Source organism: Mytilus edulis, chromosome 4 (genome assembly GCF_963676685.1).
Source record: "Mytilus edulis chromosome 4, xbMytEdul2.2, whole genome shotgun sequence".
Classification (NCBI taxonomy): Eukaryota; Metazoa; Mollusca; class Bivalvia; order Mytilida; family Mytilidae; genus Mytilus; species Mytilus edulis.
In genome coordinates this window covers 58,210,671-58,354,849 of record NC_092347.1, presented here as the reverse complement: position 1 = coordinate 58,354,849, position 144,179 = coordinate 58,210,671, and the positions used below count along the sequence as shown (strand labels likewise).

The 144,179-nt window shown below is 34.2% G+C and overlaps 4 protein-coding genes and 1 long non-coding RNA gene across 8 annotated transcripts; 3 read left to right on the top strand and 2 right to left on the bottom strand.

The window, feature by feature from the left end:
* Positions 1-56,128: 56,128 nt before the first annotated feature.
* On the top strand, positions 56,129-67,028 carry LOC139520067 (uncharacterized). The gene is made up of 2 exons (XR_011663808.1): positions 56,129-56,670; positions 66,653-67,028. It is a non-coding gene; the product is annotated as an uncharacterized lncRNA (long non-coding RNA).
* Positions 67,029-85,793: 18,765 nt separating this feature from the next.
* LOC139520065 (pentatricopeptide repeat-containing protein 2, mitochondrial-like) lies at positions 85,794-104,063 on the top strand. Of its 4 annotated transcripts, XR_011663807.1 has the most exons (10): positions 85,794-85,902; positions 88,758-88,853; positions 90,129-90,258; positions 92,768-92,888; positions 96,422-96,604; positions 97,490-97,606; positions 99,519-99,599; positions 101,596-101,709; positions 103,398-103,730; positions 103,779-103,902. XR_011663807.1 is itself a non-coding variant. In XM_071312482.1 (9 exons), the coding sequence occupies exons 1-9, from the start codon at positions 85,848-85,850 to the stop codon at positions 103,617-103,619; spliced, it is 1,119 nt and encodes a 372-aa protein (XP_071168583.1). In that variant the 5' UTR covers positions 85,794-85,847; the 3' UTR covers positions 103,620-104,059. The 4 variants fall into 4 exon arrangements, 3 of the variants coding, with proteins under 3 accessions (XP_071168583.1, XP_071168585.1, XP_071168584.1); XM_071312482.1 differs by having other exon boundaries at positions 103,398-104,059; XM_071312483.1 differs by having other exon boundaries at positions 85,824-86,009; positions 103,398-104,063.
* LOC139520066 (histone H3.3A-like) lies at positions 100,529-101,161 on the bottom strand. Its single transcript, XM_071312485.1, has one exon. The coding sequence runs from the start codon at positions 101,082-101,084 to the stop codon at positions 100,689-100,691; it is 396 nt and encodes a 131-aa protein (XP_071168586.1). The 5' UTR covers positions 101,085-101,161; the 3' UTR covers positions 100,529-100,688.
* Positions 104,064-107,105: 3,042 nt separating the features above from the next.
* LOC139520062 (DNA ligase 1-like) lies at positions 107,106-113,797 on the bottom strand. Its single transcript, XM_071312481.1, has 6 exons — positions 113,678-113,797; positions 112,790-112,971; positions 112,181-112,297; positions 111,717-111,796; positions 110,951-111,230; positions 107,106-107,634 (listed from the first exon to the last, which is right to left on the bottom strand). The coding sequence occupies exons 2-6, from the start codon at positions 112,944-112,946 to the stop codon at positions 107,171-107,173; spliced, it is 1,098 nt and encodes a 365-aa protein (XP_071168582.1). The 5' UTR covers positions 112,947-112,971; positions 113,678-113,797; the 3' UTR covers positions 107,106-107,170.
* A 7,144-nt stretch (positions 113,798-120,941) lies between these two features.
* On the top strand, positions 120,942-142,348 carry LOC139520061 (uncharacterized). Its single transcript, XM_071312480.1, has 9 exons — positions 120,942-121,061; positions 122,158-122,253; positions 123,128-123,257; positions 125,166-125,643; positions 127,738-127,911; positions 129,965-130,081; positions 130,624-130,704; positions 138,344-138,466; positions 142,113-142,348. The coding sequence occupies exons 1-9, from the start codon at positions 121,001-121,003 to the stop codon at positions 142,341-142,343; spliced, it is 1,491 nt and encodes a 496-aa protein (XP_071168581.1). The 5' UTR covers positions 120,942-121,000; the 3' UTR covers positions 142,344-142,348.
* The last annotated feature ends 1,831 nt before the right edge of the window (positions 142,349-144,179 follow it).

Below are 144,179 nucleotides of genomic sequence, written 5' to 3'. Positions count from 1 at the left end.
AGAATTCGACTTAACTAAGGAAATTCTTAGTGAAATCGAAGTTTAAGGAATACTTAAGTTAAAATGTTTTATGCATACGGCCCCTGGTTTTGTAAAAGTTAAAACCTTTCATATCATATATAAACGTATACCATAAACATTATTTTCATGAGCATTCATATTTATGTGATAGGTGCCGCTGAACTACCTTCCTCACAGTTTTGGAGGTCAAGCTGTGTTGTACAAGAATCTATAAAATATTTTGGAATGCTATAAAGAACAAAGACGCTAAATTCATCCAAGTGCGGACATCACAATATAGCAACTAATTACATAACAATAAATTGTGTAATAATTATGTCGTAAAGAAATTATCACAATTTGAAAGATTAATCTTCTTTCTTTTGGTACCTTATTTATAAAATATACTGTGAAGGATGAAATGAATTACATCAGTTTAAAGTTATTTGATTGGGAGTGAAAAAATCTTTGTATTGTGCTACCTTAAGGGATATTATTGTTACATATTTTTATTTTGTTATTTGAGCATTTTAAAGTTATTGTAGGCTACGACAATCTACTTTGAGCAAACTAAAAGAGCACATGTACACCCAGTCAGAATGGGGCGTGTAAAGAGAAGCCACACTGTCAGCTGCATGATGGATTTTTCCATTTTTTGGCGGACACAATGTTGCTCTCGAAAAACCCGTACAATGTAAAACGCTGAATTTTAAGTACACTGAAACTGAAATTCGAAAGTCAAGAAAAATAAGGACCGAAACAATTGAAGAGGTGTTTGGCCAAACTGAAGTTAAAACATATCAAAATGCATCTATAAGGGCTACACTGTCCTAGGGAGTTGAATCCTATGTTTCTTCGTTATTTGTATGTAAACAACCTATTTTAAATTATCGATTTTTTATGCCAATGACAAATATTTCATGAATGTTCTTGAACAAATTAGCAATAAATGCAACAGGGAGAGAGTGTGCATAATGATGAAGACATATAAAACCTTTCAATTAGTTTAATTGAGGTCTGAAGCCGGCGTATGGCAGTAACATCTAGCCTTATATAGAAGTCCTTTGTGAAATTTTCATCATTGTCATTTTCGGTCCTACTAAAAAGCGCCCGGAAATTGAAAAAGCGCCCGGGGAAAAGAAAAAGCGCCCAGAGAAGGAAAATTAGCGCCCGGGAGAATAAAATAATATTTTATATTAACAATAATTTTTTTCCTTAAAAAAAAAATCATTGCTTGTTTTTTCCTTAATATAAATGAGGATATGTACGATGCTACATCGAAAGTGTTGTTTATCTCTTTTTATAAAACTAAAACTTTAACTTTTTTAGTGTCTATGCTTATCAGGAATTAGTAATGCTTAGATTTGAGTTAAACTAAACTCCTGCTTTTTACACCTTCATTTAACTACAGTAACTGTAAATGTATAGTACTGCTTTATTTGCTGATTTATTATGTGTAACTCTTTTAATTTTGATTAGATAAATATTTATCTGTAAAATTTAAGTTATTTTTTACATTTCAGTTCATTTTATTATTGTTCTTTTGAAGTTTTACATTTTATAAATCTTCCACATAAACTGTGATCTATTATTATCTGTCTTTCGAAATAGTATTCATATATTATTGTTAAAATTGAAACATTCATACTTTTTTTGTGCTTTATTATAAATGTCTATTGTCTGAATTTGCAAATTACTTGTCTAAAATAAAAAAAAAATCAATGTACATAACTTATTTCATGGACACAAAGTTGTCTCATGCCAATAAAATATCTAAATATTTTCCCCGGGCGCTATTTGTTTTCCCCCGGGGGCTTTTTCTTTTCCCCGGGCGCTTTTTCTTCACCCGGGCGCTCCCGGGCGCATTTTAGTAGGACCCGTCATTTTGATTAGTTTCTTTTGTTTTCTATTCTGACATAGGACTTGTATTTCCTTTTCAGTGCGTTTTACTGTTCGTATTACTGTGCATTTTTTTTTTCAGGTACAGACGGAAGAAGACGCGGAGGGATTATAGACAGCCAGGCCATTAGCCCCACAGTTCAAGAGTTAAGTATACTTTTAAGTTAATGGACCCTTTTTCCAAAATTGTCGTATTAATGTGGAACTAATATGCAATTTTTTTTTTTTTTCAGGTACAGACGGAAGAAGATGCGGAGGGATTCCAGACAGCCAGGGCATTAGCCCCACAGTTCAAGAGTTAAGTATACTTTTATGTTAATGGACCCTTTTTCCAAAATTGTCGTATTAATGTGGAACTAATATGCATTTTTTTGTTTTGCAGGTACAGACGGAAGAAGACGCAGAGGGATTCCAGACATCCAGGGCATTAGCCCCACAGTTCAAGAGTTAAGTATACTTTTATGTTAATGGACCCTTTTTCCAAAATTGTCGTATTAATGTGGAACTAATATACATTTTGTTTTTGCAGGTACAGACGGAAGAAGACACAGAGGGATTCCAGACATCCAGGGCATTAGCCCCACAGTTCAAGAGTTAAGTATACTTTTATTTTAATGGACCCTTTTTCCAAAATTGTCGTATTAATGTGGAACTAATATGCATTTTTTTTTTTTGCAGGTACAGACGGAAGAAGACGCAGAGGGATTCCAGACATCCAGGGCATTAGCCCCACAGTTCAAGAGTTAAGTATACTTTTATGTTAATGGACCATTTTTCCGAAATTGTCGTATTAATGTGGAACTAATATACATTTTTTTTTTGCAGGTACAGACGGAAGAAGACACAGAGGGATTCCAGACATCCAGGGCATTTGCCCCACAGTTCAAGAGTTAAGTATGATTTAATATAATGGACCCTTTTTCCAAAATTGTCGTATGAATGTGGAACTAATATGCATTATTTTTTTTGCAGGTACAGACGGAAGAAGACACAGAGGGATTCCAGACATCCAGGGCATTAGCCCTACAGTTCAAGAGTTAAGTATACTTTTATGTTAATGGACCCTTTTTCCAAAATTGTCGTATTAATGTGGAACTAATATGCATTTTTTTTTTTTGCAGGTACAGACAGCTAGATGAAGACACAGAGGGATTCCAGACATCCAGGGCATTAGCCCCACAGTTCAAGAGTTAAGTATACTTTTATGTTAATGGACCCTTTTTCCAAAATTGTCGTATTAATGTGGAACTAATATGCATTTTTTTTTTTTTGCAGGTAGAGATGGAAGAAGATGCGGAGGGATTCCAGACATCCAGGGCATTAGCCCCACAGTTCAAGAGTTAAGTATGATTTAATATAATGGACACTTTTTCCAAAATTGTCGGATGAATGTGGAACTAATATGCATTATTTTTTTTGCAGGTACAGACGGAAGAAGACGCAGAGGGATTCCAGACATCCAGGGCATTAGCCCTACAGTTCAAGAGTTAAGTATACTTTTATGTTAATGGACCCTTTTTCCAAAATTGTCGTATTAATGTGGAACTAATATACATTTTTTTTGCAGGTACAGACGGAACAAGACACAGAGGGATTCCAGACATCCAGGGCATTAGCCCTACAGTTCAAGAGTTAAGTATACTTTTATGTTAATGGACCCTTTTTCCAAAATTGTCGTATTAATGTGGAACTAATATGCATTTTTTTTTTTGCAGGTACAGACAGCTAGAAGAAGACACAGAGGGATTCCAGACATCCAGGGCATTAGCCCCACAGTTCAAGAGTTAAGTATACTTTTATGTTAATGGACCCTTTTTCCAAAATTGTCGTATTAATGTGGAACTAATATGCATTTTTTTTTTTTGCAGGTAGAGATGGAAGAAGATGCGGAGGGATTCCAGACATCCAGGGCATTAGCCCCACAGTTCAAGAGTTAAGTATGATTTAATATAATGGACCCTTTTTCCAAAATTGTCGTATGAATGTGGAACTACTATGCATTATTTTTTTTGCAGGTACAGACGGAAGAAGACGCAGAGGGATTCCAGACATCCAGGGCATTAGCCCTACAGTTCAAGAGTTAAGTATACTTTTATGTTAATGGACCCTTTTTCCAAAATTGTCGTATTAATGTGGAACTAATATACATTTTTTTTGCAGGTACAGACGGAACAAGACACAGAGGGATTCCAGACATCCAGGGCATTAGCCCTACAGTTCAAGAGTTAAGTATACTTTTATGTTAATGGACCCTTTTTCCAAAATTGTTGTATTAATGTGGAACTAATATGCATTTTTTTTTATTGCAGGTACAGACGGAAGAAGACGCAGAGGGATTCCAGACATCCAGGGCATTAGCCCCACAGTTCAAGAGTTAAGTATACTTTTATGTTAATGGACCCTTTTTCCAAAATTGTCGTATTAATGTGGAACTAATATGCATTTTTTTTTTTTGCAGGTAGAGATGGAAGAAGATGCGGAGGGATTCCAGACATCCAGGGCATTAGCCCTACAGTTCAAGAGTTAAGTATGATTTAATATAATGGACCCTTTTTCCAAAATTGTCGTATGAATGTGGAACTAATATGCATTATTTGTTTTGCAGGTACAGACGGAAGAAGACGCAGAGGGATTCCAGACATCCAGGGCATTAGCCCTACAGTTCAAGAGTTAAGTATACTTTTATGTTAATGGACCCTTTTTCCAAAATTGTCGTATTAATGTGGAACTAATATACATTTTTTTTGCAGGTACAGACGGAACAAGACACAGAGGGATTCCAGACATCCAGGGCATTAGCCCTACAGTTCAAGAGTTAAGTATACTTTTATGTTAATGGACCCTTTTTCCAAAATTGTTGTATTAATGTGGAACTAATATGCATTTTTTTTTATTGCAGGTACAGACGGAAGAAGACACAGAGGGATTCCAGACATCCAGGGCATTAGCCCCACAGTTCAAGAGTTAAGTATACTTTTATGTTAATGGACCCTTTTTCCAAAATTGTATTGATGTGGAACTAATATGCATTTTTTTTTTGCAGGTACAGACGGAAGAAGACGCAGAGGGATTCCAGACATCCAGGGCATTAGCCCTACAGTTCAAGAGTTAAGTATACTTTTATGTTAATGGACCCTTTTTCCAAAATTGTCGTATTAATGTGGAACTAATATGCATTTTTTTTTTTGCAGGTACAGACAGAAGAAGACACAGAGAGATTCCAGACATCCAGGGCATTAGCCCCACAGTTCAAGAGTTAAGTATACTTTTATGTTAATGGACCCTTTTTCCAAAATTGTCGTATTAATGTGGAACTAATATGCATTTTTTTTTTGCAGGTACAGACAGCTAGAAGAAGACACAGAGGGATTCCAGACATCCAGGGCATTAGCCCCACAGTTCAAGAGTTAAGTATACTTTTATGTTAATGGACCCTTTTTCCAAAATTGTCGTATTAATGTGGAACTAATATGCATTTTTTTTTTTTGCCGGTAGAGATGGAAGAAGATGCGGAGGGATTCCAGACATCCAGGGCATTAGCCCCACAGTTCAAGAGTTAAGTATTATTTAAGTTAATGGACCCTTTTACCAAAATTGTCGTATTAATGTGGAACTAATATGCATTTTTTTTTTTGCAGGTACAGTCGGAAGAAGACGCAGCGGGATTCCAGACATCCAGGGCATTAGCCCTACAGTTCAAGAGTTAAGTATACTTTTATGTTAATGGACCCTTTTTCCAAAATTGTCGTATTAATGTGGAACTAATATACATTTTTTTTGCAGGTAGAGAGGGAAGAAGACACAGAGGGATTCCAGACATCCAGGGCATTAGCCCCACAGTTCAAGAGTTAAGTATACTTTTATGTTAATGGACCCTTTTTCCAAAATTGTCGTATTAATGTGGAACTAATATGCATTTTTTTTTTTTGCAGGTACAGACGGAAGAAGACGCAGAGGGATTCCAGACATCCAGGGCATTAGCCCTACAGTTCAAGAGTTAAGTATACTTTTATGTTAATGGACCCTTTTTCCAAAATTGTCGTATTAATGTGGAACTAATATGCATTTTTTTTTTTGCAGGTACAGACAGAAGAAGACACAGAGGGATTCCAGACATCCAGGGCATTAGCCCCACAGTTCAAGAGTTAAGTATACTTTTATGTTAATGGACCCTTTTTCCAAAATTGTCGTATGAATGTGGAACTAATATGCATTTATTTTTTTTGCAGGTACAGACAGAAGAAGACACAGAGGGATTCCAGACATCCAGGGCATTAACCCCACAGTTCAAGAGTTAAGTATACTTTTATGTTAATGGACCCTTTTTCCAAAATTGTCGTATTAATGTGGAACTAATATGCATTTTTTTTTTTTGCAGGTACAGACGGAAGAAGACGCGGAGGAATTCCAGACATCCAGGGCATTAGCCCTACAGTTCAAGAGTTAAGTATACTTTTATGTTAATGGACCTTTTTTCCAAAATTGTCCTATTAATGTGGAACTAATATGCATTTTTTTTTTTGCAGGTACAGACGGAAGAAGACGCAGAGGGATTCCAGACATCCAGGACATTAGCCCTACAGTTCAAGAGTTAAGTATACTTTTATGTTAATGGACCCTTTTTTCAAAATTGTCGTATTAATGTGGAACTAATATACACTTTTTTTTTTTGCAGGTACAGACGGAAGAAGACACAGAGGGTTTCCAGACATCCAGGGCATTAGCCCCACAGTTCAAGAGTTAAGTATACTTTTATGTTAATGGACCCTTTTTCCAAAATTGTATTAATGTGGAACTAATATGCATTTTTTTTTTTGCAGGTAGAGATGGAAGAAGGACACGGAGGGATTCCAGACATCCAGGGCATTAGCCCCACAGTTCAAGAGTTAAGTATACTTTTATGTTAATGGACCCTTTTTCCAAAATTGTCGTATTAATGTGGAACTAATATGCATTTTTTTTTTGCAGGTACAGATGGAAGAAGACGCGGAGGGATTCCAGACATCCAGAGCATTAGCCCCACAGTTCAAGAGTTAAGTATACTTTTATGTTAATGGACCCTTTTTTCCAAAATTGTCATATTAATGTGGAACTAATATGCATTTTTATTTTGCAGGTACAGACGGAAGAAGACGCAGAGGGATTCCAGACATCCAGGGCATTAGCCCTACAGTTCAAGAGTTAAGTATACTTTTATGTTAATGGACCCTTTTTCCAAAATTGTCGTATTAATGTGGAACTAATATGCATTTTTTTTGTTTTGCAGGTACAGACAGAAGAAGACACAGAGGGATTCCAGACATCCAGGGCATTAGCCCCACAGTTCAAGAGTTAAGTATACTTTTATGTTAATGGACCCTTTTTCCAAAATTGTCGTATTAATGTGGAACTAATATGCATTTTTTTTTTTGGCAGGTACAGACGGAAGAAGACGCGGAGGGATTCCAGACATCCAGGACATTAGCCCTACAGTTCAAGAGTTAAGTATACTTTTATGTTAATGGACCTTTTTTCCAAAATTGTCCTATTAATGTGGAACTAATATGCATTTTTTTTTTTGCAGGTACAGACGGAAGAAGATGCAGAGGGATTCCAGACATCCAGGACATTAGCCCTACAGTTCAAGAGTTAAGTATACTTTTATGTTAATGGACCCTTTTTCCAAAATTGTCGTATTAATGTGGAACTAATATACACTTTTTTTTTTTGCAGGTACAGACGGAAGAAGACACAGAGGGTTTCCAGACATCCAGGGCATTAGCCCCACAGTTCAAGAGTTAAGTATACTTTTATGTTAATGGACCCTTTTTCCAAAATTGTATTAATGTGGAACTAATATGCATTTTTTTTTTTGCAGGTAGAGATGGAAGAAGGACACGGAGGGATTCCAGACATCCAGGGCATTAGCCCCACAGTTCAAGAGTTAAGTATACTTTTATGTTAATGGACCCTTTTTCCAAAATTGTCGTATTAATGTGGAACTAATATGCATTTTTTTTTTTTGCAGGTACAGACGGAAGAAGACGCAGAGGGATTCCAGACATCCAGGGCATTAGCCCTACAGTTCAAGAGTTAAGTATACTTTTATGTTAATGGACCCTTTTTCCAAAATTGTCGTATTAATGTGGAACTAATATACATTTTGTTTTGCAGGTACAGACGGAAGAAGACGCAGAGGGATTCCAGACATCCAGGGCATTAGCCCTACAGTTCAAGAGTTAAGTATACTTTTATGTTAATGGACCCTTTTTCCAAAATTGTCGTATTAATGTGGAACTAATATGCATTTTTTTTTTTGCAGGTACAGATGGAAGAAGACGCGGAGGGATTCCAGACATCCAGAGCATTAGCCCCACAGTTCAAGAGTGAAGTATACTTTTATGTTAATGGACCCTTTTTTCCAAAATTGTCGTATTAATGTGGAACTAATATGCATTTTTATTTTGCAGGTACAGACGGAAGAAGACGCAGAGGGATTCCAGACATCCAGGGCATTAGCCCTACAGTTCAAGAGTTAAGTATACTTTTATGTTAATGGACCCTTTTTCCAAAATTGTCGTATTAATGTGGAACTAATATACATTTTTTTTTTGCAGGTACAGACTGAAGAAGACACAGAGGGATTCCAGACATCCAGGGCATTAGCCCCACAGTTCAAGAGTTAAGTATACTTTTATGTTAATGGACCCTTTTACCAAAATTGTCGTATTAATGTGGAACTAATATGCATTTTTTTTTTTTGCAGGTACAGATGGAAGAAGACGCAGAGGGATTCCAGACATCCAGGGCATTAGCCCCACAGTTCAAGAGTTAAGTATACTTTTATGTTAATGGACCCTTTTTTCCAAAATTGTCGTATTAATGTGGAACTAATATGCATTTTTTTTTTGCAGGTACAGACGGAAGAAGACGCAGAGGGATTCCAGACATCCAGGACATTAGCCCTACAGTTCAAGAGTTAAGTATACTTTTATGTTAATGGACCCTTTTTCCAAAATTGTCGTATTAATGTGGAACTAATATGCATTTTTTTTTTTTGCAGGTACAGATGGAAGAAGGACGCGGAGGGATTCCAGACATCCTGGGCATTAGCCCCACAGTTCAAGAGTTAAGTATACTTTTATGTTAATGGCCCCTTTTTCCAAAATTGTCGTATTAATGTGGAACTAATATGCATTTTTTTGTTTTGCAGGTACAGACGGAAGAAGACGCAGAGGGATTCCAGACATCCAGGACATTAGCCCTACAGTTCAAGAGTTAAGTATACTTTTATGTTAATGGATCCTTTTTCCAAAATTGTCGTATTAATGTGGAACTAATATGCATTTTTTTTTTTTGCAGGTACAGATGGAAGAAGGACGCAGAGGGATTCCAGACATCCTGGGCATTAGCCCCACAGTTCAAGAGTTAAGTATACTTTTATGTTAATGGCCCCTTTTTCCAAAATTGTCGTATTAATGTGGAACTAATATGCATTTTTTTGTTTTGCAGGTACAGACGGAAGAAGACGCAGAGGGATTCCAGACATCCAGGGCATTAGCCCCACAGTTCAAGAGTTAAGTATACTTTTATGTTAATGGACCCTTTTTCCAAAATTGTCGTATTAATGTGGAACTAATATGCATTTTTTTTGTTTCGCAGGTACAGATGGAAGAAGGACGCGGAGGGATTCCAGACATCCAGGGCATTAGCCCTACAGTTCAAGAGTTAAGTATACTTTTATGTTAATGGACCCTTTTTCCAAAATTGTCGTATTAATGTGGAACTAATATACATTTTGTTTTGCAGGTACAGACGGAAGAAGACGCAGAGGGATTCCAGACATCCAGGGCATTAGCCCTACAGTTCAAGAGTTAAGTATACTTTTATGTTAATGGACCCTTTTTCCAAAATTGTCGTATTAATGTGGAACTAATATGCATTTTTTTTTTTGCAGGTACAGATGGAAGAAGACGCGGAATGATTCCAGACATCCAGGGCATTAGCCCCACAGTTCAAGAGTTAAGTATACTTTTATGTTAATGGACCCTTTTTTCCAAAATTGTCGTATTAATGTGGAACTAATATGCATTTTTATTTTGCAGGTACAGACGGAAGAAGACGTAGAGGGATTCCAGACATCCAGGGCATTAGCCCTACAGTTCAAGAGTTAAGTATACTTTTATGTTAATGGACCCTTTTTCCAAAATTGTCGTATTAATGTGGAACTAATATACATTTTTTTTTTGCAGGTACAGACGGAAGAAGACACAGAGGGATTCCAGACATCCAGGGCATTAGCCCCACAGTTCAAGAGTTAAGTATACTTTTATGTTAATGGACCCTTTTACCAAAATTGTCGTATTAATGTGGAACTAATATGCATTTTTTTTTTTTGCAGGTACAGATGGAAGAAGACGCAGAGGGATTCCAGACATCCAGGGCATTAGCCCCACAGTTCAAGAGTTAAGTATACTTTTATGTTAATGGACCCTTTTTTCCAAAATTGTCGTATTAATGTGGAACTAATATGCATTTTTTTTTTGCAGGTACAGACGGAAGAAGACGCAGAGGGATTCCAGACATCCAGGACATTAGCCCTACAGTTCAAGAGTTAAGTATACTTTTATGTTAATGGACCCTTTTTCCAAAATTGTCGTATTAATGTGGAACTAATATGCATTTTTTTTTTTTGCAGGTACAGATGGAAGAAGGACGCGGAGGGATTCCAGACATCCTGGGCATTAGCCCCACAGTTCAAGAGTTAAGTATACTTTTATGTTAATGGCCCCTTTTTCCAAAATTGTCGTATTAATGTGGAACTAATATGCATTTTTTTGTTTTGCAGGTACAGACGGAAGAAGACGCAGAGGGATTCCAGACATCCAGGACATTAGCCCTACAGTTCAAGAGTTAAGTATACTTTTATGTTAATGGATCCTTTTTCCAAAATTGTCGTATTAATGTGGAACTAATATGCATTTTTTTTTTTTGCAGGTACAGATGGAAGAAGGACGCGGAGGGATTCCAGACATCCTGGGCATTAGCCCCACAGTTCAAGAGTTAAGTATACTTTTATGTTAATGGCCCCTTTTTCCAAAATTGTCGTATTAATGTGGTGGAACTAATATGCATTTTTTTGTTTTCCAGGTACAGACGGAAGAAGACGCAGAGGGATTCCAGACATCCAGGGCATTAGCCCCACAGTTCAAGAGTTAAGTATACTTTTATGTTAATGGACCCTTTTTCCAAAATTGTCGTATTAATGTGGAACTAATATGCATTTTTTTTGTTTTGCAGGTACAGATGGAAGAAGGACGCGGAGGGATTCCAGACATCCAGGGCATTAGCCCTACAGTTCAAGAGTTAAGTATACTTTTATGTTAATGGACCCTTTTTCCAAAATTGTCGTATTAATGTGGAACTAATATGCATTTTTTTTTTTTGCAGGTACAGACGGAAGAAGACGCAGAGGGATTCCAGACATCCAGGGCATTAGCCCTACAGTTCAAGAGTTAAGTATACTTTTATGTTAATGGACCCTTTTTTCAAAATTGTCGTATTATGTGGAACTAATATGCATTTTTTTTTTTTGCAGGTACAGATCGACAGAAGAAGACACAGACGGTTTCCAGACATCCAGGGCATTAGCCCCACAGTTCAAGAGTTAAGTATACTTTTATGTTAATGGACCCTTTTTCCAAAATTGTCGTATTAATGTGGAACTAATATGCATTTTTTTTGTTTTGCAGGTACAGACGGAAGAAGACACAGAGGGATTCCAGACATCCAAAGCATTAGCCCCACAGTTCAAGAGTTAAGTATACTTTTAGGTTAATGGACACTTTTTCCAAAATTGTCGTATTAATGTGGAACTAATATGCATTTTTTTTTTTTTGCAGGTACAGACGGAAGAAGACGCAGAGTGATTCCAGACATCCAGGGCATTAGTCCTACAGTTCAAGAGTTAAGTATACTTTTATGTTAATGGACCCTTTTTCCAAAATTGTCGTATTAATGTGGAACTAATATGCATTTTTTTTTTTTGCAGGTACAGATGGAAGAAGATGTGGAGGGTTTCCAGACATCCAGGGCATTAGCCCCAAAGTTCAAGAGTTAAGTATACTTTTATGTTAATGGACCCTTTTTCCAAAATTGTCGTATTAATGTGGAACTAATATGCATTTTTTTTTTGCAGGTACAGATGGAAAAAGATGTGGAGGGATTCCAGACATCCAGGGCATTAGCCCCACAGTTCAAGAGTTAAGTATACTTTTATGTTAATGGACCCTTTTTCCAAAATTGTCGTATTAATGTGGAACTAATATGCATTTTTATTTTTTTGCAGGTACAGACAGAAGAAGACGCAGAGGGTTTCCAGACATCCAGGGCATTAGCCCCACAGTTCAAGAGTTAAGTATACTTTTATGTTAATGGATCCTTTTTCCAAAATTGTCGTATTAATGTGGAACTAATATGCATTTTTTTTTTTTTGCAGGTACAGATGGAAGAAGGACGCGGAGGGATTCCAGACATCCAGGGCATTAGCCCCACAGTTCAAGAGTTAAGTATACTTTTATGTTAATGGACCCTTTTTCCAAAATTGTCGTATTAATGTGGAACTAATATGCATTTTTTTGTTTTGCAGGTACAGACGGAAGAAGACGCAGAGGGATTCCAGACATCCAGGGCATTAGCCCCACAGTTCAAGAGTTAAGTATACTTTTATGTTAATGGACCCTTTTTCCAAAATTGTCGTATTAATGTGGAACTAATATGTATTTTTTTTGTTTTGCAGGTACAGATGGAAGAAGGACGCGGAGGGATTCCAGACATCCAGGGCATTAGCCCCACAGTTCAAGAGTTAAGTATACTTTTATGTTAATGGACCCTTTTTCCAAAATTGTCGTATTAATGTGGAACTAATATGCATTTTTTTTTTTGCAGGTACAGATCGACAGAAGAAGACGCAGACGGTTTCCAGACATCCAGGGCATTAGCCCCACAGTTCAAGAGTTAAGTATACTTTTATGTTAATGGACCCTTTTTCCAAAATTGTCGTATTAACGTGGAACTAATATGCATTTTTTTTGTTTTGCAGGTACAGACGGAAGAAGACACAGAGGGATTCCAGACATCCAAAGCATTAGCCCCACAGTTCAAGAGTTAAGTATACTTTTATGTTAATGGACACTTTTTCCAAAATTGTCCCAAGAGAAAATAAATCTGGAATTCCACTGGAATCCCGGCTGGAATTTTGATGGGATTCCAAGTGGGATCCCACCTAATTCCACCGGGATAAAATTTCGGGAATCCCGCCAAAAGTCCAGGATTCCCGAAATTTTATCTCGGTGGGATCCCACTGGGATATTGTGGGATTTTGATTGGGATCCCACTGGGATAAAATTTCGGGATTCCCGCTAAATAAGCGGGATCCCGATGTAAATGTATTGGGATACATTTCGGGATTCCCGTAAAAGAAGCGGGATCCCGATGTAAATCCCAGTGGAAATATACTGGGATTCCCGGAAAAAAAAGCGGGATCCCAAAAATAAATACCAGCAGGATATACATGCACCAATTCAAATTGCACTGCCACTGGGAATCCTGGGTTATTTATGCAAAAGGATACATGTCATGTTTTCCTTTCTGTTAATCAATTTGCTGTCTCTGTACTTTCAACTAGAATTGCTGAGTAAATGATGGTAACTGGAATATCTGCATGCAATCTGTTTCGTTGGCAGCTCCATTTAAAAAGATCAGTATATCCCCTAAAAGTATCAAAAAAATCCACAAAGAATCATTTGTTCAATACGTTTTGAAGCAACAAATTCAATAGAAATATTATTGCATGTTTAATGTTTATAGAATACAGTAGATTGGAAGCTAGTCCAAATAATTATGAAGTCTTGGAAGGTTATTTTAATTTTTTGGCAAATTAATTACCTTCCCCCTTTTTTATCCCCTGACGATAAATAACTATAGCGACTTATCATTTTCACCAAATAAACATACACACAACTGAATTAAATTTTGACATACCTACTATTTATGCCTGTTATGTGACAAGTTAACAAGTTTATTCATTGTATATGTTAAAAATAAATATATTTTCAGTTTATGCTTTCAGACTTTCTGATGTTGATTTGCCCAGATAAAAACCATACAAATCATAGTTCCTCAATAAATTATTTTTATAATCATTATATGCACATATACACATGTTAAATTAAATTATTAATGCACTTATCTGAAAACATCTTCATCTTCGTCCTGTCCATAATTCAGCGTAAACAAATTTTGATGACGTTTTTACCAGTACACAAACGTCAACGTGACAATCTCGCCCCAAATTATATCGGCCAAGTTGATCTGTCTCCGTAACGGTATTATAAATAAATTAAGGGTATCGCATAAAAGTATTAATTACTGGCCAGTTTTTACTAAATATAAGAAAATTATACTTTATTAATCGACACATGGTGCATGCGGATAAGATAGTGGCTGTATTATTTAGGACAGTAGTCAGTATTTTCTAGGGTCGAACCGTCCCGCGGCAGTACAGTTGAAAACAAAGCATGTGGTTATGATTTTTTACAGTTTACATAAGTTGAGAAATCAAAGTTTTACGATGTCGATCATTATCTTATCATTGATGCCGGACGACAACTAATAGAAACGCACTTATGGGAACTTGGGGAACAACAGAAACGCCCAAGCTTTTCTGGCAAAACACTCGTTGACATTTCTCGGACGCCCTGCCATTTTTATCGCGAAAATCTCGGCATTTTTCTGACTTATTAATATCTGTCAAACTGAATATTAAGTGACACTTAAATGTGATTGGCTTCAACTGACAGCTTTGGTGTCATACGCATTGTTAATTAACACCAATAACCTGTACTTGATGTTATCAGAGACATATAAAAATAAAATTGAAAATGGAAGTGGGGAATGTGTCAAAGAGACAACAACCCGACCACAGAAACACTTACATATTTTCAACAACATAATATATGGTTCATACAATTTCCCGTTTTAACTAGACTGGGATCCCAGCTTCAGACGGTCATCCCGATTGGGATCCCGGCTTTAAACAGTTCCGATTGGGATCCCAGCTTCAGACAGTTACCCCGATTGGGATCCCAGTGTCCGATATTTATCCCGTTTCATCTTGACTGGAATCCCGGCTTCAGACAGTTATCCCGAATGGGATCCCAGTTTCAGATATTTATCCCGAATGGGATCCCGCCTCCAGATGTTTATCCCGGCTTATCCCGACAATTTCACCGGGATTGCATTGGGATCCCGATGGATCCCGTTTTCGTTTTCTCTTGGGGTCGTATTAATGTGGAACTAATATGCATTTTTTTTTTTTTTGCAGGTACAGACGGAAGAAGACGCAGAGGGATTCCAGACATCCAGGGCATTAGCCCTACAGTTCAAGAGTTAAGTATACTTTTATGTTAATGGACCCTTTTTCCAAAATTGTCGTATTAATGTGGAACTAATATGCATTTTTTTTTTTGCAGGTACAGACGGAAGAAGACACAGAGGGTTTCCAGACATCCAGGGCATTAGCCCCAAAGTTCAAGAGTTAAGTATACTTTTATGTTAATGGACCCTTTTTCCAAAATTGTCGTATTAATGTGGAACTAATATGCATTTTTTTTTTTGCAGGTACAGATGGAAGAAGATGTGGAGGGATTCCAGACATCCAGGGCATTAGCCCCACAGTTCAAGAGTTAAGTATACTTTTATGTTAATGGACCCTTTTTCCAAAATAGTCGTATTAATGTGGAACTAATATATGCATTTTTTTTTTTGCAGGTACAGACGGAAGAAGACGTAGAGGGATTCCAGTTATCCAGGGCATTAGCCCTACAGTTCAAGAGTTAAGTATACTTTTATGTTAATGGACCCTTTTTCCAAAATTGTCGTATTAATGTGGAACTAATATGCATTTTTTTTTTTTGCAGGTACAGATGGAAGAAGACGGGGAGGGATTCCAGACATCCAGGGCATTAGCCCCACAGTTCAAGAGTTAAGTATACTTTTATGTTAATGGACCCTTTTTCCAAAATTGTCGTATTAATGTGGAACTAATATGCATTTTTTTTTTTTTGCAGGTACAGATGGAAGAAGACGCAGAGGGATTCCAGACATCCAGGGCATTAGCCCCACAGTTCAAGAGTTAAGTATACTTTTATGTTTATGGACCCTTTTTTCCAAAATTGTCGTATTAATGTGGAACTAATATGCATTTTTTTTTTTGCAGGTACAGACGGAAGAAGACGCAGAGGGATTCCAGACATCCAGGGCATTAGCCCTACAGTTCAAGAGTTAAGTATACTTTTATGTTAATGGACCCTTTTTCCAAAATTGTCGTATTAATGTGGAACTAATATACATTTTTTTTTTGCAGGTACAGACGGAAGAAGACACAGAGGGATTCCAGACATCCAGGGCATTAGCCCCACAGTTCAAGAGTTAAGTATACTTTTATGTTAATGGACCCTTTTTCCAAAATTGTCGTATTAATGTGGAACTAATATGCATTTTTTTTTTTTGCAGGTACAGATGGAAGAAGACGCGGAGGGATTCCAGACATCCAGGGCATTAGCCCCACAGTTCAACAGTTAAGTATACTTTTATGTTAATGGACCCTTTTTCCAAAATTGTCGTATTAATGTGGAACTAATATGCATTTTTTTTTTTGCAGGTACAGACGGAAGAAGACGCAGAGGGATTCCAGACATCCAGGGCATTAGCCCCACAGTTCAAGAGTTAAGTATACTTTTATGTTAATGGACCCTTTTTCCAAAATTGTCGTATTAATGTGGAACTAATATACGTTTTTTTTTTTGCAGGTACAGACGGAAGAAGACACAGAGGGATTCCAGACATCCAGGGCATTAGCCCCACAGTTCAAGAGTTAAGTATACTTTTATGTTAATGGACCCTTTTTCCAAAATTGTCGTATTAATGTGGAACTAATATGCATATTTTTTTTTTGCAGGTACAGATGGAAGAAGTAGAGGGATTCCAGACATCCAGGGCATTAGCTCCACAGTTCAAGAGTTAAGTATACTTTTATGTTAATGGACCCTTTTTCCAAAATTGTCGTATTAATGTGGAACTAATATGCATTTTTTTTGTTTTCCAGGTACAGATGGAAGAAGGACGCGGAGGGATTCCAGACATCCAGGGCATTAGCCCCACAGTTCAAGAGTTAAGTATACTTTTATGTTAATGGACCCTTTTTCCAAAATTGTCGTAATAATGTGGAACTAATATGCATTTTTTTTTTTTGCAGGTACAGATCGACAGAAGAAGACGCAGACGGTTTCCAGACATCCAGGGCATTAGCCCCACAGTTCAAGAGTTAAGTATACTTTTATGTTAATGGACCCTTTTTCCAAAATTGTCGTATTAATGTGGAACTAATATGCATTTTTTTTGTTTTGCAGGTACAGACGGAAGAAGACACAGAGGGATTCCAGACATCCAAAGCATTAGCCCCACAGTTCAAGAGTTAAGTATACTTTTATGTTAATGGACACTTTTTCCAAAATTGTCGTATTAATGTGGAACTAATATGCATTTTTTTTTTTTTGCAGGTACAGACGGAAGAAGACGCAGAGGGATTCCAGACATCCAGGTCATTAGCCCTACAGTTCAAGAGTTAAGTATACATTTATGTTAATGGACCCTTTTTCCAAAATTGTCGTATTAATGTGGAACTAATATGCATTTTTTTTTTTTGCAGGTACAGACGGAAGAAGACACAGAGGGTTTCCAGACATCCAGGGCATTAGCCCCAAAGTTCAAGAGTTAAGTATACTTTTATGTTAATGGACCCTTTTTCCAAAATTGTCGTATTAATGTGGAACTAATATGCATTTTTTTTTTTGCAGGTACAGATGGAAGAAGATGTGGAGGGATTCCAGACATCCAGGGCATTAGCCCTACAGTTCAAGAGTTAAGTATACTTTTATGTTAATGGACCCTTTTTCCAAAATTGTCGTATTAATGTGGAACTAATATGCATTTTTTTTTTTTGCAGGTACAGATGGAAGAAGACGCAGAGGGATTCCAGACATCCAGGGCATTAGCCCCACAGTTCAAGAGTTAAGTATACTTTTATGTTTATGGACCCTTTTTTCCAAAATTGTCGTATTAATGTGGAACTAATATGCATTTTTTTTTTTGCAGGTACAGACGGAAGAAGACGCAGAGGGATTCCAGACATCCAGGGCATTAGCCCTACAGTTCAAGAGTTAAGTATACTTTTATGTTAATGGACCCTTTTTCCAAAATTGTCGTATTAATGTGGAACTAATATACATTTTTTTTTTGCAGGTACAGACGGAAGAAGACACAGAGGGATTCCAGACATCCAGGGCATTAGCCCCACAGTTCAAGAGTTAAGTATACTTTTATGTTAATGGACCCTTTTTCCAAAATTGTCGTATTAATGTGGAACTAATATGCATTTTTTTTTTTTGCAGGTACAGATGGAAGAAGACGCGGAGGGATTCCAGACATCCAGGGCATTAGCCCCACAGTTCAACAGTTAAGTATACTTTTATGTTAATGGACCCTTTTTCCAAAATTGTCGTATTAATGTGGAACTAATATGCATTTTTTTTTTTTGCAGGTACAGACGGAAGAAGACGCAGAGGGATTCCAGACATCCAGGGCATTAGCCCCACAGTTCAAGAGTTAAGTATACTTTTATGTTAATGGACCCTTTTTCCAAAATTGTCGTATTAATGTGGAACTAATATACATTTTTTTTTTTGCAGGTACAGACGGAAGAAGACACAGAGGGATTCCAGACATCCAGGGCATTAGCCCCACAGTTCAAGAGTTAAGTATACTTTTATGTTAATGGACCCTTTTTCCAAAATTGTCGTATTAATGTGGAACTAATATGCATATTTTTTTTTTGCAGGTACAGATGGAAGACGTAGAGGGATTCCAGACATCCAGGGCATTAGCTCCACAGTTCAAGAGTTAAGTATACTTTTATGTTAATGGACCCTTTTTCCAAAATTGTCGTATTAATGTGGAACTAATATGCATTTTTTTTGTTTTCCAGGTACAGATGGAAGAAGGACGCGGAGGGATTCCAGACATCCAAAGCATTAGCCCCACAGTTCAAGAGTTAAGTATACTTTTATGTTAATGGACACTTTTTCCAAAATTGTCGTATTAATGTGGAACTAATATGCATTTTTTTTTTTTGCAGGTACAGATCGACAGAAGAAGACGCAGACGGTTTCCAGTCATCCAGGGCATTAGCCCCACAGTTCAAGAGTTAAGTATACTTTTATGTTAATGGACCCTTTTTCCAAAATTGTCGTATTAATGTGGAACTAATATGCATTTTTTTTGTTTTGCAGGTACAGACGGAAGAAGACACAGAGGGATTCCAGACATCCAAAGCATTAGCCCCACAGTTCAAGAGTTAAGTATACTTTTATGTTAATGGACACTTTTTCCAAAATTGTCGTATTAATGTGGAACTAATATGCATTTTTTTTTTTTTGCAGGTACAGACGGAAGAAGACGCAGAGGGATTCCAGACATCCAGGGCATTAGCCCTACAGTTCAAGAGTTAAGTATACATTTATGTTAATGGACCCTTTTTCCAAAATTGTCGTATTAATGTGGAACTAATATGCATTTTTTTTTTTGCAGGTACAGACGGAAGAAGACACAGAGGGTTTCCAGACATCCAGGGCATTAGCCCCAAAGTTCAAGAGTTAAGTATACTTTTATGTTAATGGACCCTTTTTCCAAAATTGTCGTATTAATGTGGAACTAATATGCATTTTTTTTTTTGCAGGTACAGATGGAAGAAGATGTGGAGGGATTCCAGACATCCAGGGCATTAGCCCTACAGTTCAAGAGTTAAGTATACTTTTATGTTTATGGACCCTTTTTTCCAAAATTGTCGTATTAATGTGGAACTAATATGCATTTTTTTTTTTGCAGGTACAGACGGAAGAAGACACAGAGGGATTCCAGACATCCAGGGCATTAGCCCCACAGTTCAAGAGTTAAGTATACTTTTATGTTAATGGACCCTTTTTCCAAAATTGTCGTATTAATGTGGAACTAATATGCATTTTTTTTTTTTGCAGGTACAGATGGAAGAAGACGGGGAGGGATTCCAGACATCCAGGGCATTAGCCCCACAGTTCAAGAGTTAAGTATACTTTTATGTTAATGGACCCTTTTTCCAAAATTGTCGTATTAATGTGGAACTAATATGCATTTTTTTTTTTTGCAGGTACAGATGGAAGAAGACGCAGAGGGATTCCAGACATCCAGGGCATTAGCCCCACAGTTCAAGAGTTAAGTATACTTTTATGTTTATGGACCCTTTTTTCCAAAATTGTCGTATTAATGTGGAACTAATATGCATTTTTTTTTTGCAGGTACAGACGGAAGAAGACGCAGAGGGATTCCAGACATCCAGGGCATTAGCCCTACAGTTCAAGAGTTAAGTATACTTTTATGTTAATGGACCCTTTTTCCAAAATTGTCGTATTAATGTGGAACTAATATACATTTTTTTTTTGCAGGTACAGACGGAAGAAGACACAGAGGGATTGCAGACATCCAGGGCATTAGCCCCACAGTTCAAGAGTTAAGTATACTTTTATGTTAATGGACCCTTTTTCCAAAATTGTCGTATTAATGTGGAACTAATATGCATTTTTTTTTTTTGCAGGTACAGACGGAAGAAGACGCAGAGGGATTCCAGACATCCAGGGCATTAGCCCCACAGTTCAAGAGTTAAGTATACTTTTATGTTAATGGACCCTTTTTCCAAAATTGTCGTATTAATGTGGAACTAATATACATTTTTTTTTTTGCAGGTACAGACGGAAGAAGACACAGAGGGATTCCAGACATCCAGGGCATTAGCCCCACAGTTCAAGAGTTAAGTATACTTTTATGTTAATGGACCCTTTTTCCAAAATTGTCGTATTAATGTGGAACTAATATGCATATTTTTTTTTTGCAGGTACAGATGGAAGACGTAGAGGGATTCCAGACATCCAGGGCATTAGCTCCACAGTTCAAGAGTTAAGTATACTTTTATGTTAATGGACCCTTTTTCCAAAATTGTCGTATTAATGTGGAACTAATATGCATTTTTTTTGTTTTCCAGGTACAGATGGAAGAAGGACGCGGAGGGATTCCAGACATCCAGGGCATTAGCCCCACAGTTCAAGAGTTAAGTATACTTTTATGTTAATGGACCCTTTTTCCAAAATTGTCGTAATAATGTGGAACTAATATGCATTTTTTTTTTTTGCAGGTACAGATCGACAGAAGAAGACGCAGACGGTTTCCAGACATCCAGGGCATTAGCCCCACAGTTCAAGAGTTAAGTATACTTTTATGTTAATGGACCCTTTTTCCAAAATTGTCGTATTAATGTGGAACTAATATGCATTTTTTTTGTTTTGCAGGTACAGACGGAAGAAGACACAGAGGGATTCCAGACATCCAAAGCATTAGCCCCACAGTTCAAGAGTTAAGTATACTTTTATGTTAATGGACACTTTTTCCAAAATTGTCGTATTAATGTGGAACTAATATGCATTTTTTTTTTTTTGCAGGTACAGACGGAAGAAGACGCAGAGGGATTCCAGACATCCAGGGCATTAGCCCTACAGTTCAAGAGTTAAGTATACATTTATGTTAATGGACCCTTTTTCCAAAATTGTCGTATTAATGTGGAACTAATATGCATTTTTTTTTTTTGCAGGTACAGACGGAAGAAGACACAGAGGGTTTCCAGACATCCAGGGCATTAGCCCCAAAGTTCAAGAGTTAAGTATACTTTTATGTTAATGGACCCTTTTTCCAAAATTGTCGTATTAATGTGGTACTAATATGCATTTTTTTTTTTGCAGGTACAGATGGAAGAAGATGTGGAGGGATTCCAGACATCCAGGGCATTAGCCCCACAGTTCAAGAGTTAAGTATACTTTTATGTTAATGGACCCTTTTTCCAAAATAGTCGTATTAATGTGGAACTAATATATGCATTTTTTTTTTTGCAGGTACAGACGGAAGAAGACGTAGAGGGATTCCAGACATCCAGGACATTAGCCCTACAGTTCAAGAGTTAAGTATACTTTTATGTTAATGGACCCTTTTTCCAAAATTGTCGTATTAATGTGGAACTAATATGCATTTTTTTTTTTTGCAGGTACAGATGGAAGAAGACGGGGAGGGATTCCAGACATCCAGGGCATTAGCCCCACAGTTCAAGAGTTAAGTATACTTTTATGTTAATGGACCCTTTTTCCAAAATTGTCGTATTAATGTGGAACTAATATGCATTTTTTTTTTTTTGCAGGTACAGATGGAAGAAGACGCAGAGGGATTCCAGACATCCAGGGCATTAGCCCCACAGTTCAAGAGTTAAGTATACTTTTATGTTTATGGACCCTTTTTTCCAAAATTGTCGTATTAATGTGGAACTAATATGCATTTTTTTTTTTGCAGGTACAGACGGAAGAAGACGCAGAGGGATTCCAGACATCCAGGGCATTAGCCCTACAGTTCAAGAGTTAAGTATACTTTTATGTTAATGGACCCTTTTTCCAAAATTGTCGTATTAATGTGGAACTAATATACATTTTTTTTTTGCAGGTACAGACGGAAGAAGACACAGAGGGATTCCAGACATCCAGGGCATTAGCCCCACAGTTCAAGAGTTAAGTATACTTTTATGTTAATGGACCCTTTTTCCAAAATTGTCGTATTAATGTGGAACTAATATGCATTTTTTTTTTTTGCAGGTACAGATGGAAGAAGACGCGGAGGGATTCCAGACATCCAGGGCATTAGCCCCACAGTTCAACAGTTAAGTATACTTTTATGTTAATGGACCCTTTTTCCAAAATTGTCGTATTAATGTGGAACTAATATGCATTTTTTTTTTTTGCAGGTACAGACGGAAGAAGACGCAGAGGGATTCCAGACATCCAGGGCATTAGCCCCACAGTTCAAGAGTTAAGTATACTTTTATGTTAATGGACCCTTTTTCCAAAATTGTCGTATTAATGTGGAACTAATATGCATATTTTTTTTTTGCAGGTACAGATGGAAGACGTAGAGGGATTCCAGACATCCAGGGCATTAGCTCCACAGTTCAAGAGTTGAGTATACTTTTATGTTAATGGACCCTTTTTCCAAAATTGTCGTATTAATGTGGAACTAATATGCATTTTTTTTTTTTGCAGGTACAGACGGAAGAAGATGAGAGGGATTCCAGACATCCAGGGCATTAGCCCCACAGTTCAAGAGTTAAGTATACTTTTATGTTAATGGACCCTTTTTTCCAAAATTGTCGTATTAATGTGGAACTAATATGCATTTTTATTTTGCAGGTACAGACGGAAGAAGACGCAGAGGGATTCCAGACATCCAGGGCATTAGCCCTACAGTTCAAGAGTTAAGTATACTTTTATGTTAATGGACCCTTTTTCCAAAATTGTCATATTAATGTGGAACTAATATGCATTTTTTTTTTTGCAGGTACAGATGGAAGAAGACGCGGAGGGATTCCAGACATCCAGGGCATTAGCCCCACAGTTCAAGAGTTAAGTATACTTTTATGTTAATGGACCCTTTTTTCCAAAATTGTCGTATTAATGTGGAACTAATATGCATTTTTATTTTGCAGGTACAGACGGAAGAAGACGCAGAGGGATTCCAGACATCCAGGGCATTAGCCCTACAGTTCAAGAGTTAAGTATACTTTTATGTTAATGGACCCTTTTTCCAAAATTGTCGTATTAATGTGGAACTAATATACATTTTTTTTTTGCAGGTACAGACGGAAGAAGACACAGAGGGATTCCAGACATCCAGGGCATTAGCCCCACAGTTCAAGAGTTAAGTATACTTTTATGTTAATGGACCCTTTTACCAAAATTGTTGTATTAATGTGGAACTAATATGCATTTTTTTTTTTTGCAGGTACAGATGGAAGAAGACGCAGAGGGATTCCAGACATCCAGGGCATTAGCCCCACAGTTCAAGAGTTAAGTATACTTTTATGTTAATGGACCCTTTTTTCCAAAATTGTCGTATTAATGTGGAACTAATATGCATTTTTTTTTTGCAGGTACAGACGGAAGAAGACGCAGAGGGATTCCAGACATCCAGGACATTAGCCCTACAGTTCAAGAGTTAAGTATACTTTTATGTTAATGGACCCTTTTTCCAAAATTGTCGTATAAATGTGGAACTAATATACATTTATTTTTTTCCAGGTACAGACGGAAGAAGACACAGAGGGATTCCAAACATCCAGGGCATTAGCCCCACAGTTCAAGAGTTAAGTATACTTTTATGTTAATGGACCCTTTTTCCAAAATTGTCGTATTAATGTGGAACTAATATGCATTTTTTTTTTGCAGGTACAGATGGAAGAAGACGCAGTGGGATTCCAGACATCCAGGGCATTAGCCCTACAGTTCAAGAGTTAAGTATACTTTTATGTTAATGGACCCTTTTTCCAAAATTGTCGTATTAATGTGGAACTAATATGCATTTTGATTTTTTTGCAGGTACAGACAGAAGAAGACGCAGAGGGTTTCCAGACATCCAGGGCATTAGCCCCACAGTTCAAGAGTTAAGTATACTTTTATGTTAATGGATCCTTTTTCCAAAATTGTCGTATTAATGTGGAACTAATATACATTTTTTTTTTGCAGGTACAGATGGAAGAAGGACGCGGAGGGATTCCAGACATCCAGGGCATTAGCCCCACAGTTCAAGAGTTAAGTATACTTTTATGTTAATGGACCCTTTTTCCAAAATTGTCGTATTAATGTGGAACTTATATGCATTTTTTTTTTTTGCAGGTACAGATCGACAGAAGAAGACGCAGACGGTTTCCAGACATCCAGGGCATTAGCCCCACAGTTCAAGAGTTAAGTATACTTTTATGTTAATGGACCCTTTTTCCAAAATTGTCGTATTAATGTGGAACTAATATGCATTTTTTTTTTTTTGCAGGTACAGATGGAAGAAGACGCAGAGGGATTCCAGACATCCAGGGCATTAGCCCCACAGTTCAAGAGTTAAGTATACTTTTATGTTAATGGACCCTTTTTCCAAAATAGTCGTATTAAGGTGGAACTAATATGCATTTTTTTTTTTGCAGGTACAGACGGAAGAAGACGCAGAGGGATTCCAGACATCCAGGGCATTAGCCCTACAGTTCAAGAGTTAAGTATACTTTTATGTTAATGGACCCTTTTTCCAAAATTGTCGTATTAATGTGGAACTAATATGCATTTTTTTTTTTGCAGGTACAGATGGAAGAAGACGGGGAGGGATTCCAGACATCCAGGGCATTAGCCCCACAGTTCAAGAGTTAAGTATACTTTTATGTTAATGGACCCTTTTTCCAAAATTGTCGTATTAATGTGGAACTAATATGCATTTTTTTTTTTTTGCAGGTACAGATGGAAGAAGGACGCGGAGGGATTCCAGACATCCAGGGCATTAGCCCCACAGTTCAAGAGTTAAGTATACTTTTATGTTAATGGACCCTTTTTCCAAAATTGTCGTATTAATGTGGAACTAATATACATTTTTTTTTTGCAGGTACAGACGGAAGAAGACACAGAGGGATTCCAGACATCCAGGGCATTAGCCCCACAGTTCAAGAGTTAAGTATACTTTTATGCTAATGGACCCTTTTTCGAAAATAGTCGTATTAAGGTGGAACTAATATGCATTTTTTTTTTTGCAGGTACAGACGGAAGAAGATGCAGAGGGATTCCAGACATCCAGGGCATTAGCCCTACAGTTCAAGAGTTAAGTATACTTTTATGTTAATGGACCCTTTTTCCAAAATTGTGGTATTAATGTGGAACTAATATGCATTTTTTTTTTTGCAGGTACAGATGGAAGAAGACGCAGAGGGATTCCAGACATCCAGGGCATTAGCCCCACAGTTCAAGAGTTAAGTATACTTTTATGTTTATGGACCCTTTTTTCCAAAATTGTCGTATTAATGTGGAACTAATATGCATTTTTTTTTTTTGCAGGTACAGACGGAAGAAGACGCAGAGGGATTCCAGACATCCAGGGCATTAGCCCTACAGTTCAAGAGTTAAGTATACTTTTATGTTAATGGACCCTTTTTCCAAAATTGTCGTATTAATGTGGAACTAATATACATTTTTTTTTTGCAGGTACAGACGGAAGAAGACACAGAGGGATTCCAGACATCCAGGGCATTAGCCCCACAGTTCAAGAGTTAAGTATACTTTTATGTTAATGGACCCTTTTTCCAAAATTGTCGTATTAATGTGGAACTAATATGCATTTTTTTTTTTGCAGGTACAGATGGAAGAAGACGCGGAGGGATTCCAGACATCCAGGGCATTAGCCCCACAGTTCAAGAGTTAAGTATACTTTTATGTTAATGGACCCTTTTTTCCAAAATTGTCGTATTAATGTGGAACTAATATGCATTTTGTTTTTTGCAGGTACAGACGGAAGAAGACGCAGAGGGATTCCAGACATCCAGGACATTAGCCCTACAGTTCAAGAGTTAAGTATACTTTTATGTTAATGGACCCTTTTTCCAAATTTGTCGTATTAATGTGGAACTAATATATATTTTTTTTTTGCAGATACAGACGGAAGAAGACACAGAGGGATTCCAGACATCCAGGGCATTAGCCTCACAGTTCAAGAGTTAAGTATACTTTTATGTTAATGGACCCTTTTTCCAAAATTGTCGTATTAATGTGGAACTAATGTGCATATTTTTTTTTTGCAGGTACAGATGGAAGACGTAGAGGGATTCCAGACATCCAGGGCATTAGCCGCACAGTTCAAGAGTTAAGTATACTTTTATGTTAATGGACCCTTTTTCCAAAATTGTCGTATTAATGTGGAACTAATATGCATTTTTTTTTTTTGCAGGTACAGACGGAAGAAGATGAGAGGGATTCCAGACATCCAGGGCATTAGCCCCACAGTTCAAGAGTTAAGTATACTTTTATGTTAATGGACCCTTTTTTCCAAAATTGTCGTATTTATGTGGAACTAATATGCATTTTTTTTTTTTGCAGGTACAGATGGAAGAAGACGCGGAGGGATTCCAGACATCCAGGGCATTAGCCCCACAGTTCAAGAGTTAAGTATACTTTTATGTTAATGGACCCTTTTACCAAAATTGTCGTATTAATGTGAAACTAATATGCATTTTTTTTTTTTGCAGGTACAGATGGAAGAAGACGCAGAGGGATTCCAGACATCCAGGGCATTAGCCCCACAGTTCAAGAGTTAAGTATACTTTTATGTTAATGGACCCTTTTTTCCAAAATTGTCGTATTAATGTGGAACTAATATGCATTTTTTTTTTGCAGGTACAGACGGAAGAAGACGCAGAGGGATTCCAGACATCCAGGACATTAGCCCTACAGTTCAAGAGTTAAGTATACTTTCATGTTAATGGACCCTTTTTCCAAAATTGTCGTATTAATGTGGAACTAATATACATTTTTTTTTTGCAGGTACAGACGGAAGAAGACACAGAGGGATTCCAGACATCCAGGGCATTAGCCCCACAGTTCAAGAGTTAAGTATACTTTTATGTTAATGGACCCTTTTACCAAAATTGTCGTATTAATGTGGAACTAATATGCATTTATTTTTTTTGCAGGTACAGATGGAAGAAGACGCAGAGGGATTCCAGACATCCAGGGCATTAGCCCCACAGTTCAAGAGTTAAGTATACTTTTATGTTAATGGACCCTTTTTTCCAAAATTGTCGTATTAATGTGGAACTAATATGCATTTTTTTTTTACAGGTACAGACGGAAGAAGACGCAGAGGGATTCCAGACATCCAGGACATTAGCCCTACAGTTCAAGAGTTAAGTATACTTTTATGTTAATGGACCCTTTTTCCAAAATTGTCGTATTAATGTGGAACTAATATGCATTTTTTTTTTTGCAGGTACAGACGGAAGAAGACGCAGAGGGATTCCAGACATCCAGGGCATTAACCCTACAGTTCAAGAGTTAAGTATACTTTTATGTTAATGGACCCTTTTTCCAAAATTGTCGTATTAATGTGGAACTAATATGCATTTTTTTTTTTTGCAGGTACAGACGGAAGAAGATGAGAGGGATTCCAGACATCCAGGGCATTAGCCCCACAGTTCAAGAGTTAAGTATACTTTTATGTTAATGGACCCTTTTTTCCAAAATTGTCGTATTTATGTGGAACTAATATGCATTTTTTTTTTTTTGCAGGTACAGATGGAAGAAGACGGGGAGGGATTCCAGACATCCAGGGCATTAGCCCCACAGTTCAAGAGTTAAGTATACTTTTATGTTAATGGACCCTTTTTTCCAAAATTGTCGTATTAATGTGGAACTAATATGCATTTTTATTTTGCAGGTACAGACGGAAGAAGACGCAGAGGGATTCCAGACATCCAGGGCATTAGCCCTACAGTTCAAGAGTTAAGTATACTTTTATGTTAATGGACCCTTTTTCCAAAATTGTCGTATTAATGTGGAACTAATATACATTTTTTTTTTGCAGGTACAGACGGAAGAAGACACAGAGGGATTCCAGACATCCAGGGCATTAGCTCCACAGTTCAAGAGTTAAGTATACTTTTATGTTAATGGACCCTTTTACCAAAATTGTTGTATTAATGTGGAACTAATATGCATTTTTTTTTTTTGCAGGTACAGATGGAAGAAGACGCAGAGGGATTCCAGACATCCAGGGCATTAGCCCCACAGTTCAAGAGTTAAGTATACTTTTATGTTAATGGACCCTTTTTTCCAAAATTGTCGTATTAATGTGGAACTAATATGCATTATTTTTTTTGCAGGTACAGACGGAAGAAGACGCAGAGGGATTCCAGACATCCAGGGCATTAGCCCTACAGTTCAAGAGTTAAGTATACTTTTATGTTAATGGACCCTTTTTCCAAAATTGTCGTATTAATGTGGAACTAATATGCATTTTTTTTTTTGCAGGTACAGATGGAAGAAGACGGGGAGGGATTCCAGACATCCAGGGCATTAGCCCCACAGTTCAAGAGTTAAGTTTACTTTTATGTTAATGGACCCTTTTTCCAAAATTGTCGTATTAATGTGGAACTAATATGCATTTTTTTTTTTTGCAGGTACAGATGGAAGAAGGACGCGGAGGGATTTCAGACATCCAGGGCATTAGCCCCACAGTTCAAGAGTTAAGTATACTTTTATGTTAATGGACCCTTTTTCCAAAATTGTCGTATTAATGTGGAACTAATATACATTTTTTTTTTGCAGGTACAGACGGAAGACGACACAGAGGGATTCCAGACATCCAGGGCATTAGCCCCACAGTTCAAGAGTTAAGTATACTTTTATGTTAATGGACCCTTTTTCCAAAATAGTCGTATTAAGGTGGAACTAATATGCATTTTTTTTTTTGCAGGTACAGACGGAAGAAGACGCAGAGGGATTCCAGACATCCAGGGCATTAGCCCTACAGTTCAAGAGTTAAGTATACTTTTATGTTAATGGACCCTTTTTCCAAAATTGTCGTATTAATGTGGAACTAATATGCATTTTTTTTTTTGCAGGTACAGATGGAAGAAGGACGCGGAGGGATTCCAGACATCCAGGGCATTAGCCCCACAGTTCAAGAGTTAAGTATACTTTTATGTTAATGGACCCTTTTTCCAAAATTGTCGTATTAATGTGGAACTAATATGCATTTTTTTTTTTTGCAGGTACAGATGGAAGAAGACGCAGAGGGATTCCAGACATCCAGGGCATTAGCCCCACAGTTCAAGAGTTAAGTATACTTTTATGTTTATGGACCCTTTTTTCCAAAATTGTCGTATTAATGTGGAACTAATATGCATTTTTTTTTTTGCAGGTACAGACGGAAGAAGACGCAGAGGGATTCCAGACATCCAGGGCATTAGCCCTACAGTTCAAGAGTTAAGTATACTTTTATGTTAATGGACCCTTTTTCCAAAATTGTCGTATTAATGTGGAACTAATATACATTTTTTTTTTGCAGGTACAGACGGAAGAAGACACAGAGGGATTCCAGACATCCAGGGCATTAGCCCCACAGTTCAAGAGTTAAGTATACTTTTATGTTAATGGACCCTTTTTCCAAAATTGTTGTATTAATGTGGAACTAATATGCATTTTTTTTTTTGCAGGTACAGATGGAAGAAGACGCGGAGGGATTCCAGACATCCAGGGCATTAGCCCCACAGTTCAAGAGTTAAGTATACTTTTATGTTAATGGACCCTTTTTTCCAAAATTGTCGTATTAATGTGGAACTAATATGCATTTTTTTTTTTGCAGGTACAGACGGAAGAAGACGCAGAGGGATTCCAGACATCCAGGACATTAGCCCTACAGTTCAAGAGTTAAGTATACTTTTATGTTAATGGACCCTTTTTCCAAATTTGTCGTATTAATGTGGAACTAATATATATTTTTTTTTTGCAGGTACAGACAGAAGAAGACACAGAGGGATTCCAGACATCCAGGGCATTAGCCTCACAGTTCAAGAGTTAAGTATACTTTTATGTTAATGGACCCTTTTTCCAAAATTGTCGTATTAATGTGGAACTAATATGCATATTTTTTTTTTTGCAGGTACAGATGGAAGACGTAGAGGGATTCCAGACATCCAGGGCATTAGCCCCACAGTTCAAGAGTTAAGTATACTTTTATGTTAATGGACCCTTTTTCCAAAATTGTCGTATTAATGTGGAACTAATATGCATTTTTTTTTTTTGCAGGTACAGACGGAAGAAGATGAGAGGGATTCCAGACATCCAGGGCATTAGCCCCACAGTTCAAGAGTTAAGTATACTTTTATGTTAATGGACCCTTTTTCCAAAATTGTCGTATTAATGTGGAACTAATATGCATATTTTTTTTTTGCAGGTACAGATGGAAGACGTAGAGGGATTCCAGACATCCAGGGCATTAGCCTCACAGTTCAAGAGTTAAGCATACTTTTATGTTAATGGACCCTTTTTCCAAAATTGTCGTATTAATGTGGAACTAATATGCATTTTTGTTTTTTGCAGGTACAGACGGAAGAAGATGAGAGGGATTCCAGACATCCAGGGCATTAGCCCCACAGTTCAAGAGTTAAGTATACTTTTATGTTAATGGACCCTTTTTTCCAAAATTGTCGTTTTTATGTGGAACTAATATGCATTTTTTTTTTTTGCAGGTACAGATGGAAGAAGACGGGGAGGGATTCCAGACATCCAGGGCATTAGCCCCACAGTTCAAGAGTTAAGTATACTTTTATGTGAATGGACCCTTTTTCCAAAATTGTCGTATTAATGTGGAACTAATATATATGCATTTTTTTTTTTGCAGGTACAGACGGAAGAAGACGCAGAGGGATTCCAGACATCCAGGGCATAAGCCCTACAGTTCAAGAGTTAAGTATACTTTTATGTTAATGGACCCTTTTTCCAAAATTGTCGTATTAATGTGGAACTAATATGCATTTTTTTTTTTGCAGGTACAGATGGAAGAAGAAGCGGAGGGATTCCAGACATCCAGGCCATTAGCCCCACAGTTCAAGAGTTAAGTATACTTTTATGTTAATGGACCCTTTTTTCCAAAATTGTCGTATTAATGTGGAACTAATATGCATTTTTATTTTGCAGGTACAGACGGAAGAAGACGCAGAGGGATTCCAGACATCCAGGGCATTAGCCCTACAGTTCAAGAGTTAAGTATACTTTTATGTTAATGGACCCTTTTTCCAAAATTGTCGTATTAATGTGGAACTAATATACATTTTTTTTTTGCAGGTACAGACGGAAGAAGACACAGAGGGATTCCAGACATCCAGGGCATTAGCCCCACAGTTCAAGAGTTAAGTATACTTTTATGTTAATGGACCCTTTTACCAAAATTGTCGTATTAATGTGGAACTAATATGCATTTATTTTTTTTGCAGGTACAGATGGAAGAAGACGCAGAGGGATTCCAGACATCCAGGGCATTAGCCCCACAGTTCAAGAGTTAAGTATACTTTTATGTTAATGGACCCTTTTTTCCAAAATTGTCGTATTAATGTGGAACTAATATGCATTTTTTTTTTACAGGTACAGACGGAAGAAGACGCAGAGGGATTCCAGACATCCAGGACATTAGCCCTACAGTTCAAGAGTTAAGTATACTTTTATGTTAATGGACCCTTTTTCCAAAATTGTCGTATTAATGTGGAACTAATATGCATTTTTTTTTTTTGCAGGTACAGACGGAAGAAGACGCAGACGGATTCCAGACATCCAGGGCATTAACCCTACAGTTCAAGAGTTAAGTATACTTTTATGTTAATGGACCCTTTTTCCAAAATTGTCGTATTAATGTGGAACTAATATGCATTTTTTTTTTTTGCAGGTACAGACGGAAGAAGATGAGAGGGATTCCAGACATCCAGGGCATTAGCCCCACAGTTCAAGAGTTAAGTATACTTTTATGTTAATGGACCCTTTTTTCCAAAATTGTCGTATTTATGTGGGACTAATATGCATTTTTTTTTTTTTGCAGGTACAGATGGAAGAAGACGGGGAGGGATTCCAGACATCCAGGGCATTAGCCCCACAGTTCAAGAGTTAAGTATACTTTTATGTTAATGGACCCTTTTTTCCAAAATTGTCGTATTAATGTGGAACTAATATGCATTTTTATTTTGCAGGTACAGACGGAAGAAGACGCAGAGGGATTCCAGACATCCAGGGCATTAGCCCTACAGTTCAAGAGTTAAGTATACTTTTATGTTAATGGACCCTTTTTCCAAAATTGTCGTATTAATGTGGAACTAATATACATTTTTTTTTTGCAGGTACAGACGGAAGAAGACACAGAGGGATTCCAGACATCCAGGGCATTAGCTCCACAGTTCAAGAGTTAAGTATACTTTTATGTTAATGGACCCTTTTACCAAAATTGTCGTATTAATGTGGAACTAATATGCATTTTTTTTTTTGCAGGTACAGATGGAAGAAGACGCAGAGGGATTCCAGACATCCAGGGCATTAGCCCCACAGTTCAAGAGTTAAGTATACTTTTATGTTAATGGACCCTTTTTTCCAAAATTGTCGTATTAATGTGGAACTAATATGCATTTTTTTTTTGCAGGTACAGACGGAAGAAGACGCAGAGGGATTCCAGACATCCAGGACATTAGCCCTACAGTTCAAGAGTTAAGTATACTTTTATGTTAATGGACCCTTTTTCCAAAATTGTCGTATTAATGAGGAACTAATATACATTTTTTTTTTGCAGGTACAGACGGAAGAAGACACAGAGGGATTCCAGACATCCAGGGCATTAGCCCCACAGTTCAAGAGTTAAGTATACTTTTATGTTAATGGACCCTTTTACCAAAATTGTCGTATTAATGTGGAACTAATATGCATTTTTTTTTTTTGCAGGTACAGATGGAAGAAGACGCAGAGGGATTCCAGACATCCAGGGCATTAGCCCCACAGTTCAAGAGTTAAGTATACTTTTATGTTAATGGACCCTTTTTTCCAAAATTGTCGTATCCATGTGGAACTAATATGCATTTTTTTTTTGCAGGTACAGACGGAAGAAGACGCAGAGGGATTCCAGACATCCAGGACATTAGCCCTACAGTTCAAGAGTTAAGTATACTTTTATGTTAATGGACCCTTTTTCCAAAATTGTCGTATTAATGTGGAACTAATATGCATTTTTTTGTTTTGCAGGTACAGATGGAAGAAGACGCAGAGGGATTCCAGACATCCAGGACATTAGCCCTACAGTTCAAGAGTTAAGTATACTTTTATGTTAATGGACCCTTTTTCCAAAATTGTCGTATTAATGTGGAACTAATATATATTTTTTTTTTGCAGGTACAGACGTAAGAAGACGCAGAGGGATTCCAGACAACCAGGGCATTAGCCCTACAGTTCAAGAGTTAAGTATACTTTTATGTTAATGGACCCTTTTTCCAAAATTGTCGTATTAATGTGGAACTAATATATATTTTTTTTTTGCAGGTACAGACGGAAGAAGACACAGAGGGATTCCAGACATCCAGGGCATTAGCCTCACAGTTCAAGAGTTAAGTATACTTTTATGTTAATGGACCCTTTTTCCAAAATTGTCGTATTAATGTGGAACTAATATGCATATTTTTTTTTTGCAGGTACAGACGGAAGAAGATGAGAGGGATTCCAGACATCCAGGGCATTAGCCCCACAGTTCAAGAGTTAAGTATACTTTTATGTTAATGGACCCTTTTTCCAAAATTGTCGTATTAATGTGGAACTAATATGCATTTTTTTTTTTTGCAGGTACAGATGGAAGACGTAGAGGGATTCCAGACATCCAGGGCATTAGCTCCACAGTTCAAGAGTTGAGTATACTTTTATGTTAATGGACCCTTTTTCCAAAATTGTCGTATTAATGTGGAACTAATATGCATTTTTTTTTTTTGCAGGTTACAGACGGAAGAAGATGAGAGGGATTCCAGACATCCAGGGCATTAGCCCCACAGTTCAAGAGTTAAGTATACTTTTATGTTAATGGACCCTTTTTTCCAAAATTGTCGTATTAATGTGGAACTAATATGCATTTTTATTTTGCAGGTACAGACGGAAGAAGACGCAGAGGGATTCCAGACATCCAGGGCATTAGCCCCACAGTTCAAGAGTTAAGTATACTTTTATGTTAATGGACCCTTTTTCCAAAATTGTCGTATTAATGTGGAACTAATATACATTTTTTTTTTGCAGGTACAGACGGAAGAAGACACAGAGGGATTCCAGACATCCAGGGCATTAGCCCCACAGTTCAAGAGTTAAGTATACTTTTATGTTAATGGACCCTTTTTCCAAAATTGTCGTATTAATGTGGAACTAATATGCATTTTTTTTTTTTGCAGGTAGAGAGGGAAGAAGACGCAGAGGGATTCCAGACATCCAGGGCATTAGCCCCACAGTTCAAGAGTTAAGTATACTTTTATGTTGATGGACCCTTTTTCCAAAATTGTCGTATTAATGTGGAACTAATATGCATTTTTTTTTTTTGAAGGTACAGATGGAAGAAGACGCGGAGGGATTCCAGACATCCAGGGCATTAGCCCCACAGTTCAAGAGTTAAGTATACTTTTATGTTAAAGGACCCTTTTTTCCAAAATTGTCGTATTAATGTGGAACTAATATGCATTTTTTTTTTGCAGGTACAGACGGAAGAAGACGTAGAGGGATTCCAGACATCCAGGACATTAGCCCTACAGTTCAAGAGTTAAGTATACTTTTATGTTAATGGACCCTTTTTTCCAAAATTGTCGTATTAATGTGGAACTAATATGCATTTTTATTTTGCAGGTACAGACGGAAGAAGACGCAGAGGGATTCCAGACATCCACGGCATTAGCCCTACAGTTCAAGAGTTAAGTATACTTTTATGTTAATGGACCCTTTTTCCAAAATTGTCGTATTAATGTGGAACTAATATGCATTTTTTTTTTTTTGCAGGTACAGATGGAAGAAGACGCGGAGGGATTCCAGACATCCAGGGCATTAGCCCCACAGTTCAAGAGTTAAGTATACTTTTATGTTAATGGACCCTTTTTCCAAAATTGTCGTATAAATGTGGAACTAATATGCATTTTTTTTTTTTGCAGGTACAGACGGAAGAAGACGCAGAGGGATTCCAGACATCCAGGGATTTAGCTCTACAGTTCAAGAGTTAAGTATACTTTTATGTTAAAGGACCCTTTTTCCAAAATTGTCGTATTAATGTGGAACTAATATGCATTTTTTTTTTTGCAGGTACAGACGGAAGAAGACGCGGAGGGATTCCAGACATCCAGGGCATTAGCCCCACAGTTCAAGAGTTAAGTATACTTTTATGTTAATGGACCCTTTTTCCAAAATTGTCGTATTAATGTGGAACTAATATACATTTTTTTTTTGCAGGTACAGATGGAAGAAGACGGGGAGGGATTCCAGACATCCAGGGCATTAGCCCCACAGTTCAAGAGTTAAGTATACTTTTATGTTAATGGACCCTTTTTTCCAAAATTGTCGTATTTATGTGGGACTAATATGCATTTTTTTTTTTTTGCAGGTACAGATGGAAGAAGACGCGGAGGGATTCCAGACATCCAGGGCATTAGCCCCACAGTTCAAGAGTTAAGTATACTTTTATGTTAATGGACCCTTTTTCCAAAATTGTCGTATTAATGTGGAACTAATATGCATTTTTTTTTTTGCAGGTACAGATGGAAGAAGACGCGGAGGGATTCCAGACATCCAGGGCATTAGCCCCACAGTTCAAGAGTTAAGTATACTTTTATGTTAATGGACCCTTTTTCCAAAATTGTCGTATTAATGTGGAACTAATATGCATTTTTTTTTTTGCAGGTACAGACGGAAGAAGACGCAGAGGGATTCCAGACATCCAGGGCATTAGCCCCACAGTTCAAGAGTTAAGTATACTTTTATGTTAATGGACCCTTTTTCCAAAATTGTCGTATTAATGTGGAACTAATATACATTTTTTTTTTTGCAGGTACAGACGGAAGAAGACACAGAGGGATTCCAGACATCCAGGGCATTAGCCCCACAGTTCAAGAGTTAAGTATACTTTTATGTTAATGGACCCTTTTACCAAAATTGTCGTATTAATGTGGAACTAATATGCATTTTTTTTTTTTGCAGGTACAGATGGAAGAAGACGCAGAGGGATTCCAGACATCCAGGGCATTAGCCCCACAGTTCAAGAGTTAGGTATACTTTTATGTTTATGGACCCTTTTTTCCAAAATTGTCGTATTAATGTGGAACTAATATGCATTTTTTTTTTTGCAGGTACAGACGGAAGAAGACGCAGAGGGATTCCAGACATCCAGGGCATTAGCCCTACAGTTCAAGAGTTAAGTATACTTTTATGTTAATGGACCCTTTTTCCAAAATTGTCGTATTAATGTGGAACTAATATACATTTTTTTTTTTGCAGGTACAGACGGAAGAAGACACAGAGGGATTCCAGACATCCAGGGCATTAGCCCCACAGTTCAAGAGTTAAGTATACTTTTATGTTAATGGACCCTTTTTCCAAAATTGTCGTATTAATGTGGAACTAATATGCATTTTTTTTTTTTGCAGGTACAGACGGAAGAAGACGCAGAGGGATTCCAGACATCCAGGGCATTAGCCCCACAGTTCAAGAGTTAAGTATACTTTTATGTTAATGGACCCTTTTTCCAAAATTGTCGTATTAATGTGGAACTAATATACATTTTTTTTTTTGCAGGTACAGACGGAAGAAGACACAGAGGGATTCCAGACATCCAGGGCATTAGCCCCACAGTTCAAGAGTTAAGTATACTTTTATGTTAATGGACCCTTTTTCCAAAATTGTCGTATTAATGTGGAACTAATATATATTTTTTTTTTGCAGGTACAGACGGAAGAAGACACAGAGGGATTCCAGACATCCAGGGCATTAGCCTCACAGTTCAAGAGTTAAGTATACTTTTATGTTAATGGACCCTTTTTCCAAAATTGTCGTATTAATGTGGAACTAATATGCATATTTTTTTTTGCAGGTACAGATGGAAGACGTAGAGGGATTCCAGACATCCAGGGCATTAGCCCCACAGTTCAAGAGTTAAGTATACTTTTATGTTAATGGACCCTTTTTTCCAAAATTGTCGTATTAATGTGGAACTAATATGCATTTTTATTTTGCAGGTACAGACGGAAGAAGACGCAGAGGGATTCCAGACATCCAGGGCATTAGCCCTACAGTTCAAGAGTTAAGTATACTTTTATGTTAATGGACCCTTTTTCCAAAATTGTCGTATTAATGTGGAACTAATATACATTTTTTTTTTGCAGGTACAGACGGAAGAAGACACAGAGGGATTCCAGACATCCAGGGCATTAGCCCCACAGTTCAAAGAGTTAAGTATACTTTTATGTTAATGGACCCTTTTACCAAAATTGTCGTATTAATGTGGAACTAATATGCATTTATTTTTTTTGCAGGTACAGATGGAAGAAGACGCAGAGGGATTCCAGACATCCAGGGCATTAGCCCCACAGTTCAAGAGTTAAGTATACTTTTATGTTAATGGACCCTTTTTTCCAAAATTGTCGTATTAATGTGGAACTAATATGCATTTTTTTTTTACAGGTACAGACGGAAGAAGACGCAGAGGGATTCCAGACATCCAGGACATTAGCCCTACAGTTCAAGAGTTAAGTATACTTTTATGTTAATGGACCCTTTTTTCCAAAATTGTCGTATTAATGTGGAACTAATATGCATTTTTTTTTTACAGGTACAGACGGAAGAAGACGCAGAGGGATTCCAAACATCCAGGACATTAGCCCTACAGTTCAAGAGTTAAGTATACTTTTATGTTAATGGACCCTTTTTCCAAAATTGTCGTATTAATGTGGAACTAATATATATTTTTTTTTTGCAGGTACAGACGGAAGAAGACACAGAGGGATTCCAGACATCCAGGGCATTAGCCCCACAGTTCAAGAGTTAAGTATACTTTTATGTTAATGGACCCTTTTTCCAAAATTGTCGTATTAATGTGGAACTAATATGCCTTTTTTTTTTTGCAGGTACAGATGGAAGAAGACGGGGAGGGATTCCAGACATCCAGGGCATTAGCCCCACAGTTCAAGAGTTAAGTATACTTTTATGTTAATGGACCCTTTTTTCCAAAATTGTCGTATTAATGTGGAACTAATATGCATTTTTTTTTTACAGGTACAGACGGAAGAAGACGCAGAGGGATTCCAGACATCCAGGACATTAGCCCTACAGTTCAAGAGTTAAGTATACTTTTATGTTAATGGACCCTTTTTTCCAAAATTGTCGTATTAATGTGGAACTAATATGCATTTTTTTTTTACAGGTACAGACGGAAGAAGACGCAGAGGGATTCCAGACATCCAGGACATTAGCCCTACAGTTCAAGAGTTAAGTATACTTTTATGTTAATGGACCCTTTTTCCAAAATTGTCGTATTAATGTGGAACTAATATATATTTTTTTTTTGCAGGTACAGACGGAAGAAGACACAGAGGGATTCCAGACATCCAGGGCATTAGCCCCACAGTTCAAGAGTTAAGTATACTTTTATGTTAATGGACCCTTTTTCCAAAATTGTCGTATTAATGTGGAACTAATATGCCTTTTTTTTTTTGCAGGTACAGATGGAAGAAGACGGGGAGGGATTCCAGACATCCAGGGCATTAGCCCCACAGTTCAAGAGTTAAGTATACTTTTATGTTAATGGACCCTTTTTCCAAAATTGTCGTATTAATGTGGAACTAATATGCATTTTTTTTTTTTTGCAGGTACAGATGGAAGAAGACGCAGAGGGATTCCAGACATCCAGGGCATTAGCCCCACAGTTCAAGAGTTAAGTATACTTTTATGTTTATGGACCCTTTTTTCCAAAATTGTCGTATTAATGTGGAACTAATATGCATTTTTTTTTTTGCAGGTACAGACGGAAGAAGACGCAGAGGGATTCCAGACATCCAGGGCATTAGCCCCACAGTTCAAGAGTTAAGTATACTTTTATGTTAATGGACCCTTTTTCCAAAATTGTCGTATTAATGTGGAACTAATATGCATTTTTTTTTTTTGCAGGTACAGATGGAAGAAGACGCGGAGGGATTCCAGACATCCAGGGCATTAGCCCCACAGTTCAACAGTTAAGTATACTTTTATGTTAATGGACCCTTTTTTCAAAATTGTCGTATTAATGTGGAACTAATATGCATTTTTTTTTTTGCAGGTACAGACGGAAGAAGACGCAGAGGGATTCCAGACATCCAGGGCATTAGCCCCACAGTTCAAGAGTTAAGTATACTTTTATGTTAATGGACCCTTTTTCCAAAATTGTCGTATTAATGTGGAACTAATATACATTTTTTTTTTTGCAGGTACAGACGGAAGAAGACACAGAGGGATTCCAGACATCCAGGGCATTAGCCCCACAGTTCAAGAGTTAAGTATACTTTTATGTTAATGGACCCTTTTTCCAAAATTGTCGTATTAATGTGGAACTAATATGCATTTTTTTTTTTGCAGGTAGAGAGGGAAGAAGACGCAGAGGGATTCCAGACATCCAGGGCATTAGCCCCACAGTTCAAGAGTTAAGTATACTTTTATGTTGATGGACCCTTTTTCCAAAATTGTCGTATTAATGTGGAACTAATATGCATTTTTTTTTTTTTGAAGGTACAGATGGAAGAAGACGCGGAGGGATTCCAGACATCCAGGGCATTAGCCCCACAGTTCAAGAGTTAAGTATACTTTTATGTTAATGGACCCTTTTTTCCAAAATTGTCGTATTAATGTGGAACTAATATGCATTTTTTTTTGCAGGTACAGACGGAAGAAGACGCAGAGGGATTCCAGACATCCAGGACATTAGCCCTACAGTTCAAGAGTTAAGTAAACTTTTATGTTAATGGACCCTTTTTCCAAAATTGTCGTATTAATGTGGAACTAATATACATTTTTTTTTTGCAGGTACAGACGGAAGAAGACACAGAGGGATTCCAGACATCCAGGGCATTAGCCCCACAGTTCAAGAGTTAAGTATACTTTTATGTTTATGGACCCTTTTTTCCAAAATTGTCGTATTAATGTGGAACTAATATGCATTTTTTTTTTTTGCAGGTAGAGAGGGAAGAAGACGCAGAGGGATTCCAGACATCCAGGGCATTAGCCCCACAGTTCAAGAGTTAAGTATACTTTTATGTTGATGGACCCTTTTTCCAAAATTGTCGTATTAATGTGGAACTAATATGCATTTTTTTTTTTTTGAAGGTACAGATGGAAGAAGACGCGGAGGGATTCCAGACATCCAGGGCATTAGCCCCACAGTTCAAGAGTTAAGTATACTTTTATGTTAATGGACCCTTTTTTCCAAAATTGTCGTATTAATGTGGAACTAATATGCATTTTTTTTTGCAGGTACAGACGGAAGAAGACGCAGAGGGATTCCAGACATCCAGGACATTAGCCCTACAGTTCAAGAGTTAAGTATACTTTTATGTTAATGGACCCTTTTTCCAAAATTGTCGTATTAATGTGGAACTAATATACATTTTTTTTTTGCAGGTACAGACGGAAGAAGACACAGAGGGATTCCAGACATCCAGGGCATTAGCCCCACAGTTCAAGAGTTAAGTATACTTTTATGTTAATGAACCCTTTTACCAAAATTGTCGTATTAATGTGGAACTAATATGCATTTTTTTTTTTTGCAGGTACAGATGGAAGAAGACAGGGAGGGATTCCAGACATCCAGGGCATTAGCCCCACAGTTCAAGAGTTAAGTATACTTTTATGTTAATGGACCCTTTTTTCCAAAATTGTCGTATTAATGTGGAACTAATATGCATTTTTTTTTTGCAGGTACAGACGGAAGAAGACGCAGAGGGATTCCAGACATCCAGGGCATTAGCCCTACAGTTCAAGAGTTAAGTATACTTTTATGTTAATGGACCCTTTTTCCAAAATTGTCGTATTAATGTGGAACTAATATGCATATTTTTTTTTTGCAGGTACAGATGGAAGAAGACAGGGAGGGATTCCAGACATCCAGGGCATTAGCCCCACAGTTCAAGAGTTAAGTATACTTTTATGTTAATGGACCCTTTTTTCCAAAATTGTCGTATTAATGTGGAACTAATATGCATTTTTTTTTTGCAGGTACAGACGGAAGAAGACGCAGAGGGATTCCAGACATCCAGGGCATTAGCCCCACAGTTCAAGAGTTAAGTATACTTTTATGTTGATGGACCCTTTTTCCAAAATTGTCGTATTAATGTGGAACTAATATGCATTTATTTTTTTTGCAGGTACAGATGGAAGAAGACGCAGAGGGATTCCAGACATCCAGGGCATTAGCCCCACAGTTCAAGAGTTAAGTATACTTTTATGTTAATGGACCCTTTTTCCAAAATTGTCGTATTAATGTGTAACTAATATGCATTTTATTTTTTTGCAGGTACAGACGGAAGAAGATGAGAGGGATTCCAGACATCCAGGGCATTAGCCCCACAGTTCAAGAGTTAAGTATACTTTTATGTTAATGGACCCTTTTTCCAAAATTGTCGTATTAATGTGGAACTAATATACATTTTTTTTTTTGCAGGTACAGACGGAAGAAGACACAGAGGGATTCCAGACATCCAGGGCATTAGCCCCACAGTTCAAGAGTTAAGTATACTTTTATGTTAATGGACCCTTTTTCCAAAATTGTCGTATTAATGTGGAACTAATATATATTTTTTTTTTGCAGGTACAGACGGAAGAAGACACAGAGGGATTCCAGACATCCAGGGCATTAGCCCCACAGTTCAAGAGTTAAGTATACTTTTATGTTAATGGACCCTTTTTCCAAAATTGTCGTATTAATGTGGAACTAATATGCATTTTTTTTTTTGCAGGTACAGATGGAAGAAGACGGGGAGGGATTCCAGACATCCAGGGCATTAGCCCCACAGTTCAAGAGTTAAGTATACTTTTATGTTAATGGACCCTTTTTCCAAAATTGTCGTATTAATGTGGAACTAATATGCATTTTTTTTTTTGCAGGTACAGACGGAAGAAGACGCAGAGGGATTCCAGACATCCAGGGCATTAGCCCTACAGTTCAAGAGTTAAGTATACTTTTATGTTAATGGACCCTTTTTCCAAAATTGTCGTATTAATGTGGAACTAATATGCATTTTTTTTTTTTGCAGGTACAGATGGAAGAAGACGCGGAGGGATTCCAGACATCCAGGCCATTAGCCCCACAGTTCAAGAGTTAAGTATACTTTTATGTTAATGGACCCTTTTTTCCAAAATTGTCGTATTAATGTGGAACTAATATGCATTTTTATTTTGCAGGTACAGACGGAAGAAGACGCAGAGGGATTCCAGACATCCAGGGCATTAGCCCTACAGTTCAAGAGTTAAGTATACTTTTATGTTAATGGACCCTTTTTCCAAAATTGTCGTATTAATGTGGAACTAATATACATTTTTTTTTTGCAGGTACAGACGGAAGAAGACACAGAGGGATTCCAGACATCCAGGGCATTAGCCCCACAGTTCAAGAGTTAAGTATACTTTTATGTTAATGGACCCTTTTACCAAAATTGTCGTATTAATGTGGAACTAATATGCATTTATTTTTTTTTGCAGGTACAGATGGAAGAAGACGCAGAGGGATTCCAGACATCCAGGGCATTAGTCCCACAGTTCAAGAGTTAAGTATACTTTTATGTTAATGGACCCTTTTTTCCAAAATTGTCGTATTAATGTGGAACTAATATGCATTTTTTTTTTACAGGTACAGACGGAAGAAGACGCAGAGGGATTCCAGACATCCAGGACATTAGCCCTACAGTTCAAGAGTTAAGTATACTTTTATGTTAATGGACCCTTTTTCCAAAATTGTCGTATTAATGTGGAACTAATATATATTTTTTTTTTGCAGGTACAGACGGAAGAAGACACAGAGGGATTCCAGACATCCAGGGCATTAGCCTCACAGTTCAAGAGTTAAGTATACTTTTATGTTAATGGACCCTTTTTCCAAAATTGTCGTATTAATGTGGAACTAATATGCATATTTTTTTTTGCAGGTACAGATGGAAGACGTAGAGGGATTCCAGACATCCAGGGCATTAGCCCCACAGTTCAAGAGTTAAGTATACTTTTATGTTAATGGACCCTTTTTTCCAAAATTGTCGTATTAATGTGGAACTAATATGCATTTTTATTTTGCAGGTACAGACGGAAGAAGACGCAGAGAGATTCCAGACATCCAGGGCATTAGCCCTACAGTTCAAGAGTTAAGTATACTTTTATGTTAATGGACCCTTTTTCCAAAATTGTCGTATTAATGTGGAACTAATATACATTTTTTTTTTGCAGGTACAGACGGAAGAAGACACAGAGGGATTCCAGACATCCAGGGCATTAGCCCCACAGTTCAAAGAGTTAAGTATACTTTTATGTTAATGGACCCTTTTACCAAAATTGTCGTATTAATGTGGAACTAATATGCATTTATTTTTTTTGCAGGTACAGATGGAAGAAGACGCAGAGGGATTCCAGACATCCAGGGCATTAGCCCCACAGTTCAAGAGTTAAGTATACTTTTATGTTAATGGACCCTTTTTCCAAAATTGTCGTATTAATGTGGAACTAATATACATTTTTTTTTTTGCAGGTACAGACGGAAGAAGACACAGAGGGATTCCAGACATCCAGGACATTAGCCCTACAGTTCAAGAGTTAAGTATACTTTTATGTTAATGGACCCTTTTTTCCAAAATTGTCGTATTAATGTGGAACTAATATGCATTTTTTTTTTACAGGTACAGACGGAAGAAGACGCAGAGGGATTCCAGACATCCAGGACATTAGCCCTACAGTTCAAGAGTTAAGTATACTTTTATGTTAATGGACCCTTTTTCCAAAATTGTCGTATTAATGTGGAACTAATATATATTTTTTTTTTGCAGGTACAGACGGAAGAAGACACAGAGGGATTCCAGACATCCAGGGCATAAGCCTCACAGTTCAAGAGTTAAGTATACTTTTATGTTAATGGACCCTTTTTCCAAAATTGTCGTATTAATGTGGAACTAATATGCATATTTTTTTTTTTGCAGGTACAGATGGAAGAGGTAGAGGGATTCCAGACATCCAGGGATTTAGCTCTACAGTTCAAGAGTTAAGTATACTTTTATGTTAATGGACCCTTTTTCCAAAATTGTCGTATTAATGTGGAACTGATATGCATTTTTTTTTTTTTGCAGGTACAGATGGAAGAAGACGCGGAGGGATTCCAGACATCCAGGGCATTAGCCCCACAGTTCAAGAGTTAAGTATACTTTTATGTTAATGGACCCTTTTTCCAAAATTGTCGTATTAATAAGGAACTAATATACATTTTTTTTTTTGCAGGTACAGATGGAAGAAGACACAGAGGGATTCCAGACATCCAGGGCATTAGCCCCAAAGTTCAAGAGTTAAGTATACTTTTATGTTAATGGACCCTTTTTCCAAAATTGTCGTATTAATGTGGAACTTATATGCATTTTTTTTTTTGCAGGTACAGACGGAAGAAGACGCAGAGGGATTCCAGACATCCACGGCATTAGCCCTACAGTTCAAGAGTTAAGTATACTTTTATGTTAATGGACCCTTTTTCCAAAATTGTCGTATTAATGTGGAACTAATATGCATTTTTTTTTTTTGCAGGTACAGATGGAAGAAGACGCGGAGGGATTCCAGACATCCAGGGCATTAGCCCCACAGTTCAAGAGTTAAGTATACTTTTATGTTAATGGACCCTTTTTCCAAAATTGTCGTATAAATGTGGAACTAATATGCATTTTTTTTTTTTGCAGGTACAGACGGAAGAAGACGCAGAGGGATTCCAGACATCCAGGGATTTAGCTCTACAGTTCAAGAGTTAAGTATACTTTTATGTTAATGGACCCTTTTTCCAAAATTGTCGTATTAATGTGGAACTAATATGCATTTTTTTTTTTTTGCAGGTACAGATGGAAGAAGACGCGGAGGGATTCCAGACATCCAGGGCATTAGCCCCACAGTTCAAGAGTTAAGTATACCTTTATGTTAATGGACCCTTTTTCCAAAATTGTCGTATTAATGTGGAACTAATATACATTTTTTTTTTTGCAGGTACAGACGGAAGAAGACACAGAGGGATTCCAGACATCCAGGGCATTAGCCCCACAGTTCAAGAGTTAAGTATACTTTTATGTTAATGGACCCTTTTTCCAAAATTGTCGTATTAATGTGGAACTAATATGCATTTTTTTTTTTTTGCAGGTACAGATGGAAGAAGACGCAGAGGGATTCCAGACATCCAGGGCATTAGCCCCACAGTTCAAGAGTTAAGTATACTTTTATGTTAATGGACCCTTTTTTCCAAAATTGTCGTATTAATGTGGAACTAATATGCATTTTTTTTTTGCAGGTACAGACGGAAGAAGACGCAGAGGGATTCCAGACATCCATGACATTAGCCCTGCAGTTCAAGAGTTAAGTATACTTTTATGTTAATGGACCCTTTTTCCAAAATTGTCGTATTAATGTGGAACTAATATACATTTTTTTTTTTTGCAGGTACAGACGGAAGAAGACACAGAGGGATTCCAGACATCCAGGGCATTAGCCCCACAGTTCAAGAGTTAAGTATACTTTTATGTTAATGGACCCTTTTTCCAAAATTGTCGTATTAATGTGGAACTAATATGCATTTTTTTTTTTTGCAGGTACAGACGGAAGACGCAGAGGGATTCCAGTAATCCAGGGCATTAGCCCCACAGTTCAAGAGTTAAGTATACTTTTATGTTAATGGACCCTTTTTCCAAAATTGTCGTATTAATGTGGAACTAATATACATTTTTTTTTGCAGGTACAGACGAAAGAAGACGCAGAGGGATTCCAGACATCCAGGGCATTAGCCCCACAGTTCAAGAGTTAAGTATACCTTTATGTTAATGGACCCTTTTTCCAAAATTGTCGTATTAATGTGGAACTAATATGCATTTTTTTTTTTTGCAGGTACAGATGGAAGAAGACGTAGAGGGATTCCAGACATCCAGGGCATTAGCCCCACAGTTCAAGAGTTAAGTATACTTTTATGTTAATGGACCCTTTTTCCAAAATTGTCGTATTAATGTGGAACTAATATGCATTTTTTTTTTTGCAGGTACAGACGGAAGAAGACGCAGAGGGATTCCAGACATCCAGGGCATTAGCCCTACAGTTCAAGAGTTAAGAATACTTTTATGTTAATGGACCCTTTTTCCAAAATTGTCGTATTAATGTGGAACTAATATGCATTTTTTTTTTTTGCAGGTACAGATGGAAGAAGACGCAGAGGGATTCCAGACATCCAGGGCATTAGCCCCACAGTTCAAGAGTTAAGTATACTTTTATGTTAATGGACCCTTTTTCCAAAATTGTCGTATTAATGTGGAACTAATATGCATTTTTTTTTTGCAGGTACAGACGGAAGAAGACACAGAGGGATTCCAGACATCCAGGGCATTAGCCCCACAGTTCAAGAGTTAAGTATACTTTTATGTTAATGGACCCTTTTTCCAAAATTGTCGTATTAATGTGGAACAAATATGCATTTTTTTTTTTTGCAGGTACAGACGGAAGAAGACGCAGAGGGATTCCAGACATCCAGGGCATTAGCCCTACAGTTCAAGAGTTAAGTATACTTTTATGTTAAGGGACCCTTTTTCCAAAATTGTCGTATTAATGTGAAACTTATACGCACTTTGTTTTGTCTTGCAGAAACAGACCCAAAACATGGAGGCGTCCAGACCGTCAGGGCAGAACCGCAGTTCAATAGTTAAAAAACCTTTATGTTAATGGATTCTTTTCCAAAATAGTCTTAATAATGTGAAATTAATATATACTTTATTTTTCTTACAGGCACAGAATGAAGACACACTCAACCAGAACTAAATTAGTATTATTAGATGCATTTTCAATACCTTCTATTAAAATTTTGCTAAGATAGTTAATGGGACACAAATGCTGCAACATTGCTATATTTATATCTGGACACAAATTGCAAAATCTAATGTAAAATCATATTTCTACATGTGTTCTTTAAAGACACTAAGCCCTAATGGTAATCTAGTTAGGCAGCAACCATTTGATTTTCTGGGGGGGGGGGGGGGGGGGGGGGGGTTAAAAAAGTTTGTTTCCAGTTTTTGGAGAAAAAAATAATTTGCTCTTGATTCTGAGAAAAAAAAATGGTTGTTTCACCCTCAGCTGCCACTATATGTAATGCTAAAATTGAAAGAAAAAAATTGTTTTCGACTTGTTGCGAAAAAAATAGATTGTTTTTCGCTGCAGGTGAAAAAAAAAATTTGTCCAGAAAATAACAACATAGCCCCCCCCCCCCAGAAAAAGGTTGCTGCCTTAGTCTAAAACTTTTAACCATCATGCCTCAGACCTCATGAATATATTTTTTACTGCACAAATTGAGATTCTTATACAAAGTTTTGAAAGGCACCAAAGATGTTGCTGAAATTAGTTCAGCTGACAAGCTATTCCAGTCTCTAATCATTGCTAGAAGAAAAGAATTATAGTAATGGTACTGTTCTTGACATGATAGGTATCAGGTTGACATATGTTGTCTTCAGTTATAGTTTTCAGTGTTACGATGGAATAATGGTTGAAAATGTCAACCCAATTTGTTACATTGAAATTTTCAATTGTGCTCTGGGTTTCTGTAAAATTTATTATAGTGTATCAAGAAATTTTACGGTCCCCTTCGTGAGCTGATTGGCCATTTTGACAAAAGTATGTCAGAAATCATATGTGATATTCTTCCTCAGTCATAATAACCTTCCATTATTACTTAACTGAACATAGAAATGACACGACGTGTATCGTATACGGTGCAGGAAATGCTTACCCTTCTGGAGCATCTGATTTCACTCCCGTTTTTAGGGGAGTTCGTGTTGATTCTTATTCATTATTTATAACTGTTGATGTAAATTTCCTTTGTTTTTATGAGTCTTTGTTTACTCCATGGTTTTGATTTGTTATTGTCTTATATTTCCCTTGCATCTCCTTAGGTTTTCACTACTAAAGTCATATTCTATTTATTGGTATATATCTATATACAATTTACCAATTAAGTTCTTCAAGACAATTTTGAATGTTTAAACATTACATTTTTCAGATTCCAAAAGGATTGAGACATGAAATGGCAATTGAATCAGGAGTCGATTTCACAAAAAAACTTAAGAGGATAGATTGATTGTAATTAGATCTGAGACCACCATTATTCCGTAGTGCATTTCTTTTATGACATAAATGCAAATAAAATAAATTCCACCTGCACTTTCTTAAAGAAATTTTTACAGTGTGTTGTACTACTTTTGGGACAAATTATAGAAACTTCATCAGCTCTAACTCAAAATATGGACAATTTTATGTTGGGGGCGTCTTGAAATCTTTTAACAGCTTCCAAAGTGCAAATTTTTAACCTTTTTCAGCCTGACCAAATTACTACTTTCCTTTAAAATTCTGGACCCAAATTTTTTTACAGTGTAATTTCACCCCCTACTTGCAATTTGAGGCATTAAACATGGAGAAATAAATTGGAAGGGGTATAAAAATTAATGGCAAGTAACCCACTGTCAACACTAGGGACTATATCCGTGAACAACAAAAAAATCAAGGGACGACAATTGTGGTCTCGGACCTAATAGAATAGAAAGAGTTGACCAATCTTAGAAAAACTTCGTATGACCAAAGCTTAATAAATTATAAGACTGCTTACAAAGTTTCATGACAATAGGATGTATGTTATAGACAATAAGTTAAGTTCTATATTCATCTTTGCGTGTTAAATTTTGACGTTAAAATTGAAAAATTTCAACTATCAACATTTGGGGCTTTAAAAATAAAAATATTGCAAACAAATACTTTTTAAATGCCTTAATATATAACGTAGTATGTACTAAAAGCAATAGAGTACTCATTTGATTTATTAGACTTAGCATAATTATTCAAAAGTCAAATTTATATGAGCCGGCACCTAAAAATTGAAGTTTTTCAATGAAGGGGGGCCTTACATGAAGATATAATATTTTCCAACAATTTTAAATTTGTGACGCTTTTTGGTTATAAATAATCCTTACATATGTATGGAAAGCACTTTAAATGGAAAGAAAAGTTACAAATAACATATCATATTAGTTCAAAAGGGTCTTAGGCCAAGTAAGACTGGAAAAATTAGGGTCAATTTAGGCCGTGCCACATATTTACAAAAAAACATGCATATTGAGGCTATAAAAAATAAAAATTTGTGTCTTTTTTATCATTTCTATACTCATGTGACATGATACAACAAATCTGAGCACAAAAAAAACTCTTGCAATTAACTTTTCTTACAGACAGTATGGTCTGATACAAAGATTTTTGGCTTTTTAGGGAAAAACTTGCATGCAATTTATTCTCAACAGGTATATATATATTTAAACCACTTGCTATCCTACAGAAAGAAAGAAAGATGTTATGTAAAATGGAACAGGTGCAATAGACATGGTATAGTGCTTTTGATACAAATTTAGTGGGATCTTTATTATAGACTTCAAATTTTATGTACTAAGCGCCCCACTTTTGAATTCATCCAAACAGGGCGTTAGACAAGGGTCATTTATACAACATATTTTGCACATATTGTCTGAGATAATTTTCTTTTCTGTGATTCAGAGTTCATAATTTAAATAAGTAAAAGAACTAGATAAAGGCATAGAAACACAAATATTGACACATGAAAACCTGTCAGATAGAAAGTCAGAATGCCATTTATGCATCTATTTTGAAAAAGCTATAAAATGCCTATTTTGACCATAAAATGCCAAAGTGCAAATTTTTACCTTATTCAGCTGGCCTAAATTACTACTTTCCTTTAAAATTTCTTTGTAGATAATAAAGTAGATGTAGATGTACATATTGACAGGAAATCAATGATTCAATTTTTTCTACGAGTAATTTCCTCTGTGAACTTAGAATTTTGGACTATACTGTTGTAATATACTAACTGACTTAAGAAACGCAACACTAGATTATTTTTTTGTTATTTTTGAACTAGTGTGTCACCATCAAAAGCAACGAATGCCTGTAAAAAATGCCAAAATGGTTATTAGAAAGGTCAACAAATTCTGTCTCAATAAAATGTTTTGGGTTCTGTTTGACATCTTCTGATTTTGCATTTGTTCAACCCATTAAGTTGGTTTTTGGCAATTATGCAGTAAACAGCTTTAGAGGTTTCCCTTCAGTTGATTCTTTGGCATTTCAGTTGATAGGAAATATTTATGGCATGAATCTGTATGCATTTGCATTCATTAATTTGATTAGCAGTTGACGTTGCGACCTTAAACATGTCTGGCAAATGATGTTACGTTATAAAATTATATTGATGATTCATTGTCACTACCCGTTGATCTGTTTGTTGATGGTCAGCAACAAATCCTGTCTACTTGTGTCCTGTCGGAATGACAGTCAGACAAGTTTTCGAAGTCATACAGTTATAATGGTTGCAGCAAGTTGATGTTTTCCTGTTTGCAGTATTCCTATGTGCTGATTCAGTTTTTTTATTCCTTAGTCTTGGCAATACAGAGATGCATCATTTTAAAACTGATTTAAGTGTGGCCAAGGATTGAAAGAACTTATTACGGTTTCCCAACACAAAAAAAAACTGACACAATTTTAAGGGTGCCAAATTTCACTTTAAAAAATTTGTGTGACTCCAAAAATTTGGTATGTTCAATAACCACAGGTAAGTCAGGTGTTGATTTTAAGCTCACCTGGCCCAAAGAATTTAGAGCAAATTTGACATGGGGTTAAATTGTTAATTAGGTCAAGATCTATCTGACCTGAGACAAATCAGACAATGCACTGTTGGGTTGCTTCCCCTGAGTAAGTAATTTAAAGGAAATTTTGCAGTTTTTGGTTATTATTTTGAATATTATAGATAGATAAACTGTAAACAGCAATAATGTTCAGCAAAGTAAGATTTACAAATAAGTCAACATGACCAATATTGCCAGTTGACCCCTTAAGGAGTTATTGCCCTTTATAGTCAATATTTAACCATTTTTCTAAAATTTTAGTATTTTGCAAAAATCTTCTACTCTGAAACTGTACAACTTCCGAGCCCATGTGCTGAAGTGTGTGTACAGATGATTTTCTTGATAAAAAAAATCTATAAAAAAGTCCTTGTATGCATCCTTCAAAGTCAAATCTTTCTTATCTGTGGAAGGGAGATGGACTTTTTATCGACACATAAACGCATAGACATATAACTCATAATATTGTATTTACTATTTATATATATGTCTCTGATACAATGTATATGCTTGAAGATATTGATCAGATAATTATGATTTATCCATAACCAGTTGCATATATATCAAGTTTAAAATTTGTTTCAATTCAGATGATTTTATTTAAGCAGAAACTGATAAAAAATTATGGTCCAAAACAAGCATTTTTTAGGGGGTCTCATTGGGGGGTTCCAATCCCGGATCCCGCTTACTGTTTTGTCAGATTCCTGTATCACGCTTACACTATGTACGTAAGCGATTCTCATTTTTTTGTCGTTTCCCGGGTCCCACTAGATCTCATTTCCCGTTTTCACGACACAATAATTTGATTTTCTCGTGTCACGCTTACAAAAAATTGGCAATCCCTCGTCACGCTTAGACCCCAATGAGACCCACTTTTCATGTTTCAAGGCAATAAATTGTGTAAGTGTAGGATCTCTTTAAAATTGTACCACTTTTTACATGTAGGTTCCATACCTCAAAAGGAAGGTTTGGTTTAATTTTTGGGGTAATGAACTAAACATTTTGATAATTATGGGCCAAGAAGCAAGGATTTTCTGGTTTCCAAACATTAAACTCTTGAATAATATACATGCACATACATTGCATTTTGTGCATCATTTGTTCTTACACCTGAAGAAAATATATAGATATAAGAAGATATGTTATAATTTTCCTTCACCTAAGATTAAATGACAAATCATGATAGAAGTTAACATTTTATAAAACTACCAGGTCATCCTCCCAACAATGAGCAAGTCCCATACAGTGTACCACTCTATGGATCTCTATGAAATTGAGCCCCAAGGTTCGATACCAATTTTTAGATCAAAGGGGTTTATTATAGAAGTGTAAGGGAAATTGTATAAAAATCATTTTCAAATGGTCACAACTTGAAAACATTTAATAATGACAAAAGTGGGGGGGGGGGGGGGGGGGGGGGTCTTCAGTTACTAAATTAAAGACAGTACAAAGTTGACCTGCTTTTAATTGAAACTACTGGTCCAAATTTAATCAAACTTTTCTTCAATCATTAAAAACGGGTATGTAATACTATTTACTGTGATTTTCAAAACAACAGTGAATACAATACAGGTGAGCGACACAGGCTCTTGAGAGCCTCTAGATGATATTTGATAGTCAAATTCCAAATTTAATACAAAAAGAAAGAAATTTATAGTAATGTTCACCTGTCTTCACTGTTGTTTTGAAAATCAGTTAATAGTATTACATAGAAAAAAGAAAGGTTGTGCAAATTATGTCATAATAAAAATATATAAGACGAAAAACATTTTATCTTACACTGTACCAAATATGAACCACAAAGAAATGTTCTTATATCAAAATTGTCCAATTTTAAAAATTATGACAAACAATCCAAAACTAAGGATGAGTATATATATCAAACTACTATACTTAATAGCAAGTGTAGAAAAACACCTCTGAGACTTATATTTCGCTGTTGTGTGGCTTCATTTCTGACCAGACACTTATAATAATTAGATTATCCTTTATTTGAGGTTCAAATATTATGTAGTATTTGTACAAACTACATGTACTTAATGACTAATGCATTCATTTAACTTGTACTAATTTGATGCATAATTCTATGCCTCACTGAGTGTGTACATCTATGAAGTCTGTCAGGTTGTGGTATTAAAAAAAAATTGGTATAGAAGATATACCCACAGTGATCACAATATTCCATGTTTGAAAATTATAACTTTAAGAGATTTAAAATAGACAAGCTTTCAAAAAGCTGAAAAATTGTAACAATGTACTATATGACATGAATAAAACAACTGTAGTACAAATCAAGTACTGTAAAATACATGTACTGCCCGGTACCTAAATATTACAATATTTTAAAGTTACGAAATAGTACTGAATATTAAAAGTACCGGTAGATACATATTTTTGGTGTGGAAATAGTTACCTATAATCAGGCTGATGCAAAAGTAGCTGTATGCATTTTTTTGTTTATAAATAGAATTTAAGGGGCTCCTGGGTAATCAATTTTTTTTCTAATATATATAGGATTTCGCTTTATTTTTTTATAAATGAACTTTATTAATATATACTGAAAAGAAAGATTAAATGAAAAAATGGGGTCACCGTTCATTTAAGCTAACAATCTGCCGCCAGAAGAAGCATATACATTTTTGTTTATTTATTTTTTTTCTGTTGAGCTAATAGGAGAATAGAGGTAATATCGAAATAAAAAAATAACCTAATTACAGAAATGGCTTAAATTTTACAATTATTTAGTTTATGTACTGCTTATTTGAAAACAATAAAAAAAAATTAGGTCACCGAGGAGTTGAAAAAAATATTTCAACTTTAATGCCAAAATATGGCATTTTTGCACCAAAGGGGAGATAATTTGGAGCTTTTTCAATGATATGAACATTTTAAAAGTCATCTGGGGCCAAACCAAATCGTTTTTTTGGGTTAATTTTTGTAACATATCATAAAGTAATAACTAATACTCAGCTGAAATTTTGTACCCACGAGCCACCTTAACAGATTTAAATAGCAGATTAATTTTTTTTTAGAATTTAGAAATAAATTGGAGATGTGGTAGGATTGCCAATAAGAAAACAATCATGATCAGTCACGTTCAAATAAAGTGGATATAAGCACTTATATGCCACTTTTATAATGACCTTCATCAAATAACAGAACAATTATACTGCTTAGTCAGCTGTTAATAATCTGACAAAATGTGCAACAGTTCAATCTAGAAAACTAGTACTAGTCATTTTGAAAGAGGTTATAAAAAAATCATTCTTTTTCTCTGTCCACAATTTTCAATAGGGTATCTAGTATAAAAAAATGTGTCCGTTGACCTTGTCTGTGAACCAAGATGGCCGATATGGCTAAAAATAGTACATAGGGTAAAATGCAGTTTTCGGCTCATATCTCAGAAACCAAAGCATTTAGAGCGAATATAACCATGATAAAATTGTTCATTTGATCTATCTGCCCTGAAATTTTCAGACCAATTAGGAAACCCATTGTTGGTTTGCTGCCCCTGAATTGGAAATTTTTAGAAAATTTTGCGGCTTTTGGTTATTACCTTGAATATTATAGATAAAGATTAACTGTAAATAGCAATAATATACAGCAAAGTAAGACCTGTACAAAAAGTCAATATTGTAATATTTGGATGTTTTGTAAATATTGACCTCTAGTTAGTTTGGCTTTATAACTTAATTTGTGTACAGAGAAAATTAATGACTGCAAGGCTAATTTGACAAATGGCTAGTTTTATTATCTGCAGTCAAAGTGGATTTGTCAGATGTGATAAGACCAGAAACAGTGTCTTGGGGTGTAGGGTAATAAAATTAGTTATGGCTATTTTGTTTGTCTAGAGAAAGAGTAATTAAACTCTATGATAAAGCAGAGGCGGATTTAGGGGGGGCAGGGGCCTAGCCCCCCCCCCCCCCTTTTTGGGAAAAAATTTGGTTGCTTATATAGGGATATCACTGAAGCGTGACTGGAGCGCCCCTCTTAGGTCAGTCAGTGGGCCCCCACTTATGAAAATTCCTGGATCCGCAACTGTAAAGGTCAGTTGGTCAAGTAACTGGGAGATTGTGTATCAGCTGTGATACTGGAAGGATGTGAATTTCTTGAAGTCTTGAATCAGTTAAATTCTGGAGAACTTGTGTTTAAAGTTTATATGTTTAAACTTTGTAGCTAACTTTGTCAATGTGTCTGAAGTAATGTACATTTGTTATTAAACTTGCATATATATATACCATATTATTTAGTTACTGGGAATTTACCACAGGATATATTGTTGTGGTATAGGTGGCTATGTCTGTCCGTCTGTATTGGTGTTGACCTCCCCTCGGTCATAGTTCAATATGATCAAAATGGTAAATTGACCCCTTCAGGAGTTATTGCCCTTAATAGTCAATTTTAACAATTTTCATAAATTTTGTATACAACTCAGTCTACTAGGACAAGTTTATTATAGAAAGAGATAATTGTAAGAAGCAAGAATGTTCAGTAAAGTAAGATCTACAGGCAAACACCTCACCATCACCAAAACACAATATTGTCATGGGTCCATCTGTGTCCTTCATTTATGATATGCACATAGACCAAGGTGAGCAACACAGGCTCATAAGACAGCAACCATTTGGTTTTCAGGGGGGGGGGGGGGGAACTATGATTTTTTTTTTACTGGACTAACTTTTTACTTTTTTTTGCGCCTTCAGCGAAAAACAATCTTTTTTGTTTTCGACATGTGGAAAACAATTTTTTTTGTTCAATTTTAGCATTACATATAGTGACAGCTGAACAAACAATTTCTTTTTCTCTAGGTCAAAAACAATTTATTTTTTGCTCCAAAAACTGCATGGGGAAAAAATATTTTACAAAAAAATTATAGCCACCAATCCCCCCTCCCCTCGAAAATCAAAATGGTTACTGCCTTAGAGCTAAGAGCCTCTACTTTTAGTTGGAAAAAAATAATCGGGTTCAGGGCTTATATTTATAAGTCAATAAATGCAGTCGAAAAAGAATTAAGACAAAATCCCTTTAACTGTTCGCTGAAACATAAATATTTTTGTTTATTCAAATCATTTAGAAAGTTAACAAAACAAAAAAAATAGAATTTAAAAACAAAATCTTTGATAAACTTTCAGATTCGATGAATAAAAATCCTCAGGAATACTGGAAAATACTAAAATCACTAGAAAACAAAAATATAGATGGAGATGATGATTTAAAAGAAATGTTAAAGGACAGTAAAAGCACAATTAAACATTTCCAAAATCAAGGTAAGTTTTCAAAAATAAATAATGATTTTTAAACCAAAATTGAGCAAAAGCTGAAAAATATTGAAGATACTATTTCTTTCAACCCGGAGACAGACATGCCTATTACTTGCACTGAAATTAAATGTATTATAAAATAACTTAACCTTTAATTAGTGTGTTGAACGAGGTAATTAAATTTAGTAGTCCAGCATATGCTAAACTATTTAATCTTATGTTAAAAACAGGACACTATCCAACTTCATGGAATTCAGCATACATTACTTTAGTACATAAATCTGGTGACAAATGTAATCCAAGCAATTACAGATGAGTTTATTTAATCAACTGTATATCCAAATTATTTAGTAGTATCTTAAATCAAAGAATGATTAAAACTATGGAAAAAAAATAACTAATGCCCAGTTTGGATTTAGAGTTAATCATAGAACTGCAGACAGTGTATTTATCCTTAAAACTTTGATTAATAAATATATTCATAAAAAAAAAAAAAAACTTTATGCCTGTTTTGTAGATCTTAAAAAGGCTTTTTATTCCCTTTGGAGAATTGGAATGCTTTATAAATTAGCTAAAATGGGTGTAGGGAAACATATGTTTGAAATAATAAAACAACAGTTTATTCATACTGAAGCATCTTTAAAATATAATGATAAACATTCTAGATTCTTTCCCATTGACAGAGGAGTAAAACAAGGGGATAGTATTAGTCCAACACTCTTCAATTTATTTATTAATGACATAGTTGAAAATTTTGACCATAAAGGTTCAAACCCCTTGAGAATATTAAATTCTGTTATAGGAAGTCTTTTGTTTACGATATGACCTTATAATTTTATCCAAAAGTAAAGAAGGTCTTCAAAATAGCTTAAATAACTTATCAAATTACTGTGAAAAATGGCAGTTATGTCTAAATACTAAAAAAACAAAAACAAAGATCATTGAACAAAGACCTACAAAACTGGAACCATACATTGTATGGTTCAATAATGAAAAAATTGATAACGTTACTGAATATAAATTTCTGGGCACTCTGATAAAAAATAATGGAAATCTATAAAATGCAAGTTTAACAGATTAGCCAAAATAGCTAGGAAAGCTGTTTTCATTAAAAACCCATGCAGCCTTTTTTGGAAATTTCCCTTTTAATGTATCCTGTAATCTTTTTGATTCTCTTATAAAACCAATTTTAACATATAATGCTGAAATATCATACATGGATACATATCAATCTTGTTATAGAGCAAAAGGCAGATTATATAGATAATTTCCAATATTTGGATAAGACTCCCTTCGAAAAGGTTCATGTCAATTTCCTTATAATTGTATGCAAATCAGATTGCTCAACGTGTGCAGTTTGGTAGTTCATATGTGCCCACAAAAATCTAACATAATGCTCATAATGTGCAATTCAAACCTCATGTGAGCTTTTACCATGTTAGTTTTGTACTTTGAAAGTTTGTCCATTCTTCTAATCATTCACCTTGTAAGAAATAAAACCTAAAAGACAAGAAACTAATAGCAGAGGACTGCATTTTAAAATATAATATTTATAAAACTTACCATTATTAGCTGCTATAACAATATCATCTTTGTAATCCACAATGAAATCCAATATATCTGAACACACATTTGATTTTAATCCACAATGAAATCGAATATAGCTGAACATACATTTGATTTTAATCCACAATGAAATTGAATATAGCTGAACACACATTTGATTTTAATCCACAATGAAATTGAATATATCTGAACACACATTTGATTTTAATCCACAATGAAATCGAATATATCTGAACACACATTTGATTTTAATTCACAATGAAATCGAATATAGCTGAACACACATTTGATTTTAATCCACAATGAAATCTAATATATATCTGAACTCACATTTGATTTTAATCCACAATGAATCGAGTATAGCTGAACACACATTTGATTTTAATCCACAATGAAATCTAATATATATATCTGAACTCACATTTGATTTTAATCCACAATGAATCGAATATAGCTGAACACACATTTGATTTTAATCCACAATGAAATCGAATATATCGGAACACACATTTGATTTTAATCCACAATGAAATCGAATGTAGCAGAACACACATTTGATTTTAATCCACAATGAAATCGAATATATCGGAACGCACATTTTATTTTAATCCACAATGAAATCGAATATAGCTGAACACACATTTGATTTTAATCCACAATGAAATCGAATAGAGCTGAACACACATTTGATTTTAATCCACAATAGTTTGAAGCGTTACCCAATCACTAATAACCGCATCACTTTCTTCGTTTTTTTTGGCACAAAGCATATACTTCCATTGTCTTTATCCATTTTGAAACACAAAACGCATGTAAAGGTATTTACTGAAAATATTGAGGAGAATAGTCCGCAGGCTGATATATACATATACAATTAAAAATGGCTGGTAAAATTAGAAATTTTCTTTAGCAAAACATAATACTAGTATTGGTCAGGTGATCAATTGTGATCTGCCTCGTCTCACTTTGCGTCCGTCGGTCCGCCCGTCGATCTGTCAACTCTTAACCAAGTTTGGCAGGGCTGGTGTAATGGAGTGTTAAAGTAATTCTAAAGTAAGGCAGTTAAAATTCACATTATTGAAATCATGTACAATTGACTTAGACATATAAGCGATGTGCAAAACAAATGATTTATTTTAATGTGGTGTTCTTGTATTTCTTTATGTCACAACTACCAGTATCATGTCTTTCAAGGTTTTAGTTAAAGGGGTACTAGCTACGAGATATATAACAAATCTAAAGTAAGATTTTTTTTGTTACATTAAATCAATAATGAAAGTGAAATAGTGAAATAATAATTCGCTTTTAGCAGCCAAAATAGTTCAATTTTGTCAAATTTAGCAAAGAAACATTGATATTTGCTAATTCATTTGCAAGTGCATCAGTCGACCTCATTAAATCCGTATTCATGTGAACTTCAGTTTTACCCCAAGCTAAAGATTGACAATGCATGCATTGTACGTGTACTGGTTATTTTTAAAGAAAAAGAATGTCAACAATGAAAGTGAAACTACGGTAAACCATTTGATTACTTATTCGATCCATATGAAAGCATTCTTATACGGTTGAAAACAATGAGAAACATATTTTGAATCTATAAAATAAAATCACACAGACCTATAAAAATCCAATTGCACGTGTTGGTTTAATCTATTCATATCTTTATGTATGTATATATGGAACTACAGAATAACTGTAGTCAAAGAACTAAAAATTGGTTATATAATTTGAATTTATACTTAATTTTTTGCTTTTGCAATATGCTGTTGCGAATTGCCCCACCCCCTCCAAAAATTAAAAAAATACCCTCCTTTTTTTTTTTTTTTGTGCAATATATTATGCTGTTGCATACTGACCCCAACCTCAAGAAGAGAAAAATGTATCCCCACTTTTTTTCTATTTAATTTCTGAAATCTGATATGGGAAAAAAAATCTTTACACATAATTTTAAAGCAGTGTAAGGGAGGTAATCAAACATGTCTGGATTACCTCAATATATTTGGATTACCTTCCTTACACTGGTTTCAAATTGTCTTAATTGATTAATAACCAAGAAACCCTTGTTTTCCCCCTCTTTTTTGCCTCTAATTCCTTAGCGGTTTGAGCCATAACACCTCCCCCACCTACCCCTCCGAGCAAATCATAACCATCCCTTTTGTAGTTTGGAAACTTGTGGTATAATTTCAGAGAGATTCATACACTTAATGACTGGAAACTACAAGAATGTTTATTTCGACCCCCTTTTAGGCCCCTAATTCCTAAACAGTTAAGACCATAACCCCCCAAATCAATCCAAACCTTTCTTTAGTGGTTATAAACCGTGTTAAAATTTAATTGATTTCTATTTACTTATAAAAGTTATTATCCGGAAAACATCTGTCTTCGGCGACGCTGACGACGACGACGTGATAGCAATATACGTTGCGCACGATGTTCCTACAACACGACGTTACACCACCACGACGTCAAAGATCGTTTTCTGAAAATTTTGACGTACATTTATTCAATTAGCAAGTTTCATTTGCTTTTTTTTATGTAGTTGGTTGATTCTAAATCTGTCTCTATTAATTTTGTGATGTCTATTTACCATGAATTTATTTACCTCAAGTTGTGGAAATCGATTAAATAATTTTTACCCTTAATTCACCTTAAAATGTTGTATTGTTGTAAGTAATGCACTTGAAGGAAGAAAAAATGGGACAGAAGTATACGGTTTTCAATAAATGAATTATAACAAAACTTTAATCGCAGGCTGCTAAAATTGCATGGTGCATATCATCTGACATTGTAAATTTTTCATATCTTGATTCAACCCTTATACAAATATATCCGACACGTAAGGGACAACATCAAAAGATCGATGTAGGATAAAAAAAAACTTAAATCAAATAGTTTGGGGGTGGGGGTTAACATTGCTGCAAGTTTTGTTAAAAATCGATTTTACATATATCTATATAGGTAAATCAATTTTTCCCAAATTAAGTTAAGAGGGGGGGGGGGGGGCTCAGTGAAAAAACTATGTAAATTAAGTTTTTTATCCTACATTGAACTTTTGATGTCGTCCCTAAATAAAAACATATTTACCCTTGATTAATTTGAATTGAATTGTATTAAAAATTTGCTTGACACATAACTTGTCGAAATACAACCATTTAATAAAATTATTATAACCCGATCTTGAAAATTATTTTCCCAGTCATTTGAAGTTGCTTGCTTTTAAAATGTACTTATCTTCTCCTAAATCGTCCGTATAATACGGGATTGCATTAATTCAATGAAACTGTTTTTGTCGCTGTTTCTGATAAGTCTTTCAGTTACCTCCGTTTCATGCACAACATGCACCGTGGGGTTTTTTTCGACAACCAGCATTTTTTTTTTTTAATTTCACCACGCGACTCGTTTTAAGTATCAGGAATATACAATGGAACAAATTTTGCACATGTAACGTCGAAAAAAAAAGCGTTTGTTTGGATTTTTCGACGTTTTTCGACGTTTGGACAAAATGGCTACCGTTTTGTAATGTTTCGTAGCATTTTATTCCTGTAAGACCCAAACATGCAGTTAATAAAAAAAGAATCTAGACTTTATGTTCTTTTCGTGTATCTAACTTTTGTTTTGGTAAATTATAAATTACTTATTGAAATATCAGGTAAACAACCCGCATTAATTGCTTGGACAAATGAAATGGCTACCGCTTGAAAAACGACTGTGAAGAGATGGTTTTATAGAATCTACAATTTTTGAATTCACGAACAATCAGGCAACTGTTTGTTCTTTCGGTAGATGTTATAATTATCTCATATTTTTTAGACATTTTTAGCTATGTCTACTTATAAAACTACCTTTCAGCCGTTAAGTCAACGAAAAACGTCATTGGACATTTTTCTTATTCCAGCTTAATCCCAAGTCAGGAGCCTCTGGCCTTTGTTAGTCTTGTATTATTTTAATTTTAGTTTCTTGTGTACAATTTGGAAATTAGTATGGCGTTCATTATCACTGAACTAGTATATATTTGTTTAGGAGCCAGCTGAAGGACGCCTCCGGGTGCGGGAATTTCTCGCTACATTGAAGACCTGTTGGTGACCTTCTGCTGTTGTTTTTTTTTATTTGGTCGGGTTGTTGTCTCTTTGACCCATTCCCCATTTCCATTCTCAATTTTAATATGCAGCCACCGAGTCAAACGAAATTCGACAGATGAACGGCTTTAAGTTAACCAAGAACTGACACACTTCGTTGCTTCTGCCAAGTTTCGGGAAGATCAGAGAATAAGAAATAGGATCACTATACATAAGAGATAAAACAGTTGTTCAAAAATGTAACGTTGGACATCCGTTTTTTTCCGTGACATAGCTTTGTTGTTTTAATCCGCAAGTATACTAGATATTACTAAGCATATGACCAAGAGCTATAAGAACATAAAGGAAAACATATACTGAATTAGTTTTTATAGTGGTTAGTGTTTGTTAACATCTTATTTTGTGTTGCGGAGGAAATTTCGAAGATATTGTTTTAAATCATAGGGGTTGTAGGAACAGCGTGCGTGACGTTTATACGACCATTATATTTTTCATTTTTTTTTGCAGTCGTATTAAAACATGTAGATTTATACACATATATATTGTGAATTTCTGAATAATAAATATATTTAGATTACTCGGGATTGTAATTAAGATATGTGATGACCCAGTATTTTCAAGGAGAACCAAATATCTGTCAGAAGTATACTGTTCATTGTAATTTTTTTTATCAATGTTGGTCAGCAATTGCAAATAGAATTTTACTTAAACATTTACGATTTTCAATCATATTTTAAAAAGGCATGTCACAGCAATGTTTGGTGCAAAATAACTAGTTTGTGAATTTAAATTCTTTTAAGAATATAATTCGGACTATGCTATACATAAAAGTCAAATTAGCTTCGACAATTTTCCATTTTTTCCCCGTGAGTGAACCATATCCATGAGAAAGAAGCCCCACAGAAACAATCAAGATCCGTCGTCAAAAGTGACTTTCCAGATAACGAAAAAAATATTCAGATATGAAATTTTCAACCTTTTACATTGATCCTAACATGGGATACGGAAAAAAAATTGGTAGCAAAAATAACAGAAATCCCCAGACTATAGACAAGCTTGTATGTGAGAAGAATTAGAACGCCAATAACAACAACGAGAAGAATTCACAGTAAACAATACTAGAAGTTCTCCATTAATATAATTATATTACAATTATATATTGACATAATAACGAGTATCGTTTTTTTTGTGCTTCTGTTACAAAAAAAAAAAATTGTGTGGACTTTAAATAAAATCAAAGAAGTGCTCAGCAACAAATAGCATTCCTCTTTTATGTGTTGTTGCTATCATCTGGACCTAAACACAAATTTGAATCTTTTTTCGAGGTCCATTGTCATCAAAGAAGTGCGATCTAAAAGATAGTATTCTTCTATGACTTGTAGTTGATTATATTTTGTATCTTAATGTACCTTAACCAGAATTAATTTAGGTCAAGTAGTTATCAAAGGTACCAGAATTATAATTTAGTACGCCAGATGCTCGTTTCGTCTACATAAGACTCATCAGTGACGCTCATACCAAAATATTTATAAATCCAAACAAGTACAAAGTTGAAGAGCATTGAAAATGACTCTTTTTTTCATGGACAATCGTTACTATCCAATAATAGTAAATCATTCTTTTTTACTCACAGTTTCAATCTTTACCTAAATGCAAAACTTAGATGCATGGTTTTTTTTTTATTAGTTGTTAGTGGCTTTGAACTAGCTGTCAGTAACTGCGAGTACTCTCAGATCAGTACTCATAGTGTCTTTTTGTTGTTGGGATATACAAGTACCCGACCACGTCCACTCTATTTTCTTGTTAGATGTATTTATATTTGTACCCATCTGGTGAGTTAAGCCTTTTACAACTGATTTTCATAGTTCGTTCTTATGTTGTTCTGTTACGCCACTGTCCCAGGTTAGAGGGAGGGTTGGTATCCCGCTAACATGTTAAAACCCGCCACATTCTGTATATATGTGTCTGTCCCAAGTCAGGAGGAGCCTTTATTTCAGTGGTTGTCGTTTGTTAATGTGTTATATACATGTTAGTTTTTCGATCGTTTGTTTGTACATAAATTAGGAATGTTTTACGTTTATCATTTCGGGGCCTTCTATAGCTGACTATGCGGTATGGGCTTTGCTCATTGCTGAAGGCCGTACTGTGGCCGTTTAGTTGTTAATTTCTGTGATGTCATTTTGTCTCTTGTGGAAAGTTGTTTCATTGGCAAGCATACCACTTTTTTATATATATTAACCGTGCAAACTCACGAACAAACGTAGTAAACGTTTTATTCATCCCCACAAATCAGTTTTCATAAGAGATGATAACTTTAAATGAAAATGTTAAACTGGGTCTTGAAAGGGTAAATTTTTCTTATGAAAGTTTATATTTCTATATAAGACTGCTGATCATATTTAGAAGACAAACTACTTGGCGTGCTAAAAAGCTTGTAAAAAAAATGGAATAATTGATGTAAAGTTATGTTAAACACCTACAATGAAATGCTTTAAACTGAATTTTCCATATCGTTAGATACGTATTCATTTAAAAATGCCAAATTCTGAAAATTGATGCCAAAAATGACTATCATGACATATATAAGCTAGCGTATTATGGCACTTATGTGTTATAGAAAGCTGACTGTTTTATTTAAAAGGTAATTAAGCTTTTTAAAACTGAGTACGGACTATAAAGTGGCACCTTGCCAAGTTCTTCAGTAGGAAATGAACTCGAGAAATATATCATACAAATTTTCCTTCGATATTTCATTAAATAAACTTTTTATTATTTAACTCACATTTTGCCATTCGTATTTCTTACGACGAACAGAACTACTCCAATCATTCACCTCTTAGTTTCATCTTTTCCTTACTTATTTCAATCAGTTTCAAATATTGTATACTGCCTTATGATAACATGACTTTAATAACTTTTTAAATTTGTTTGCTGGACATTACCGTAATTTACCAATTATGGATTCGGTAATTTCCGCTAAAAAACGAAGTTTACCGAATGATCTCATCATACATCAATCTCATCATACAACAAAAAACGTATAATGTTGTGAGCACTTCATATAATGTTGTGAGCACTTCATATAATGTTTTGACCCCTTCATATAATGTTGTGACCACTACGTATAATGTTTGGACCACTGCGTATAATGTTGTGAGCACTTAATATAATGTTGTGAGCACTGCATATAATGGTGTGAGCACTGCATATAATGGTGTGAGCACTGCATATAATGCTGATCATTAACATAAGGCAGTCATGGCGTTCCATATGTATACATCGCTTATATGGTCATCTGAGGTCAAATCGATAGTTAATCAGATGGCGTCTGTACTAAAATTCACACGAAACGAACCTACATATTATCTACCCTATGCGCTATAAACTGGTTTTTTTTTGGACTTTTGGTAGTTTGGATAAATGTTTTACATTGTTATAAATCAAATATGAGAATTTGAGTCAAATCGGTGACCATGAATTTGACAGCTAGTGCCCCTTTAAGTTATTACCTGATATTGCTATATTGATAATTTTACAACAAGTGCTTGTGTCTTGATTGTAGATTGGTTTGCACAGGAACACAGAAGCTAAATAAAATGTCTACAAGATCTTCAGCTTCTGTTTGTGGGGCTGCAGCTTTATAAACTCACTCATATATGCAATATGTATCCTTTAGTGGCAGTGCGTAGGTTAGGAGATTGTTGTAGATTTGTAGGAATTCTTGCCATCATAACTCGGGGTTCCCGCAGAACAGGTGTAACATAAAATATTGTCTGTCGGACAAATTTTCATATAAATATTTCAGACAATATTTCATTATAAAATAATGTCTGTGGACAATATTTTATATGAAAATTTCATGGACAAGGACACTATTTCATAATGAAATATTGTCCCAGAACAATTTTACCTCCAAAATTTTTTTTAGCCTTGCCCCGCTCGGCGTATATATACTTTGCGCCCCCTTGACCAGAAAATCTTGGATCCACCCCTGACTAACTATAAATGATCATATGTACAGCTTTTAACAATGAGCAAAACTGAAACAGCATAGTGAGCTATAAAATGTCCTGAAACAGGGTTGGTAATTCAAAAACCTGGGTTTTATAAGTATTGCAATGCCTAGCCCATTGGGAAAGTACTAGTAAAAAACCTAGGTCTGGGTTTTACTAGAAATCACCACAAAGTCACCAATTGATCATGTCAGAGTTCGAGCTTAAAATACAGTATAGTTTTCTCCTAATTATAAATTTGGTAAATCATTGGAGATTAATTTGATGTAATCTTTTTTGTGTGAACCTTGACTACAGAAACAAACATTACATGTGGATTTTATTATATTACAGGAACTGTAGGAAGTTTTCCAAGAGTCTGATTGCTTAAAGTGTGCATTACAGGATTTTATCATTGGAGCAACATCTTAGGAGGACACACTTGTGCAAATGTATGAAGGAATCCTTGAGTACAAATATCAATTATATGCAGAAGAGGACTCTTAAACATTATAAACAGACGTGAAGTAATAGTAGTGGTGTATTCAAGAAGTGTAACTAAACCACCTGGAATAAACTATTGTGTATATTTTTATTTTTCAACCACAACTACTTTCAGAATATAATACAATTCAAATTCAGATTATTGTGTCAACAGACATGTTATGTTAAAAAAATGAAAATGCATGTTGTTTTAAAATGAAATTTGTATATAAAAAAAAAGAAATAACATTATTATGCTTGTTGTTTTGTCAACATTTTCCCTAAATCTTAAGATCAGTGTTGAAATGAGAAAAACTTTTTTTGCATATATGAAACAAGAAGTAAATGGTTGTAAATTACAGAGAGACTTTCAATTTGGTATATTTGTATATCATCTTTATTTCACAGAACTTTCTATTTTAGTGTATAATACAATGAGATACGAGGTGTACACCAATCAGACAGCAATAAAACACCCGAACGGCATAGTTTCTGATGACGTTGAAGTCCAATTGTTCTTATTTTTATGTCAAATTAGCGTTTTGACCTCAATTTTACGGTCCACTGAACAAAGAAAATGATAGTGCAAGTTATCTATTGAAAATCCCCCCCCCCCTTTTATAAGCTATCAAGGCTACAATTTCTTTTTTCCATTTTTACAACAGCAAATTAAGGGATATTCCTCATTTAGGGGATGGGGTCCCCAAAGCTGTAATTTAGTTGTAAATCAGGCCATTACCTTTCTCGATTGAATTGTTACATACTTTTCATGTAAGGGGGCTGTTTACAGCCAAGAAGGCTTTTCCTCATTTTTGAAGTCTGTATGGTTTCCTAAAATTGCTTACATCCATGTACTTAATTATACCCCCGCTTTAAAAAAAAAAAAGGGGGGTATACTGTTTTACCTATGTCTGTCCTTCCGTCAGTCCGTCAGTCAGTCCGTCCGTCCCATGAATATTTTTCGTCGCATTTTTCTCAGGAACTACAATACAAGGATTTCTGAAATTTGGTTTCAGGGTTTATCTAAGTCAGCTATACCGTGTGATGCGTTTTCAGATTGATCACTTGACAAATTCCTGTTTACCGAACACTTGTATGATTTTACACATGATAGCCAAGTTGAAAATTTTCGTCACATTTTTCTCAGGAACTACAATACAAGGATTTCTGAAATTTGGTTTCAGGATTTATATAAGTCAGCTATACCGTGTGATGCGTTTTCAGATTCATCACTCGATAACTTCCTGTTTACCGAACACTTGCATATTTTTACACTATTAATATTATCCACTTGCGGCGGGGGTATCATCAGTGAGCAGTAGCTCGCATTTTCACTTGTTTGATCTTTGTTGAATATTTATTATTTATTAAATAAATCCCATGTCAATGTTACATGTACAACATTGAATAAACAGTACTGCTATTGCTTAATGTTTGGCTCAGGTTAGTTGTTAAAAAACACAATTTACTATAGAACCCTACAGAGAAAAACAAAACTCCTTTTGTCACAAGAAAACTGTCGTCCACACTTGTATTGAAAAAACAAAAAATAATACAGAAATGAACCTTATGTTTCCCTCCCCATGCTATTAAGAATCAAATATGTGGAACATACTTTATCATAATCAAATAAAAGTAATTAATGTCTCATCCATGACAGTCTTAAAATAAACTAAATATTGAATAAACAATACTGCTATTACTTATTGTTTGGCTCAGGTTAGCTGTCAAGCAACAAATAAAATTGAGAATGGAAATGGGGAATGTGTCAAAGAGACAACAACCCGACCAAATAAAAAACAACAGCAGAAGGTCACCAACAGGTCTTCAATGTAGCGAGAAATTCCCGCACCCGGAGGCGTCCTTCAGCTGGCCCCTAAAGTTTACTATAGAACCCTATGGAGAAAAACAGGACTCCCTTTGTCAGAAAACACAACCTACTTTCCACACTGATCTGTGTCCACACAGGTATTGAAAAAAAACAAAAATAATGCAGAAATGAACCTTATTTTTCCTTCTCATGCTATTCAAAATCAAAGATTTGGAACATAATTTATCATAATCAAATAAATACAATTAATGTCTCCTCCATGACAGTCTTTAAATAAACTAAATATTGAATATACAATACTGCTTATGATTAATGTTTGGCTTAGCTGTTAAGAAACCCTTTAATATAGAACCCTTTGGGCAAAAACAGAACTTCTTTTCCATTCCAATCAAGTGTTTCACAGACAACAAATCTGTGGGAACACATTCACTCAACAAAACTTATTTCTGAGAAACGGTTGTGTTTAGATTTAGCTAACATCAAAGAAAGTGTTAGTCTTTGTGACATCACAGTCACATGGATTAAAACCGGCAGCCAGATATTGGATTGTTTAACTAAAGCAGGAGCTGATTTCCATCCCTTGATCAAAGTTCTCAGTACTGGGAAAGGACCATGAAATTGAAACCAAACATTCAAATTGACAATGTTAAAAATTTAGACATTTGTTTTGTTTTCTTATATATTTTAAATTATCGTATGGAATAGACCATTAACATTTCAAGTTTTGCCAACAGACAATTAACTTTTAGTTTAAAGAAAGACGCGGGAATGTGTTATATCTGTTTATTATGTAATGTTTACTCTTCTCTCCACAGGAGCTTGAGTTATAATATATTATCAACCAACCAAGTTTTACAGAAAACACGGTCAAACATACTATCCACATTGATCTGTGTCCACACTTGTATTGAAAAAACAAAAATTATGCAGAAATGAACTTTTTTTATATAGACTAGACCGTTGGTTTTCCAGTTTGAATGGTTTGACATTATTAAATTTTGAGTCCCTTTATAGTTTGCTTCTCAGTGTGAGCCTAGGGTGCTTGTTGGAGGCTGTACCTTGACCTTTAATGGTTTACTTTTATAAATTGTGACTTGGATTGAGAGTTGTCTCATTGAAACTCTTATCACATCTTCCTTTATCTTCTTATGTTTTCCTCTCCATGCTATTCAAAATAATAGATGTACATAATTTATCATAATCAATTGATTGATTGATTGATGGTGGCTTAACGTCCAGTGGCAAATATTTCATGCATGTTCAGGACGAAAACAAATTAACAATACATACAATAGGTAGGTCTTGTCATAATAGAGGCCATTCGAGATTATGGTCGGGGAAATTTGGACTGCCACTGGAAAATGAGGGTAAACTGGATAGGGACAGAAATTTTGCCTTGCAACAGGCCGCCTACGGACCTCTCAAAGAGTTTTTGCAAGGGTTCTTCACGTGCAAAGAGCGGGACACTCTCTTGACACGAGGCATTGGATTTCACGTCCCCATTCTGACCGAACGTGACTGCGAACTTGATACATCCCACACAGCCAAACGGACGCCCCACTTCGGCAAGCGTTTTACTGATTGTCAGGAGAGGCCAAGTGACACTACTTTGTTTCCTTGTTCACCCTTTCGGGTTATCATAATCAAATAAATGCAATTAATGTCTCCTCCACATAACAGTCTTGACAATAAACTAAATATTGAATAACAATACTGCTTATAGTTAATGTTTGGCTCGGTTAGCTGTCAAGCAACACAGGTTAATATAAAATCCTATGGGAAAAACAAAACATCTTTTGTGAGATTACACTGACGAACATCAAAACATACTATCCTTACTGAACTCTTATATTTTCTCGAAGAAGAATTTCAGAAAGAGACAAAAAGTTATTTTTGTAATAAGAAAATGGAAATTGTCAAAGACAACTAGTATCTTGGTGTATATTTTGCTGGAAATGGATTTATCATAATCATTTGGCAATCAAATAAATCCAATTAATGTCTCCATGATAATCTTGAAAATAACTAATTATTGAATAAACAAAACTGCTTATAGTAAATGTTTGGCTCAGGTTAGCTGTCAAGCAACACAGTTAAATAAAGAACCCTATGGGAAAAAATAGAACTCCTTTTGTCAGATTACACTGACGAACATCAAAACATTACTATCCACACTGATCTGTGTCCACACTTGTTTTGAAAACACAAAAATCATGCAGAAATGAACCTTATTTTCCTCCGCATGCTATTCATAATCAAAGATGTGGAACATAATTTATCATAATCAAATAAATGCAATTATGGATCCTCTGTGACAATCTTGAAATAAACTTAATATTGAATAAACAATACTGCTTATGGTTAATGTTTGGCTTAGTTTAGCTGTTAAGAAGCACAGTTTAATATAGAACCCTTTGGGCGAAAACAGAAGTCCTTTTGTCAGAAAAAACGGTCAAACATACTATCCACATTGATCTGTGTCCGCGCTTGTATTGAAAAAACAAAAATCATGCAGAAATGAACTTTTTTTATATAGATTAGACCGTTGGTTTTCCAGTTTAAATGGTTTTACACTAGTAATTTTTGAGGGCCTTTATTGTTTGCTGTTCGGTGTAAGCCTAGGCCTTGACCTTTAATTGTTTACTTTTATAAATTGTAATTTTGATGGAGAGTTCTCTCATTGGCACTCTTACCACATCTTCCTTTATCTTCTTATGTTTTCCTCTCTATGCTATTCAAAATCAAAGATGTGGTACATAATTTATGACATAATCAATTGATTGATTGATTGATGGTTGCTTAACGTCCAGTGGCAAATATTTTATGCATGTTCAGGACGAGAACAAATTAACAATACAAAAAATAGGTAGGTCTTTTCATAATAGAGGCCATTCGGGATTATGGTCGGGGAAATGAGAGTATACTGGATAGGGACAGAAATTTTGCCTTGCAACAGGCCGCCTACGGACCCCTCAAAGAGTTTTTGTTTTTGTTTCCCCAGTCGCCCTTGGGGGTTATATTAATCAAATAAATGCAATTTATTTATCCTTCATGACACTCTTGAAAAGAAACTAAATATTGAATAAACAATACTGCTATGAGTCAGTATCAAGACGTGTATCATACATAATTGAAAAGAACTAACAATAAAATCATCAGTTTCCCCATAATAGTAAAGTTTTCTTGTGTTGACATCGAAGATTTATCATGTTTATCTAACTTTTTAAAGTTCTGACAATTGCTAGAAATATGCTGAAAGAGTTCATCCCTCAAATTATTATGTAATAAGAAGTCGATTGAAAAATGACGCTAGATCTTCCTCAACTTTATGAGCTGTACAATACGATTTTTGGAGTATCTGGCATTTTCAATTCCTAATGTAATGGGCGAGCACCGATACTTTTCTTAAAATCAATGATATCTAAATATTTTTCTTCTTGAAAACAATCTCTAAATTAAAAGTGAGTGTCAAGTTTGCCTCAAAATACATAATCCTAAGTTTTTACAATAAGATGATTTAACAAAGACACAAGCGGGACAAGAATGTCACACATTGTCTTAGATTTTTTTACTATAGTATACTGCACTCGTTCTATTTGAGCAGTTAAGTGCGTTGACTGTATATTTCTATGTCATATACAGTCACTGGCCCAATATCACTTTTCCTCATGAATATTTAAATAGAAGTTGCCGAAATGTTCATGTCCGTCATATTTGTTTTTCGTAAGAGCACATATTTCGTCCTATTAATTTGTCCTCTTATTTTTAGGGTCTCGGTATGTGTTTGTCTCTTTGTTTTTCTCATTTTGACGCTACATTAGTCCCTTATTTCTGCGACAAAATCAATTTAAATAAAACTCAGACGAGTGACACAAGGGGTAGAACGTGTTCCGACCAAAGAGGGCGGGGTAGTGTTACCCAACTCCGATATATTCATATATGTAGTTTATAGTGGTGAAACCTCACAGGACACTCCCCGGATACGCGAAAGGGGGAACCAAAAAATCAAAGTGAAAGAATGTAGATCAAGACACCAACAAACAACGAATTAGAACAGCACAGACTGACAGTGGATACACAAACGATGAAATATAAAGACAAATAAAATACCCAGACACTTAAACGAAAGAGGGACGAGGGAAAGGACTGAGCAGTTGCAATAAGCATGTTTATCAACTCTAATATACTGAGACAAATATATCGCATGGAAAGAATAATTGGAATCAAACCGGAAAACCGCAAATATTAAAGAGTACGGATTTGGTCTTTTTAGAGAAAATAAGTTGCCCATAAACATAAGATATATGCTTAGCCGGAATAATGGGCTGTCGGAGTAATGGGTTATCGGAATAGTGGGCTGTCGGGAGTAATGGGCTGTCGGGAGTAATGGCATATCCAGAAATCAACGCCACTTTGCTTATTTGAATATTATACTAAAGAAATCGGATACGGGTCACGGAAATTACATTAAAATGATAGGGAATTTTGAAAAAATGTCTGTTTTAATTTTAATTTAAGTGATAGACAGGTTGCCGGGGCAGAAAATGAATATACACAACAATATACACCATTTAAACGAAACATAATGACTGTTGTTGCAAAAATACAGGTTCCTGAGCTATTTTAAAAATCGAAGCGAGAGGCTTTTAACATTGCAGTGTAAAATACAGGCTAAAATGGCTGAAACGTCAAATTTGCAAACTTCGTGTTGAAAATTGGCTTACAAGGTCATTACAAAAACAGGTTAATAATAATAATAATAATAATAATAATAATAATAATAATAAATTCTTTATTTAAAGAGGGTAACTCAATTAGAAATAGTCTAATTTTCATTGAGGCCCTCAAACAAAATACATGCATACAGTTAACATTCATACATTCATACATTAATTTACAATATATATTACTAGTATATACACAATTCAATCATTGAAATATACAAAGGGTAATAAATGACAATATTTGATATAGTTTTGTTAGAGGAAAACAAATTAGTTGACTTGCATATAATTTTCAAGAAAATGATTATAACTATGTTTCTTGAATAATTCCACATTAGGACATTTCTTTATTTCGAGTGGTAAATTATTCCATACTTTGGTTGCAGAATAATGAAAAGATTTTTTATAAAAATTTGTATTTGGTCTTGGAACAAAAAGATCATTATTAGAGACAGATCGTAAGTTGTGGCGTTGCACATCATCAATATTTAGTATTGCTAAGTAATCAGGTGTTAGCCCATTTACAATTTTATACATTAGAATTGATTGTTGGTATTTTATTCTTTTGGTAAAATATGAAACTTGAATTTCCAAAGAATAAGCATGTCCAAACCTTGTATGTGTAGTCGTTGAACTCGAGGTTCCCACGTAAAATTAAAATGTCACTATTTCAAGAAGAATAAACTCACGAAAGCACGAAAAAATCACTAAATTCGCGTTCATTGTTTTGATTTTGACCGCCTGACAACTTTACGGAAATATCAAAGGGATTGTAAATAAGGAGTCTGTGACGGGTAACTTATAATATCCATGTTTTAAAGATTTTAATGATATCAAGCCTATCAAGCCAGTCCAGTTCAAAGTACTATCACGTGGTACAATTCTCATTTACATATTATGAATATTAATTAGCAAAACCACTACTAATTTCTGGCTATGGGGCTGTCGGGAGTAATGGGCTGTCGGAGTAATGGGCTGTCGGAGTAATGGGTTGTCGGAATAGTGGGCTGTCGGGAGTAATGGGCTGTCGGAGTAATGGGATGTCGGAATAGTGGGGTGTCGGAGTAATGGGCTGTCGGAATAGTTGGCTGTCGGAGTAATGGGCTGTCGGAATAGTGGGCTGTCGGAATAATGGTTGTCGGACTAATGGGATGTCACCGTTCATGCAGCATGCAGGGTTATATAATGACCAGTGTTAAACAATTCAAAAGAGAAAGACTACGACTTGATATATATAAATGAAACAAACAAGAATGTAATAGAAACCCAGCTATAAAAGAAAACCATTGCCTGAACCATATATATCAGTCATTTCAAAATAAAGTACAAATTCGGAATCTGAACTTTTCCAAAAAAAAGTTAAAATAAATGCAAATTAATTTAAAAAACCAATAGCATATTGATTTGTTAATATTTTTTTAAAATATGCAATCTTAACAACACCTGAGAAAATTTTATTTTAAAATTGTGTGCCAGCTTGTGTCAGATTTTGTCCATCCTATTACTTTTTTTTAACTGATAGCAAAAGTGATAATAGAAAAGAAAATATCCAATGAAAAGTGTGGCTCACATTTGCATAGCAGTGTTCATTTGAAATCACATTTACATTTATCATTTATGTAGATTACCCAAAAAAAATCTGCAGATAGTCGGTACGTTCAGGAAAATCATCACATTTCTTATTTTTCAAACACTCTTAAAAAAATATTGTGGAGACAGTGGCATTGAAAATTTACTATTATGTCCCTTTTCAATTATACTAACTGGAAAAATAGTCAATAGATCAGTTATGTTGATTGTAAAAATTATTTTACACATTTTTTGGGGTAACAGGAACGAACAAAGGCAGTAACAGGGAGGACAAAGTGGTAACAGTAGAGACAAAACATAATTTGGGTCACGAAAATCAATAACAAAAAACTGGATTTTGAATTTCATAGGGATACGAACGGGAGATATAAGTATCTAAACATTATACACGAACCATTTATACGTGTTTCAACCCTGTCCGGGTCAAACAAACAAATCAAAACAAAAACAAAAGAAAAATTGGTATTGGTGTTGTTTTTTTTTTTCGCTAAGTATGAAGTAAGATTTGGTTGCCGCAAGTCGTAAAAATCAGTACATAAGATGACACGCCTTTCTGTGAACTACCGCTTTTAAGACCAAGTTCAGCATGTTGGTTCTTATTTATTTATCATATTCTCTTCCTGAATATGCCTTTAAGTGTCCACTGGAGGCTAATCAATCACCAGAACAACCACCCATCGTACTGTCTTAGAGAAGGTTGAAGATATAGGCGTAAAAAGCAAAACTAATTTCATATGTTTAAAAACATGAGGACAATTTAAAGAACACAACAATACAACTGAACGAAAATTCAAATTATTTTTTCTTATTGTCAATGATTCTGATATACATGTATCTAGTTTCTGACACATTTTAACACTGAAGGCTTGTCATTCTTGGATAAGTCTCTCCATAAGTTCACGAAGAGGCTCTGATTTTATTTGGATTCGGAATGATAGCCAATATTCTGGAAGTTGTAGCAGCGTTTCTCAATGATTGTGACAAAGAAAAGCACAGAGGCGTCCAAAAAAAAAGGGGGGGGGGAATGCCATTATAAAACTTATAAAAATGAATAATACACACAGATTTACCGCTGGTGTGCGTATTTATATTTGGCTTGGCAAATATATCAATGACCTGCAACTTTAAGAAGGCAATAAATCAAAGGGTAGAAATTCTTATATCAATTAATGGGTCGACCCATACGTACATGATGTGCACCTACTGTAGACTAAAATTGGTGTTCTAATATTTTTATCTCCTAATATCATCTCATTTAAGTATGATAGTGGTAGCTGTGAAATATCATATGTGACGGAGAAGGGATTTTCATTGTTATTTTATGAATAGGGCAGGGGAGTTCAAACCACAACCGGAGGTATAATATACCCAAATTTATATGTTGTGCACCCCCCTTTTTATTTAAATAAAAGAAATTCTTTTGTGTCATGAGTGTTGCTGTCGTCTCGCAAGGTTTATATCTCTATTTGCCTGTAACGAGAAAGTATCATGTCTCTAAGAAACCAGTACAAAAGTTGGCAAAATATGATAATGATAGTTTTACAACCCAAGCAGAACAAAATAACACATCAAGGAACAAAATGAACCAAATTAGGTTCAGGTACTAAAGAAAACACTTAAGTACAAATCGCAAAGGGTAAAGCATTCAAAGAGTATTGAAAAGAAACAATGCGTATTCTATATGACACGCTTGAATAATAGCTGTACAGTAATATCGGCAACTGAATTCTAAATAATAGTTGCACAATTAATAATTTTGTCCATCTGTTACCAGTCAAGGTAGCACTTGACTTGTTCTAGAAATACCTCAATACAAATGTACATTTTATGAATTAATATACCGTACGGTAATAAATATGTGCAACAATTTATTTGCGATAATGTAAGAGGCATTTTGAGTTTTCTTACAAGGTATGTCTATCCTGTTACCATTTTTGTCCCTCCTGTTACCACTGTCTTTGTAACAGGAAGGACAGTAACAGGATGGAAAAATTAGTGCATAACTTAAATTAGTTTTAAAATAGTCGCTCCCTAATAATTGATGTAGTGTTTTTACTCTTCCGGCCCATGCTTAAGTTACGGTAACAAGTGTTTCATTAGTCTTATGCAATTAAAAATTATCTATCAACTGGTAACATTAAAGACATTATAAAAAGGTACGCATACATCAATACCTACCGATCTTTTAATTCTGATAACCTAAATCTTTCCACATAAAAAATTTCACCATGTCGTTACGTCCTGTATCAACGCCTACGACGTCACCATAAAAACCCGACGTTATTTGAGGGAGAAACTAGTTTTATTCCGTAAACAAATAAATAGTAACAGGAAGGACACATATTGGTGAGGGCCCTCATGGGGTTTTTGATTATGTGATTACTTGGCCGTTTTTTTAATGATTATTTGATTATTAAGCCAAATATTTCATGATTATTTGATTACCTAGGACTGTATTTTTAGTTTATGATTATTTGATTACTAAAGATAAGCAAATATTTAATGATTATGTGATTATATTGGCAAAAAAATGGTGATTATGTGATTACTTGGCCGTTTTTTTAATGATTATTTGATTATTAAGCCAAATATTTCATGATTATTTGATTACCTAGGACTGTATTTTTAGTTTATGATTATTTGATTACTAAAGATAAGCAAATATTTAATGATTATGTGATTATATTGGCAAAAAAATGGTGATTATGTGATTACTAGGACCACCCCCCCCCCCCCCATGAGGGGCCTCATTGGTGAACAGACATTCCAGTGACTGTGGAATAAAAGTTGTCATGATTTGAAACATGGAAAGTTATTTATTTTTAATTATGATGTTACTAAATGAAGAAAAATCATTCTGTTTACCTTTAAATGCAGTTTTATGTACAGATAATTTGAATGCAAATGTTATTTATCAAAAATGAACGCATGGAAATTGACGAATTTTCATACTTCAACGAATATAAAAAAAAATATGAAACTTTTTACACACTAATATTTGCATGTACTATCTTGCACAATATGTAAACTCTTATGTTAAATTGAAAAAATATGTCAAACTTACAAATAAAACAGACAATAGACAATAACCGAAAAATGTACATTTTTTTGAAATGACTGATATATATCCGCGTTACGCCATCGGAAGTTAGCGTGTCATATCATCGGACTTGAAAAGCAAAAACCATCGCACTTTCAGGGGCAGATCCAGCCATTTTAAAAAAGGGGATCATAAGGCAGCAACCATTTGATTTTTATTTTTTTTTGGGGGGGGGGGGGGGCTATGGATTTTTTTTCTTGACAAACCTTCTTTTTTCGGCGAAAAACAGCCGAAAAAAAATCTATTTTTTTGGCGACAAGTCGAAAACTATTTTTTTCTTTCAATTTTAGCATTACATATGGTGGCAGTTGAAGGTGAAACAAACATTTTTTTTTTCTCAGGGTCAAAAACAAAGTATTTTTTTCTCCAAAAAATGGAAACAAACTATGTTTTCCAAAAAAATCCATAGCCCCTCCCCTGAAAATCAAATGGTTGCTGCCTAACACATGATAAAGGGGAGGGGTGTTACAACCACATGTCCTCATCTGATACACAAAAACTAGTAATTCTACTAAATCCTTCTAATATAAACCAAGTGAAAAAAACAGGTTCCTTTATAAAACAGTCTTTAGAGCTGAGGACAGGGGACTCTTAGTTAGTTTTACTTGTATATATATAGATATGTGTGTGTTCAACTCAGTTATTTTATTGTTGTTGTTACTTTTGTTTATGTCACAAGTATAATGTTACTTATATGACAAATAAAGATTATTCAAATGCATTGATCGTCCAAAAAAGGGGTACCAAGCCCCGGACCCCCCTTTTTCCTGGATCCGCCAATGACTTTAGTGTCCGACACCATCGCACTTTAGCGTAGTCGTAGACCATCTTACTAAGCGAACACATCGCACTTTAGAGTACTTTCGCACTTAGAGTCCTACATATTTTTTTTTTTTTGAAAAGAATGAAAATGTCTAATCTCTCCTAAAGACCTCCGTATGTAATAACTTATATGGTTCTAAAGATTTTTATATTGTATAAGATGATGTATTATATATGGTTATGACAAGTTATAATAAACTATCGATTTACTAACTAACCTTTCTGTAAATGCGAAACACATCCAACGACTGAATATAAATATACAGGTATGAAAATATACTACAGGTAAGCAGGGATTTTTTGGCGGTAACTAGAAAGCATGCAGGTAAAACGGTGTGCTTGATTTTGAATAAGTCATGCGTCCGTCATCAGTATGATAATATGATGATGAATAATAATATAACATATGAAAAATACGTGTAAAGCATAGAAAAACATGAATTACATATATGACCAATTTACTATTTTCTTTTTAACGTCCATAGAGTGAGACGTTGTTCTTCAGAAGTGATTATTATTTTTTTGCATGGCGGGCTTTGAGCAGAATTGTCCTCCTTTTTTCAAGTCAGTCTGGTATTTTAAAAGCATTCAAAGCATAAACTGGTTATCAGAGTTTTTTTTAATAAATTTTAGGTTTCGAGCTTCACTTAAAACACACACACAGGAGACATAACGTCCAGTGCTAAATATTTCACGCATTATTTGAATTAAGAATGAATACTACATAGATAGGTTACTTGTGTTGTACTACGGAAATGATGGATTGGACCTAATATTTTACGTTTATTAACGGGACTACCACTAGTTGGAGTTTCAATCTAAAAAATATTAGAGCTCGTAAAGACCGATTTTTTTTATATGACTTCAGTAAGAACTTCTACAATCTCCATTATTTGTTTTATGTAATAGGACCGTTTTAGATAAAAGTCGTTGAAATTTTAAAAATATTTTGCCTTCCGAAATACAATGGCACCATACAGGGCCGTAACTACATTGAGGCAAATGAGGCAAATACCTCATGTTGGAAATTTAAAAAAAAAAAAAAAAAAAAACTGAAACAAAAGATTGTCTCCATATCAAATTGTTTTCACGGAAAGTGTCTTGTGCAAGAAGCAAGTTTTCTTTACTCTCTGATGTCAACGCCTTGCTCGGGAATTAGATTAGCTAACAATGCATGTTTTTCGTTATATATACATGTTTCTTTTTTACTTTTGGTTTCCAGAGTTGATGGTGTATTGTTTGTACTTCTGTGTCCCGGGTTTGCCTTTTGTTCATTTATTGTCCTACTTTATGACTATAGTCTGAGCATTGGTTTTCATTTGTAAACGTGTGCACATGATGTTGCATGTCCACCGATGTCCAGACATAATCATTGTGCGGGGAAATATTTTACTGAGAATATACGATGCTGCTAGACACAAGAAGAAATGGTCGTTTGTGCATGGCGATCGAATAGAACTTGATATCAAAGAATACAAAACTACCTTTTTGTATATTAAACCACAGGCGCTTTGGTATATGATAAAGCTATTTTTGTCGATTAAAATATTCAATTTTCTATATTTATAATACATATCTATCACTTCTGTGTATGTCTTAACCCGAATAATTCAGTCGTTATATATTCCGCTGATCTACGATGGCTCCTCGTGTGGGAGAAAATTGGACACGGAAAGGGCTTGAATTATTCGAGTTAAAACCACACCGGCAAAATTTGATCGGACTCGATGGTATCTAACATCCGGCACAATGACGGAGCATTAATAGACAGAAGTAAGATAGGTTTCTCCTTATTTTCTTATTTTTTTTAAGATATCGAAGAATATATATACATATACAACTATTTTCTATTGTGATATGCAATATTTTCTACAACCGTTCTATATTAACGGAGAAATAAGTAAAAATGCACGTCAAAATGACGAATTGAGTGAACCTTGCCTCGAAATTGTTTAATTTCTCGTTAATTTGTTCACATTGTACGGAAAGAAAGATACGGGATGATAGATACTGACACGGAGATTGCAAAACTTGTCATTATAAACACCTCAATACTTGTATTTCTGAGTATGGAACGAAAGAAATGGGTCATGTCAAAATGGAAATGGCCGGTTTCGTCAATGTTTACCACCCGGTTTGGTCATAGATTTCACAATGCATAACCCGGTTTGGTCAACTAAAAAAAATCATAATGGCCCGCATTACATTATAATTGATAATTTAACTTCAGTGTTAAAAAGGAGTTTTGTGTGACCGGGTCGTTGGAAAACAAGTTCTTTCACATACGGCTTTTTATATGATTAGTCTCAGATTCAAATAAATAATAAGCAAACACTAGAATTCCTACTCTCATAGAACACAAATAATTTTAATTTTACTTTGCATTCAAAAATTTATAACAGCAGAATAGATAGGATTGAAGGTTATAACGCAAATTGAGATTAAAGCTCTCAAATATGCGTTTTCTATATGAATTATGTTTTGATAATTAGAATGTGTTCATGTCCGCCTGGCATGATTCATTAGACCTCGACTTAAATGGTTCCATAAAAAATTGGTTAAGTTTCTGTGACCATTTTTTTTTTTTTTTATCTTACAGGCCTTCATCATAAATTGAATTGCGATCATTTAAGCATTTGTGACATATCAGTGTGTACACTTAAATAATTAATGTCTTAAATTTTTTTTATTGAAAAAAACAAAAAAACGCCAGTGAAGTTGTTTGCTATGTCCGACCAAGTTATCCGGTTCGTGAAATTTAAAATTTTCAGTTGTTACACATTTTTTTTTAAAATTCAAGAACGGTGTAATTTGGTTTGGAAATCTTTGTTGTTTTTAGCTCGCTTGACCCAACAGGAAAAGTTTTTTTTTTCATCACTTGGCACGGCTTATTCTCATTTCGCCTTAGCTGTCAAAATAATTATATAAAATTAATCCCAGTTTGCCTTAGTACAAAAAGCGGTCGACTGTCGTTCATTATCTTCCAATACAATTTTTTACATAAATTTTCACATCTAAAATTACTAGGCTGCATTTAACAAACCTTATTTAAAATCACATGTCTTTTTTAATTATAATTAGGGTATCTAGTTTTAAAAAGTTTACTGTGATCCCGCTTGTCAACCAGGATGGCCGTCATGGCTAAGAAATAAACAAAGGGGGCATGCAAGTGCATGATGTCAATTATTTAAACACAGCCGTAGACATAGACAATTCGAAAGGGCCAGGTGATTATCTTCAAAATGTTGAGCTCTACCATTTGTCCATTTAATATAAAATTCTCATATTAGTTCTTAAAGGAGTTATTGTATTGCCCTTAAATGACGAATTTGAAGTTCTTTTTATCAATTTCTATCTATTATTTTCAAACATATATGACATATTTGTTTTTCGTTCATTTTTTGTACATAAATAAGGTCGCTAGTTTTCTCGTTTGCATTGTTTTACATTGTCATTTCGGGGCCTTTTGAAGCTGAGTATGCGGTATGGGCTTTGCTCTTTGTTGAAGGCCGTACGGTAACCTATAATTGTTAATTTCTGTGTCAGTCATTTTGGTCTCTTGTGGAGAGTTGTCTCAACATGGCAATCATACCACATCTTCCTTTTTTTTGTAATCAATGAATTTTGTAAAAGATTAAATGACTGGAGAATTTCAGAAAAAATATCAAAAGTTCACATGAATAATTTTAGCGTTTATCTGTATATTATGAACATTCATTACTATATAAATAAAGCGTATTTACTTTCAATTCTAAGTTTACTAATCGATCCATGGTGATCATTGATATAGTATACAGACCCTCTCTATTTAATAAACTCTGTGACTGCCGTGGATAGTAAACTTGAAAATGATAGCAGATAAAATTCTGAAAATACACTTTATTCTTAGGTATATATGTATGTTCAAAGTATACAGAAAAACGCAAACCGGAAGTCTAATCTGACTTAAAATTTCGTACAATGACGGGACCATACCCGGATGCCTTTTTTCTCGTTTTTCTCCTAAAATAACTGATAACTCAATCTGAATAATCATATGAATGGATGACAAATGCGACTATGCACTGTACCTATAGGACACAAAGGCGTGTTGATTAATTTATTGTGGAAAGAAGAGAAGCGACACCAAAAATGAGGTCTTCTCGTTTAATAGGATAGATTACCAATAATTTATAAGTTCCAGGTCGACGGGTTCAAACAGAATGATTTTGAAAGCAGAGAAAACTGTGCATCTTATAATCGGCATGACTTTATCAGATGACAATACCAATACTAAAATAAGGCTGACAAATAGTTATATACTTTAATTCAGTTACGGACCCGCGATATCACGGGTGTGTTCTAGTAATAACTAAAACTTTGACATTGAACTATATAAAAGCTGGGAAAAGTAAAACATATTTTGAAATGAGCGTCACCTGAGACTACTGTGTTATAAAAGTCTCAGGCGTCACTGATGAGTCTTATGTAGACGAAATGCGCGTCTGGCGTACTAAATTATAATCCAGGTACCATTGCTAAGTATATATATACTCTCCAGATAAAACATATTATTTTTTTTTGGTAACATTTGAAGTGTCGTATGACTTTAAAATAACAGAGTGTTATATTAAGGTATGTAATTTTAAGACTAGATCTGTATTCAAATATAACTGAAGAGTCAATTCGCCTGTCCCATATAAATAGGAGTAACTTTAAGATTTCTTTTACATTTCACAATGAAATATATAGATATTAAGTCCTAGTTTCGGTGCAAAATGTGGTAAGCATGCATTTTGTGTCCGGGGATAAAAGGAAATATACGTAAGGGATAAAAAAAAATGAGTACAAATCTAGAGACAACGTTGACTACTATAATACATGAGTTATAGTAGTCTCCGATTTATATATAAATAGTGGACACAGTGCTATTTCCATATATTTTTAAGAATAAAAGAAACAAGGGAGACGTACGTGCGGACACAAGTGGACACAATGCTATTTCGATATAAATATTTAATTAAAGGACAAGGGGCTACAGACGGACACAAGTGGTCACAACGTTGTTTCTATATATAAGAATTATAGAAACTGGAGGCTACATGATTTTTATTGTTTAAAGAACAATTACTCCTATTTGGGATCAATTTACTATTTCGGTCAGGTTGATTTACATGTAGATCTTATTTTGTTGAACAATTTTGGTTCTAAGTTGAAATCGTATCTACAGAAAGTGTAAAATCATCATCTTGAAGGGGCAATAACTCATATAAGGGGTCAATTAATGATTTCGTCCATGTTTTTACTTCTTTGTAGATCTTATTGTTTTTAATTATTTTACTGCTTATCTCTAGATATGTATCATATAGAATTCAATGTATTAAACATCTCGCTCATTGTATTTTCATCCCTGACCAACACTGACCACAAATTTAAATCCACAGATACAATTTTGAAACAATATACCCAAAGGCGTATTTAGATAAAGATTGGTAACATTTGGCCATGTAGTTTTAGAGAAGAATTGTTATTAAAGAGTTTACATCAATGGACGCCATGAAATGGCAAAAGCTCATACTGTGAATGTACTTTTATGATTCGATGGGAAACCAATTTTCCGTGGTTTTCGTGGATGACTTTATCAACGATTGTAAGTGTCCAACAAACTATAATAACTGTTGCATGTCCAAATCAAAATATATCCTTGGGAACAATGAATTTTCTTTGGTGATTTTTTTTCATATCTCCTTCAGCCAAGGGAAATAATGTTTCGTATCACCTTAATTGGAAACGAGTGGAAAGGAGGATGAAACAGCGCCTTTAGATGGTACGGGTGTCTTTCGACATCTTGGATTGTAAAAAACAGAGAATCTAAGGTCCAGATGTTCAATTAAATTAGCAAAATTTGGTCCAGGAATGCAGACAAATAATGTGAAACTGTATTTAAAAGAACAAATTATAAGATTATAACTTATAGCTTTTAATATTTTTACAAAATTAATGTAGATTGAATTTGCCTGATTTTTCAATGTTTTCAAATTTGCATTTTAAGGGGAGGTCACTCTGAAATAGTGCATTTCTGAAGGAATGTTATTTTATTCTACATGGAATTTTGCTATTTTGTATTTTTGTCAGAAAAAACGCACGGTGACCCTATCTTTTCTTTTGGTATTCTGAAAGCATATTCTAAAAGTTATCTTCTCGTATTTTATTTTACAAATCTATCATTTAGTTTAGCTTCTATTCACATAATGGTGTTTTTTTCCTGTATAATCCATACAAAATGTGTCACCAGAAGCGGATTAGAGGGTTTTTCAGGGGGCCCGCCCCCCCCCCCCCCCCCTTTAGTGGGAAAACAAATTTTGTTTATATAGGGAATAACTGAAGCATGACTGGAGCGACCCCCTCTTCAATAGGCAGTCAGTGACCCCCTCCTCTGATAATTTCTAGATCCCGCGCCACTGGTCACTTTGTCACAACCTGTAGCTTAAGAAAATGCACGGTAACCTATCATTTTTATTACATTTTTCAACATAAAATAAAAACTACGTTTTGGCAAAGTATGAACAATTTTTATCATTTTTAAGATTTTAAATTTAGACACCCATATACCACCTTAATTGTAATTGGTGTACAAAAATTGAAAATAGTGGATGTCCTGGTAACCTTTCCCACTAAACAAACAGATATTGAATCCTGGTATATGACTTCACATATATTTTTTTAATTTTATCAGAAAGTACTGATATTTACAAAATATGAACTTGAACTCATTGTCCGGCAACCTTCAGTACAATAATGAAAAACTTTGGAAAGTTTTAAAATAGCAAATATAAAAATCAGAAAACATGCAGATATGTAAAGGATTTTAGCATAGAAATAATTAGATGACAGAGTAAATACCATAACCCGAGATATGCTATCCCTCCAAATATAAAGGAGGTTTATACGATATATTTTTTTAACGACTCGACACAACGTTTCTTGTTTCTCTCCCCATACCATAAGGTTCCTTACATTATGCGGATAGTTCTTAAACTGTTCAAGACTTTCCATCATAATACCCTGATCCAAAGTACTGATAAATAATTTGATGCATTTAATATATATTATGAAAAGTTGTATTATATATCATTGGTCTTTTAAGGATGCTGATTTCCAAAATACTTCTGTTGAGGACCAGTAAGTCACCTCGGCACTAGTCCAAATGACGTCTGGCAAGGCCATTTTAATTTTTTTCTGGGACGCCTTCCTACTAAATCTTTGATAGAAGTTGTAAATTCAGTTAAAAGGTCACATGAGATGGACATGAACAATGAAAAATAAGTCTTTAACTATAGCTTTTTCTGAACTTTTGATATATAGGCTGTTTTGTTAAATTATACCTTTTCACTGTTTTGGTCTTTTTTAAATGTTGTTTGTGCTGCAGACCCCTTTACCAAGAAATTCGTTTTGCATGCACACATATAAAAAATGTGGTTTTTATCCAACGCAAGCATAGGTTTGAATGTTGTTTTCAATTTAGTAGATATAAAAAGATGTTATAAGTACGGTGCAGTCCGGTATATCCGCGCACCTAAGACTTATATGACCTCACTTCATTCAACTGATGAACCAATAATTGGATAATATTGTGTGAATACATTCATAAAATACTTTAATTTCATAAAATTATCAGTTTGTAGGGTTTAACCCTCAAGATTTTGTGTAATGTGTGTCTAAAAGTGGGGAAACCCCAGTTCTGAGAGTTCCTCCAATGTCCAGTGATTTCGTGCATGCCTTCCAAAAATAGTTTATTTTGAATAGAGGAAAGATTTGCTGTTACGAAAGGTAGCTAAATTCAAACCAAGCACACTACCAAGGATGCACATGATGCAGAGCAAAAATTATTTCAATCTGATAAAATTTGACTTAAGTAAAAACAAATTTTATCTGATGCTGTATTTTTTTAGTGGACATTCAGGCCAAATATTGTAAATCTAGGGATTGCAGTCATTATTTCAATCTGGAACTTATAAATTTTATTCTTTTTTTATCCCTTTGGAATGGTAACACAATAACAAGAACAATTTTATTTGCGTTACGGTGTTGATATAACGAAATCAGTTAATGAGCGGTATCACCGGCTGTGCGGACACCGGGGACTCCACTGTAACCCATTATAGGTTAAAGTACAATCTTCAACACAAAGTCTTGGCTCACACCGATCAGCGAGCTATAAAGGGCCCCAAAAATTACTAGTGTAAAACCATTCGAATGGGAAAACAGACGGTCTAATCTATATAAAAAACGAGAAACACTTATGAACCACATCTACACACGACAACTACTGAACATTAGATTCCTGACTTAGGACATGGTTTAAACATTTTAATGCTACCAAACATTCACCCTTATCTGAAACAATAGTCATGATAGTGCGACATTGTATTTATAATAACCCGTTCTAGATAGTCAAATCTGACCCCTTCCAATGCAAGGCGAAAAAAACAAAATCCCATTTCAGACAATTTAGCTGAAAATGCAAACCAGTTTGTCAGAACATACCGGGTATCATATTTATAGTGAGTATCCTCCGGGTATATGTAAAATGACCATTGGAGATGTGTCACACAAAACAACCATTTCATGTAATGATAAACTTACCGTTTTGTTTGTTTAAAAAAGGTGTCCAAGTCACCCATCGGAATGGGGAATCAGTATAAAAAGGAATCAGAGTATGTGTTTAATGAATATGATAAATTGCCATATTCAATACAACAGTAGCAAATTAGGATAGTTTTGTTGGTTTTTTTTTGGAAAAGGGGGGGGGGGGTGGTATGCTAATTACGTCCTTACCTTGACCAGCCCCTGTATGTCGCTGATATTATGCTTTGCAAGTAAACTATTGAACTCCATTTTTTTTTGAAGATTTTTTTTTGGCGCAAGGTGTCGATGTATATTTGTGACACATGACAGTCAGAAGTTCCAATAGAAACTTTGTTATTAAACAATGCCATAGTCCAGTCTTCATGATGAACTTTTAGATCTACAGTCCTGTCAATTTTTGGAATAATTTAGTTAGATTCTGTTGGCCTGTGGATATATATGATTTTACAGGCCCAAGAGCAATTTTACAAGTCTGGGCTGCTGGACCTGTGGTTCAGGGTGAAGACTGCCATACTATCTGTTCCTACTGGAACGTATCTTATCAAGGAACTTCCATTTCATGACAACAGTACATTGCTAGTAAACTTACTAAAATGGTTCCAGTGTTATTTATATTTCATCAAGGATTTATATACTAGTAGTAAGATTTAATATAAGGCATTAAGTTGACAGGAAATGCTGAAAAAACAATTTACATTAATTTACACTGATTATCCTCATAAAATTATATGGATTAAACAAAGAATAGCTTGGTTTATGGATTCTTTGGTTAATCTAAGTCATTTATAAACATAGTTTATAATTAATACCATGATTTTTTTAATGATACACAATCAAACTCAAGATAAAATATATTTGGTGCCTAACTAAATGCCGAAATAACTTTAAATAGGTGCCGATTTGACTGAATGCCAATTTGACTTTTTCTATACATTTGTAGGTGCCGAATTAACCAGGTGCTGATTTGACTTGTACCCTTAGTACATGTACTATCAGCCACCAGCAATACCAGATACCATTATTTGTCATTTAACATAACAACAGAAGCTTTACTGACTTTACTTTTCTAAATTTCGTGTTTACACCTAAATTTCAATATGGCAGCAATAGCTGTGAAAGGGCCTACTTTTGTAGTTCTGATTGTGGAACCTATTGTTCATATTTGAAGGACACCTTTCTTCAGCTTTTATTGACAGTTAAACCAAAACTGCTTGTATTAACCTCTTGTTCTGTAAATGTAACCAAATCAAATGTATTTAAATCTATTTTCATTCTTTGCAGATAGAAGATATTTACTAGGTGATGGAGCATTAAGAATACAAAGCTATTTAAACCATTGTCAGGATTATCAGAGCAACTACGATGATGCCAGAAAAGGTACATCAGAAATTACAGATATATATATATATCACTGGCTTCCTAAGATGGGACCCTCTTTGGTCATGCTTCAGGGATTCCCAATATAATCAACCAAATTTTTCCCAGAAAAAGGGGGACCAGCCTGTGTACTCCTATATGTGCATGCATGTAGCCATATACTCCTATGTGTGCATGTAGCTATATACTCCTATTTGTGCATGCATGTAGCCATGCACTCATATATGTGCATGTATGTTGCATTGTACTTCTATATGTGCATGCATGCAGCAATGTACTCCTATATGTGCATGCATGTAGCCATGTACTCCTATATGAATATATAAAAACTATAACACAAATTCCCATACGTTTCGGCCATTACGGCCTTCTTCATTGGAATAAATTACAGCATTGAAACAACAATTACATTGCTTGGATACATTACGTTATAATAACTTCTATGACGTTCATTACACCTAAATTTCCATATGGCAGCAATAGCTGTGAAAGGGCCTACTTTTGTAGTTCTGATTGTGGAACCTATAATGGCTATTGTTCATATTTGAAGGACACCCTTCTTCAGCTTTTATTGACAGTTAAACCAAAACTGCTTGTATTAACCTGAATGTAAAACACTCCCATAAGTGCATGCATGTAGCTATATACTCCTTTATGTGCATGCATGTTGTTGCCATGTACTCCTATATGTGCTTGCATGTAGCCATGTACTCCTATACATTGTATGTGCAAGCATGTTGCCATGTACTCCTATATGTGCATGCATGCAGCCATGTACACCTGTATGTGCATGCATGTAGGAGTACATGTACATGGCAACATGCTTGCACATATAGGAGTATATAGCTACATGCATGTACTTATGGGAGTGTATGGCTACATGCATGCACATTATTCATATAGGAGTACATGGCTACATGCATGCACATATAGGAGTACATTGCTGCATGCATGCACAGATAGAAGTACAATGCAACATACATGCACATATATGAGTGCATGGCTACATGCATGCACAAATACGAGTATATAGCTACATGCACACATAGGAGTATATGGCTACATGCATGCACATATAGGAGTACACAGGCTGGTCCCCCTTTTTCTGGGAAAAATTTGGTTGATTATATTGGGAATCCCTGAAGCATGACCAAAGAGGGTCCCATCTTAGGAAGCCAGTGAGCCCCCACTTATGAAAATGTCTGGATCTGCCACTGTACAGTACGTATTGACTATTTCACAGGAGTATGATTAATAAGAATACATTTTTTGTAGAGACTTTTATGGCTGAAATGAAAGATAAAATAACAAAAGGAGATGTTGTTTTAGAAGACGAATTGAAAACAATGATCCATCTTGTAAAGACAGATGAAGATGTAGAAATGTGTATAAAAATGGCTAACCAGTAAGTAATGATAGTATGCATATGGTCACTATAGCTTACATTTAAGCATTTTAGATATATTAGAATAAGATACAGGTACAATAGCTTTCCTTTGCCCTTAAAATTGACATCAATTAATCATCAATGATGGTTGAAAATCTTCAGCTACACTCTTTGAAATATGAAAACTGTTGGCTTCAGATTAATGTAACAACACAGCATCCAAAAAATTCTCAAATGCTAGAGGATGAAATGGTGATTTTCTGAACTCAAATGATTAACAAACAAATTTTTGGTCTTGCAATGAATGGCCAATTAAAATATTGATAATGTATCCTAAAGAATAGCATACATTTAGGAAATAAATTTCACTAGAAATATTTCTATGTAAATCAAGACTAATATGGGGTTTAATCATACGTTTTTTGATTGAGTTAAGTCTGCCAATTGATATTTTATCGTATGTTTTTCTTTGTTGTGATGTTATGCTATTGTTTCAGAAAAAGGGAGAAGGTTTGGATCCATTAAAACGTTTAATCCCGCTGCAAATGTTTGCACCTGTCCTAAGTCAGGAATCTGATGTACAGTAGTTGTCGTTTGTTTATGTAATATATACGTGTTTCTCGTTTCTCGTTTTGTTTATATAGATTAGACCGTTGGTTTTCCCGTTTGAATGGTTTTACACTAGTAATTTTGGGGCCCTTTATAACTTGTTGTTCGGTGTGAGCCAAGGCTCCGTGTTGAAGGCCGTACTTTAACCTATAATGGTTTACTTTTTAAATTGTTATTTGTATGGAGAGTTGTCTCATTGGCACTCACACCACATCTTCCTATATCTATTTGGATCTGCATTCCTATGTACAATTAAATTCCAAACTATCTGCAAACAGGAAGAAGCTAAAACTTGCATTCATGCTACACTATCAAACATTATCAAACAGATTAAATATAAAAAAGGTCTGAGTGGTTACTAAACCCGGCAGATGCAGGTAATATTGAAGGTGGTCTGTACAGCTATTCACCAGTGTCCAATGACATGGACTAAGCAAATAAAGGTCACCAATCTTTACAAAATAGCTATCACTATGCATTTAAAAGTCTGACCAGTTTATTTCATTTTGATAAACCATACATTGATTGAATTTGTCTTGGTTTTTGTTGAGCCTGCAACTTTTGTCGCAGAAAGTTGGACATAGGGATAGTGATCTGGCGACAGCAGGGGAGGGGACTGCGTTAACTAACATCTCAAAAGCTTTATATTTCAGAAGGTGGTAGACCTGCATGCTTCATACTTTGTATATAGATGCCTTATGTTACGATGTTTCCATCTGTCACATGTTCATTGTCCTTGACCTCATTTTCATGGTTTAAGCGACAACTTGAAAAAAAGTTAATAATTCATAGGATAACGATATTTGGTATGTGCGTCCCTTGCAAGTTCCTCATGCCCATCATACAGTTTTAACTTGACCTCTACCTCATTTCATTGATCGGTGAACAAGGTTAAGTTTTGGTTGTCAAGTCCATATCTCAGATGCTATAAGCAATAGGTCTAATATATTTGGTGTATGAAAGGATTATAAGGTGTACATGTCTAACTGGCAGGTGTCATCTGACCTTGACCTTATTTTCATGGTTCAGTGGTTATAGTTAAGAATTGGTGTTTTGGTCTGTGTTTCTTGTACTGTATGCAATAGGTCTTCTCTCTATTTGGTGTAAGGAATTATTGTAAGGATTACATGTCCAACTGGCAGGTGTCATCTGACCTTGACCTCATTTTCATGGTTCAGTAGTCAAAGTAAAAATTTTGAGTTTTGGGTCTTTTTCTGAAACTACAATGTTTATGCAATAAGTCAACTATATTTGGTGTATGGAAATATTTACTGATGTACATGTCAGTTTGGCAGGTTTTATTTGACCTTGACCTCATTTCATGGTTCATTGGTCAAAGTTAAGTGTTTGAGTTAAGTCTTTTTTTACTGATACTATATGCAGAAGATTAACTTTATTTGGTGTATGGAAACATTTTATGATGTACATGTCAGTCTGGCAGGTATTATTTGACCTTGACCTCATTTTCATGGTTCATTGGTCAAAGTTAATTTTGATGGTTGAGTTTGTTTCTTAGATACTATAAGCAACAGGTCAAGCATATTTAATGCATAGATTGATATATTGTAAGGTGTACATGTCTGTCTGACATGGTTCATCTGACCTTGACCTCACATTCATGGGTCAATGTTTAGTTTCTTTGTTAAATCTGTTTTTTAGAAACTATAAGCAATAGGTCAACTATATTTAGTGTATTGAATGATTGTAAGGTATTTCTCTTTTGGTTAATCTGACTTGGACCTCACTTCTTGGATCATGTTCAGTTATGTGATAGTTGTAGTAAAGCTTTATATTTTGGACTTATCAACAAAATATCAATAGTTCATGTAGTTTGTAAAGATCTTGATAGTTAAAAGATGGTATTTTTAAGTTGAAGAGAAAATACATGTGTTTGATTGGTGCTTCCATTTTTTTTCAGATTCCAGAAAGTAAAATATCAGCTTCAACAGCGATATGATTTTTTCTTTGGTCCTGTGTTTATGAGGATGTTACATCATTCTAAGAAAGCAGACATTGCATTTAAGTTGATGGAAGATAGGGTAACTACACAGGAGGTTTTAATAAATTACATAAATAATTTAGAAATTTTCTGAATTAAACTTAAGGTGGTACATTGTACCAAATACCTCGACTAAAATTTATTTGGCTTGTTTAAATTTCATAAAATTTTGACAAAATATTTACTTTGACTTTATGACAAAAATGTGAAAATTTGAAAAAATTAGAAGCAAGCATTTTATCGGAAAGAATTAGTTGGATATATAGCATTTTGACAAACACTAATTTTGATCATTGAGAAGCTTAACACTTACTTAACAATACAATTTGATTAAAACGTTTAGCTGATCTTACAGAGTTATCTCCCTGTAGTGTTAGGTACTACTTTAAAAGGACAGTTGAGAATGAATTATGGGGTTCTCTGTCATCAATAAAGTTGCTGATGCAAATGGCGGCGATTGCGAGTGTTGACATTCTGTCAAGTTGGAAAACGGGATTGATTTATCCTACTCTTAGCTTGCGTGGGCCCTGTTACAATATTCAAGACTAACACAAATAGAAAAGAAAGGTAATAAAAAGGGAACGAGTGAAATGAGGGAAAGCAGAAGTTGGGAACTGTGGTTCAGTCAAGGGACCCCCTGTATACAGTTAGGAGGAATTATATATCATTATTTCCAGAAACCTTACAAACAATATTTACATACAAATAACAATAATAGTATATGTTAAATTAATTAGATGTCTTTTGTATAGACGTTGGCTAAAAGAAAACAAGGATTAGGAAAAACCAAAAACGTCTCAAATTCAATGAAAAAAAATAAGAGTTGGTAATCAGTGAAAAGGAATGTAAATATAGAGGGCAAAATGTGTTAAAAAGTAGGAAAGTGAAAGAGTAATTGCAGAATGAAAAATATAAAATGTTTTTATAGAATTATAACAATTATACGTCATTGATAGAAGCTAGAAGTAGTCATTTTATTTTAATATTGGACCTTTATTTCTATCAAATGTAAAAACATATTGATACAATGCAGGCCCTGTCCTCAACTTTTTAAAAATTTCCAGAAACCTGCTTTTAGATTTGTTATTTACATAGCATTGACAAATATTATTTCATGTTGGAGCAAAAGATTTGGTAAGTATATGCTCATAGTTATTCCCTCATTGATTGTTATGAATACATTGAGATCATCAAACATTTTATCTTCAAATCTAATATGATGTTCTTTAATCACTTTGAGTACACACCCCTGGTAAAATATGAATATATTGTTTGGGCTGTTCCAATCTTACTCCCATGTCATATGCTTTTTATACGCCTGTCGTCTTTTAGACGGGACGTATTATGGTATAACGTTGTCCGTCCGTCCGTCTGTCCGTCCGTCCGTCGTCCACACTTCGGACAATAACTCAAAAACACTTTCACCAATTTCCATGAAACTTAAGTGAATTGTTTATATCTATTGACGTAAGCTCCCTTTCGTTTTTTTTTAATTTCAGATTTTAAGTTTTGGATTTATGGGGCTTTATTCATAAAAAAGGGGGGATTTTCAACACTTCGGACAATAACTCAAAAAGGCTTTCACCAATGTCCATGAAACTTTGGTGAATTGTTTATATCTATTGATGTAAGCTCCCTTTCAATTTTTATAAATTTCAGATTTTAAGTTTTGGATTTATGGGGCTTTATTCATAAAAAAGGGGGGATTTTCAACACTTCGGACAATAACTCAAAAAGGCTTTCACCAATGTCCATGAAACTTTGGTGAATTGTTAATATCTATTGATGTAAGCTCCCTTTCAATTTTTATAAATTTCAGATTTTAAGTTTTGGATTTATGGGGCTTTATTTATAAAAAAAGGGGGATTTTTAACACTTCGGACAATAACTCAAAAAGGCTTTCACCAATGTCCATGAAACTTTGGTGAATTGTTTATATCTATTGATGTAAGCTCCCTTTCAATTTTTATAAATTTCAGATTTTAAGTTTTGGATTTATGGGACTTTATTCATAAAAAAAAGGGAGATTTTCAACACTTTGGACAATAACTCAAAAAGGCTTTCACGAATGTCCATGAAACTTTGGTGAATTGTTTATATCTATTGATGTAAGCTCCCTTTCAATTTTTATAAATTTCAGATTTTAAGTTTTGGATTTATGGGGCTTTATTCGTAAAAAAAGGGGGATTTTCAACACTTTGGACAATAACTCAAAAAGGATTTCACCAATGTCCATGAAACTTTGGTGAATTGTTTATATCTATTGATGTAAGCTCCCTTTCAATTTTTATAAATTTCAGATTTTACATTTCCGTGTTATGAATTTTTATGCTTAAAAAAGGGGGGATTTTCCAATTTTGGGACAATAACTAACACTTTCACAAAATTTTATGCAACTTTGATAAATTGTTTATATCTATTGACATAAGCTCCCTTTCCATTTTTATAAATTTTAGATTTTATGTTTTCTTAAGTAATGAATTTTTATACTTAAAAAAAGGGGGATTTTATGAAACTTTGGTGAATATATTAATGTAACATCCCTTTTGATTTGTATATATATTTCTAGTTGATCATATAAATTCATTTAAAGCATAAAAGACAAGTTAAAAGAGCAACGGGCATATCATGCGCTAAAGCGCAGCCCTTTATTATATGAATGAGTTACCCAACGTCACTAAACGATGACGTTAAAATATTATAAACCTTTTATGGGAAAATGCAAGATTGTAACACCAAGGATTTGTATTATACAAATTCTTGGTAAAACAGAAAATTATCACAAAACGTAAACGTAAACATACAATTATGCGTTTACTTTTCTACATTGGCTAGAGGTATAGGGGGAGGGTTGAGATCTCACAAACATGTTTAAGCCCGCCGCATTTTTGCGCCTGTCCTAAGTCAGGAGCCTCTGGCCTTTGTTAGTCTTGTATTATTTTAATTTTAGTTTCTTGTGTACAATTTGGAAATTAGTATGGTGTTCATTATCACTGAACTAGTATATATTTGTTTAGGGGCCAGTTGAAGGACGCCTCCGGGTGCGGGAATTGCTCGCTACATTGAAGACCTGTTGGTGACCTGCTGCTGTTGTTTTTTTCTATGGTCCGGTTGTTGTCTCTTTGGCACATTCCCCATTTCCATTCTCAATTTTAATTTTAATGATAAAATGTGTTATAAGCCATTTTTATCTTCATATGAATAAAATTTACATTTAAATTCATCTAATCCTATCTAAATACGTTATTGTAAATAATTTAAGCATGTCAATAGTTCAGTTTGTTCCAACCTTTTACATTAATGTAATAGTGCGTTTATTTATGGGAACGGCAAAAATTTGCCTTTACCTAAAGCCATTCGATAACAATCGATATTCTTATTACAATAGAAATAATTCATGGGAGCTTGAATTTATACTGATTTTACCACAGGTTGGCCCTTTATGTTGATATCATACCCCTTGCTGTCGCTCATGATAAATATTTGCATAAAGAGCCAACCTGTGGTAAAATCAGTACAAATTCAAGCTCCCATGAATTATTTCTTTATTGATCTTTTTTTTTATCACTTCAGAAGGGAATGAGAAATCTGCTATTCCACCTAACTGCAGTTGTGATCTATATGGATTTGTTGTATGAAGGAGAAAAGTATGAGCAAGTTGTCAAATGTTATGAAGAACTTGATAGATCTCAAAAGTATAAGCACCTACCACTGAGAAATCACATGACTTTAGCAATGGCAGCTTTGTATAAAATGGTAATAAAATTGAGAATGGAAATGGGGAATATTTATTTTACAGTTTTGTTTATATCTTTGAAATGAAGAACATGATTTATTTTAAAATCAAAGTTTAATGCTAAAGGTATAATAGAGGGGGGATTGGACTCTTATCGGGACTCCGGGATCGGGTGTTTTTTAGCTCAGGATTTTGGGATTGACCCTTTCAGGATCCAGGAATTCTTTTTTCGAATTTTGGGATGTTGGGATTTAAATCGTGTTTTTAAGCCTTGGATTTCGGTATCAGGACCTTTCCAACTTCCCCCCCCCTATGATAGATATTCCTCCTGTAGTTCAAAGAGCTATATTAAGTGGTAACTTTGCCATGATTTATAGCTTAAGTTTTCCTGCTTTAAGTTTTTGGTCAAGGTAGTTTTTGATGAAGTTGAAGTCCTTAGTACACATGTTCCTTATGATATGATCTTTCTTATTTTAATGCTAAATTAGAGTTTTTACCCCAATTTCAAGGTCCACTGAACATAGAGAATGATAGAGCAATTGGGGCATCCTTGTACTATTGACACATTCTTGTTAAATCTAGATATGAATTTTATTCTTACTTATTCATCTGATCTAAGCAAACACATAATCTGTTATGTGTTAACCCAACAAGTGAATGCTAATCTTCATCTCACCCAAAATTATCTTTTTTTCTGACAATTTACAACCAGCCTTTGAACAGAATTATTTTAAAGGCTTCTGACCAGTCTATTTTTTTTATTACTTATGTGAAAACTGCCATTGAAAAACTCACTGAAAATGAAAGATCTTGAAAATGGTCAAGCACTTTTTAAACCATGATCATGATCGTGTCTTGAATGAATTTATCAATGGGGTATGAATTTGTTTAAATACATTTTTCAGAACAGTCAACAAGCATTGGAAAAAGCTACCGAGTTAGTTCAAGCTACATATCACAACAGTAAGAGAATAACATCACCAAGAACAAGAGCATATGCTGCAGCCTTAGCCTTAAATCAGGTACATTAAAGGGATATAACTCTGTAAAAAGCAGTTGAATGTTTTAATCATGTTATATTAAGGAAACGTTAAGCTTCTCAATGATCAATATTAGTGTTTGTCAAACTGCTATATACATGATATATATATATATCCTAAGAAAATTTTACAATAACATTGCCATTTTGTTTATTTACTACTATGATGTCATTTTTATGGGAGATAACTTGTGTACAAATCAAGAAACCCAACGGGTTATTCACTGCTGTTCTAAATTGTAAGGATTATTCGCAAAGGTGGATTTAGGGGAGGGGGCCTGCTTTTGGGGGAAAATTTGGTTACTTATATAGGGAATCACTGAAGCGTGACTGGATTGGGCCCCCTCTTAGATAGTCAGTGGGCCCCCCTCTTAGGCAGTCAGTGGGGCCCCACTTATGAAAATTTCTGGATCTGCCACTGATTCGTCCTTCCTTGCAATGGAATGAAAATCAACTGAGTTATTCCATGTCCTGTTTTACCAAATAAAATTGTTGAAATATAACTACAATATGTGAGGTTATATTAATATACAATTATGGCTCATAGAAAAGGTAAATTTACAAAATTGTTAAAACAAGAAGATTGTTTCACTGAGGGCCCCATAGGGTACGTCTAACTACTGCTCAGGACCTAAAAAGTACAATTTAGGACTCTTTATAGGTATTGTATATGCACACAGGATAAATGTATATATTCGTTGCCCACTGATTATTTCAGTTATATATAATGGTACATTTTGAAAATAAACTTCGAGGGATATTTATCATAAAGCTTGACTTAACGCAGCTATGGTGGTGTTAGCTAAATTCTTAAAGACTTTATATTTTAGAAGGTGGAAGACCTGGATGCATCATACATTGTATATAGATGCCTTATGTTACGAAGTTCCATCTGTTTCATTGCATTTACGTTGACCTTGACCTCATTTTCAGGATTCAGTGACTAATTTAAAAAAAGTTAAGATTTTTTGTAATGATAATTTCTCTCTTATTATAAGTAATAGGATAAGTATATTTGGTATGTGCATCCCTTGCAAGGTCCTCATGCCCATCATACAGTTTTCACTCGACCTCAACCTAATTTCATGGATCAGTGAACAAGGTTTGGTGGTCAAGTACATATCTCAGATACTATAAGTAATAGGTCTAGTATATTTGGTGTATGGAAGGATTGTGAGGTGTACATGTCCTACTGGCAGGTGTCATCTGACCTTGACTTCAATTTCATGGTTCAGTGGTAATAGTTAAGTTTTCGTGTTTGGATCTGTTTTTCTTATACTGCATGCAATAGGTCTACTATATCTTTTCTATTTTTCAAGTAGTCACTGAAGCCTGAAAATTAAATCAATTGAATGGAAAATTTTCCAACTTTGTGAAGATTTCTCAACTTGCTCCAATTATAACAAAGCTGAAACAATACGAAAAGTTTATTTAACATTTTTCCAAAAGCAATATGTGTTTATTACTATCACAGTGACACACCTAATTATTAACGATCAAACCATCTAATCAACATGATAATTTGTATTGAATATGATCATAGGTCTTGCATAACAAAGCCTAATAACAGTGTGTGCCGATAAAAACTAAAATTACTTCTCAAATATTGAATTGATTTTTCAAAACAAAAAATATAAGATCAAAGATTAAATTATCTATCAAATGCATACCCTTAACACTCACTTGAACATCTATTACATTTCATGGGTGCACTTCTTGTGTCCTGAGTGCACTGAGTAGTTCCTGAGTGTTGTTTAACGTACTTGGCGCAATAATAAGGTGTAAAAAATTTCATTTATCTCTAATAAACGAGGAAAATATTTTTGAGACTTCTTTAAAGCCAATTGAAAGCCATGTTACAAAAAACTAATATGAAATAATTTTGATTCTTTCAGAATAATCCAGATCTAGCATTAGAAATACTGAAGCTGTCAGTTGAAAGTGATTTTGTCCAGAGTTTGAATACAGCATTAAAAGTAAGTACGAGTATATGATATTTGTGTGGAAAGTGCACGACTAGAAGGTAATTGTACAAAATGAAAAAAGGGTTTAACATAATTTAGACTATTGTTTTTACTTTTGTTTTGCGTTGGTAGTCATAATATTGACTAAAATACTTTTTTACACCCCATCAGTAGGGGTAATTTAATCTAATTTGTGTTCAGGTTAAAGTTTTTGGTCAAGGTAGTTTTTGATGAAGTTGAAGTCCAATCAACTTGAAATTTAGTACACAAGTTTCCTATGATGTGATCTTTTTTAATTTTGAATGCCAAATTAGAGTTTTGACCCCAATTTCACCGTCCACTGAACATCAAAAATTAAAGTGTGGATGGGGCATCCATGAACTATAGACACATGCTTGTTCATATTACAAATTTAGATACAAAAGTGTTATCATAAGCCAGGCTGTTGTTTTTGCTATTAAATAGTTCTGTTTTGTCAGTCTTGTGTCTTTCTTTGTGGTATGAATTATGTTCAATTTAGAAGGCCATCATAACTTTACTAAAATACCTTTTTCAGATTAAAGATTTAGATAAACGTAATAATAGTTGATTGCTCTTAAATCTTCAAAGATAAGGAGACAACTTCCTTGAACAGAGTCAAGTGTATGTCTTACTTCTCAATATTATCTAACTGTGCATTTAACACAAACACTGTCAAAAGTTTTCCAAACAAAGGTTTTAAATTACAATGTGTTACAATCTTGTTAAATATTTTTTTTTTTTTTTTTTTTTTTTAGAGACTACATTTATTCATAATTTATTACAACATGAATGAGAGATGTCTTTTTGGAATTTTGTACATGAACAGTTAGAATGGGAAGAGTGAGAATATGTCTTTAATGTCTATATTGTTTGTCCAAAAAGTCAACTAAATAATACACACATGGAGAAATGAAGAAATAAAAGTTAAAATGTCACACTGTCAACAGACAGGCATCATGATTTTCTTATTAAAATATTACTTCAAAACTATGATTGTAAAAAATAACTTTAAAAAACATGTCCAATGTCACAATGTTAAAACATATGATATGTTTGAGATGAAGCTTATGCTCTCTCTCCTCAAATTCTTCTGGCCAGCTGAATGTCTTTAGGCATAATGGTTACTCTTTTAGCATGAATGGCACACAAGTTAGTGTCTTCAAACAAACCTACAATGTATGCTTCACTGGCTTCCTGTAATGCTCCAATAGCTGCACTTTGGAATCTCAAATCAGTTTTAAAGTCTTGAGCAATTTCTCTCACTAATCGCTGAAATGGCAATTTCCTGATCAACAATTCTGTGGATTTTTGGTATCTTCTGATTTCTCTCAAGGCAACTGTTCCTGGTCTGTAACGATGAGGTTTCTTTACACCACCAGTAGATGGAGCACTTTTTCTTGCTGCCTTTGTGGCCAACTGTTTCCTAGGAGCTTTTCCTCCTGTAGACTTTCTAGCTGTCTGCTTTGTTCTTGCCATTGCTTATAACTTCGAGGTAGTTTTGCAATTTGCCGCAATTTTTTTCAACTAAACAAATTGAGAATACATAATGATGTTTATTCTTGTTAAATAAAATTTCTGAAGACATCTAGTTATATGCACCTCCACAGATTGGATTCTTTCATGATTCTTTAGTATGGGTGTTGCCATTCACAAACATTCAATTTCTGTGTAAGTGTTTTAATGCTGAAATACTGTGGATTCGTTATCATTCGTTGGATACCAATTTTCATGGACTGCTTGTTTAAAGGTGTACCACGAAATTAAATGTTCAACAAATACCAAATTTTCTAAAGGCTTTTATGTAGACTTTGGCAATACCACTAAATTAAATATACTTGAATGTGTAAGTTTTCCTTTATCCACGAAAAGAAGTACCAAGGAAAATAAAGGAATCCACAGTAACCAAACAATATGCCTTTTTGTGCCTTTTTGTGCCTTTTTTTCTTGAAACCTACACAAATTATTACTCCATGATATTTTTTTCCAGATAATTGCATTGTCCAGACTTGACCAAGTAGATGCTGCAATGGAGTTGCTTGATAAATATCATGTCCAGACATCTATCACCTATGACAAGCCATCAAAAATATTTCCAGATTGTGTAAGAATTAATGGAATAATATAAGAAATAAGAAGATGTGGTATGAGTGCCAATAAGACAACTCTCCATCAAAGTCAACATTTGTAAAAGTTAACCATTATAGGTCAAAGTACAGCCTTCAACATGAAGCCTTGGCTCAAGCTGAACAAGCTATGAAGGGCCCCAAAAATTACTAGTGTAAAACCATTCCAACATGAAAACCAACAGTCTAATCTATATAAAAAACATGAAATGATAAAAACCTCATCAACATACAACAACCATTTAACATCAGGTTCCTGACTATTGTCTGGTTGCACAAGATGCATATTAGGCTTATGGTATAGGGAATGTCAGTCAAGTGGGGAAAAGGGGATGTCGGTTTATTGTAATCAACACTTCCAGCAGTGTTGAATCCAGAGCTTTCACACTTTCTTAAATGTTTGAAAATACATTGAAGATGGAAATATGCACCTAACTTTATAGATTAGTTTAAATATTTTTAATGAATTTTCCTGATGGTAAAACTTTGTAAATTTTCAGTAGGTTTAATAATGGAAGGTGCAAATTTTGTGAAATGGACTCTTTTTTTTTCTTTTTTTCCCCAAAGTCTCCAAATTTTATGTAATGCGTTTAGATTGCTTTTTAAGTAGCAAAAATTTTATCAGCAAGATAAGATCTACAAATAAGTTCAAAAAGATGAAATCTTCAGATGACTCCTCATTAGAGTTGTTGCCCTTTAATTATTTTTTTTAGCAAGTTTTTGAATTTTTGCCTATCAGATTTCTTCAAAACAACAATAGAGAGAGAGAAACTTATTAAGACAAAAGACCTACAAACACAGGCCTATTTACAGAAGAATGCGTTGAGTGTGTAGGTAAAGGTAGAATATTTGGTTAGCTTGCTTGTTAGTTGAACCGTGAAGTCAATATTAGGTTAGGAGTACAGAGTAGTCTAGTTCTCCAGACAGGTAGATTGTTTATCTGTCAAACTAGTCTTCTCTTAAAGGAGGGTAGTATACTGTAAACCGACTTATTTTGGCTGATACTTTATTTCTGTTTTAGTTCTTCCTAATCCATTTCACTGATATTTAATTTCGCGATACTAAATTTGTCTCAATGAAGATAGATAAGGAAAAATTGACTTTTTACATATATGCGGAGGCGATGTATATTTTCGCGTTATTTTTATGCAGTTAAGCTGCATTATGCAAAACTTTAGATTTGTGGTCTACCCAATAAATGCTCAAATACTTGCCATTTTTATTATCTAGCTGGCTACTATGTTATATTTCTACTTGCCAAAGTCGCGAAAATTAGTTGGTTTACAGTATTTAACTTAATAATGGCTTCACGGTTCAGCTAGCAAGCAAGCTAAACAAACATATTATCTTTACCTACACACTCAAGGCATTTTGCTGTAAAGGCGTTAGTTTATATATTAAAGATGAGCATCTAATTTACAAAAAAAAAACATTTGGATAGTTATCACAGATTTTTCCAAATGGTGACTCTCAGCAGTAATCTCAATAAAGGGTAGCCATGTTTTGGAAGAATTTATTTGTTATCTCATAGCTCTTGAAATCAGTAGATATGACTTTTTTTTTAACCAGCATTCAAATACAAGTGTCATTTTGTCATATCACAGATTCTTCTATATTTTGGAAAATTTGAAACCTTTAGAAGTGACAGTCTTTTCTTCCATTGCAGATAGAAGCTTTAAGTGAAATGGTTGACAGAAATGATGACCCACAAATAAAACAGACTTTTACTGATACAAAAATGGATTTGGAAAAAGCTCAACTTATAAATAATGTTTCAATATTTGACAAACTTTGTGATACAATTCTCAATAGTCGACCTGATAATGAACATATACAAAATTTACAAGATAAGCGAGGACGACGAGTTAGAGATCATCACAGATATTGAAATGTTCTTTTGTGCGGAACTGATAAGATGCCAGAAATATAGTCTAGAGAAATTGACAATTGATACACTGTGCCATAAAAATTATTTTTATTGATGGACTACAATTGGAGCCTTATAATGGACTTCAATTGGAACTTTATAAAGGACTACAATTGGAGCTTTATAATGGACTTCAATTGGAGCTTTATAATGGACTACAATTGGAGCTTTATAGATGGACTTCAATTGGAGCTTTATAATGGACTACAATTGGAGCTTTATAGATGGACTACAATTGAAGCTTTATAGATGGACAATACCCATTCTGCCAAGGTGTCTGTACTTGAGATGTAGTCCTAACTTTTGTTTGTTAGATGTGTATGTTTGACCTAAATGTCTTGAAATACTGAGTTAAGAGTTGTGTAAAGTTTTTAAGAGAAATAAAAATATCAAAAGAGAAATTAATACAGGACCTTGTTTGTTATGAATATGATTTATGAGATTGCCTGGTTAAAGATATATTTATACATATATATGTAGTCGTGATTACAACCACTATTCTTTGAAGCCCCAATATGACCCTCTTTACTTTTTAGAACTGCCCCAGCTGAGCTTTATTAACAGCAAGGAGTTCAAACATGTTATGCATGGTACGAAACTCTTTGTAAGATGTGTGTTTATGAAAATATGATTTGAAAATATGACAACTGACTACTGTAATGACCTTTTTACAGTTCAAAATCGTAAAAACTTGAAAACCAACCAAGTTCAGGTTAGGATGAAAGTCTTTTGATGGCCTCTATGTTACTTATATGGGCTGTAGGTATTAATTATTTTCATAAATCCTTGTATTGGTGGTACAAGATATAATTTGGCCGAAAGAAATCTAGTCTGTAAAATTTAGGACACCGTTTTGTCAGAAATTGGTAAAAACATATATTTAGGCAGACCTGGCTTGCCAATAATAATTCCCCAGCAAGGCATTCAAGTCGCATTTACTTCTAGTCAGTATGGATGGACTACTGTTAATATAATGTAGTAATTGAATCAGATACAGTTTGGTCAATGTTCCCCTCTCAAGGTTGTATATTTCGAAAAAAATATTCAGGAAATTACCATTTTTTAGTAGGGATGGGTTCAAACCAACTATCAAATATTAGTTGTAGCATCAAGAGTCAACTAATTTGTATATGTTTGCAATATTAAACTGTTTCATATAAATTGAAAGTTAAATGTACCACATATTAAAACACAGATCAAGATTGAATGTTTGTCATGGTGGTGTCACTTTTTTTCTCGTTTGAATTGTTTTACATTGTCTTATCGGGGCCTTTTATAGCTGACTATGCGGTATGGGTTTTGCTCATTGTTGAAGGCTGTACGGTGACCTATAGTTGTTAATGTCTGTGTCTTTTTGGTCTCTTGTGGACAGTTGTCTCATTGGCAATCATACCACATCTTTTTTATATTTACCAATCTATAGTAATGGACCTTTACAAATGGGAAAATTGCTGAGTTTTTTGTTTCTGCTCTCTTATTTTAGTCTGCCTAACTAAATGTTATGGAACTTATGCACAATACTGATTACCACAAAACACAAACTGTGTGTGAATTTTGGTGGCCTCACTTTTACCGTTCTAGAGTTGTGCACATTTAAAAATGGAAAAATGCTGTATTTTTTGTTTCATTCTCTAACTTAAGTTTGTGTCAACCAAATGTTATGAAACTTATACATACTTATCACCTAAAAACTCTGATCAAGTACAAGTGTGGGAAGGGTCACTTTTACTATTAACTATGTTCCTTTTAGTGTCTGTTAATAAACATGTCTTTAGATCATGATTTTGGGTTCACTGGGTCCAAAATTAAACTGTTTGATTTCAACATAAATTGAATATACTTTGAATTGCTGACTACAATCCTGGATTTAATTTTGGATTTTTAGACAAAATTTTCAAGTTGATTCAAATCAGGGTCCAAAATTAATTTTTTGTTTGATTTCATCAAAAATTGAATTCTTTGGCTTCTTTTATATGCTGATTATTAACCATGTACCTAGATTTTGGATATTGGACGATAAGAGGTTAATGCCTTATTTCCAATTTTTTAGTTGTTTGACCACATTTATTTTGTGTCAAAAACCTATACTGTGTCATATATTCAATTACAATTCAAATTCAGAGTTATTTTAAGCTTTAATGTTGTGTTCATACATGCCCCAACTGTTCATTGTTTGAACCAAGCTCTGTGGTTGTATCAAGCTGTGCTTAGCAGGGCATTTTTATAAAAAAAAAAAAAAAAAAAGGCATGCTAACGCTTCAACACAACATGATATGACATTTCATGCAATACCTAGTTTTTGTATTGTCTGAGGCAGAAGCGTCTACAACATAAACTATTTGTATGAAACTTTACATTTCAGAAGGTAGAAGATCTGGGTGCTTCATCCAATATATACGTGTACTACTGATATCTTATGTAATGAAGTTAATTGTTTGTCATGTCCATTGTCCTTGACCTCATTTCCATCAAGGATTTATACTATACAAATTCTTGTTTCTTTCCACAGTGCTTGAAAATAGTGAAAAAAAATGTCATGTTAATTTTCTTACATACTATGAGTAATATGATAACTATATTTGATATATATAGATAGAAACTTTATATAGCAAAATGATCAACACGATAAGATCTACAAATAAGCAAAATTTTGTCAAAATTCTTGGTTTACTTTCTATAGTTGGTTTGCCTTTATACTTGAAATTTTCATTACTGGTTCTGGTGTTTAGGGCAAAAACTGAAGAAAATAGAGAGAAACTTTACACAGAAATTTTAAAGCAGCAAAAAAAACAAGATCAACAAAAAACATTTTTTTTACATGAATTATATTCTAGTCTATGGCAAGCCGTTCTCGTCAAAACTATGTTTAAACCCTTTTTTCGAAAAAAAAATACACACTGAGATTTAAAAACCTAAAATAATACATTGAGAAATCGAAATTACACACTGAGATTAAAAAAAATAAAAAAACACACACTGAGAATTCAAAATTACATACTGAGATTTTAAAAAGACACACTGAAATGTAAAAAAAATTGAAATACACACACTGAGAATTGTTAATTACACACTGAGATTTCAAAAATACAGACTGAGATTAATATGCAAATAACTAATGAATATTCATGAGATGAATAATTCAACAGATTAATATCTTGATCTCAAGAACTCTTGTCAATGATGTATATTGAAATGGACTTCAGTGGACCGTGAAAATGGGATAAAATCTCTAATTTCGCATTTAAATTTGAAGGATCATTATCATAGGAAACATGTGATCTACGTTTGAAGTTGATTGGACTTAAGATCGGCAAGAAGCACACACAAAAACCAGCAAAAAGAAAAGTGACACAAACTACCGAAGTAGGAGTGCACTAGCAGTTACAAAATGCTATATTTAAAGCACAATTAAAGTCTACAAATAAACAGATTCTTCAACAAATTAACAATGGTTTTGGCTTTTTATTAAGAAAATAGAATGTATTTTTTTTTTATAGAAAATAGCTAGTTCATCAGCACACATCTTTGTTTTTCTTCTGCTTTTTGATACACGATAAGGATCGGAAAAATCCACTGATTCTTGCAGCAAATGTGGTTTTCTTTCCGGCATTTTTGGTACTCATTTTAATGTCTTTTGCATCTTTTTCGGAATTTTCTTTCACTTCATTATTTCCAATACTATCACAGCTGATTGTCTGTTCTTCGGTTACCTCTGTATCTTTCTCTGTTCTGTTTTTCTCAACATCGATTGTTTGATCTGTTGTCTTCCTCTCGTCTTCGTCATTCTCTGTCTCTTCATTTGCTTTGACTATTTTGGAACAATTTTGTTGTTCCCCATCAATATCGATAGTTTTATTTTTATCGTCTTCATTTGTTTTTACTGTTAAATCATTTTGTTTATCCTGAACAACATCGAAAGCTTGGAATACTTTCTTCTTTTCGTCCTTTTCTCTCTTTTTCTCGATCTTCTTCATTTCTGTCAAGATAAACATTGATGTAGAAATTTTAATGTTTTCATAAAAGATTTTAAACTCCGTGCCCTCTGGGTTTATTTTTTGTAGTGTTGATCCGAAATTTACCTATTACCAGCATTTATATAGTATATTTATTTCTCTTTGAATTTATAATATTAAGTTATACTAAATAAATTTCAAACTGTAAGACAAACTTTTCATGAATCGTGTATGTACATGGAACTCTGAATTAGGCAATTAATTGCGTAAACCCTCAGGGTTTATTGGACGACATATGTAGTCTTTCGGAACACCGGATGTTATTTGAAACACTTCTGTTCTTTTTATTACCACCTTTCAAATACATGCGCAATAGCTTACTAATCTGTTGAATAAGCATTAGCATCTTAAGTTGCTATAGAGATATTTTACGTATGATCTGAAACATGTGAAATTTATTATGATATAATATTTCCTTGCACACGATTACAAGCTGCTAATATTAACCTACATGCGTAGTATTTAATTAGAGTCAAACGTTGAAACCAGCTGTGTTTAGATATGAGATAAGATTTCATGTAAACAATGCGATTTATATTCTGAACAAGAATAATTAAAAATAAAATCTTTAAAAAAAGTATTAGTAGCATTTTATTTTAGATTTAAGTTTAGGGAAGATGTACATGATGTAAAAAGCAAGCTATTTTTTTTTATACATTACAGTTATTTTTTGTGATTAAATATTGCAACTTTGATAAAAAAAAAATTGTTTATTAAAAATGTAATAAAACAGATATTGATGCTGAGTTCACACGTAATTCGAATTCGAATCGCATTAACTAATTCGAATTAGTTTAATTCGCATTCAATACGTTTTACGTCATAACGTGAATTCTAATTCGAATTACAATGCGCGTCAAATTCGCTTTACTGTCCAAACGACGTTAACTTTTAATTGTTATTCACAAAAGCGTATTTCTAATGCGAATTGGATAATTCGGATTAGCCAATTCGAATCAATTCGAATTAAAAAAGAAGAGTGTGTGAACGCGATTAGCGAATTCGATTCGCATTCGATTCGAATTCAATTCGATTTAAATGTCCGTGTGAACGACGCATAAATATGAAAAAATAAAATAAAACGGAAACCTACAACTAAAATATATTAAGAAAAAATACACTTGACTATGCAAATGTTTTGTCGTTTTTCGTTTGTTAATACAACACATGCAAACATTAATTTGTTTCTAACTTCAACCTGTTTAAACGAATTTTTTTTCTACGTTTATAAAAAGTATGTTTTTCAACAACATGAGCATGAATTATTGAAAGTTCAAATAGGGTCAGAAAAGAATTATTAAACGATGTTTCTACTTCTGTAGCAGTTAGAAAATAACAACAAACGCCTCAAAACGTTTTCAAAACTTTAGTTAGAAACAATTGCACCATGCAGATGTAAGAAATAATACTTCAAGCAATGAAACAAGGAATCAAATGTGCCGCTTTAATTACGGCTGATTACCTTAAAATTAATCATGCATGCAATTCAAAAGTTTAGCAGAATTAACAGGGTCGGCGAAAAGATATCAAATATAAAAAAAGAAGATGTGGAATGATGTCAATGAGACAACTATCTACAAGTCCGTATACGTTAGCTGCACGCCAGAGGAACGCTTAAGCAAGCGTTAAACGCGCGTTGCTTAAGTTTGAAGTACGTCGAAATGCAAAGGTATACGCTTGGTGAACGCTTTTTTACTCCAGGAAATTTTCATGGAGCATAACAATTTCATTCACCTCAAGCGTGTGTCAAGAGTATACATGTACGATACACGCACATAATATACACGCTACAAGGGCATTGAAAACGCAACAGATGAGTTTGGGACACGTTAAGGGCACGTTGTATACGCTTCAAAATCGTTCGACTTTATGACGGCGTACTTCAAACTTATGCAAAGCGCGTTTAACGATTGCGTGTATTGGGCGTGCGAGAAGCGTACCTCAGTAATTTTCTCTGTACGTTTGGTGCACGCCGGTCTTTACGCCAATGTGTGACGCCGGCCGGCTTTTGGAGTGTCTGGGACGTTAAACTATGGGGTGTTTGTTTTATACCGGCGTCACACATTACTAATGCCGGCGTCACACATTGGCTCATAGATTGGCGTGCACTAGACGTACAGAGAAAATTGAAAAAGTCGGTATACGTTAATTGCACGCCAGAGGAACGCTAAGGGAGCTACCATTTAATTTTTATGGGGGGGCTAGGATGAAAAATTTTGTCCTGCATTTTTTTTTAGCTGTAATCTCTGTCCTGCCTTTTTATTTTTCACTCTGTTCGGTTCTGCTTTTTTTTTTTTAGTTTATCCTGACTTTTTTTTTACCTAAATTGTCGTCCTGACTTTTTTTTTTGCAAGTGTCTCATCCTGCCTTTTTTTTTTACTCAAAACTCCTGTCCTGCCTATTTTTTTCAAATTTCATCGTAGCCCCCCCATAAAAATCAAATGGTAGCTCCCTAAGCGATCGTTAAACGAGCGTTGCATAATTTTGAAGTACGTCGAAATCCAAAGATATACGCTTGGTGAACGCTACAACTCGAGGAAATTTTTATGCAGCATAAAACTTTTTATCCAGCTCAAGCGTGTGTCTAGCGTATACCTATACGCTACATGCACCTTTATACATACTCTGCAAGCGCGTTTAACGTGCTACAGATAAGTTTGAGACACGTTTAGGGCACGTTGTATACGCTTCGAGATCGTCATAACATAAGTCACCTGAACGCCCGATAAACGCTGAGGTACGCTTCTCGCACGCCCAATACACGCTTTAAGCTCGTTGTGCACACGGTACAGATATGATTGATAGGTGTAATGCATCCAAAATTACTAGCGTATATGGTAGCGTGCATGATTTGTTACCACGGCCGACGTACGTTGGAGCTATACACGCTGATGTGTGACAACGGTATTACATTGAGCAAACAATCAATGTCAGTTTTTAATTCTTATACAACAAAAGTAATATAAAACAATACATCTTTATTAAACAACTATCTAATATATAATGCCTGAGACTACTATAATGCCAAACAAGCATTTGGGTTTACGATTGCATTTCTTTTTTTAAAGAAAGCAACTTGTTTCTATAAATTATATCATACAGATGTGAAATATGATAATTGAATTAGAAATTTTTACATTTCTCTTATTGATTTTAATACATCATTGGCAATGGTTGGTTGAAGTTAGAAAAGACTTCAGCCTACGTCAACTATAACCATCAAAACTCGTTAAGTTAGAAGAAGACTGAAGAAAGTAGACATATTTATGAAATAAATACCTTTTTCCAACATCCTATTTGCTTTTTCACCCATCTTTTTCATCTGCTTTCTCCTCTTTTGTTCCTTCTTCCATTTTGACTTCACATCCTTATTGTGTCTTTGGTTACTTTTTTCGATTGCTTTGAATTGTGTTTTAACAATCTTTTCCTCTTCTTTAGCTTTTTTCTGTCTTATTTTTTCCTCTTTCATAAGTTCTCTTTTCATTTTCCTTTCGTCCTTTTTCGTTTCTTTGTCATTTATTGATCCTTTCACTTTCAGTACAGAATTCTGGACTGGATCCTATAAAGATAATACAGCATTTTTCAAATAACACAACACGCACACGTAAAATTGATATTATAATGATGCAAAAAAATTGACTACTCACTAAAGATATATTTCAAGATACGTTTAAAAAACGAAGAGTTTATTATCAAAAAGTTGTTTAAAGAAACAAACAAGATTAACGGCATACATAAAGTTCAAATGTACCATTGAAAATCTCTTGATTTTCATTACAACCACCAAAACCCAACTGACTATCAGACACACGAACACGAAGAAATCACATCCTTTTGGCTAAAATAAAATAGAACAACTTTAGCTTTTACCCGTTTAGAAAATGTGTAGCTCAACGTTACGTGAAAGGAATTTTTAATAGAACAGATTTCATCGTGAATATGAAAAACAGCAATGAAATCACTGTTCCACTTAAAGTATGAAATTGGATTCTTATTACCATTAACATCTACCCCATTATAATGTCCCCTTAATTCTCTATTGTACCTTATTTATATGTCCGACTGCATTCTTCAATGGATTCTCTCCAATTCTCTGCACGTGGATCGGCCTTGTTATTATCATTTCTAGAAAGAAAGAAAAAAGAAAAATCTTTTACTTTCTTTTCCTCCAGCCTTCAGATTTGTGGGTCACAGCAGTTACACCAACTAACTTAAGAATTAAAAATATAAATTTTCATCTGAGATGATATGATTTCCTTATTTTCTTTCAGATTTGTCATTCTCAGTGAAGAAAATTTGAAGCACTTTCATATATCTTTTTTCTGAATAAGCGGTATGGGTGTTACTCGTTATTAAAGTCCATATGGTAACATATAGTTATTAACATCTATGTCATTTGGTCTCTTGTGGGGAGTTGTCTCATTTGCAATCATACCACATCTTCTTTTTTTTGTACACACCAAGAAAACGTAGAGGTGATAATGCGTAAAAATATCAAAGAAGTATTACCCCGTCTTTGCTCTGTTGATATATCCACACCCATTTCTGGTTTCTTTTCTTCCTTATTCATAATTTCTGTTATATCCTCGTCTTTTTCTGATTTCTGCTCTTCCTTATTTTCTCTTTCTGTTGAAATAAATCAAATAAATATTCATATGAGGAAAATCAGCTTTGTTATCGTTATGAACAATATACAATTCTAAAATTATAAACAATAAAAAAAGATGTTACATGAAATTATTCTTAGTAGATTGTATCAACAGAATCAGTTAAAACGTTCAAATTTTACGCTCTTGTTTGATGACCAAATAGAAATTTGCGAATTTTAGCGACACATCGTATTTGACCCTTGTCTACCATTGGAAGCCGTATGTTGACCTCTAGATGTCTGAAGGGGTTTTTGGTCATTGTGCCTCCCATTCATGTTGTGCCCAACACAACTAAAATTGGAATCTAAAGAGAAAACTCAAACTTAGTCAAATGAAATATAACAGAAAACACATAACAAAACTGAGAAAAGATGTAGGTTTAAATACAGTGACAGAAGAAAACGGACTATTTTGAACAATTGACCTTTTTATCTAAATAAGATTTACATATGACACTAGTAATACATACTTAATTCCATTTTCCAAATTAGCCTCTTTGCCTCAGAAGCCTTTTTGTCTAGTATGTCCTCAAGCGAACACTCGAATTCTGCTGTGCTCAAAATGGCCTCACAAAACCCGGACACGGTAAAATGATCCCTTTCCTCTTGTTGGGTGGACATTGCCATTCTCAACCTATTATTGTTGAACCAACTATTAATTAAAAATGTATCATACAATCTTTTGTATCACCCCCTTTTTCAGTGTAAACAGTATTTATTAATGAAAAAAATACAAGATATATATTACAATGTTAAATAAAGTTCAAATCTGGGATTCGGAAACAAGTTTGGAAAAACTTTTATAAATCCGTCACCCTTTTTTCCTAACCTTCCTTCGTTTTTCTAAATTTCGAAATCTGCTGCAATCAAATATGGCTTCACAGTAACAGATTTTTTGTAGTTCTACATGAAAATATTAATATACATTGAAAAGGATTTTTTTTAGGCATGTGTTTTTTTCGGTGTTTAATTTTAGGTCACTTAATGTATTTCAAAGCTTTTTTTCTGTAGTTGGGATATTGACTTAAATAAATTTTGCTAAATAAGCATTTACAGGAAGTCTGGCCATCGTGTAGATTGCATATGACGAGCGAAAATGGCCATCAGTAACACAGTTATAAATATATGTTTCGTTGAGTTAACATTTATTCCTCCTCTAATTAAACCTAAGACGTTTTTGCATGGTAGATAAACACCGGTGACAAAAATATATTGTGACTTGATAGGAGCTCATACCTTCATTTCTGGTTTTTTGTTTTACGGTTGTTCTTTCTAAATATGTTTTATGGTTGTTCTTTCTAAATAAATAACTGATTGAAAAGTGCATTACTTGAATAAAGTGAAATAACATTACTCACCAGAATTGTCTTTCGATTTTCTTATCTTCAAAAAGCTGAATAGAATAAATTTCTAGACTTTGAAAACTTATTCCGCTGCAGCGTATTGCCGATACTTCGACAATAACGTTGGCATTGGGGATATTTATGACGTCGAAGTATGGTAACAGCGCTGCCGCATAGATTTCTAAGATTCACTGAATTTACCTTTTTTGTGTGATAGCGCCCAATAAATTGCAATGTGTTGGTCAATAAATTGTCCACTGTGCTTATCAATAAGTTTCACTGTGTTTGTCAAAAAGTTTTTCCAAGTGCTTGTCATTGGTAACAGCACAGCCTGCAGTTTTCTCAGATTCTTTGTTATCTCCCTTTTCTGTACGATGATGGCTAGTAAGCTGTAATGTCACAGCCTTTAGTTTATTTATTGGGTTTGTTAATAAGTTGACACCAATGTTTGTTTATTTATTGTGTATTAATAAGTTCTTTCCTAGTTTGTTGATTTATTATGTGTTGATAATACCAGTGAATGTTTATTTATTGGGCGCAACTAACTTGTTTCTGGTGTTTCTATATCATAATGACATTTGAATGTTATTAAGTGAAAACTTATATTTGGCTAAAAGTTGTTCAAAGTGTTGATCATTTAGTTCTTATCAGCTTTTAAAGGAATCCCCAAACTATCATAGTTTCTTCAATAGACTAAATAAAAAAATTTGATAAAAATCACTTTTCAAAAGCAAAAACTCTACAAGGGACCAGGTAGACAGTTTCACCGGGTAATTTTACTGATTTGATTATAGGTATTATTTTGCGGAACATTTCTGCTGTTTGAAGTTTTCTCTGTCAATTACAGTTGTAGACCATGTTCTTGACATCATAAAAAAATATGAATGCTGTATCGACACCGCAAAATACCGTGATATTTTATTACAGAACAAGTGTGGACACATATCAATGTGGATAATAATCGTTTGGTGTGATTCCTGATACTTTAGTACTTTTATGCTGAATTTTGCACGAAGTAGTTATAATTATCAGATATTACCGGCTATATGTGCTTCTCTTTTTTAGAAGAACTTTCAGTTATTTTTTTTATATATAAATTCAAGGGTTTGGATTAACTTTCAATGCACATTCATCCATTATGGCGTCCACCACCCTTGTTCCGTTTGTGCATGCTTTGATGCGAATGCCTTTCTGATTGGATCCTACGTTTAACTGTTTTTATTTTAGATGTTGGATATCAACACCAAATACTCAAAATTAGATGAGGTATGCTTGCATTTAGAAAACTCCCCAAAGGAGGCAAAAAAATCTAGGATAGTGGTGTAACAATTCAATATGAGAACAAACTATAAAAACCATCTAAAATAGGCTTAAGTCATCAGATGAATACAAAGACTCTCCAAAAGAGGCAAAAAAAAAAACTAGGACAGTGGTGTAACAATACAATATAAGAACAAACTATAAAAACCAGCTTAAATAGGCTTAAGTCATCAGATGAATACAAATAGAAATACACTATTAAAAAAAGCACAGAGTTGACGTTGCAGGGTACTTATACATCACCACAACTAAAGGACACTAAGTACAGATCTGAGAGTTGTTACAGTTACTGGCAGCTAGTTCACTGTACACAACAACTAATATGTTGAGAATCGTACTTTGACCATAAAAATTTACTTTTATAAATTGTGACTTGGATGGAGAGTAGTCTCATTGGCACTCATACCACATCTTCTTATATCTAATAAAAAAAATATGCATCTGACACTAAACTTTAAAGGTGTACTGATTGATATTTAAAATACCAATCAGTACGCATTCACAATCCAACAGATTTAGTGTAATGACTTCATTAACAGTCAGAGAAAACTACGACATTGTGCAATGCCCCGACACAGGTATAATGTACGATCACCTTATATCATTTATTTGATTTGGTTAATGGTTTGAAAGTTTCAACGAAGAAGCTATTTGTATGAATTTTATACTATGATTTCGTGGCTGGAATTTGTAAAAATATTTATTCGACCAAATGAAATAGAAATTAACAACTATAGGTCACCGTACGGCCTTCAACAATGAACAAACCCCATACCGCATAGTCAGCTATAAAAGGCATTAAATTACAATGTAAAACTATTCAAACGAGAAATTTTACGGCCTAATTTATATACAAAAAATGAACGAAAAACAAATCGTCGCTGGGCTTCTAAAATGTCGTATATGACTTTTTTGGCTAAAAATACTTTTTGACACCAATGGTCTGGGCGGGAGGAAATCATTGGTATTACAAAATAATATACAGTAAGACCAATCAAAATGTGTGAAATAAGACATATTACAAAATTGCCAATGTCAGTTGTTTGTAAAGTTGCTTCCAAAATGTTGTATGAAAACTTAAAAATCGTTGTAGAATGGCTTTGGGAAAAAAATAATTGTACATTTCTTTATTTCTGTGAAAATAATTTAAGTTCTTGGATAATCCAGAAATGTCAACGTTTTTATTTCACTGCTATTTACAAAAATGTTCAAGTTCACATACGACATTTTGGAAGCATACATTTTGCCAAAATTTTCAAAGCCTGTTTGTGAGAAATTTTTTTCTTGAAAAATTTGTAATATAACATTTTAGAAGCCCAGCGACGAAATATGTAAAATAACAAACGACAACCACTTAATTACAGGCTCCTGACTTGGGACAGGTACATACATAGATAATGTGGCGGGATTAAACATTTTAGCGGGATCCTTATACCCTACCCTAACCTTGGACAGTGTAATCTCTAGTTCATAAGAGTTGATATGCATTAGAAAAACAATCTATATTTACGGTTCATCAGAGACATCTCGACTGTTTTTATTGTCTCGCCTTCGACTTTTTCATCGCAGTAATGCGACATGCGAGACTGTCGAGACATAGACATTACTATCCGGCGGCGGCGTAAACTATTTGTATAAAGCTTTATATTTCAATAGGTAGAAGACCTGGATGATTCATACCTTGTATGTGGATACCTTATGTTGCGAAGTTTCCGTCTATTATACTGTTATATGTCAATGTCCTTGAATTCATTTTCATGGTTCAGTGACTGCCTTTTAAATTAATTTTTTTTTTTTTTTTGCTATGTGTATTTCTTACTTATTATATGATCTATTATGAGTGGTAGGATAACACTATTTGGTATATGGGTTCCTTGCACTGCAATGATGTCCGTCAGACAATTATACCAGAGACATATATACACATATATATGTCTCTGATTATACGGAGTTTTTTTTCTAAACGCCTTGAGATATTGGTCTGATTTTAAGTATGTGAGTTCCGCTAATTTTGCCGAAATTACGGGCTTTGGACTTCGATAAATTGTTGAAAATCACAGTAATACGGATTTTTTTCTAAACGCCTTGAGATATCGGTCTGATTTTTGGTATGTGAGTTCACCATGATGAGTTACAGATCACGTTTACGTTTCATTCCGCCCCGCTAATTTTTGCCGAAATTAGAGGCTTTGGACTTTGGTGAATTGTTGAAAATCAACATTTATACGAAGTTTTTTTCTAAACGCCTTGAGATACTAGTCTGATTTTTGGTATGTGAGTTCACCATGATGAGTTGCAGGTCAAGTTTAAGTTTCGTTCCGCCCCGCTAATTTTTGCCGAAATTACGGGCTTTGGACTTTGATAAATTGTTGCGGAAAATCACAGTTATACGGAGTTTTTTTTCTTTCTAAACTCCTTGAGATATTGGTCTGATGTTTGGTATGTGAGTGCACCATGATGAGTTACAGGTCAAGTTTAAGTTTCGTTTCGCTCCGTTAATTTTTGCCAAAATTACGGGCTTTGGACTTTGATGATTGATGAAAATCACAGTTATGCGGAGTTTTTTTCTTCTTCTAAACGCCTTGAGATATTGATCTGAATTTTGGTATGTGAGGTCACTATGATGATTTGCAGGTAAAGTTAAAGTTTCGTTTCGCTCCGCTAATTTTTGCCGAAATAAAGGGTTTTGGACTTTCTGCTCTGATGACTTGTTAAAATTTAGTTTTTACCCCACAAAAGGGGGTGCCGGGCTCCAGAGTCCTCCTCTTAGCCGGCTACTTTTTACAGATTTTTTTTTTATTATCAAAATCACGAGATTAATATTGGAGAAGTGTTTCGAAATATCATACATTTACACCAGGTTTTTTTGTGTGTGATTTCTTACAGGTGTAAGTTCCTTGAAATTGAAAAGACTGATTTTTACATCGCGATGATTTTGAGGTTATTTCGATGTATTGCTATCGCGTAAATTTCCGACATTAATGCATAATTTATGCAAATTAGTTTTGGTATTTTAACCGATCTATAAACATGATGAATACGCGCACATAAATTAGTGCAAAATAATATTCCTTATCGTTTGATATAAATACATCTCTTCAATGAATACTGATAAAAATATTTTGGTTATTAATAATATGAAAATGTTTTGTAGTATATATATATATATATAAGTAAAAAATCATTGATTATATCAATGCACACATACCGATAGTCTGGGAACCTGACACAATATTCTCAATGTCGTAAGGGGACTTCCGGTTCGAATAAATATAATTTGCGGGAATAAATGAATGGTTACTCGTATCCAAACTTTTAGAAAAATCGAATGTTTACAGAAAAGTGTCCGTAATACACTTGTATTGCACTAACATAAGTAGAATAGTAGAATAGAACGATATACAAATGGATGGAAATCATATATATATGTAACTGTTATTTTGATATAACTTCATATAACAACAAATCAGTGTATCACTACAACATTATAGTTATTACGGTGAAGTTGAATTTCCTGTCATTTGTTCGTCATCCACACACGAACTTGTCTTAGAAAAAATAATTCTCTGTACATTAATCTCAGTTTCAGGTAAAGAGATATGTGATTTTTTTTCTGAGACAATTAAGTGCTTTTGACCATCCACAAGAACTAGCTTGTGGTCATCCTATGTTCAATACTTCAGTACTATGATTTTCGTTGATTACCACTATTTATTAGATTTCGATCAATTTCTATTCCGGCTTCTATCGGAGTTGCCGAGTTAATTGTGACCGTAAATTATAAAGAATTGAACGAAGCATATATGCACTTTAGTTGCTCAATCCTGTGAATACTTTAACTCACCTATTATGAGCAAGTATATTGCAACTTCCGATAAAAAAATATACCACATCGTCACAAATCTAGTCAATATGAATATTGTAATATAGTTTGATGCTGTATTATATTTCAATAAACCTCGGAACAGTATATCATTAGATATTTTCCTGGATAAACTTATCAAATGAACACATTTTTGTATCACTTTTTTATGCTAAGCATGAGCATAGAATTCTTCATGCAAGAAAAAGAAAAATCCATTATCATATATATGAAAAATAACTTGTATTATATTTTTGGAAAACAACATTTGTTAATTTTCTTTTTCAATTATAGATTTTTTTGAAGAAAAAAAAAAACATTATTTTTTTACTGAAGAATAATCTAAATAACAATATTTTGACAGGACCTGATAACATCACTGGAATAGTGCTTAAAGAAAACATCAACACATGCACAGACATACTCACTCTAATTTTTACAAAATCAATGCCAACAGGAAAAGTACCTCACGATTGGAACCACGCAAATGTAACACCTGTTTTCAAAAAAGGAGACAAACATCATCCTGGTAACTATCGTCCAATTTCACTTACATGTATTTCATGCAAATTACTAGAGCACATAATTGCAAGCAACATTATGAAACACCTTGAATCCAACAACATACTTTATGACTTGCAACACGGCTTCAGGGCAAATAGATCATGCGAATCCCAAATAATATCACTAATTCACCAACTATGTTCAAATAACGACAAAAATATACAAACCGATCTTATCATCATGGATTTCGCAAAAGCCTTTGACAAAGTTCCACACAACCGTTTACTATATAAACTTAAATTTTTCGGTGTATCAGATCAAGCCGCAAACTGGATAAAATCTTTCCTTTCAAACCGTACACAAACAGTTATGCTAGAAAACCATTCCTCTGATAACATACCAGTTACATCAGGTGTTCCTCAGGGCACTGTATTAGGTCCAATACTATTTTTGATATATATCAATGACTTACCTGACTACTTACATCATAGTCAAATCAGGCTCTTTGCTGACGATAGCATCATTTACCGACAGATAAAATCACCATCAGATTGCCTTAAACTCCAGGAAGACCTAGAAGGAGCAATCAAATGGGAACAAGACTGGCTAATGCAGTTCCACCCTGATAAATGCAACATACTTAGAGTGACCACAAAGAAAACACCTATCCATTTTTATTACAACATGCACGGTCACATTCTTGAGTCAGTTGAAAATGCAAAATATTTAGGTATAACTATTTCATCAAATTTAAAATGGAACAAACACATTCAGAACATGACATCTAAAGCAAATAAGACCCTTGGATTCATCAGAAGAAACTTAAAAATAAACTCAGTAACCATCAAAGACCGAGCATACCAAGCCCTTATTAGACCAAAACTTGAATACTGCTGCACTGTCTGGGACCTCTACACAACAGAGAACATTAACTCCATAGAAAAAGTTCAAAGACGTGCAGCGAGATATGTATGCTCAAACTACAAATATACTGAAAGTGTAACAAACATGATTAACACACTCCACTGGCCAACATTACAAGAAAGGAGACTCAAAAGCAGATTAAATATGTTCCATAGAATAACAAACAACAAAATTGCCATACCACATACTGACATATTAATTAAAAGCCAATCAAACACCAGGTCTAGCCACGAACAAACATACCGACAAATTCGATGCACCAAAGACAGTTACAAATTTTCATTTTTCTGCCAAACTATAAAAGACTGGAACAAATTACCAGAACCAATAGCCTGAAGCACCACTACTGAGTGCTTCAAGGAGAAACTCACTAGAGAGATGCTCCTTGACACTTACAAACACCTACATGTATAATATGTATCTTGTTTTTATCTTATACCAAAAATTAAAAATAAAAATTGAAAAATATTACTTACATATACATTTGTATCATAAAAATTGAAAAATGATTAAGAAACCAAAAATATATATTTTTTTAATCATTAACAATATTGTTAAACCAGGCATGCGCCGGAAAGTAATCATCAACCAGTTGATGCTTTTCTGTATATAAAGAAGAAGTGTTCCACAAGAAAGGAGGTATTAACGCAGATAGTATTAAAAAATAGTTTAATTAGTTTTACTGGTTGCTCTCCCCGAACCAATATGACCCTTTAAAAAAATGAACCATGCGGACGATTTTCCGTCAAATAATGAGATGGTCAATCAGTTACCAGCCGTCATTCCAAAGTAAGCTATACATTTTAATCCAAATTTGAGTTGAGATATCAGCAGCTATGTTTAAATACATGCAATAGCATATCATTCGAAGTTTTATGACCTTCAATAGTTCGGTAGACATGTTCAAATTATGTTGATGCACACAAGTTGAACTAAATGTATTGTACATGAATAGTAATTTTTGGGCCCTTTACAGCTTGCGCAATGGTGTTCTGTGTGAGCCTAGGCTCTGTAACTTGACCTACACATGTATATAAAGGTTTACTTTAATAAATTGTGACATGGATGGAGAGTTGTCTCATTGACACTCAAACCACATCTTCCTATATCTTTATACTATCAGTTCAAATAATTATGAAGCAAGGGAGATAAACCAGATGTTTCTGGATTTCATGTTCTAGAGGGTATCATGTCTGTTTTTTCCATAAATACGTTTGCACCGTGCATGTGAGAATCCCATAAATTTCACTGAGACCGTTCACACTTTTTTTTCTATTTTTATTCAAATAAAGATTGTATTCTTAGAAGTTTTTATGTTTGTAGTACATGTTTATGGATATTATTTTCTGTTTTAAAATTCTTAAAGATCTTTGAGGTTTATTAATTGTTCTTCTGTTCATTTAAGTTTACCATATATTAATTCATTTATATCGACCACAAAAATCAACTTCCATTTAAGAATAATTGTGTTTAATTAATTAAAATTACTTAATATATTTCAAATTGTTTTGAGATATTGAATGTGTTTTTGCTCCAACTGATACGATATTACAATAACATAAGGTGGTACCCAACACCTTAACCAAAATTTATTTGGCTCTTGTAATTTTTTAAAATTTTGAAAAAGTATTTACTTTGACCCTTTGACAAAAATATAAAAATTTCAAAAAAATTGAACCAACCGTTTAATCAGATTATTACACTGGTTATAGCAGTTTGACAAAAACTTATTTTGATCATTGAGAAGCTTAATAATCCCTTAACAACACAAAATCATTAAAACGTTCTTCTGATTTTACAGAGTTATCTCCCTGTAGTGTTAGGTACTTCCTTAAGAAGATCACGGAATTAATTGAATTCATTCATAATGATATTATTATTGCAGGCAGACGATTTTTAATGGATAACCAGTTACTGAATATGAATAAATATTTTATGAGATGCGAGGAATATCAAAAAAAATATGATGCAGATTCAAAAAGTAGGTAGAAGTTTATTTTCTTCATATCATAGTCAGTCCATTATGAATTGAAACCTACAAATTTTGTTAAAATTAGACAGGTGTTTGGTTTGATCAGGTAAATGGTTTATATCTGGTATAAAATTTCATAGGGAGTGTACTTTACATAAGTGTCAACCTGACTCAAGATATCAGTGAGAGCCTCTCAATAATTTTCAGAAAGTTTATAAATATTTCTTAAGAACACTTTCCTGGGGCTCTTTTCACAAAAAATCATAAGATATATACTGAAATGTTCAATACTAACGAGTGGTTGTATTGTTACGATTTTTTGTGAAAAGAGTCGCTGGTAAGTAAGTCTAATCTCACACGTTTTCTCTTTTTGTAGAAAAAAGCAAAAAAGTAGAAACATGATGTGGTTTGATTTCCACTGGGTAAATACATTTATTCATCACAGGTCAAGGATGTAAACAACTATATAGGTGGCACTGTTAAGTATTCAACAATAAGCAAAACCCATACCTTATAGCAACCTTCTAAAAAAAATCTGGCCTGTCAAAATATGAAAAAATTGAAAACTGAAAAAAAACAAACCCTGTATATAAAATATTGCTTAAAACAAATGAACACAAAAAAAAAAACTTGATGCCTAATGCATGTAGCAATCAACAACAAAGACTCAGGATAGGTATATTTGTGAGTGTAAACCTTCTCTCCAACTTACCTTGCTGATTTTAAAACACAACATGAAAAAAACAACAGTAAAATTCAGTTGGAAAGGACTTCACTTGTCAGATTTGCACAAAGTAAAACAATAATTCATGACAGTTTTTAAACATCAATAAAATAATGTGCCAAACATAGACATAGACAATGCATCCAGTTTTTATTCCAGAGACTTTTGTGTTGAAGATGTCAAATAAAATGAAAAGTGGAGAAAGAATAAGTCATGATGATCTACAGACAATGATCCATCTAGTTCGGTCACCCAGGGAATTTGATCTTTGTGTGGATATGGCTAGAAGGTAACCTCCAAACAATTCTTATTGGTTATTTATAAATATCGATTGATCTCAATAAATTACATTTGAAGGTTCAATGATTATTAATTGACACTGAAGTCATCTTTTCTGTAGGTTTTAAAATAATTGGATGGATTAAACTAAACCAAAAAGACAAAAGATTCAGGGTTTTTGTACTGCATTTTTTGTCCCCTGCATAACACATTGTGGGGGACATGGAAATACAGGGCATCCGTCCGTCGTTCTGGTCTGGGGCTGGTCTCACAATTCTTGCCAGATTTTTATAAAACTTATACTAAAGGTTGATATCAGCAATAGCTCTTACAAGTTCTATATATATAAATGTTGGCTAATCGACTTTAAAAAAAAGTTGTGCCCCTTGGAAATATTAAATTTAAGCTCTTACGGGTACAATTCTTAACAGAATTTTATAAAACTTATACTTTAGGTCAATATCAGCAATATCTTGGGGAAGTTCTATAATGGTGGACAATCAACATTTTTTAAAAGAGTTGTGCCTCTTGGAAATATTAAATTTTGAAAAATAAGGGACATTGGACCTGTGTTGTTTTATTTTCTTTTCATTATGCTAAAAAAATAAATTTGTGTTAGGTTATTATTTGAGCTCTATCTGAATTTTAATAGTAAATTTTCTAAAGTAATAGGAAGATTTTATTGTAAATTGTATTTTGCAAATCTCTTACCTTCAGGTTATGTCGATTTGAAGTAGAAATATTCAATAACCATAAAGTGTGAAGTGTAACAGCATAACTTAAAATTTTCTTAGAAAAGGATCACAGTTTACTAATTTTCACGGATTTCGTTGGTATAGTATAGGGGAACACACATTTTCTAAAGGAATGTATGCAGACATTGTCAAAACCACAAAATTAAATATCCACGAATATGCATGTTTTCCTCAATCAACGAAAATTGGTACCCACGAAAATAAATGAAACACAGTACTATATAACTTATATATGTAAAATGTTGTACAAATGTAGATCAAATATTTATTCTGCAAACTCTAAGTCAAGATACATTGTAGGTCAATACATTTGCCTTTTTTAATGTATTTAACTCAGTTATCTATAATACTAAAATTACGAGGTCCAATATGTCCGCCGACATCACGTAAAAACGACGAATCACAGAATTCAACTTTATATATAACTAATATAGTACAAAGGTGTAGATTAAATAATACACCACTCCAGGCCCTTTTGTTTTCGACTTAATTAATATTGCCAATAATTAAGAAGTTCCGGGTCGAGTCCGCTACCGATACCAATAGTATATTCACCTGTTACCTATTACCTTATCTGTACGTTCCGCATCTGACAGGCGCACCACCAAACGTTGTATTTAGGACTAATATGCTATATACACGGGTCATAACCTCAGGGTTGACACTACTAAATTGTCAAATTGTTACCTATTGTAGTATTTTAATCAGTAAGACTTTCTTAGATAACAATACGAATACTAAAAATCTGGACTAAAAATAAGGCGTATAGGTACAGTTTTCAATTTGTTAGTGGGCATGACGTAAAACAGCAAGGCAAAGAATTCAACTTTATTTATAACTTATATAGGACAATGCTGTTTATTAAAAAATACTCCATTCCAGGACCTTTTGTTTTCAAAATAATTAATATTACCAATAACTGATAAGTTCCAGTTCAACGGGTTCAAACAGAAAAACTTGAGAGCAGAGAAAAACTGAGTATCTTATAATCGACATGACTTTATCAGATGACAATACTAATACTAAAATAAGGCTTGCGCATAGTTGTATACTTTAATTCAGTCACGGACCTGTGATATCACGGGTGTGTTCTAGTCTTAAATAAATTATCCCATTGAGTGTATGCTATCAGAGTTTTACAAATAGTTTTATTTGTATTTCAGTTATCAAACAGCAAAGGTTAATTCATCTGAAAACAGCAAAGTTTGTTCACCTGTGAATCACCAACTAGCAACAGCTCAATCACCTGTAAATATTCAGACACCAACAGAACACCAGCCAACCATGTTTTTGTCACCTAAAATTCACCAAACTTCAAAGGTTCATGCTCCTGTAAATCATCACCAAACATCCAAGGTTTATACACATGTAAAACACCATACAGCAAATGTTCATGTTCTTGCACACCACCAAAACAACAAAGTTCATTCTCCTGGTAACTTGAACCATGATTGCAAGGTTTCTGCATTTTCAAATCACCAAACTGTCAAAGATAACACCTCCATAACTGAGGAAGCTGGGAATGTTCCTTTGAATCCTACAAAGTACCAGAATAGCAAGATGGACATTGGGTCACAGTTCATGAGGATGTTGCATCATTTTAAGAAAGCATATATCGCTATCATGTTTATGGAAGATAGGGTAGGTTTTTCTTTAATTACTGTTAGCTTAAAAGTCTTTAAGATAAAGTTTGTCAAATGATTAGGCTTCAGCAATAGACCAATTTCAACTTGGTATCGTAAAGCTCCAATTTGTATTCAGTTTATAAAAGTTGTGAAAAGAATTGGCCAAAACAATCAAAGATCTGCCATTAAAACTGTATAGTTCTTGCAATGCAGTAAAGTCTACAATTTATATCATATATAGTATAAGCACCTGTTTCAAGAGTACAGGATAATAATCACCATGAATGTAAAGAATATGTACTATTTATATGTTATTGAATAAAAAGGTTTGTAAATTTTCTAAGGATTGTCAAAGCATACTCAATTAGGTAACACATTGAAAAATTGCCAAGGTTTTTATTTCAGTAATGCTATAATGCAAATGACCACCATTTATAATTATTTTCAGATTTCCAGCTCCAACTTGAGCAAATGCTAAAGAGTTTTGTGTAAATCATTGAAGGTCTTCTTGAATTGGTGTCCTAAATCTGGAAAGAAATCTTAGTTTTTGAAGAATAGGATATAACATTTACTAGTAAACTAAAATTGCCTTAATTATAATTTTTTTTATTGCAAAAACTTAATTATAAGTGATATGAAAACAACAGAATTTGCTTTTGAATTTATCTAGATCTTCTGATGACATGACTGACTTCTTAAGTTTTGTAGGTTTATCAGGTGAAATTACTTCTGTAATCTATAAAGTAGACCTTGGATATTTTAAAATAAGTTTTTAAGTTATCATGGTTATTATTTTGATAAATATTTTCCAAATTTTGAATTTTAAAGATTACTTACTGGTAATCAAAAAACTACCATGGAACCTACCTTGTTTTATGCTGTTCACTAACTGTAAGTTGGCGTCTTACAGTGACTAGTCTAAAAGTAATTGATGCAAAGCCTAAGAGCCGTGTTATTTATGAAATTTGAGAGAGAAAAAAAAGCACCACAAATATTAGGCCAGGTTTTTTTAATTTGTTTGTTTACAGATCCGCCTGACCCTATTTTTCTGATTTGCAGAATAAATATTAAAATTGACATTTCATGCTTTTTTATTTGCACAGACTCTTAACAAATATATTATCCTTGAAAAATAAATAAACTTTTACTTTTTTTATGAAATGAAATGCATTAAACTCTAACAGAATTGATAACTCTTTATATTGTGAAAAAATAAAACTTCAAAGATAATCCATATTCAGTATGTTTATGTATCTTAAAATAGACAAATCAATCATAACTGACCTTGAGATGTCCTTTGCACAAATAATTTTGCAAAACAAAACCTGTGTTTAAAACCCATTACACTATAAGTTTGTTTCGCCTATTTGTCATCATTCCGTAAGATGCATTATCTCATAGAAATGTGGAAAATGGACTTGTCCAAATGTGGAAGACGTCAAGTTAAAATACTAAATATATAAACAAATCATTTGAAATTTTCTTGCTTCATAGATAATAAAAAACAATCCTCCAATTTGATATAAAAAAAGGGGATTGCATGACAATTGATGAACCTGATATCCTTGTTTTTTTTTCAGAGGACGAGTCGATTGACATGAATGTTGAAACTTATTTTCATACCACATGTTTGCATTTTTTATATCAGTTTTCATACTTGCAGATCATTATTCACCAAGTTTCCTGAGATTGATAAAGAGCTACATGGATATTTTTTTTCTTGTTTGTGAAATGACGATTTTATTTCGTCTTTGTCCATGGACACAACCACCCTTTTTGGAAATTACTAGACGATGTCATGCAATGTTTATGACAGCTGAGCAATAATATTTCATTGAACTAACATTTAAGAAATGATTACAAAATAGCATACCAAACATATTGTTAGAGAGGTGAAAAATATTTTTTTGGCATATTTTTCTGTCTTGAAAGATTTTTTTGGGGATTTTTGTCCCGACTGACTGACCCGACTTTTCCATAGAAAAAATGTGTAAACCAACAAATTGAAAAACCCTGGCATAATGGTAAGAAAATTAATGTTGAAATTTATTTTAACAAATAATAAATAATACAAATGTACTGTCTATCATGTCTATATTTTTATTTTCAGTCCACCATGAGGAATTTTCTATATAACAATTCTGTGATTGATGTGTATATGGATTTACTATTCAAGACAGGAGAATATGAGAAAGTTGTGAGAACTTATGAAGAAATAGATTATTTTAATGAACAAAAACTTACAAATCATATGACACTGGTCATGGCAGCTTTATATAATTTAGTAAGTATTTTATTGTTTTTATGCCCCACCTAGGATAGTAAAGGGGCATTATGTTTTCTGGTCTGTGTGTCCGTCTGTTAGTTCGTTCGTTCGTCCGTTCGTCTGTCTGTCCCGCTTCAGGTTAAAGTTTTTGGGCAAGGTAGTTTTTGATGAAGCTGAAGTCCAATCAAATTGAAACTCAGTACACATGTGTCTTATGATATGATCTTTCTAATTTTAGAGCCAAAGACTTTTGACCCCAATTTTAGGGTCTACTAAACATAGAAAATGAAAGTGTGAGTTTCAGGTTAAAGTTTTTGGTCAAGGTATACGTAGTTTTTGATGAAGTCCAATCAACTTGTACACATGTTCCCTATGGTATGATCTTATTAATTTTAATGCCAAATTAGATTTTTACCCAATTTCACGGTCCATTGAACATGGAAAATGATAGTGGGTCATCCGTGTACTTTGGACACATTCTTGTTAACATTTAAGATATAAATGAAGCCTATGAAGCTTTTAACTTGGGCCAGGATTTTTTAATTTGTTGGTTTACGGATCCGCCGACCTGATTTTGCCTATTTCCAGAATAAAAATAAAATTGACTTTTCATGCTTTTTCATTCCCGCCGACCCTAACAAATGCATTATCCCTGAAAAATAAATAAATTAGCCTTTTTTTTATAAAATGAAATGCATTAATCACTAACAGAATTGATAACACTTTCTGTTGTGAAAAAATGAAACTTCCAGTTTACGTTTCTAAAAATAGATAAATCAATTATTAATGACCTTGACATGTCGTTTGGACAAATATTTTTGTGGAACGAAACCCGTGTTTAAAACCAATTACACAATAAGTTCGTTTCTCTTATTTGTCAACAGTCCGTAAGATGCATCTTCTCATAGAAATAGACTTGTCCAAATGTGGACAGGTGGAAGTTCAGGACATCAAGTTAAAGTACTGAATATTAACAGATCATTTAAAATTTTCTTGTTTCATAGATAATAAAAAAAATTCGTCCATTTGGATAAAAACGGGAATGCGTGACAACGGATTAACCCGATTTTCTCGTTTTTTCCAGTGGACGAGTCTATTACGTTTTTGACGTGTGTGTTGAAAATTATTTTCTTACCACGCTTTTACTTTTATTTCTTTATCAGTTTTCGTTCTTGAAGATAATTATTCACCAAGTTTTCTTGAATTGATTAAGAGCTATGTGAATTTGTCTTCCTTTATGAAATTTAATTACGTCTTTGTCCGTGCACCCCCTTTTTTACGGGAAATTATTAGGCAATGTCATGCAATTTTTATTACAACTGAGCAATAATATTTCATTAAACTAAAATTTAAGAAATGATGACAAAATAGGATAACAAACATATTATTAGAAAGGTGAAATATATATTTATTTTGCATATCAGTTTTCTGTCTTGAAAGGTATTTTTTTTATTTTTTTCCCGACCGACCGACCCGACTTTTTCATGGAGAAAATCCGTAAACCAACAAATTAAAAAACCGTGGCCTTGCATACATAAAATTAATTGTCAGGGGCTGGTCCATTTGTTTCAGGTAGTATGGTATGACTGCCAATGAGACAACTCTCCACAAGAGACCAGATGACACACAAATTAACAACTATAGGTCACCATACAATCTTCAACAATGGGCAAAGCCTATACCACATAGTCAGCTATAAAAAGCCCCAAAATGGCAAATGTAAAACAATTCAAACGAGAAAACAAATGGCCTGATTCATGTACAAAAAATGAGTGTGAAACAAATATGTAGTACATCAACAAACAACAACAACTGAATTACAGTCTCCTGACAATGTCTGCATGTTGATTTATGCTTACGAAATGATGTACCAATTTTGCACAATTTGTTTTCCCACTTTGTAGATATTCTAGCAAGTACTTGAGTATCTATAAGTAAAACCAAAAAGTATTTGATAAGTAATTTCTCACCAAGTTAACATCCCTAAAAGAAAGGCCATTCAAGAGAAAAATATCTGTGTTTTTTTGTCTAATTTACTTTGATAGTATTAATATATTTGATATATTTTTAGAATACACAGGAAGCTTTGGAGAAAGCTGTTGAAATCATACGTGACAAATATTTACAAGATATAACCGTGACACCACCAAAGGCACGAGCATTTGCTGCAGCTTTAGCTCTAAGACAGGTATAATAATACAGATCTATTCAGCAGTATGCTGTGTATCACATACTGTTGATTTATTTATTTTCATGGGTATCAATTTTCATGGGCTGCTGAAAATTTGCCTATTTGTTGATATTTCATTTCATGGTTTTGTCTATCCCTGGATACAAAAGCCAAATATGTTATTCGTTGAGCATTTGAATTTGTGGTTTACCTGTACCTACGAAACAGCTAAAATTGGTATCCAACGAATAATGATGAAGCCACAGTATTCAAAAATATTCAACTTGTTACCAAACAACACTAATGTCTAACTCAAGCGCTATGCACATTTCTAAATTGTTCAGTCTGTGGGTTTTTTCTAAATTTGAATTCTTAGATTAGTTATTCCAAAGTTATGTTGAATATACAGAGCAAGAATTATATTATTTAAAAAAGAATCATGTTTTAATTTAGCTTATATATTTCAGCCAATGAGGCTCAAAGAAAAATCAGGTTGAAGAAATAGAAGAATGTACAATATAGAATCATTTTAGACTAATACTATATGACATTTGTTTCAGGATGATCCTAATCTGGCATTAAATATTCTACATCTTGGTTCTGAAAGTCATTCCATAAATAATATAAACTCAGCTATAAGAGTAAGTAAAAGTAATATTTCTTGTTGTCCCTTTTAATGTATAAGTCTCACATTATACTACTAAAAGGTGTTATTTATTGACATACATTGACATAGTAGATATCGGTACTAGATTTCCTTATGTAAGGAATAAACTCTAAAAGTGACAACTGCGTTTGTTAACTAGAATAATCTAAAGTTTGCAATAGGCTTCTTGAGTACCAAGACGACACCCAAAAGACTAACAGATTTATTATTGTAAAGATTTGACCATTAAAACAGAATACAAAATAAATATCACAATTACTTTAAAACTCTTGAAAAGCTAGGGAAATCCCTTTCTCAACAATCTGTATCTACTGGAAATTCGTGCAATCAACTTCTACAGTTTTTGGGGAAGACGGCTTCAAGGGGTCAATCCCCAATGGGGTTGACCAGAGTGACATTCCCTCACATCATTCATTTTGTTTTTATAGTGTGAAAAACCCCCCAACAAATCTTACTGAGAATGATGAGATGGGGAGACACAAATGAATAAATTGACTTTTAACACTTTTTTACACATTTCCCTTCTGTTTCTCGAAATTATCGTATATTGAGCTCTCCTTTACACTATTTACGTTTCTTTTACAATCCGGAAAAATCAGTATGACGAGATATGCTAAATATATCCAACCTACATTATATTTTATAGTGAGGTCATTGTTGGAATGCCACACTACGCATAAGCAGGGATATCCTTCACTGGTTATTTAAATCATTCTCAAAGATTGTGCACTTATTAAAAAATAGCATTTGTTAAATTTAAACATAATGATGTTTGCTGTAGATGATTCAAACATCAACATGCAATACTTTAATTTGTAGGTCAACAACTTTGAAAGTAAACAGGAAGTCGGAGGGTCTATATGAGAACTGGGAGAGAAACGATCTTTTCCATTTTTTTCTGTAAAACTCTGTTTTGAGAATCTTCCTCCAATTCAGGAGGAGCTAATTATCCACTAAAATAAACACTTAAAATGTGACATTTAGTATATGATAAGTAGTCTTCCATTAAAACTAAATTTTGTGTACCTACATAATCATTGTAATAGTTACAAAAAAAATTACAAATGTTGCATTTTGTAGTTTAAACCTATTTATTCATGAAATTTTACAAATATTTCAAAATGTAGGATTTGGAAACAAGCTTCACACAGTTTACATCAATCATATTGTTATTTTCATTAGTACCTGTACCCCTGTGATGAGAGATGTAACTGGGAACTTTATCAATGGAAATTTAAAACTGAATAGATTTTTCAGTCCTAACTTTCTTAAAAGAAAAAAAAGAAAAATCTTAAGAGTAGTCACAAAAAATGGAAAATGGCCCTAGCCTGCAGTTCAGTCGTACACTATTAAGATTTCAAAAATAATTGTAGTTGTTGTTAAATGACAGAATTCTACTAGTTGAATTTTAGATAATTAACTATCAACTTTAATTGAATGTTTAGATTTAGAAGATGCAGATCTCTTCCATTGGTCTAAATTGAATCCTAAACTAAAGAAACAAAATTACATTAAACAACAATTGATTCCAATAGTGTCAACCTTCCACATGTTCTAGCTGTTCTTTTTTTCATTCTTTATATGAAGACTATCAAAAGATACCCCCCCCCCCCCAAAAAAAAAATGAAATAGAAACAAGGGCCGTCTTTCCCCTCAGAGCTATTCAGCTCTTTGATTAACCCAGATCTCTGAAACCTCACAAGATGACTGTACATATTATGAAGTCGTGAACTTTGTTTGAGAAATGTTTTCCCAATTTTTCAGATTTGGGAACCTTGTCATTTTTCCGCAAAATTTAGTCACAAACTTTGACCTAATTTTGTGCATTATACTGAAACTATAATAGATGTAGAAAAACTGTACATGTACTAGCAAAAGTGATTGGCAAAATAATAACAACAAATATGTATATAGCAGACATCATTATTTACTGATTATCAGAGATGTTGTCCCTAAAAGAATTTGTTTACCCATTTTTAGCTCACCTGGCCCGAAGGGCCAAGTGAGCTTTTCCCATCACTTTGCGTCCGGCGTCCGTCGTCGTCGTTGTCGTCCATCGTCTGTCGTCCGTCGTCGTTAACTTTTACAAAAATCTTCTCCTCTGAAACTGCTGGGCCAAATTAAACCAAACTTGGCCACAATCATCATTTGGGTATCTAGTTTAAAAAATGTGTGGCGTGACCCCGCCTACCAACCAAGATGGCCGCCATGGCTAAAAATAGAACATAGGGGTAAAATGCAGTTTTTGGCTTATTACTCAAAAACCAAAGCATTTAGAGCAAATCTGACACGGGGTAAAATTGTTCATCAGGTCAAGATCTATCTGCCCTGAAATTGTCAGATGAATCGGACTTTTCGTTGTTGGGTTGCTGCCCCTGAAATGGTAATTTTAAGGAAATTTTGCTGTTTTTGGTTATTATCTTGAATATTATTATAGATAGAGATAAACTGTAAACAGCAATAATGTTCAGCAAAGTAAGATCTACAAATAAATCAACATGACCAAAATGGTCAGTTGACCACTTTAAGAGTTATTGCCCTTTATAGTCAATTTTTAACCATTTTTGGTAAATCTTAGTAATCTTTTAGAAAAATCTTCTCCTCTGAAACTACTGGGCCAAATTTAACCAAACTTGGCCATAATCATCATTGGAATATCTAGTTTGAAAAATATGTCCAATGCCCTGCCCAACCAACCAAGAAGGCCACAATGGCTAAAAAAGAACATAGGGGTAAAATGCAGTTTTTGGCTAATAACTCAAAAACCAAAGCATTTAGAGCAAATCTGATATGGGGTAAAATTGTTCATCAGGTCAAGATCTATCTGCCCTGAAATTTTCAGATGAATCAGACATTCTGTTGTTGGGTTGCTGCCCCTGAAATGGTAATTTTAAGGAAATTTTGCTGTTTTTGGTTATTATCTTGAATATTATTATAGATAGAGATAAACTGTAAACAGCAATAATGTTCAGCAAAGTAAGATCTACAAATAAGTCAACATGACCAAAATGGTCAGTTGACCAATTTAAGAGTTATTGCCCTTTATAGTCAATTTTTAACCATTTTTAGCTCACTTGGCCCGAAGTGAGCTTTTCCCATCACTTTGCGTCCGGCGTCGTCGTCGTCCGTCGTCGTCGTTAACTTTTACAAAAATCTTCTCCTCTGAAACTACTGGGCTAAATTAAACCAAACTTGGCCACAATCATCATTGGGGCATCTAGTTTTAAAAATGTGTGGCGTGACCCAGCCAACCAACCAAGATGGCCGCCATGGCTAAAAATAGAATATAGGGGTAAAATGCAGTTTTTAACCGGATTTTTGTGACAAAAATGTCGGTTATTGATTTGGGGATGTACGTTGGTCGGGCGGTCGGTCGGTCGGTCGGGCGGGCGGGCGGCAATCAAATGTTGTCCGTGCATTAACTCATGAACCGTTCAACCAAAGCTTTTAAAATTTTAATATGTTGTTACTGACAACTAAATGAAGGTCAAGTTCAATAATGGCGATTTTGACTTTTACCGTTCAGGAGTTATGGTTCTTGAAAGATTGAAAAATGGAGTTTCCAGTCGTTTTCGTGCATTTACGCATGAACTGTTCTACCTGAGCTTCCCAAATTTTAATATGTTGTTACTGATGACAAAATGGAGGTCAAGTTCAATAATGGCGATTTTGACTTTTACCGTTCAGGAGTTATGGTTCTTGAAAGATTGAAAAATGGAGTTTCCAGTCGTGTCCGTGCATTTACGCATGAACTGTTCTACCTAAGCTTCCCAAATTTTAATATGTTGTTACTGATGACAAAATGGAGGTCAAGTTCAATAATGACGATTTTGACTTTAACCGTTCAGGAGTTATGGTTCTTGAAAGATTGAAAAATGGTGTTTCCAGTCGTGTCCATGCATTTACGCATGAACTGTTTTACCAAAGCTTCCCAAATTTTAATATGTTGTTACTGATGACAAAATAGAAGTCAAGTTCAATAATGACGATTTTGACTTTTACCGTTCAGGAGTTATGGTTCTTGAAAGATTGAAAAATGGTGTTTCCAGTCGTGTCCGTGCATTTTCTCATGAACCATTCAACCAAAGCTTGTGAAATTTTTATATGTTGTTACTGATGGCAAATTAGAGGTCAAGTTCAATAATGATGATTTTGACTTTTACCGTTCAGGAGTTGTGGTTCTTGAAAGATTGTGAAATGGCGTTTCCATTCACGTTGTTGCATTTACTCATGAACCATTCAATCTAAGCTTTTCAAATTTTAAGATGTTGATACTGATGACAAAATGGAGGTCAAATTTGATATTGACGATTTTCACTTTCACCATTCATCAGTAATGGTTCTTGTGATATTACCAGGACACAAATAAATATTAATAAATCCGGTTTGCTGTCGTTGTGACAGCCTCTTGTTGGGTTATAACTCAAAAACCAAAGCATTTAGAGCAAATCTGACTGGGGTAAAAATGTTTATCAGGTCAAGATCTATCTGCCCTGAAATTTTCAGATGAATCGGACAACCCGTTGTTGGGTTGCTGCCCCTGAATTGATATTTTAAGGAAATTTTGCTGTTTTTGGTTATTATCTTGAATATTATTATAGATAGAGATAAACTGTTAATAGCAATAATGTTCAGCAAAGTAAGATCTACAAATAAGTCAACGGGACCGAAATGGTCAGTTGACCCCTTTAGGAGTTATTGCCCTTTTTAGTCCATTTTTAACCATTTTTCGTAAATCTTAGTTATCTTTTACAAAAATCTTCTCCTCTGAAACAACTGGGACAAATTAATCCAAACTTGGCCACAATCATCATTGGGGTATCTAGTTTAAAAAATGTGTGGCGTGACCCGTCCAACCAACCAAGATGGCCGCCATGGCTAAAAATAGAACATAGGGGTAAAATGCAGTTTTTGGCTTATAACTCAAAAACAAGAGCATTTAGAGCAAATCTGATATGGGGTAAAATTGTTCATCAGGTCAAGATCTATCTGCCCTGAAATTTTCAGATGAATCAGACATTCTGTTGTTGGGTTGCTGCCCCTGAAATGGTAATTTTAAGGAAATTTTGCTGTTTTTGGTTATTATCTTGAATATTATTATAGATAGAGATAAACTGTAAACAGCAATAATGTTCAGCAAAGTAAGATCTACAAATAAGTCAACATGACCAAAATGGTCAGTTGACCAATTTAAGAGTTATTGCCCTTTATAGTCAATTTTTAACCATTTTTAGCTCACTTGGCCCGAAGGGCCAAGTGAGCTTTTCCCATCACTTTGCGTCCGGCGTCGTCGTCGTCCGTCGTCGTCGTTAACTTTTACAAAAATCTTCTCCTCTGAAACTACTGGGCTAAATTAAACCAAACTTGGCCACAATCATCATTGGGGCATCTAGTTTAAAAAATGTGTGGCGTGACCCAGCCAACCAACCAAGATGGCCACCATGGCTAAAAATAGAATATAGGGGTAAAATGCAGTTTTTGGGTTATAACTCAAAAACCAAAGCATTTAGAGCAAATCTGACTGGGGTAAAAATGTTTATCAGGTCAAGATCTATCTGCCCTTAAATTTTCAGATGAATCGGACAACCCGTTGTTGGGTTGCTGCCCCTGAATTGATATTTTAAGGAAATTTTGCTGTTTTTGGTTATTATCTTGAATATTATTATAGATAGAGATAAACTGTTAACTGCAATAATGTTCAGCAAAGTAAGATCTACAAATAAGTCAACGGGACCGAAATGGTCAGTTGACCCCTTTAGGAGTTATTGCCCTTTTTAGTCCATTTTTAACCATTTTTCGTAAATCTTAGTTATCTTTTACAAAAATCTTCTCCTCTGAAACTACTGGGACAAATTAATCCAAACTTGGCCACAATCATCATTGGGGTATCTAGTTTAAAAAATGTGTGGCGTGACCCGTCCAACCAACCAAGATGGCCGCCATGGCTAAAAATAGAACATAGGGGTAAAATGCAGTTTTTGGCTTATAACTCAAAAACCAGAGCATTTAGAGCAAATCTGATCTGTAGTAAAATTGTTCATCAGGTCAAGATCTATCTGCCCTGAAATTTTCAGATGAATCGAACAACCCGTTGTTGGGTTGCTGCCCCTGAATTGATAATTTTAAGGAAGTTTTGCTGTTTTTGGTTATTATCTTGAATATTATTATAGATAGAGATAAACTGTAAACAGCAATAATGTTCAGCAAAGTAAGATCTACAAATAAGTCAACATGAACAAAATGGTCAGTTGACCACTTTAGGAGTTATTGCCCTTTATAGTCAATTTTTAACAATTTTTCGTAAATCTTAGTAATCTTTAAAAAAATCTTCTCCTCTGAAACTACTGGGCCAAAATTAACCAAACTTGGCCATAATCATCATTGGGGTATCTAGTTAAAAAAATGTGTCCGGTAACTCGACCAACAAACCAAGATGGCCGCCATGGCTAAAAATAGAACATGGGGGTAAAATGCAGTTTTTGGCTTATAACTCAAAAACCAAAGCATTAAGAGCAAATCTGACAGGAAGTAAAATTGTTGATCAGGTCACGATCTATCTGTGTGGAATTTTCAGATGAATTGGATAATCGGTTGTTAGGTTGCTGCCCCTGAATTGGTACTTTTGAGGAAATTTTGCTGTTTTTTTGTTATTATCTTGAATATTATTATAGATAGAGATAAACTGTAAACAGCAATAATGTACAGCAAAGTAAGAACTAAAAATAAGTCAGTATGACCAAAATAGTCAATTGACCCCCTAAGGAGTTATTGCCCTTCATAGTCAATTTTTAACAATTTTCTTAAAATTTGAAGATTTTCAATAACATTTTCCACAGAAAGTACTGTTATAGATAGAGATAATTGTAAGCAGCAAGAATGTTTAGTAAAGTAAGATCTACAAACACATCACCATCACCAAAACACAATTTTGTCATGAATCCATCTGTGTCCATTGTTTAATATTCACATAGACCAAGGTGAGCGACACAGGCTCTTTAGAGCCTCTAGTTATGTCGTTGTTTTTTTGGGTGGATAATTAAGTAGAGAAAAACTGTACATCACAAAAAGCACCAGCAGGATCCAGAATAAGCTAAAATAAATGAAATGGCCAAAATAGTCAGGTGATGGTTATAATTATGAGTTATTGTGCTTGAATGTTGATTTCTTCACATTTTTATGTCCCCACAGCAGTGGAGGGGGCATTAAGGATTACCCTTGTCCCTCTGTATGTATTTCCCGAAATGGTTTTGGTTCTCAAACTTTAGCTTGTCTCAACCAAATGTTGTGAAACTTATACACAAAAATTATTACCGCAAAACTCAGATCAAGTTCGTATTTTGGTTGCATCACTTTCACCTTTTTTGAGTTATGTCCCTTTATAGTGTTATACGCAAGTGAGGGGGATATCTGTGTCCCATGGACACATTCTCTTTTTATTGTATGTGTTGCGGGAAGAATTGGAATTTACATTACTCTGCACAAGTGTAAACAATAGGAAATATATCAATAAATGAGTTCACTTACTCCTGTTGAAATTAAGTGCACAGAAATTATTGAATTGCTTCAAATGATGAAGAATGTACATTTAATGATTATTTTGCTGTTTATTTCAGGTCATGGCACTGGCAAAGTTAGATAAAGTTTATGAAGCATTTCAAATGTTAGATTCATTCCATAATCAGATAGGTCATGAAGGTGAAACCTTTAAAAAGCCAATTAGAATTTACCCAGAATGTGTAAGTTTGTTATCATTATACTGTGGAGTCATTAATATTCCTTAGATATCAATTTTCGTGGGTACAGGGGGACCACAAATTTCAATGTTCAACAAATTACACATTTTATAAAGGTGTTAATGCAGACTTTGCCAAAACCATGAATATAAATATACACAAACATGCAAGTTTTCCTCAATCCACAAAAATTAATACCCACAAAAATAAATAAACACACAGTAAAATTGAGAATGAAAATGGGGAATGTGTCAAAGCCACAACAACCCAACCATAGAGCAGACAACTGCTGAAGGCCACCAATGTGTCTTCAATGTAGTGAGAAACTCCCACACCCAGAGGTGTCCTTCAGCTGGCCCCTAAACAAATATGTATACTAGTTCAGTGATAATGGACGTCATATTAAACTCTGATTATACACAAGAAAATAAAATAAAAAATCATACAAGACTCCTGCCTTGGACATGCGCAAAATTGTGGCGGGGTTAAACATGTGTTTTGAGATCTCAACCCTCCCCCTATACCTCTAGCCAATGTAGAAAAAACAAACTCACAACAATACACATAGTAAAACTCAGTTCAAGAGAAGTCAGAGTCCAATGTCAGAATATGAAACAAAAGAAAATAACAAAATGACAACAATACATAAATAACAAGAGATTACTAGCAGTTACTGACATGCCAGCTTCAGACCTCAATTAAACTGATTGAAAGATTATGTCTTCATCATAGGACACAGTACATGTTCTCAATAGGATTGCTATACTTTGCATCACAAATATCAATTTGAAATCTTGCTTTTGTGAGTGGGGAGGGAGGAGGGGTATTGCAATATCATTGTCCCTTCCTTTGTCTAACAATTATTTTAATCACTCTTTTTTGTCAGGAACTTCTTCACACAATGACATCACATTTGTTCAGCAGATTACAAAATGAGATGAAATGTGTCAATGCTTTTCCAAACTGTCATAGGTGTAATACCACCAAATCATAGTACATCACATCTGGTTTCATACCAAAAAAGGGTTGAAAAAAATATTCCCTTGAATTTGACCATTGAAGGAAGTTAATCCTGCATTTCACTTCAGAAAAAAAATTCTGAGTCATAAACATATATTTATATCTTGGGTGTATCAAAGCACCTATCTTTTTATACACCCGTTTACAGGAAGTATTATGGTATACCGTTCATCTGTCTGTCCGTCTGTCGTCAACATGTCAGACATTAACTCAGAAACTCTTTAACCATTTTGCATAAAACTATGATGAATTGTTAATATCTATTGACGTGAGCTCCCTTTCATTTTTATAAATTTTAGATTTAATGTTTTCATGTTATGTGGTTTTATTCATTAAAAAAAAGGGGGAATTTCCAAATTTCAGACAATAACTCAAGAATGCTATCACCAACTTACAAGAAATTGTGGTGAATTGTTTATATCTATTGACATGAGCTCCCTTTTGATTTTTATAAACTTAAGATTTTACGTTTCTGAGTTACAGGGTTTTATTCATAAAAAAAAGGTGATTTTCATGTTTTTTTACTTAAGCTCAAAAATGCTTTCAGCAATTCTTATGAAACTTAATTTTATAAATTTTGCTTTTTACGTTTCTAAGTTATGGGATTTTATTCATTAAAAAAAGGGAGGATTTTCCAGTTTTCGAACAATAACTCAAAAATGCTGTCAGCAATTCTCATAAAACTTTGGTAAATTGTTTATATCTATTGTCAGATGTAAGCTCCCTTTTGATTTTCATAAATTTCTAATAAGACATTGAGAAGTAATTGAACTTTATTGATCTTTATTCTTTGAAAATGTGATGGACGTATCATGTGCTCATGGCACAGCCGTTTATTTTATTTGGTGTTTGTATAAAATATTTTGGAAACTTGAGGTTACATGGATACTAAAGCATAAAAACCATAAAAATGGGTGAATTTTGATTGGTTAACCTCCTGTGATTGTAATTATCATATATGCAATTAAATTTCATGTTTATATTTGTCTATAGTACTTGACAGGATACAATTTTTACCCATGCAAGGCAAGTGTTTATTCATTTGAAACAGATAAATTCTGCATTTTTTTATGAAAAGTTCATATTTATCAAAGACTTATAGGCGTAAATCAATGGTGGTATTACTCGCACATTAATTTCCTGTTTGCTGATACCTTAATTTTCCATATGTTGAATAAAAAAGTTTATTTTGTCACCTTTTTCTCAGGAACTACTGAATGGGAATGCCTTTATATTTGTTCAGAAGATTGACAAAGTCTGTCAACACATTCAAATTCTTGTTTGATGATAATTTGAACTATGAATATGCTTAGCATGACAACTTGAGCAATTTTTTGTATTGATTAGTTCATTCATGTTAACTTTTATAACCTCCACTTATCAAAAGTATTTAGTTAAGATTTAACACATCATCATCAGTGTCACATCATTTTATGGGCATGGGCTTTGCTCATTGTTAAAGGCCTCATTGTTAGAGGCAGTACAGTGACCTATAGTTGTTAATTTCTGTGTCATTTTGTCTCTTGTATAGAGTTGTCTCTTTGGCAATCATACCATATCTCCATTGATATGCTGAATCTAAACATGTACTTAGATTTTTGATTATGGGCCCAGTTTTCAAGTTGGTTCAAATCAGGATCCAAAATTATTATATTAAGTATTGTGCAATAGCAAGAAATTTTCAATTGCACAGTATTCAGCAATAGCAAGAAATCTTCAATTGCACAGTATTGTGCAATAGCAAGAAATTTTCAATTGCACAGTATTGCGCAATAGCAAGAAATCTTCAATTGCACAGTATTGGACAATAGCAAATATTTTCAATTGCACAGTATTGTGCAATAGCAAATATTTTAAATTGCACAGTTTTGTGCAATAGCAAATATTTTCAATTGCACAGTATAATAGCAAGAAATATCTAATTGCACAATATTGTGCAATAGCAAGAAATTTTCAATTGGAGTTATCTTTCTCTGTCCAGAATAGTAGTTGAATCAACTTAAATTATTGTTTTATACAATATCCAATGTACATTTGTTGTATATTCACTTTTACTAACAACTGCTAAATTAAAACAATCTTTACCATTCAGTGATAACAAGCACTTTATTTTACATTTTAATATTTTATGATGTATTTAAATGAGTAGTTATTGTTGCAAACTCCATTAGAAATTTGATTTGAGATCAGTTTTGGAAAAAGGGAAAGGGGGATTTGAAAAAAGGGGGGGGGGGGGGGGGGGGGGGGTAATTTTTCTCATTTCAGATTTCATAAATAAAAAGAAAATTTCTTCAAACATTTTTTTGAGAGGATTAATATTCAACAGCATAGTGAATTGCTCAAAGGCAAAAAAATATTTTAAGTTTATTAGACCACATTCATTCTGTGTCAGAAACCTATGCTGTGTCAACTATTTAATCACAATCCAAATTTAGAGCTGAAACCAGTTTGAATGTTGTGTCCATACTTGCCCCAACCGTTCAGGGTCAACCTCTGCGGTCGTATAAAGCTGTGCCCTGCGGAGCATCTGGTTTATTACTAGCATATAAAAACATTTATTACAAGATTTTTTGTTAATAAGGTACTGAATTATGTTTTAGTATTACTATATGGTTTTATTTTATTTCAGCTAAATGCATTGAATGACATGGTCAAAAGAAATAGTGATCCAGAAATTCTAGAGAAATTTACAGAAATGAAATATAATTTACGAGAAGCTGGACTAATAAACTGTGTGACATTATTTAAAAAACTTTCACAAACTTTATATAGTAATCCTCCTAATATATGCAAATGTGAATTAAATGGATATTTTACATCTGATAGATGTACCCCGGTGCATAAAATAAAAGTGCTATAAATCATCATGATTTTGATTTTTCTATAAAATAAAAAGGGACAGCAAACCATCATCACAATAACTCACAAAAGGAATGAATTTGTTTCACTGGTGATGCCTGGATTATTGTCCAAAGATCTAAACAAACATAAGTACTACCATGCAATTAGTTTTAGTTCAGTACTGATATTATTTAACTAACAAAATCAGTGTAGATTTTCAGGGGGAAACATGAAATTGCTATTCCTTTGTAACAATTCAAAATTTCAAGTAGTGTCTAAGATTCCCTTTTTTTAATTGAATTTATTTTATAAACACTCAGTAGTGTGGAAACAAAACAGGCCTTAATATATCTTGTTTAATAGGTTAACACAAAAGTCGTATGGTGTTCAAGATCTAGAGTTGTACTTGGAAGTATATAATTTTGACTTTTTTTTATTTAGAATTTGAATAAATACAGTGTTCAATATTTTATATATAGTGAAATCAATTTCATACTGTTTTGTGCTTATCAGAAAAAGATCTTGTTAAATTTTTTTCAAACAAAGAATTTTTTTTTCACAATGAATGAACATTTTTTGTCTAAACTGAGATCATCTTGTTTGAATGGAAGATGTATTTCAAGAATGAAGAGGAATGTGTATCACATTCTGACATACTGTCTCCAAATAGTATTAGCAGAAATAGTGAAGTCCTTGGTTTGGTATGTGAAACTCACAAAATCATTCATACCAAAAAATTAAAATAGCATGTGAACAATATGTCCTGTAGCTGAACAAATGCAAGTTTTGCTGAAATCTGTAAAACTTGTTTTAGGATAATCAAATTAGAAATAGCAGAAATGTTTTAAAAGTTTGATAGAGTTCTGTCAAGTTGTTTTCATGGGGCTCCAGATAAACAAAGCGATGTATGCAGAAATGGTTAATTGCAAGTGTTGATAAGAAAGTACTGAAAATCAATCTTGTAATAGCATGGACACAACATTTTGCCTTGTATAGAACAGATGCTACATTTGCTGAATTTGTTGAAGCTATTCTGTATTTCATGAATAAAGATCACATATATCTACAGCCTCACTTTGCTGAAATTGCGAAGTCAAATTAATGGACATATATAAGAAGCTACCATTGTAGTAATATATTTTAAAAAAAAATCAGCTAATGTTTATTAGAATGGTTGTTTACAGAATTCTCTCTTCTATAAACAAAATGTTAAATATTCTTCTCTTTGATCCCACACTAAAAAAGAAATTAAAATGAAAACTTTGAATGAAGGCTTTTTTAAGTTAGAAGCTTTTCCGTCATTCTTTTAGCATCCATTGTCCATTGTTGTCGTCCTTTCGCTTCTACAAAATTCATCTCTCAAAATTCCTAAGTCAAATTCAACCAAATTAAGCCACAATCAATACTGTGGTATCTAGCTAAAAATGTGACTGATAATCCTGCCCGAGTGAATCAACATGGCCAACATTGCTAATAACAGAACAGAGAGTGAAAGTTTTGTCAATATCTTGAAAACAGCTGTAAAATCTGACAAGGACAGAATTGTTCGGAATATTAAGATGTGCCTACTGTTCATTACATAAAAACTGTCAGACGACATCTATATGAGTTATTACAATTTTTTCTCATTTTGTATTTTGCCTAATATCTTAAAAACTATAATAGTAAGATAGATAGAAGCTATGAATATCAAAAATGATCAGCAAGACAAGATCTACAATTAAGTTAACATATCTCAAATCATCATTGGACTTCCTATTGGATTAACTGTCTTTAGTGACGATTTTACCATATATTTTTTTACCTTTGTCTATTAGCTTGCAAACTATGATAGATACAGATAGAAACTTCGAAT

What these genes read in the sequence shown, in the direction of transcription:
- LOC139520065 (XM_071312482.1), top strand. Translation starts at nt 85,848, where the DNA reads ATGCGGATAGTTCTTAAACTGTTCAAGACTTTCCATCATAATACCCTG. An exon ending in CAGCCTTAGCCTTAAATCAG is followed by an intron (nt 97,607 to 99,518) that starts GTACATTAAAGG and finishes TGATTCTTTCAG; the next exon opens with AATAATCCAGATCTAGCATT. An exon ending in GTTTGAATACAGCATTAAAA is followed by an intron (nt 99,600 to 101,595) that starts GTAAGTACGAGT and finishes ATTTTTTTCCAG; the next exon opens with ATAATTGCATTGTCCAGACT.
- LOC139520066 (XM_071312485.1), bottom strand. Translation starts at nt 101,084, where the DNA reads ATGGCAAGAACAAAGCAGACAGCTAGAAAGTCTACAGGAGGAAAAGCT.
- LOC139520062 (XM_071312481.1), bottom strand. Translation starts at nt 112,946, where the DNA reads ATGGCAATGTCCACCCAACAAGAGGAAAGGGATCATTTTACCGTGTCC. An exon ending in ATCAACAGAGCAAAGACGGG is followed by an intron (nt 111,797 to 112,180) that starts GTAATACTTCTT and finishes CTTTCTTTCTAG; the next exon opens with AAATGATAATAACAAGGCCG. An exon ending in CAGTCGGACATATAAATAAG is followed by an intron (nt 111,231 to 111,716) that starts GTACAATAGAGA and finishes TTATCTTTATAG; the next exon opens with GATCCAGTCCAGAATTCTGT.
- LOC139520061 (XM_071312480.1), top strand. Translation starts at nt 121,001, where the DNA reads ATGCGGACGATTTTCCGTCAAATAATGAGATGGTCAATCAGTTACCAG. An exon ending in CAGCTTTAGCTCTAAGACAG is followed by an intron (nt 130,082 to 130,623) that starts GTATAATAATAC and finishes CATTTGTTTCAG; the next exon opens with GATGATCCTAATCTGGCATT. An exon ending in ATATAAACTCAGCTATAAGA is followed by an intron (nt 130,705 to 138,343) that starts GTAAGTAAAAGT and finishes TGTTTATTTCAG; the next exon opens with GTCATGGCACTGGCAAAGTT.